Below are 144,179 nucleotides of genomic sequence, written 5' to 3'. Positions count from 1 at the left end.
CATGATGGGGGGCCTCAACTAGTTTCTTCCACATAATCCCATTTCTTTTCTTGGACTCTGCTGAGATGGTTAAATCTATGAGTTGCATCCGTGAGCTCTTAATCAAACAATCGTTCACCTACACCCTTAGGGCTCTCTTCAGAGCAACCTTTCTCACTTTTTACAATATAGAGAGGCTGAGGATTTTCTAAGTTTCTAAAGTCTGATTCCTTTTTAACAATTCTTTAATTCATCTCTCACCTCGTGTGTTTACTGTAAGCAGTAAGGAGGACCCAGGTTGCACCTTCGATGCTTTGCCTAAAAGTCTCCTCTGCTAAGTATCCCAGGTCATTATTTGCAAGTTCTATCTTTGACAAACACTAGAATAAAATTTAGCCAAGTTGCTTGCACTTTATAGCAAGAATTGCCTTTCCTCTGGAGTCTGGGGCCTCTCCACACCAATCATATATGGTTCCACTTCCTTCTGTGTGGTTTTCCCCTCGTGTGGATGGGGTTATGGTTGCTGGTGGCCTTGTTTTAATCTGTAATAATGAAACTGAGTGGGACCCTGTGGACCACCTGGGCATGGTAGCCTTTCTGTGTCCCCTGTTTCTTGTGGGGAACAGACTCCAGCCTCCTGGACCTTCCCTGACTTCCTAGGGCATATTCAAACAGCTGGTAACCAGGGAAGGCGGGGGGGATGCAGGGACAGAGGAGGAGCAGTCAAGAAACTATACTGCAGCCTTGGGGCAGGGTCCTGGTTCCACCTCAAGGGACACACATAGCAGTATCTTTAAGCTCTTTATAGAACTAAAACCCAACAAATGGAAGATGTTGGTATTCTTCATTCCAATCCCAAAGAAAGGCAATGCCAAAGAATTTTCAAACTATTGCACCTCTGTGTTCATTTCACATGCTAGCAAGGCCATACTCAAAATCCTTCAAGCTAGGCTTCCATAGTGTATGAACCAAGAACTTCCAGGTATATAAGCTGGATTTAGAAAAGGCAGAGGATCCAGAGATCAAACTGCCAACATCTGCTGGATCATCAAAAAAGCAAGGGAATTCCAGAAAAACATCTGCTTCATTGACTACTCAAAAGTCTTTGACTGTGTGGATCACAACAACTGTGGAAAATTCTTCAAGAGATGGGAATACCAGACCACCTGACCTGCCTTCTGAGAAACCTGTATGCAGGTCGAGAAGCAACAGCTAGAACCAGACATGGAACAATGGACTGGCTCCATATTGGGAAGGGAGTATGTCAAGGTTGTCTATTGTCATCTTGCTTATTTAACTTATGCACAGAGTACATCATACAAAGTGCCGGACTGGAAGAATCACAAGCTGGAATTAAGATTGCCAAGAGAAATATCAACAACCTCAGATAAGCAGATACCACTCTAATGGCAGACAGCAAAGAGAAACTAAAGAGTCTCGTGATGAGGGTGAAAGAGGAGAGTGAAAAAGCTTGCCTAAAACTCAGCATTCAAAAAACGAAGATCATGGCATCACTTCATGGCAAATAGATGGGGAAAAAGTGACAGATTTTAGTTTCTTGTGCTCCAAAATCATTGTGGATGGTTACTGCAGCCACAAAATTAAAAGATGCTTGCTCCTTGGAAGAAAAGATATGATAAATCTAGACAGTGTGTTAAAAAGCAGAGACATCATTTTGCCAGCAAAGGTCTGTCTAGTCAAAGCTATGATTTTTCCAATAGTCATGTATGGATGGGCCTCCCAGGTGGCACTAGTGGTAAAAAAAACCCGCCTGCTGATGCAGGAGACACAAGAGACATGGGTTCAATCCATGGGTTGGGAAGATTCCCTGGAGAAGGGCTTGGCAACCCAATCCAGTATTCTTGCCTGGAGAACCCCATGGATAAAGGAGCCTGGCAGGCTACAGTCCATAGTGTCACAAAGAGTCAGACACAACTGAAAAGACTTAGCACACATGTATTGCACGCATGTACAGATGTGAGAGTTGGACCACAAAGAAGGCTGAGTACCGAAGAATTGATGCTTTCGATTACAGTGCTGGAGAAGACTCTTGAGGGTCCCTTGGCTAGCAAGGAGGTCAAACCCATCAATCCTAAAGAAAATCAACCCTGAATATTCTATGGAAGGACTGATGCTAAAGCGCCAATAATTTGGCCACCTGATGTGAAGAGCCAACTCACTGGAGAAGACCCTGATGCTGGGAAAGACTGAAGGCATGAGGAGAAGGGAATGACAGAGGATCAGATGGTTGGGTGGCATCACCTACTGAATGGACACGAGTTTGAGCAAACTCCAGGAGATAGTGATGGACAAGAAAGCCTGGCGTGCTGCAGTCCATGGAGTCACAAAGAGTTGGGCATGACTTAGCAACTGAACACCACAGCATTCTTCATACCAGAGAAGACCACCTGAGGCCAGACTGAAGGAACTAGAGAAATTCATCAAGATTACCTGAAATTAGAGAGGAGCAGGCCCTGCACACAACTTAATCTTGTCAGCAGCCCTACCTTTGAACTATTGCTGTAAAACTCCTCACTAAATCCTCCTGGTTTGGGACACATTATTTTGGAGGAGCAGGAGCTGACTGTGTCACCCTTTGCCTGGCAAAACAATAAAGCTATTATTTCTGCTTCAAGCAAAACTCTGTCTCCAAGATTTGATTTGACACTGGTGCATAGAGGCAGAGGTTGCCAACCCAGGAATCGAACCCAGGTCTCCTGCACTGCAGGCAAAACCGTTACCAACTGAGCTATAAGGGAAGCCAGTAAGTACTTTAACTTGTCCCATTTGGTCTCCATGACAACCCTGGGTGGTTGAAGAGTTGTTTCTGGGGCTGCTGTGACAAAGTACTACAGACTGGGTGGCTTGAACCACAGAAATTCATCTGAGATCAAGAGATGGAGGTGTCAGCAGTTGTTTTCTTGATGCCTCTCTCCTTGGCTGTAGACGACTGTTTCCTCCCCGTGTTAGTCTGTATGCACATTTCCTCTTCTTAAAAAGGCAGCACCCTATTGGATTAAGACTCACTCCTGTGGCTCAACTGGTAAAGAATCTGTCTGCAATGCTGGAGACCTGGGTTTGATCCCTGGATTGGGAAGATCCCCTGGAGAAGGCAAAAGCTACCCACTCCAATATTCTAGCCTGGAGAATTTCATGGACTGTATAATCCATGGGGTTGCAAAAATTCAGACATGACTGAGTGACTTTCACTTTCATACAACCTAGTTTTAGATCTTAATTATTTCATTAATTTATCTCATTGTCTCTTTGAAGACCCTAACACCCAAAACAGTCACATTCTGAGGTACTAAGGCTTAGCATTTTAACACAGGAATTTGGGGGCACAAATCAGCCGAAGAATTGATGCCTTTGAACTGTGGTGTTGGAGAAGACTCTTGGGAGTCCCTTGGACTGTAAGGAGATCCAACCAGTCCATTCTGAAGGAGATCAACCCTGGGATTTCTTTGGAAGGACTGATGCTAAAGCTGAAGCTCCAGTACTTTGGCCACCTCATGAGAAGAGTTGACTCATTGGAGAAGACTCTGATGCTGGGAGGGATTGGGGGCAGGAGGAGAAGGGGATGACTGAGGATGAGATGGCTGGATGGCATCATGGACTCGATGGACGTGAGTCTGAGTGAACTCCGGGAGATGGTGATGGACAGGGAGGCCTGGCGTGCTGCGATTCATGGGGTCACAAAGAGTCGGACACGACTGAGCGACTGAACTGAACTGAAGGCTTAGCATTTTAACACAGGAATTTGGGGGCACAAGTCAGCCCATACAAGAGGGCAAGTGCTGTTACCATCAGTTTATAGCTTGGCCCTAAGGTCAGAGTCTTACCTGAAGTCACACAGTCTATGGGATCAAGATTGGCATCCCATGCCCTGCACCCCCAGGTTCATTCTCTTTACACAGCAGGCTTCAGCAACAGGGCTGGCTGAACTTACTCTTGTTGGGAGAGTGTTGTCTTCAAGAGATCTAGACTTAGAATTTACCATTGATCTTGCTTTAAAAGCACCGTCTTCCCTGCTCTCTTCTATCTTAAATTCAATTTCTCTAAAAGTAGGCCATAATTTATAGTTTATTTGGGAGGCAACTCCAGGAAACACCAGTCAAGGAGTGGGAAAATTATATAGAGAAGAAAAGCCAGACTATAAAAGCTGCACGCTGAGCAGCGATGCTGTGGGCATGACGGAGTGAGGGGCTCAGGCATGCTGGGAGACGGTGCACAGCATGCCTCAGAGGGGTCCTCCCCACACTTATGGAGCAGGGAGTCGGCCTCTTCATCTACTAACTCCTGATGGTCACTGGTTGAGAGCCGATTCTCTGGGGCGTCCATTCCTCCAGCACACCCAGCATGCTCTGGAGAAGGCAACTGATAGAATGCCTAAAGTGCTAAAGAGAGCGCTAAAGTCCTAGATTAGTTATCCATCGCTGAGCAACACAGTACCCTAAACTTTGCAGCTTAAAATAACACATTTATTATAACAGTTTCTGTGGGTCAGAAGTTGTGCTTGGGCATGACTTAGCTGGGCCCTCTGCTTCAAGGTTTCTCTCAGGCAGAAATAAAGGTGTCAGTCTGGGCTGGGGTCTCAGCTGAAGGCTTGTCTGGGGAAGGGCCTGTTTTCAAGTTGATGGGATTATCAACAGAATTCATTTCCTCCAGGATGTTTGGGCTGATGGCCTCAGTTTCTAGCTTTTTATTTTTTGCCAGATATCACCCTTGGTTCCTTGCCATGTAGGTCTGTTAGACACAGCAGGTGTCTGTTACACTGCCAACCGCTCTCTTTACAAGTTACTGCTGGTTAGAAACATTTTCATCAAGAGAATAGAAGATTAGAAATAATTATATTGCATATCAGTTAGAAAGTCTAATTTTATCAGGCTACTGGAGGCTATCCAAATGTAATTTTCTGGGTCTGTCATGGAGTCTCCTATATTTTTCTCTTCCTTGTTAAAAGCCAGGCATCTTGAGCTTTCTGCAAGTGAGAACTTGGAATTCTGATGATACCTGATGGAGCCAAGTAGTTCTGGTTCTCTTTGTTGGATTTCACAGTGAATTTGGAATTGAGTGAGAACTTCTGGAACTTCAACTAAAATTTCCATACAGGCTATTTATATGGAAATTAATACAATGAACTCTTGTTTGAAGTCGGACATTTGAACTAGCACTCATCATATTCAGATGCCATCTGGGAGAAAGTGGAGGGTTTTTTTTTTGTTTGTTTTTTAGATTCTATGATGGCTAGAAGAGCAGAATCAAAGCAGAATCTTTTTTTTTTTTAATTTTGGTGGGTGGAAGGAGAGTGAATCACCTTTGTGGACTTTCAGTTCAGTCGCTCAGTCGTGTCCGACTCTTTGCAACCCCATGAATCGCAGCACGCCAGGCCTCCCTGTCCATCACCATCTCCCGGAGTTCACTCAGACTCACGTCCATCAAGTCTGTGATGCCATCCAGCCATCTCATCCTCGGTCATACCCTTCTTCCTCTGCTCCCAATCCCTCCCAGCATCAGAGTCTTCTCCAATGAGTCAACTCTTCTCATGAGGTGGCCAAAGTACTGGAGCTTCAGCTTTAGCATCATTCCTTCCAAAGAAATCCCAGGGTTGATCTCCTTCAGAATGGACTGGTTGGATCTCCTTACAGTCCAAGGGACTCTCAAGAGTCTTCTCCAACACCACAGTTCAAAAGCATCAATTCTTTGGCGCTCAGCCTTCTTCACAGTCCAACTCTCACATCCATACATGACCACAGGAAAAACCATAGCCTTGACTAGAAGGACCTTAGTTGGTAAAGTAATATCTCTGCTTTTGAATATACTATCTAGGTTGGTCATAACTTTTCTTCCAAGGAGTAAGTGTCTTTTAATTTCATGGCTGCAGTCACCATCTGCAGTGATTTTGGAGCTGCCCAAAATAAAGTCTGACAGTTTCCACTGTTTCCCCATCTATTTCCCATGAAGTGATGGGACCAGATGCCATGATCTTCGTTTTCTGAAAGTTGAGCTTTAAGCCAACTTTTTCGCTCTCCTCTTTCACTTTCTTCAAGAGGCTTTTTAATTCCTCTTTACTTTCTGCCATAAGGGTGGTGTCATCTGCATATCTGAGGTTATGGATATTTCTCCCAGCAATCTTGATTCCAGCTTGTGCTTCTTCCAGTCCAGCATTTCTCATGATGTACTCTGCATATAAGTTAAATAAGCAGGGTGACAATATACAGCCTTGATGTACTCCTTTTCCTATTTGGAACCAGTCTGTTGTTCCATGTCCAGTTCTAACTGTTGCTTCCTGACCTGCATACAGATTTCTCAGGAGGCAGACAAGGTGGTCTGGTATTCTCATCTCTTTAAGAATTTTCCACAGTTTATTGTGATCCACACAGTCAAAGGCTCTGGCATAGTCAATCAAGCAGAAATAGATGTTTTTCTGGAACTCTTGCTTATTCCATGATCCAGCGGATGTTGGCAATTTGATCTCTGGTTCCTCTGCCTTTTTAAAACCAGCTTGAACATCAGGGAGTTCACGGTTCACGTATTGCTGAAGCCTGGCTTGGAGAATTTTGAGCATTACTTTACTAGCATGTGAGATGAGTGCAACTGTGAGGTAGTTTGAGCATTCTTTTGCATTGCCTTTATTTGGAATTGGAATGAAAACTGACCTTTTGCAGTCCTGTGGCCACTGCTGAGTTTTCCACATTTGCTGGCATATTGAGTGCAGCACTTTCACAGCATCATCTTTCAGGATTTGAAACAGCTCAACTGCAATTCCATCACCTCCACTAGCTTTGTTCATAGTGATACTTTCTAAGGCCCACTTGACTTCACATTCTAAGATGTCTGGCTCTAGATTAGTGATCACATCATCATGATTATCTGGGTCATAAAGATCTTTTTTTGTGCAGTTCTTCTGTGTATTCTTGCCACCTCTTCTTAATTTCTTCTGCTTCTGTTTGGTCCAGACCATTTCTGTCCTTTATCGAGCCCATCTTTGCATCAAATTTTCCCTTGGTATCTCTAATTTTCTTAAAGAGATCTCTAGTCTTTCCCATTCTGTTCTTTTCCTCTATTTCTTTGCATTGATCACTGAAGAAGGCTTTCTTATCTCTTCTTGCTATTCTTTGGAACTCTGCATTCAGATGCTTATATCTTTCCTTTTCTCCTTTGCTTTTCACCTCTCTTCTTTTCACACCTATTTGTAAGGCCTCCCCAGACAGCCATTTTGCTTTTTTGCATTTCTTTTCCATGGGGATGGTCTTGATCCCTGTCTCCTGTACAATGTCACGAACCTCATTCCATAGTTCATCAGGCACTCTATCTATCAGATCTAGGCCCTTAAATCTATTTCTCACTTCCACTGTGTAATCATAAGGGATTTGATTTAGGTCATACCTGAATGGTCTAGAGGTTTTCCCTATTTTCTTCAATTGAGTCTGAATTTGGTAATAAGGAGTTCATGATCTGAGCCATAGTCAGCTCCTGGTCCTGTTTTTGTTGACTGTATAGAGCTTCTAAATCTTTGGCTGCAAAGAATATGATCAGTTTGATTTTGGTGTTGACCATCTGGTGATGTCCATGTGTAGAGTCTTCTCTTGTATTGTTGGAAGAGGGTGTTTGCTATGACCAGTGCATTTTCTTGGCAAAACTCTATTAGTCTTTGCCCTGCTTCATTCTGCATTCCAAGGCCAAATTTGCCTGTTACTCCAGGTGTTTCTTGACTTCCTACTTTTCCATTCCAGTCCCATATAATGAAAAGGACATCTTTTTTGGGTGTTAGTTCTAAAAGGTCTTGTAGGTCTTCATAAAACCATTCAACTTCAGTTTCTTCAGCATTACTGGTTGGGGCATAGACATGGATAACTATGATATTGAATGGTTTGCCTTGGAGACGAACAGAGATCATTCTGTTGTTTTTGAGATTGCATCCAAGTACTGCATTTCGGACTCTTTTGTTGACCATGATGGCTACTCCACTTCTTCTGAGGGATTCCTGCCCGCAGTAGTAGATATAATGGTCATCTGAGTTAAATTCACCCATTCCAGTCCATTTTAGTTCGCTGATTCCTAGAACGTCGACGTTCATCCTTGCCATCTCTTGTTTGACCAGTTCTAATTTGCCTTGATTCGTGGACCTGACATTCCAGGTTCCTATGCAATATTGCTCTTTACAGCATCGGATCTTGCTTCTATCACCAGTCACATCCACAACTGGGTATTGTTTTTGCTTTGGCTCCATCCCTTCATTCTTTCTGGAGTTATTTCTCCACTGATCTCCAGTATCATATTGGGCACCTACTGACCTGGGGAGTTCCTCTTTCAGTGTCCTATCATTTTGCCTTTTCATACTGTTCATGGGGTTCTCAAGGCAAGAATACTGAAGTGGCTTGCCATTCCCTTCTCCAGTGGACCATGTTCTGTCAGACCTCTCCACCATGACCTGCCCGTCTTGGGTTGCCCTGCAGGAATGGCTTGGTTTCATTGAGTTAGTCAAGGCTGTGGTCCTAGTGTGATTAGACTGACTAGTTTTCTGTGAGCATGGTTTCAGTGTGTCTGCCCTCTGATGCCCTCTTGCAACACCTACCATCTTACTTGGGTTTCTCTTACCTTGGGTGTGGGGTATCTCTTCACGGCTACTCCAGCAAAGCACAGCCGCTGCTCCTTACCTTGGACGAGGGGTAAGCCGCCACCCTTCCTGACCTTCAACGTGGGATAGCTCCTCTAGGCCCTCCTGTGCCTGCGTAGCCACGGCTCCTCGGGTTGCTCCTCCCAGCCACCGGCCCTGGCCTCAGCCTAGGGGTGGCTCCTCAGGGTCACCGCCCCTGGCCTCGGGCACGAGGTGGTTTCTCTCGGCCACCCCTGACCTCGGACGCGGGGTGGCTCCTCCCGGCCGTTCCTGCGCCGTCGCAGCCTGGCACTCTAGGCCGCTGTCCCTGACTTCGGACGTGGGGTAGCTCTCGGCCGCCGCCTGCGCTTGTGGACTTTATCAGTATCTTATGCTAGTTCTGCTTTTTAAAGTCAATTTTTTGCCCCCTCTGAGTGTGCATGTGCAAGATAGAAGTTAGGGCTCCGCTCTAGAGCCATGTTGCTGAGTTCGCATCCTGCCTTGGCCATCCACTAGCTGTGCAACCTTGAGAGAGTTACCTAACCTCTCTGGGCTTCAATTTCTTCCTCCACTAAAGAGGGTAGCACTATTTCCACTCTTGCTGGATTCACGTGAGGATTAAACGAGTAAAAAATGCATGTAAAGCTCTCAGAACAATGGCAAGAGCCAAAAAGAGTTCGCTATTATTAGTTTGAGAAAGCTTACTAACACACCAGGAAGAGAAATTTTTGAGTGATGGCGTTGATCAAGGGAATATATGAAACCTGCTACTTCTGGACTAAACAGAAATTCTCTATTCCCTTTTTGGGCTCTATTTCAGAAAAGGGCCTACCGTACCTGTGATTCCAGGGCTCCGGAGAAGGCATTTTCAACTTTCCAGATATTATTGCTCAGCACCAATAGTGCACAGTTGCCTGAAGTGTCTCAATAAACATATTTTTCCTGGATCTGGCCAGAAAGACCTCAGGTCCTGGTGGCTGAGCTGCTTGTAATTCTAGCAGGTTTTGATAGGAGAATGGAATAGGAAGAGAGCTTGTGACTCAGTGACTCTGAAGATGAAGTGGGAATAGATGAGAATCTCTGAGTGGGGAAGAAGAAGTAGAGACCAGGGGCTGGAGGGGCTGGATGAGCTGAGCAGAAAGACAAAATTTACTCTGTTATCTGAAATGCAATGCCTGCCAGGTGTCTTTGGGTTGTTATGTGGGCATTTTCTCCTTTCCTGTCTATTTCAGTAGCAGCTCACATAGAGTGACATTTCTTATATGTTAGTGTTCAAAGAATCACTAGGAATAGACTCCATGCTCCCATGGGCTTCCCTGGCAGCTCAGCTGGTAAAGAATCTGCCTGCAATGCAGGAGACCTGAGTTCAATCCCTGGGTTAGGAAGATCTCCTGAAGAAGGGAAAGGCTATCCACTCCAATATTCTGGCCTGGAGAATTCCATGGACTGTATAGCCTATGGGGTCGCAAAGAGTTGGAGATGACTGAGCGACTTTCACTTTTACTTTCCCAGTGCAGGGGGCATGAGTTTCATCTCTGGTTGGGGAATGAAGATCCATGACACATGGTGCAGCCTACACACACACACACACACACAGGATGGGGAGAAAACATCGCTCTGCAGATTAGCTGGGTGCATTTATTAAGCAGATCCCCCAAAGAAAACCAAACCAACAAAACAAACCCCCAACAATCAGCAGTAGAGGACCAGAGATGGAGACGATGCCTTGCAGGAGGTGAGCTCACACCTCTGGGTTCTTGGGCCCAAATCCAGAGATGCTGACTCTGCAGCAACACTGTATTAGGGTATGGTAATTTTTATGGGGCTGTGGTACCCCAGAATCTTGAGGGAACCAACGGGCCTTGATCTGGTTGGCAGTGAGCAGAGGCTTTTCTGGAAGCTGTACTTGGCCTGTCATCATATTTTTACAAATACCTAGTGTGAATGGTGATTTATGGGAGTTTTGGGGAATTGATGGAGATTATGACAACCCACTCCAGTATTCTTGCCTGGAAAATCCCATGGACGGAGGAGCCTGGTAGGCTGCAGTTCATGAGGTTGCTAAGAGTTTGGCACTACTGAGCAACTTCACTTTCACTTTCATGCATTGGAGAAGGAAATGGCAACCCACTCCAGTATTCTTGCTTGGAGAATCCCAGGGAAGGGGGAGCCTAGTGGGCTGCCATCTATGGGGTCGCACAGAGCCGGACACGACTGAAGTGACTTAGCAGTAGCATGGGGGTCTAAGTTCCAAGCTAGGTCTTGACATCTCTACTCTCTGAAGGCTCCGCATTGAGAAACACTGTCAGATAGTAGCAGTGGGAGGTGTCTTAGCTATACACTATCATCTTACAGAGTAAGACCCAGAAAGGCCCAGAAAGCTTGAGTGCCTTCATCAAGGTCACACAGCTAGTTAGTCAATGGCAGACTGTAACCAAGTATTCTTGTTCTCCATCCAGCTGCCCATTCACCAAACACCTGTTCCCCCTAGGGTGGGAGACTGGAGAGGGGAGTGAGAGGAAGAAGTAGTGAGAATTGGAGATAGGTGCGCCCATAATCCGAGAGGGTCTGGCAAGAACAAACACAGTGCTCTTGTGGGAAATGGAGTCAGCATTACAATAGGGTAATTTTGGCTTTGAATTCAAACAATCAATCATTTGCTATTAAAATCACGAATATAATTAATCTTCTAAAGCAAAAGGTCCTTAGACAAAAAAAAAAAAAAAAATTACAAGACTATTTCTTTTTAATCCCAAGGGGATGCACCCTCCATCGGAGCGCATGTTTCAGATTTCCTTCCTAGGAACAGCATCTTCATATTGGCTCGGCTGTTCCGGGCAGCTCGTGGTGCAGGAGTGGCCGTGGGCAGAGGGCCTGGGAGGCGGGACTGCGGCAGCGCAGGCGAGCGGGCGGGGGCACTGCAGCACCGCGGCCCTCCGGCGGCCGGGCAGCGGCCCGCTAGAGGGGGCGCTGTGGGCACCGCCGAGCGTCCTTTTGTCAGCGCACTCGGCCGGGAGAGCTCTCATTTCCTCTCAGCCTCGTGCGGGAAATGGATTTGATTCTGACAGCAGAGCTGTAAGCGACGGGCGCGAACGAAAGCCTATTGTCAAGGAGTGGCAGCCTCTGTTGTCTGTGATTACCACTGACGCGGAGAAGCTGCGCTGCTGGTGGAATTCCAGGCAGCTCTGGCCAGTGCGCGGCTGCAGGATGGGTAGAAAACACTGCTCTGCAGATTAGCTGGGTGCATTTATCAAGCAGCTCTCCCAAAGAAAGCCAGCCAACAAAACAAGCCCCCAACCACCCGCAGCCGAGGACCAGAGATGGAGAAGATGCCTTGCAGGAGGTAAGCCCGTCTTGGGAGTGGACGCCGCGGGCTGGGCTTGGTTTTGCTTATTTTAATAAAATTTGTGACCCTTACAGCATCCTTCCACCGAGCGGGAGCAGGTTGGTCTAGATCGGTGAGCGTCTGTCAGTGAGTGCGTCTCCGAGGCAGCCCTTCCCCGAGGCTGTGCTTTATGCCTAAAGGTTTCTGTTGCTGATGTAACATCGGAGGTTCTTTGGGAAGCGGGCTGCCCACCGCTGGCCTCTGCTTGGGGACCACCGGACCCACGCGCTCCGAGCGCAGTGCCTGCCAGGTGGGGCTTTCTTCTCAGTCCCGCAGGGCTGGCGGGCTGCAAGCCTCGCCTCATGGGGCCGCCCCTCCCTTCTCGCTGCTTTGGGCCGCCGCCCTCCGCGGAACCGCCCGGCGCCTTCGGCCGGGCTGGGCGCGCTCCCCCGGCCTCGCCATCGCCTTGGCGCCGCGGTAGCTGAGGGGTCGGCAGGTGCGGCGTCGGCAGCTGCCTGCATTGGGAGCAGGGGCGCTGGAACGTGCGCCGACCCCAGTGGGTTTGAATTTTTACGCTACCTCACCACTTTGGAGGGAAAAAAGGCCACTGTCCCCGAGGAGATCGGGCCAGCCAGACCATCTATCACAGTTTGTCTTCCTTCCCATCTCCTCCCCCGCCTCCTCTCCCTTCCTGCACCCAGTAGGGGGCCACGCTCCACCCGGAGGCGGGGGCTAGCGTCTGCTTGTTTTGAAATCGCGACCACTGCCAGCCTACCTGGTGTCGGGGAGGAAGGGAGGGGCAGATTGCTTTAGGATGCTGATCAGGCGCTCGGGTCTAGCCTATTGTCTTGCCTTTTCTCCCCCTTTCTTTTCTTCTCTAATCTCCACCCCCAGACCAAAAAAAAGAAAAAAAGAACAAAAAGAGGGTAGGATGGGGAGAGAGAGAGACGGAGAGGACTGAGAGAGAGAGACAGGAAAAGAAGGAGGAAAAAAAAAGCCCCAAGCCCACACCCTATCAAATTCTTCTGAAAATTGTCATTTATCTTTGACACATGATTATTACCCATCTGTTTCTTCACGCCCACTCTTCCCTCCTCTTGCAGTTTGTTGGCTAAGATTCAACGGACTCAAATGAGCCTTATAAATACTAGAAATCAAATCAGTTTCCTAAAGGGACGTTTTGTGCTTTCTGATTAACCTGGAATGAGGGATTTCCGGCGTCCTGGCAGGAACAAATGATGGGAAAGGTGGACACCCTCCTTTCACATCTAGGGTGTGGATCTAGAGGAGATACAGGAGATGTTGAACTTGTGCAATGAGGGACATCTTCATAAATGGCATTTGAAAATGATGTTTCACTTTAAGGGGAAAATAGTTGGTAACACTTGAAGTGAAAGCGCTTTAAATTATAAATGAATAGGACCAGGGAAAATAGCTGTGAAGTTTCAGACTTGCAAGTCACCCCTCCCATCGACATAGGAAGAATATATCTTGGAGATTTTAAAAAGGGGTTTAAGCCATTTAATATTTCTACTTTATAATGTTCTACCTTCATTCTGCCTGTGGACCAACATCTTGCCCAGACACCCCAATTTACTTTCACTTCCTATCTCCCCATCCTAAAAGGGTACAATAAAAGAAAGCTTTTCATTATTAGTATGATGTCAATACATTTTGGAGAACCACTGCAGATATATCACCCTTTGATCCACAATCCATACTATTTCTGTAGCGAGCCCTATATTCTTTCTTGTCCACCCAGTTATCTCACCTGATTAGAAATGTGCTTGTCACGTACAAAATATACAAAACTGCCTGAAATGACACATTGTATGTGTTTTCTAAGCTTGAGTTGAATTTACTTTAAATATCAACATGGTGCTGGAATTAGTAAAACTCAGCTTTTCTTAAAAGTTTGCAGATGATCTAATGTGTTTGTTGGCAGAGGTTTTAGGGTTAAGATTTTGAATACTTGTGAAAATGACTCTGATAAATATATTTATCACCTACCTTGTTCTACATGGAATTTAAGACAGTTTACAGAGATTCATAAAATACAGCAAGACAGACTTAGAAGTAGATGGGAAAGAAAAAGGAAACTAAAGGTAGAGATATAAAATTGTGTTAAGAATGAGGCTAATGTGAAAATATAAACATTTGAAAGTGAAAAGGGAAAAGTGTTAGTTGCTCAGTTTTTTCTGACTCATTGTGATCCCATGGACTGTCGCCCCCCAGCCTCCTCTGTCTGTGGAATTCTCCAGGCAAGAATACTAGAGTAGGTAGCTATTCCCTTCTCCAGGGGATCTTCCTGACCCAGGGATTGAACCTGGGTCTCCTTCATTGTAGGCAGATTCTTTACCATCTGAGCCACCAGGCAAACATGTGAGGGGCAAACAAATCCAACTCTGAACTTTCTAGCAACTCATACAAAAAGCGAAGTTGACAAGCCCATGGTTCATGGGCTTTGTTTATTCATGGACTCATTCGCTTAACAAATATTCACTCAGGACCTACTATGCACAGGCTCTGTGAGGCACTGGGAAAAAAGGAATGAAGCAGACAAACGTGGTCTCTGCCCTGACAATACTTACAGCCAAATGCAAAAGATGGGCATTCATGAAGACATCTCTCAAGCGAATATCTGGTTACAAGATGTGAGAAGAGCTGTGCAGGAAAAGCATGAAATACAAAATGTCACATGTCCAAACATAAAGACACAGAATAAAAACTTCTGCAGAGATGCATAACCATTCTTGATTCTAAGAGCAGAATTTTTTCGGTATGAAGAGCACATTTTTCAGGTATGAAGCAGTGTTTGAAATAATGTCCTTGTCAGATGGGTTTCACTTTGCCATTTTTAGAGTGTCCCTTAGTGTGGGGGATCCTGATATCACCCCCACAGATCTCTTGAACCCCTGGGGTTCTGAGAATATTGTATTTTGAGGGACTTGTGTATTCTCTAAAATGTAGTGGCTTTATTTCAGTGATGATCTTACATAATGAATATTAAAACTGTGTTCTAGGTAATTTTCATGGCAACCCCCAAAACAATGCTGGGGCCTTTGTTTGCCTCTGTGTCTTCCCAGGTGGGCCAGGGGCAGGCCTGGTGGCTGGGCCACAGCACAGATGAGAGGGAGGGGAGTTTAAACTAAGATGGGTGTGTGTGCATGTGTGTGTGTGAGTCCACACAGGGCACAGGTTTGCTAGATTGAAAAGAGCTCCTGGTGACCACTTCTATACTGGCCAGGAATGAAGCTCTCCTGCCAGTTCCACCTTGGCATGGACCAAGTTGCAGCAATTTATTAGCAGCAGGTGTTGCAGTAAAAATGCAAGGAAAAAGTTGCTGTTGCTGGTTTTAGAATAATTGGATTAGATCTTGATTTAATGCAGATTTAGGAATTTCGCAATAAGTACCTTATGTCCAAAGCAATGAGACCAGCAATTTGGTGTAATGGTCAAGAGGAGCCAGACAGCCTGACTTCAGATCCATTTTTCCACTTCTTAGCTGTGAGACTTTGGACAAGTTACTCAACCTCTCTGTGCCTATGATAATATGTGGATAAATACGCAGCATTGATTTCACAGTAAGATTGTGAGGACTGGAGGTATTACATGTGAAAAACAATGTTCAATGAATGTTAGCATTCATACTATTTTTATTAATGAAGTGGCACTTCATTTATGTAAGTGTGCCAGGATGGTTTGGTGTCAGAATTTTTTAAATTTAATTTTTATCTTATATTAGAATATAGTTGATTTACAATGTCGTGTTAGTTTCAGGTAGACAGCAAAGTGATTCAGTTATATATAAACATATAAATCCATCCTTTAAAAAATATTTATTACTTATTATAAAGGGCTGCTCTGGGTCTTCATTGCTGCACCTGGGCTTTCTGTCGGTGCGGTGAGCGGGGTGTGCTGGGGTGCGCGGGCTTCTCATTGCAGTGGCTTCTCTTATTGCAGCTCAGGGGCTCCAGAGTGTAGGTTCAGTGGTTGTAGGCTCAGTTGCCCCAAGACATGTACAGGCAACCCATGTCCTCTGCATTGGCAGGTGGCCCCTGAAGTCCTATCCATTCTTTTTTGATACCAGAATTTTAAATTATGATACCTGATTATCTTCAAGTAGGAAACACATTTTTGAGGTTATTAATATTGTTTTGCATCATTTATGTATTGTCTGCATTAGTACATTGAAGTAAATATTTAGGTAGTGGTAACGACACAGCTGAGCGACTTCACTTTCACTTTTCACTTTCATGCATTGGAGAAGGAAATGGCTACCCACTCCAGTGTTCTTGCCTGGAGAATCCCAGGGACAGAGGAGCCTGGTGGGCTGCCGTCTATGGGGTCACACAGAGTCGGACACGATTGAAGTGACTTAGCAGCAGCAGCAGCAACCTGTAGTAGGACTTCCCTGGTGTTCCAATGGTTAAGATTAATGGCAAAGAACCCGCCTGCAAATGCTGGAGACATAAGAGACGTGGGTTTGATCCCTGGGTTGGGAAGATCCCCTGGAGGAGGGCACGGCAACCTACTCTAGTAGTCTTGCCTGGAGAATTCCATGGAGAGGGGAGCCTGGTGGGCTACAGTCCATAGGGTCACAAAGAGCCAGACACGACTGAAGCAGTTGAGCGTGAACATGTAGTAACTAGACCTGAAGCTGCATCTTTCTATTGTTAAACCCAAATGGTATTTTAGTTTCATTAAAACAATATTATCTGTTGCAGTAAATAAATTTTATTAATTTGACATTTTAAAGTTGGATAGTTGTATTTATTTCCATGTTCATTTTTGCATTCTATTTATATAAAAGTTATAAAGTTTAAGTATTTAGAACTGGTCTTTTTGAATGTACATATTTAAGTTATATTTTAATAAAGTGATTTAGGTCAACCTTTGGTTCATAAGATTTTTTTTCATAAAGGATTTCTATAAAATTCAAGCATTTTGAATTGGGTTCAAGGACAGACCCAAAATTCTTGGAATAGAATTTTGAGTTTCTAGAGAGATTGTGGCCCCAAATTTGACTCCATATACCTTGACTGACATAGTTTTAGCCTGAAAGAATTTTAAGGCAGTAATACCAAAGCTTGCTTCTGTCTTTAACAGCATCAAAATCTTCTGAACTCAAAGAGAATCTATGGAATGGTAAGCTTCCAACAAAAATTCTTCTTGGTCTATCTTCTAGGATAAACTACAAATGAAAGGTTTGTCAATATTATTGAGTGAGGTGAAAAGAAAGTCTATTCTCTGTGGAGTACAATGTTTGTTTGGATTAAAACAAGTTTACTGGTTATATTCAAATCTATTTTAAAATTTTCTTCATACCTATGATCTGTCAAAGATTATAAGAAATATGTTAGTTTCCCACTATAATCATATTTTTGATAGCTTTCCTGTTGATATGCACATATCAAAGACATGCATTTAACAGACACACACGCAGAGTTATATTTGATGGTGTGTTATTTAGAATCCTGATTGCCTAGGACTCCTGGGATGGAGCACTTTCAGTGCAAACACTGGGCTAGTGCCAGGCCAAGGAAGACAGGTCTATTTTAGTTTTAGAGAACAGGGAGAGAACAGACCATAGGCCCAGATTCTTTAAGGACTCTCCAGAAGAGATGGTGCAGATGGTGCCAACCAGCAGTATCCATCCCATGATTCAATAAGGCATCCTCCTGGGAAGAGGCTGGCATGTTCTCTCAGTTACCTCCTAGACTAGTCCCCAGACTCAATGCGCCAGGTCTGGAGGGGTTATGGTGTTGTTAGGGAGAGAGTGGGGTATAAATCAGAAGGCTCTAGGAATGCTATCAGCACCTTCTACCTTGAGTGACAGGGCATCCAGTCTTGACATGTGCCAAGGGAGCCCCCAGTAAAGCTTCAAACCAGGTTGGTTTGCATCAACTGCACACTTGCAGTTAAAAAGTAAGATACATAAATACATAGATAAATGCCACTTGGTCCAGCAGTAAATATCCCTAACTTAGTTGATTGCCCCAGGGCCTCAACTCTCAAACAACCCAGGCGGGACCTGGAGGCCAGAGAATTTAGGATGTGGTTGCTGGAAAAAAAATTTCAGTGCTGATCCCCTGGGGAAGGAAATGGCAACCCACTCTAGTATTCTTGCCTGGGGAATCCCATGGACAGAGGAACCTGGAAAGTTACAGTCCATGGGGCTGCAGAGAGTCGGACCTGACTGAATGACTAAGCACTGTCATATTTGGAATAGTTTTCCCTGGACCCAGCCTGGAAGTGTCTGGAAAAAACATATCAAGCCAAGTAGCACATTCCTTGGGTTTCTGTGAGTAGAAGCACTAAGGGCCATTTGACCCCCTCCGCTGCATCCTCCCACACAGAGAGCTGGTCGGACCAGGCATGGACCTGTGAGGACTTGGAACCTCAGGGCTGGTAGCCATATTAGGCCAAAGAGGGGACGGTGTCAGGGTGAGGAGAGATCACAGGCCATCCCCGACACCCCTCACCAGTTTATAGAAGGAGCCACTTGTCTTGAGGCGATTGCAATTCTGTAACTTCCATGAGGCCCAGCTAGACTTTGGTCCCTAAGTTGATGTGGCTGCCCTCCATCCTGCTGGTCCTAATTTGCCTGGGCTTCTGTTTCAGTCAGCCATACTGTCGGCTAGAAATCTGGCTTTCTCCAGAGCTTCCCGCTTCTCTTCCCCATGTAGAGCCTGACCTCCCTCCCTCCATCTTTCCAAAGCAAAAATCCAATCTTGTCACTCCTTTAGGATGAACCCCAAACTCCTTACCTACCTGGACTGCTTTACTTCTCCTTCTTTGGAGATGCAGGCTGGACCACCTTTCTGGACATTCCCCTTCTCCACCCATCCCCCACAGGCTCTTCCTTCCTTATGTGCCCTCCTCCTACTTTTTATCTGGCAAGTTGGCTCTTTTAAAAAGCCAACCAAATAGACAACTTAATTAAAAGAAAATAATTAACAATACTAGAAAGGATATATGGAAGGAAAAAGAGATTTGAAATCATAAAAACACTATGCCTTATTGTATCCTAACATATGTGAAAATCTTGATGAAATGGACAGTTTTCAAACAGAATACGAACTACTAATATTTACTCCAGAAATCAAATGCCATGTTCCTGGTTTGGAAGAATCAGTGTTACAAAGATGTCAGTTCCTCACAGATTCTGTTGCGTGGATGGCAGTCTTCCTGGTAACCAAAAGTGATGCAAATTTGTTCCTATTTTTATTTTTCTTTGGAATCTTGAAAGGTGTAGTTAACTGCATATGCTCAATTGTGAATCATTTTATTGAAGGGAAAGCCAATCCTTGTGCATTTAAATGTCATTTATAAATTGTTTTTCTCAAAGAACAGATGAAGTTATTAAACTTTGAAATGCATGGGGACTTTATGAAGACAGAATTTTATTTAACAGATATGATTTTCTTCTGTATTATTTTATTGAGTAAAATACCATAATGTTTGCTTTCTTTACCTGCATGGCACCCATATAAAAATCTGTTGGCTTTTACTTTTAAACATCTATGGGGAAAGACATCAGAAAAATAGGGGCAGCTTCAGTTCTTTCCCTCTTTACTTGTGCCAGGTGGCAGAGCATCTATCCTGGTTATCTCAGCATTCCTTTATTTAGAATTTATTCTCCTTGTACTTCGCTTCTCTTAGATCTTTCCGACATCCTCATTTGTGCCCTAAATTAGCTACATCTGTTACCATAGTTATGCAGCATCCAGCTTAACCCATTCCATGCTTGTTCTGACTGCATATTATATTGTGTGAAACTTCCTTTCTTGTATTTCATAAAACATACCATTATTTTCCCTTTGTCACCTGTCCCTCAATTTTTATTGTTTCTAAGGCAATGCATATGTACAGTAAAAAAATCAAATAGAACTGAAGGGCTTCTAACAGAGAGCAACAATCCCTGCCCTTCCCTGAATCCTTTATCCACGGGCAAACCAATTTTAGCTGTGCTTTCTGTTCTGTTACAGTTACTTCTGTATCTCAAAATAATACGCATATATTGCTATTTCTGAATTTATCAGCTTTGATCATCATATAGTGAATTTCTGCCATTAAGTCAAGGATGTAGTTTAGGCCACACCTACATCTCCTCTCTAGCTTTCTTCTCATCATACCTGTCACACCAGACAATGCATTTATTAAAACCAGGTTTTCATTCCATGGACTGTTGGTTGGGTCACTTGACTCTCTACTCTGTGAGATAAGGGTATCACAACTATCTCTCTTTGCCCACTTCTTCCTTCCCTCTAGTCATGCATTTACTTGCATTATCAAAATCAAGAAATTATTCATTCCAGTCCCATCGCTTCATGGCAAATAGATGGGGAAACAATGGAAACAGTGACAGACTTTATTTTCTTGGGCTCCAAAATCACTGCAAATGGTGACTGCAGCCATGAAATTAAAGATGCTTGCTCCTTGGAAGAAAAACTGAACAATTTAGTGAAAGTGAAAGTTTAAGTCACTCAGTCATGTCCAACTCTTTTGCGACCCCATGGACTATACAGTCCATGAAATTCTCCAGGCCAGAATATTGGAGTGGGTAGCCTTTCCCTTCTCCAGGGGAACTTCCCAACCCAGGAATTGAACCCAGGTCTCCCACATGCATGTGGATTCTTTACCAACTAAGCCACAAGGGAAGCCCCGAAATACTGGAGTGGTTAGCCTATCCTTTCTCCAGCGGATCTTCTTGACCCAGGAATCAAGCAGGGTCTCCTGCATTGCAGGCGGACTTTTTACCAACTGAGCTATCAGGGAAGCCCTGACCAACCTAGACAGCATATTAAAAAGCAGAGACATTACTTTGCCAGCAAAGGTCTGTCTAGTCAAAGCTATGATTTTTCTAGTAGTCATGTATGGATGTGAGAGTTTGACCATAAAGAAAGCTGAGTGCCGAAGAAGTGGTGCTTTTGAACTGTGGTGTTGGAGAAGACTCTTGAGAGTCCCTTGGACTGCAAGGAGATCCAACTAGTCAATCCTAAAGGAAATCAGTCCTGAATATTCATTGGAAGGACTGATGCTAAAGCTGAAGTGCCAATACTTTGGCCACCTGATGTGAAGAACTAACTCATTTGAAAAGACCCTGATGCTGGGAAAGATTGAAGGCGGGAGGAGAAGGGAATGACAGAGGATGAGATGATTGGATGGCATCACCGACTCCATGGACATGAGTTTGAGCAAGCTCTGGAAGACGGTGGTGGACGGGGAGGTCTGGTGTGCTGCAGTCCATGGGGTCACAAAGATTGAGCCACTGAACTAACTGACTGTTCCATCATCATAGCTGGTGTTTATGATTTGTCTATAAGGTAATTCTAAAAGATGAAAACTGTTAAAGTATTCATTATATAACTGGATTGATATTGCTCGCTGCATGATAAGTAACATGCTAGGATTTCATCTCTTTCTCACGGGCTCCAGTATCTCAACCCTTGGACCACTAAGAGGAAAATGCTTCCAGGGGGAAGTTCAAATGGATCCTGTTACCCTGAGAGCACCAGTACCATCAGAGCTGCTCTAGTTCGCCTCCTGCAGTGCAGACCGTTTCCTAAGAAGACTAACTCAGAGGTCAAGTTGATAAACTCAGAAACAGAAGTATGTGTATACTGTTTTGACATACAGAGGTAGCTATAGCTGGATGCCTGGCTGTGAACCACTGTGTGTTGGGGGTGGGAGAGAGGATGGGCAGGGTCTGCTCCTCCATATAGAGACTGCATTTCTGCCCTTGTGTTTAGTCTCTTTTTTAATTCCCCCCTCCATAACACCTGCCATCTCAGAATCCAGAACACTGTTAGGGCCCTGCCAGACAGATCAACTGCCTCCTTGGCTCCAGTATCTTGTCCCTGAAATCTAGGCTTCTTCCGCTTTCAACCATTAGTCACCAGTTCTCCATCTGCTTTTTGTCCTCCAGAAAACTGTTGAAATCTCTTCTCTGTTAATGATATGCTTTTACTTTGTCATTGTGGGTTTTATGTATTTTTATTCCCTTGTGATCAATTTAAGGGGTCCAAGAAGAGAGAGAAACATGGTGGGATTAGGCTTGCCATCTTGAATTAGAAGCCAAGGACATTAATTTTCAATTAAGTCATGCATAGTAAACTATTGGCATGGCCGTGATTTAAATTCAAACCCTGGTGAGATTTGCTTTTCCTTGTTCTAAAAATGTTTTCAAATCTGTACAGTACTTATCAACTCAATTCCAATATTTTCTGCTATCTAGAACAGTCCAAAAACATTGATGCATTCTTCTATTCAAAGATGATTAGGATTTAGTTTGTACACAATTCTTATGAGTGCAGTTGTTTCTCTTTAGTCACTCCAGAAAAGTGGAAATGGCAAATTAGAAAGAAGAGCTTGGCTAATAGTCTAAAAGAGATTGGGATAAAAATGAAGAGAAGATGAAAAGTTCTTCTAGGAACCTGTATCACAGTTGTTGCCCAAGTGCTACGGAAGACCATTTGTCAGAGTTGACAGTACATTTGATATAGACCCAGAAAGTAAAGAAGTCACAGAGAAAGTAAGTGAACTTCTTTCAGTGAAAGTAATGGGTTGTAGTTTCACAGGGGAGGGGCTGCTGGCCTTTTTTTTTACCTGGTTGAGAAGGAAGGACGTGGGGGTGCCAACAGTTCTTTGTTCGGAAAGTAAATCTAGAGTTATAAGGCATGAGAAATTCCAGTTGTCTCTATGTGCTCATTTAATTTGGAAATTGTTGCTTCATTTTTCAGCCTTAGCAATGAACATCAAGACTGAAAACAGTTTTGGGAATCTTCCTTCATCTATCTTAACTCTGTTAAAGTTACAGGCTGTAAAACTGTCACCAGCTTTGAAGCCACTATTTGTTTTATTTAATTCTGGAATGAAGTTATATTAAGTTAAGGCTGTGACTTAAAGAATTAAAATCTCATTTTCAAAGCCTATCATGTTTATGAGGGAAGTAATACAATGTCTAGGGTTTGTCTCAGCAGAATCTTTCTTTTCCTGGTGGATGGTGGGGTTGGAGGTGAACTAAAGTAGCCCATGAGTTGACAGCTGTTGAGGTTGAGTGTAACTGATCACTGAAACTGGCAATTTTTAGAGCTAAAGGAGGTGTTATTAATAATTACAAGGGAACAAGAGGCATATCCAGGTCTCACCTGGGCAAACCACAATCTACTCTGAAGCTAGGTGATAGGTACTTAGGGTTCATTATGGTGTGCTCTCTAACTTTGTATATTTTTAACATTTTCCATAATTAAAGAACGTCTACTGTTTTGTACTGTTTGCTCTTTTATTAAAATTGAAAACTTTCATCTTAATCACAATGTTAAACATTAGTCAACTTCAAACGCAAAATGGAAATAGCTAGAGAACACTGTTAAATAACAAATCTATTAGTTGGCTTACAATAGTGGGACAAAAATCCATAAATTCTGCAACTGGGACATGCAGAAGGCAGTCCTTAATTAAGCTGACAATGTTATAAAGCAGATCTATAGCTTTAGTTATGCAAGGGAGCCTTGTTTTTACTACTGTGAATTGGGCTCATCAAGATTTTATGGATGGGTGACCACAGCCACAAGAAAGGTCAAGTCCATTGGGAAATGAGGAGCTGGGCCAGGAAAGCGGGGCTTTGATTTGCAGAGCAAGTCCACAATCCGATCTGTACCTAGCTTTGTGTATGATCTCATTTATATGACATTCTGGAAAAGGCAAAACCAAAAACAGCTGCACGGCTGTCCGGGGTTATAGATGAGAGGAGAAGATTCACTTCAAAGGGCATGAGGGAATGTTTTTATATTTTGACTGTGGTGGTAGCTACATGACCATATGCATTTATCAAAATTCATAGAAGTCTACATCTAAGGAAGTGAATTTTACTATACATATATTATATATAACATACATAATATCTTAGTAAGCTTGCCTTTTTTTAAAAAGGCACAAGTAAGTAAAGTAAAATGTGGCCATCTGTATATTACTGGGAGACACAATAGGAAATAATAACAGCAGCACAAACAGCAACAGAGCAAGCCATTTTTAAAGAACTGGTTTCCAATTCTACAGTACAGCCTTCCAGCCTTGAAAGAACCTGAATATGATCCAGTGCTTTGCCTGGTTATTTCTAGATTCCTTTCAAGTTGCCACCTAGGAGCCAGGCAAGCATCCATTTCAGCCCCTCTTTGAAAAGGGCACAAAAGACCTCCTGATCCATAGCCACCTGGGCCCTCTGATTGGCAGAATCAAAATAACTGACATCCTGGAAGGCAGAGCCCACCCTGCTCCCTTGCCCACATGCCTGCCCTATACCACCTCCCACGTACAGCAGTAGACACATGACTAAACTGTGTGATGGTGTACCATGGGGATTACAGAGCAGGAACAGAGACCTTCTCAAAATCAGTACTGTCATGTTCGTAGTCCATTCTTTTGATTGCTGAGTAATATTTGTTTGGATGGCTGTACCACAATTTGTTTAACCATTCACCCATTAAAGGACATTTGGATATTTCCAGTTTTTGACGTTTGTGAATAAAGCCACTGTATATATTGGCCTATTGGTCTTCGTAGAAACATGAAATTTCAACTCTCTTGGTTAAATACCTAAGAGTGCGATTGCAGTATGGTAAGTGTATGCTTAACTTTATAAAAAAAAATTGCCAAGTGGTTTACAAAATGACAGTACCGTTTTGTATCCCCACCAGCAACGTATGAGAGTTCTAGTCGCTCTGCACCTGGTATTGTTAGTTTTTTAAAAAAATGTTATCTATCATGATAGGTGTGGGGTAGTATCTCACTGTGTGTTTAATTTGCATCTCCCTGATGATCAGTGCTGCTAAACACCTTTTCATTTGCTTAGATGCCACAGTAGCTCTGTTTTGTTTCTTCTTGTCTTCTAAATGTCAGCAGCGCTCTGCCATTCAAAGGTAAGCAGGGAAAGGTGTTTCCTTAGTCTCAAAGGGGAAGCAGAAACATAACAGGGGAAGTGAATGGGGCATGGGGGGAGAGTTGCTAAGAGAAAGGTGATGCCAGGGAGTGACGTCAGCTGGGGTACCTGCTCCTTCCTTCCACCACAGGCTGCTTCTGGAACTCTTCTCTGGAGGATGATGTGGTCTGTACCATGAGGGGCTGCTCCCTAGAGAGGGAGAGAGGAAGGGAGGAAGACAGTTATAATAAGCCATCATATTGATTCCATTAAAAAAATGTGCTTACTTCAAGTTCTTGTTGTTATACTTTGAGTCACTAAATAAATACCTCTTTAAAATAGAGACTTTTAGCCCAGATGGCAGCCCTACTGTTAACTGGGGGAAAGGGGGAGAGTTAAATAAAAGGAATTCAAGGAAATGGATATTTAAATTTTATTGACATAAGGACTTGAAAAGATACTGACACGCTCATGTTTATAGCAACATTAGTCACATTAACTAATAACATGGAAGCAACCCATGTGTCTATCTGTGGATGAAGGGACAACTGAAATGTGGTATGTACATATAGTGGAATAATGTTCCGTCTTAGAGAGAAAGAAATTCTGACCTATGCTACAACATGGATGAACCTTGAGGATGTGTCAGTCGCAGAAAGACAGACACTCTATGATCCCATTTATATGAAGTGCTGAGAGCAGTCAGACAGAGACAGAATGTAGAACAGTGGTGACCGGGGGCTGGGGTAGTGGAAATGGATGGTTATTGTTTAGTGGCTGCAGAGTTCCAGTTTTACAAGATGAGATTTATGGAGTATATGGTGGTGATGGCTGCACAACATTATAAATGTATTTAATATAACTGAAATTTACTCTTAAGATCTGTCAGTTAAGATAGTAAATTTTATGTTATGGGCATCTTACAGTGATACACTTTTTTTTAAACTATGATTGAGGTAAACTAGCAACAATGAGTAATTTATCACAGTTGTAGGTAGGTTTGTGTGGTTTAACTATGAATATCAGTCAGTCGAGAAGGGTTTACTGAACACCCTCACTGCAAAGCTACTGTTCCAGGTGTTGGGAATGCTGGGGCAAACTAGAAGACCATCCTCTAGGAAGGTGAGAAAGATACTAAACCTGCTAACAAATCAAATGAATGGTGCCAGGCACTGATATTGTTACGCACAAGATAAATTCAGGTAACCAGAGAGAGAGTGACCAGAGGAGGCTGCTTTAGCCAGAGTGGCCAGGGAAGGCCTCTCTGGGGAGGAGGTATTGAGCTGACTCACAGGGTTAGTGGGACTGGGTTGGAGAATGAGGAAATGCTGGCTTACTGCAAGCACTTCATTATGCTATTTGAGATGACACCATTGGCTGAGAGTGGGGGTGAGGTGGGCGTGGGGGAGAATTGAGGAGAGATGAAAAGGTGGGAAATGATTCCCTTGAAGAGTCTATACAGGGGAAGGGCAGGTTGCCTGGCAAAGTTAAGAGATCATTTCAAAGATGTGGAGGGAATTTTGAAATGAGTCATGTCGGCGTGGTTGTGTGCAAGAGTCAACTGCCCAGATGCACACTGGAAGCAAGGTCGTGTAGGGTTTGACCAAAGGGGAGGCTCTGTGACGAGAGAATAGTGGAGGACAGAGGGACAGAGGCATTTTGCAAAGGTGTGGTCACCCAGCTGGAGTAGTTCATTTAAGCAGGATAAGGAGGAAAGTGAAGGGTGGAGTTTGGGAGTAGGTAGATAGAGAGAAAATGAGTGGGAGGTCTTGGAGACACTGAATTCCCAGTGGAGGGGTATCTGAGTCGTTGGACAGGAAGAGGGTAGTCAGGGAGTAAGGTGTGAACTCCAGATGTTGGAGGTGGAGTTCTTGCTGGTGACAGCAAGATCTAAAGAGATCTAAAGAGAATGGAGCGGAAATCGTCAGCAATGAGTAAGGATAGCATTGGAGGGGAAGACACTCAGGAGGAAGGAGCTGAAGTGGTCGGTGAACCGGGGGATCGGTGAACCAGGGGAGTGACTGGGAGAGTGGTGGAGGGTAGCCAAAGGGAGGGGCCATAGGAAGTCTGGCAGGAGGGTGTTTTCTCCCAAGGCAGTGGGGTGTTTGAAGCCGTGGAAATAGATGGAGATGGCTGTCAGGCACGAGGGGGCTGTCTACACTGTGCACAGGCAGTGCATGTGTGAGGTGTGTGCTGTGAGAGCTGTGTGGTCAGGGGAGAGGCAGGTTTTAGATTTGGGATTTGGGGATCACAGAAGGGAGGTATGTGAAGCTGAATTACAGGGTGCTGCAAAGAATTATCCAGTGTTCAATGAGACTGGTTTCCAAGCAGGAAGGGCGGTAACCACGGAGGCATTATTGACTTGGGGCTTGTTCAAAACTCAATTAAAGGCAATTAACAGTAGCTGGTGTTGTTTACCAATGTCCTCGTCTCGTGAGGGATCTCCTAGCTCTTCTTGTGAATTGTGAGATGAGGAGGAAAAACTTTCTCTCTTGCGGCATCTTGTGTGTTCATGTCATTGATTCCTGTGTCACCCCCAGCCATAAACCTCATGGCGGGGACAGGAGGCATCTGTCCTTTTGTATCACTGTCTTGCTGCAGCTCTGCGATGATTCCTGTCTAGCCTTGCTCTGCTGACGGTGACCTTTAGCGTAATAAAATGTTCATGGGAATAATGAGAATGGATGGAGAAGATGCACCTTCTCGTAACTGATGGCTCATGCATTAGGGCAGGAAGTTCTCTGGAGGAATGAAGCATTTTATGGGAAAGTGTGAGGTTTTTTAAAAATGCTTAGCCAAGCGTCTCAAAAAAGCACCCTGACTACCTGGCAGTCCCGAGTCGCTTACTTTCTCACTCTCCAAAATGACTAATTCACTCCTTCTTTCTTTAAACTGCCTTCCCTCCCCACCGCATCCTCCTTGCTGGGTGCCTCTGACTTCATGGAGAAACAAGCTGAGTGGCCCTGCTTCTGTCAGAGGCTTCCATGTTCTGCGCCCCTTCCCTCTCACCTCAAAATACCTCCCTAGCAATTGGTCTTTCCCTTTTCTGAATCAACACCTTTCCTCTCTGTCTCTTTCCCTCTCTCAATTACAACATTCCCCTTGGCATTCAGGCACGTTCCAGTATCTCCTACCTACGCATCTCAGCCACTACCCTTTTTCTCTATGTTCTCAGCAAATTTGCAAGAGTTGCTTTTGCTCCCTGTCTGGCTGGCTTCCTCTTCTGCACTATCTGCACTCAGGTTCCTGCCCTCTCTTTACCACTGAGACGGCTCTTGTCAAGGTCATTGATGACCTCCATGTTGCAGTATCTAAATGCCTCTCTAGGCAAGAATACTGGAGTGGGTAGCCATTCCCTTCTCCAGGGGATCTTCCCAACCTAGGGATCAAACCTGAGTCTCCTGCATTGCAGGCAGGAGACTTTACTGTCTGAGCCACCAGGGAAGCCCCTAACCACCTCTACCCTGTTCATATCTTACCTGACTCATCAGCAGCATTCAACACAGGTGACCACTTCTTGAAACACTCTATTTTCTGGCCTTCAGGAACCTGTTCTCCCCTGGTTTTCCTTTAGTCTCACTGACTGTTCCTTCTCTTCCTCTGTGTGGTTCCCCTCACCCCTCTATCAGACCTCTAAATGTGAAGAGCCCCATAGCTCTACCCTGGGCCACCTAGTCTTCTCATAAACTCTCCGCAGGAGAGTTCATCCAGGTCTTAGCTTCAGACTCCATTTACATGCTGTTGACTCCAAAGTCTCTCTCTCCCCTGAGCTCCAGCTTAGTGGGTCTCAAACTTTAATGTGCATACTGATCACCTGGGGAGTTTTTTAAAATGCAGATTCTGATTTTATTAGTCTGGGGCCTAGTGAAAAAAGTGAAAGTGAAAGTCACGTGGTCACGTCCGACTCTCTGTGACCCCTGGACTCTAACCCACCAGGCTCTCCTGTCCATGAAATTCTCCAGGCAAGAATACTGGAATGGTAGCTGTTCCCTTCTCCAGGGGATCTTCCCAACCTAGAAATTGAACCAGGGTCTCCTGCATTGCAGGCAGATTCTTTACCAGCTGAGCTACCAGGGAAGCCCTAAGATTCTGCATTTTCAACAAGCTCGCGAGTGATGCTGGCACTGCTGGTCTTTTGAGCGGTACTGAGTGGTGAGGCTTCAGACTCGTAATCCCACTGCCTCCTTGACGTTTCCACGTGATGTCCTAGAGGCATCTCAGACCAAACCTCACCTGACCCTGTTAGAGTTCTTGAGTTCTTTCCTCAAACCCTTTTTTCTCTGCATTATATCATCCTCCCAGTTGCTCATGCCAAAAATCTTGGAATTGTCCTTGGTTTCTATCTTTCCTTCACTTGCTTATCCAATCCATCAGAAAATGCCATTGGCTCAGTCCTCTAAAACGTCAGACCTTTTACACTTGGCTCCCTAATGTTAGTGGTAGCTGGCATTTACTGAGTACATTCTACATGTTGGACTTTGTTAATAGCTGCTACAGAAGGAATGTTTCTGTCACCCCAGTGTTCATATGCGCATGTGTGTACAGGTGCTCTCAGTTGGGTCTGACTCTTTGCAACCCCATGATCTGTGGCTCACCAAGCTCCTCCATCCATGGGATTTCCACGCAAGAATATAGGAGTGGATTGCATTTCCTGCTCCAGGGGATCGTCCGACCTAGGGACTGAACCTGCATCTCTTGTGTCTCTTCCTTTGGCAGGCGGATTCTTTACCACTGATGACACCCAGGGAGCCTCATCCCTTATGTGGTGGTGTTGGGGTGGGGGGCACCTTTAGGAGGTGATTAAGTCAGATGGGCAGAGCCCTTGTGCACGGGGATTAGTGCTGTTATAAGGGACCTCAGAGAGACTTCAGAGAGCTCCCTTGCCTCTTCTTTCATATGAGGACACCGCGAGAAGACAGCTGTCTGTGAGCCAGGAAATGGGCCTTCACCAGACACCGAATCTGCTGGTGCTGCGATCTTGAACTTCCCAGTTTCCAGAACTGTGAGGAATAAACTTCTGCTGTTTCTAAGCCACCCAGTCTAAGCAGCCCAAGTGAACTAAGACAATGCCATACATTTAAAGCCTACAAGGCAGGAGACCTGGGTTCGATTCCTGGGTCAGGAAGATCCCCTGGAGAAGGGAATGGCAACCCACTCCAGTATTCTTGCCTGGAGAATCCCATGGACAAAGGAGCCTGGCTGGCTACAGTCCATGGGGTCACAAGAGTCGAATACTACTTAGCGACTAAACCACCACCACCATTCTAATTATGACCACCCTACATGGTTAATGAGATTATTAATTGCATGTTTTTGGATGAGAAAAACTTAGAACTAGGTAACCCTACATAGACCTGCCATTTATTACTTTAAAAAACCTAATTCATTATTTTAGTTCATTTTTCTCCTTTGTTGTCAATATGATAGCCAACAGTGCTATTGATATATTTAGGTACTTAGGAGAGAGGGTCTTATTTTGAGGTGTCTGTGTCCTTGGTAAAGCACAAATCTTATTGCAAATGTACACAGGCAAATGTCCAAAGGGTGTGCACGTTACAGAATTTATAGTCTCTTTGGCTTCCTCAGACCATTTCTGACAAGGTCTATTTGCATTTAAAACGTTTTGAAGTATTTTTGTCTGATAATTACAATATCACGATGCACCTTATGCAGACACTGTGTCTTATGTGTCCTTGTGTTATTTCATTTCTCATGACGTCACTGCATTTTCTGTAGCCTGTGGGATACATTGAGAAAATGACCTTCAAGCTCCAAGGTGTATACTTTTCCTAGGTTTCCTGTGCCTTGTTCAATTTAGAGAGTATCATTCTCTGTGTTGGTTATCACGCTTTCAAAGTCTGATGAAAAGCGGCTGGGGTTCAGGAAACGACAACGTACATAGTCAGGTAGATGGAAGGCAGTTCAGGTGAAGACAGTCTGAGGATCTTGGGTTGTTTAGGGTGGAAAAGAGCAGGTTAAATTACAATTTTGCCCTGTTTATCTTAAAGGAAATCTTTAGTAAACTTGTTTTCAAAATAAAAGCATATTTTGTAATGTTTTGAGTAATTCTTTTTTCAAGTATGAGTTTCTTTTAAGGGTAGGAAAGGAAGACACACATTCATTACCTAGCCATTCCTATTACACCTTTCTCTAAAGAATCGTATGCCAAAGCAAACATTACCCCAAACATACGATCGCATTCCTTTCTCTGGTTCAGTTAAAAGAAATACCCTAGGAATTAAGATTCTTATATATAAATGAACTCAGCTGTCTTTTATGTTTCCAAGTAACATGCGTCAGATGTCACATACATGAAACATTGACTGGAATTCCAGCCTATCAAGGTGGAAGGGCCATAGAGGTCTACCAGTCCACTGTCCCAGCCTCATGCCCCCACCCCCCAGCCCCCCACCACCCCAAGTCACTGGTTTAGGCATTTGGAGTTGAGAGAAGCCAAGATACTCACCCAGGGCATAGCTGTTATTACTGCAAATCCAGGTTCCTGACAAGCTGCTCTTTAGGGCATTTTTTTTCTAAATGTCAACTTCTCCCTTTTTTTTTTTTTAAGTGGCAGAGTTATCAAGAGGCTAGTTGATTTCAAGGAAAAGAGACAAGAAGAATATAAATCCGTTTCAAGAATCTTTAAAATATGGTAGAGGAAATGGGCGGGGCTGAGGCCGGCTCTCTAGATGGCCAGGCCGCCATCTTGATCCTTAATTTTCAGCCCTGGGGGCAGATACAGGGGAAAATTATGACAATTTAAACTTTGTTATAATATTGCAAAGTAGATTAGTTTCCTGCTTTAACAAAGTACTATGAACTGGATGCCTTAAAACACCAGAGATTTATTCTCTTGTAGTTCTGGGGGGTGATGTCTGCACTCAAGGTGGCAGCTGCTCCCCCTGAAGCCTCGAATGGAAGGAGCATTGCTTGCCTCTTCCCGCCTCCTGCTGGGGGCCCACAATCCTGGGTGCTCCTTGGGGTGCAGCTACATCTATCCCAGCTCTGCCGCCATCATCATAGCCTTCTCCTCTGTGTCGTGTGTCCTTTATGCCTGTGCACATCCAAATCTTTTCCTTCTCAGCAATCCCACCACCGGATTTAGTGGATTGAGTTTAATCCATTATGACTTTGTGTTAACTTTCTGCAAAGGCCCTATTTCTAAATAAGGTCACAGTCATAGAATTTTGGGGAGATGCTCACTATTCAACCCAGCATGCAAAGTTAAATGATCTTATATCTTAACATTTGCTAAGAATTTATACTTGGATGCCCCACAAAGACACGTTGTTTCCTTAGTCCGGGAGGGAGGGGGTGAGAAGTTGGGGGAAGAAGGTCCTTGATCACTCTTTCCCAAAATATACCTGGTAGAGCACTATTCTCAGGGAATGTTACATGGAACAAAAGTTTCCATGGTCAAGAGAGTTTGGAGGACCCTATATTTTATCCTCCTCTCAAAGCATCACACATCTAGGATACACATTGTTGGGAAATTTTCTGTAACAAGGACATGGGTTTACCCTTCCAATCCCAAATTTGATTGGACAGGAAGTTCTTTGTTTTAATACATTATGTTGATGGAGCATTGCCTCCATCTTCATGGAACAGGACACCAACTGCAGTAGCTTAGTCCAATAGGGGTTTATATCCCTCACTGAGAAAGGTCAGAGTTCGGCAGCCCAGGGTGGCTCAGTGGCTTGTGATGGCACCAATGTGCCAGCCTCCTTCTGTCTCTCTCCTCTGTCATGGTGGTATTCTTTTTCTTGAAAGTTTACAAACCAGCTACTCCATTTCCAATATCTCAACTGCCTTCTAGACAGAGAGAAGGAGGAGGAAGTGGTGAGGGGGAAGGGATAGCATTTCTCTCAGGAAATTACACTTGCCCAGAAATTCCCAGCAGATTTCTGCTTACACATTATTGACTAGGACTGTATCAAATAATTGCTTCTAGCTTCAGGGAAAGCTGAGAAATGCAGGTTTGGAGGGCACATTGTACCTTGGGGTCTTCCCCCGTGGCTCAGCAGTAAAGAATCCACCTGCAATACAGAAGCCTCAGGAGATGCAGGTTTGATCCCTGGGTCAGGAAAGTCCCTTGGAGGAGGGCATGGCAAACCACTCCAGTATTCCTGCCTGGAAGATCCCATGGACAGAGGAGCCTGGTGGGCTGCAGTCCATAGGGTCATAAAGAATCAGACAGGACTGAAGTTGACTCAGCACACGTGCACATTGTATCTTGGATAACACTGAAGTTCTGTTAGGAAGAAAGAACGGGTAAACATTGCATGGGCAGCTGGCAATGACTGCCACACACACAGTTCCCCATGGTATTAGTGACCAGGAGATCACCCTTGTTAAAAATTTGTCCCTACTGTCTTTCACAAGAAAATGCTTTCTGTGGAATTTCAGGTTTTTAGAATGAGCCTCCTGAAGAAGGCAATGGCAACCCACTCCAGTGTTCTGGCCTGGAGAATCCCAGGGATGGGGGAGCTTGGTGGGCTGCTGTCTATGGGGTTGCACAGAGTCGGACACGACTGAAGTGACATAGCAGCAGCAGCAGCAGCAGCAGCAGCAGCTTGAGCCTGCATGTTTAATCCTGCCAAACATTTTCACTTAGGACAACTCAGGCAGTTTAACAGCACTTATAATTGTATGGCGCCAAGCTGCATTTTTAAATTACTAAATGGCTTGATGTATATTTGTACTCCTAAGCTAATTTCATTTTCTTCTGTGTGCTCTAATAGATTTTGGAACTTCCGTTTCTAATAAGCCCAAATCCCTTAAATATATAGCTGTCATGTTTCAAGTAATATACACTGAACACACTGTAGAAGCTTCGCCAATTCTTCTGGCCAACATTTAAATCAGTGAACAGACAGAGACTTCTGTCTTCTCAGAGACAATAGATGCTGCCTTGTGGCTCAAGAAACCTCATCAGTGGGAGAGTTCCCCTTGTGGCCACACATTCTAATCATCAGGGGAGCATGCCTTCTTTTCCAGGTCGAATCAGCAATGAGGAGCCTCCTGTAGGAGACGGAGCCTCCTCCTCTGCTTGGTGTGGTCAGGCAGAGCGCAGAGGCAGGGAAGGAGGCGAGTTACTGCAGCATAACCTAACATAGCCTGATGAGTACAGCAAACAGTAATGTCAAAGACACAAACAACAGATTCCAAAAGAGGTTTCCTTTTGATCTCTGCTTGCATTTGTGACATTTCTAATCTTACCTCTGCAGATGGATGAGGAGGAGGAATGTTCTTCACAAGTGAGGGCCTAGTGGCCTGGGGGGAAAACAGTCAGAGATTATGCAATTCCTCATTTTCTGCTATGATTACAAGCTCTATCCGTTCTGAGGGAAAGTAACCAATCTGGGATGTCAAACACCTGTTTCTCCTATCAGCAAAAGCATGTCACAATTTTTTTAAACTCATAAAAATTTTATGCCATTGTGGATTTCTAAGAAAGCACAGGTCACAGTGGCTTCATAGCCAGCGTGATACAAAGGCAGTGGCTGAAAGGAGCAAATGCCCTTGTCCCAGTTTTTCAGTTGATTTACTGTACAAAGAAAAATTGAATTTCAAATTGTAATCCCCTTTAGTACAAAGGAAATCATTTGTTTATCATTGAGTAATGTTTTAGAAGGGTCAATCTGAAACTGTAAGTGGCTCAAAGCCACCAACCCATAAGGAGATTCTGCCCTTGGAACATGAAATGTGTGTAGAAGGTATAAAAAGAGGAGTAGTGTAGCAGAAGATAGGATGAGTTTCTTTTGCTTGAGTGACATGGCATGACGGGAAAGCACACGGCCTGATGGGAGAACATAAGGTAAGATGGGAAAACTCGAGGCATGATGAGAGAACATGAGGCATCTTGGGAGAACACTGAGTTATGACAGGAGAAGAGGAGCGTGAAAGGAGAGCACATGGCATAGATTTCCACATTGCCATTTTGAGGCTTGGCTTCCTTGTTTACATCTACTGCTGAATTCTTCATTCCTGGGGTGCAGAGACCACTGGCTATAGCTTTGCTGCCTCTTAGCACTTAGCCCAGTGTCTCACTTAGTCTTTAAAAGCTATGAGTAAAGTCATTACTCAGTGATGCCCAAGTAAATTGATCCAAAAACATTTGCCTCATCAAAAACATTTGGCTCCAATGCTAAACCAGAAGCCTCAGGCTGTGCTCGCTGTGGGAAGCCCTGCTGGGGTGGGGGGCAGTTGTGCCGCTGGTAGGCGCAGATGGGACCTGGAACTTGGATTGCAGGGACATTCCAGAGGCCAGCAGGGCTAAGTGGGTATCCTACGGCCACACAGCTGGTAAACTACCAAACAAAGACCTGGCCCCAGGTATTTTGACTCTCAGGCCAGCGACTTCCCATCTCAGTCTGGGAGGTGACAGCGTAAGAACGGCTGAGTTAGAATCCTACTTGTCCCTACTTACTAGCAGCATGAACCTGGACACATCTTCACTTTTCTTGCTCAGTTTCCTCATTTTGGTGGCACCTACATCATTCAGGATGTTATGAGGATTAACGGAATGCTTGCATGGATTTAGTGTCTGGCCCCGTGTAGGTGCTAGCAGCTCCCAGCTCTGTTACTACTAATTCTTTTCATTTTGCATCATCTTTAAGGCTCTGGAATGGAAAGGAGGCTGAACAGTATGCTAGGTACTGAAGAACATCATCAGAGAGACTTACCGTGATTAAATAATTCCACTCCCCACTGATGATGCTGGAACGTCTTGGAGGAGAGGCCTGTTCATTCTGCTTGAGACATCAGAGGAAACTTCACAAGGGGTTGACATTTGAACTGGGCCTCAAAACACAAGTAGAATACTCCTGCTTGATTGGATTTCTTCTTGAAAGAGTCCTTTTAAGCACAAAAGCTATTTTTTTATTTATTGGATGCTACTTTATAAGTGACAATCACAGGTGTAGGCTCCCCAGCTCATTATTATTTGAGTTCTGTCAAGGGGATATTTATTATTTACAACTCTCCCCCACCATTTCCAAAGCCTGTAAGTTTTAAAAATAGATTTGTTTGATAGAGAACTTAGGTTAAAATAGTTCTTGCTTTGTCCGTAGTCTACATGGAGAGATATTTGTATAATGTACCTGGTTAATCTCTCTCTCCAACTATCAGCTACAGGGTCGGACTTATTTTATCTCCTGTCTGCAGGGTTTTTTGTTGTCCTTGGATACCCACCAGACATATGTCCCTGAGTGTATGCAACTGATTAATCATAAAATGATGACGTCCCTTGGAGTAATTGGATATTATCAAAAAGCATCTACTCTCTTTCTCGAGAGGGAGGGGCAGGCGATCTCCTAGTGGGCGCAGATAGCCGCTCTCCCTGGACAGAAGTGTTTGGAGGTGGTGGTCTGGCTGTGGAGGGGGATCTGATCTCCAGCACATGGCATTTCCCTGCTTTTGTGCTGGGATGTTAGAAACGCCATGCTAACCTCGGAGATGGGGCCTCTGGAGAGACCAACACTCTTGCATCTAAGTAAAATTTTCATACTCCTGAGGGCTCCTTCCATAGCAGCAAAAAGCTGTCCTGTCTCTGGTCTGTGCTTGGTGGCCCTGTCTGGAAAAGGGGTGTGGGAATAATAAAGACAAAGCAAACCTATAGCAAGGATGGCATAGGGGTGCTTTCCAATTTGTTTGAAATCTTGGTTCAGTTCCTTCCAGATCCACAGTATGAAAGACGAGAACCAGAGCCTACATCCAGATCACCACCAGGTCCTGTTTAATTTGTTAGCCTCGTAAACAATGCCAAGGGCATGTACTTTTCTCCATTGCTTCCCTTTCTGACATTTTTTCCCTGGGCTTCCCTGGTGGCTCAGCTGGTAAAGAATCCACCTGCAATGCAGGAGACCTGGGTTCGATCCCTGGGTTGGGAAGATCCCCTGGAGAAAGGAAAGGCTACCCACTCGAGTATTCTGGCCTGGAGAATCAGACACGACTGAGCGACTTTCAGTTCACTTTCTCCCTTGCCCCCATCATCCCCATCACCCCCACGTGGACCTCTGCCCCAGTTTCCAACTGGTGTCCCTCACCCACTTGTGCCCCCCCCACTCTGTGTTTCACATTAAATCCCATGTGAGCTCTCAATATGCAAATTGGGCCTTGCTATCCTCTTGTTTAAAGCACATTAGTGCTTCCTGTTATGTGAAACTCCTGTCTGCTCCCATCTCTTAGCACTTGCTCCCTTGCCCACTTAGCGTCAGCCACACCAGACTTCTTTCTGCCCCTTACACTCAGCAAGTGCTTTCCTGCCTCAGGGCCCTTGCACTAGCTGTGTCCTCTGCCTGAACTGCCCTTTCACAGGGTTTTTCTTGGCTAGTTCCTTCTTGTCATTTAAACCTCAATCCAAGTATTGCCTCTTCAGAGGGCATCTATCTCTCAATATATATGTATTTACATATATAACATACAGATATATATTTATATCTATACACACACATAATTTTTTAAACTATTTGAGAGTAAACTGCAAACATAATTCCTCTATCTCTAAATACTTCCATGTGTGTTTCTTAAAAACAAAGACATTCTGTTATATAACCAAATGCAATTATTAAAACCAGAACATGAACATTGGTATAATCCTATTATTGAATCTACAAATTCTATTAAAATTCTGCCATTGTTCCACTAATATTCTCTTATGCAAAATGAAACCATTTTTCCCCTGGTGCAGTGTTCCCTGCAGGACCACGGCTCTTTGGGCTTCTTCAGCCTGGAATAGTTCCACAGTCTTCATTTATCTGTTGTAACCTTGACTCTTTTTAAGGATCCAGGCCAGCTCTTTGGCTGCATGTTCTTCCGTCTGCATCTGTCGGCTGTGTTCTCATGACTAGCTTCAGGCTGTGCATTCTTGGCAGGTCCAGGTGCTGTGTGATCCTCACCTCCTCCCAGCTGCTTCACACTGCAGTGTTTTCTGCCAGTCTTCTCTACTGTAACGTTCCTATCCACTCCTTGTAATTATCAATTACCTCGTGGGGAAGTGCTCTGAGACGGTGTAAACATTCTGTTTGTCATCATCTTTTTGCCCTATAGATTTAGCTTCAGTGATGTTTCTTACTTGAAACCATTATTACCATGTTAGTTTCCAAACAGTGAAAACATCAACCTCTTTTTTGTTTGTTTGTTTAGAGCCTATTTTCTATTTTTTTCAAAATTTTTATTGTGATAAAATATAGATAGCATCCCGTCTTAATCCTTTGTAGGTGTACAATTCAGTGACTGCCCTCTTTTAGCTCTTACCACTCTTGATTTTTTAAAAATTTATTTTACTGAGGTATAATTATTTACAATGTTGTGATAATTGCTGCTGTATAGTTATACAGTTATACAATTGCTGTGCTTCAGTTATACATATATATATATATACATTTTTCATATTCTTTTCCATTATGGTTTATTATAGGATATTGAATATAATCATCCTCTGTGCTGTACAATAGAACTTGTTATTTACCTATTCTATATACAATAGTTTGTCATTTTGTATACAATAATCCCAAACTCCCAATCCATCCTTCCTCTACCCCTCTCTGAGTCCTAAGTAGGTAGTTACTTATTATCTATCTAGGATGTAAACTCCTTGAAAGGAGGATTTTTACTTGTCCTCTAGGACCTCTCCCCTAGTCCCTTATCCTCTAGTACGTCTGCTCCTCTAGCGCCTAGAACACTGTCTGACACCTAGAAGGCTCTCAGTAATATTGACTGATGAATGTTGTTGTTATTGAGCCGCTCAGTCATGTCCAACTCTTTGCAACCCCGTGGGCTGCAGCACTCCAGGATTCCCTGTCTATCACCATCTTCTGGAGCTTGCTCAAACTCAGGTCCATTGGGTCGGTGATGACATCCAACCATCTCATCCTCTATCCCCTTCTCCTCCCGCCTTCAATCTTTCCCAGCATCCGGGTTTTTTTCAAATGAGTCAGTTCTTTGCATCAGGTGGCCAAAGTATTGGCGCTTCAGCTTCAGCATCAGTCCTTCCAATGAATATTCAGGGTCAATTTCCTTTAGAATTGCCTGGTTTTATCTTGCAGTCCAAGGAATTCTCAAGAGTCTTCTCCAACACCGCATTTCAAAAGCATCAATTCTCTGATGCTCAGCCTTCTTTGTGGTCCAACTCTCACATCCATACATAGCTACTGGAAAAACCATAGCTTTGACTATGTGGACCTTTGTTGGCAAAGTAATGTCTCTGTTTTTTAACATGCTGTCTAGGTTGGTCATAGCTTTTCTTCCAAGGAGCAAGTGTCTTTTAATTTCATGGCTGTAGTCACCATCTGCAGTGATTTTAGAGCCTAAGAAAATAGTCTGTCACTGTTTCCATTGTTTCCCCATTTATTTGCCATGAAGTGATGGGACCAGCTGCCATGATTTTAGTTTTTTGAATGTTGAGTTTTAAGCCAGCTTTTTCACCAAGAACTTCCAGATGGTCAAGCTGGATTTAGGAAAGGCCACGGAACCTGAGATCAAATTGCCAACATCCACTGGATCATAAAAAGCAAGAGAATTCTAGAAAAACATCTACCTCTGCTTTGTTAACTATGCTAAAGCCTTTGACTGTGTGGATGACAACAAACTGGAAAATTCTTCAAGAGATGGGAATACCAGACCACCTTACCTGCCTCCTGAGAAACCTGTATGCAGGTTAAGAAGCAACAGTTAGAACTGGACATGCAACAATGGACTGGTTCTAAATTAAGAAAGAAGTACATCAAGGTTATATATTGTTATCCTGCTTATTTAATTTACATGCAGAATACATCATGTAAAATGCCAGGCTGGATGAAACACAGGCAGGAATCAAGATTGCTGGGAGAAATATCAGTAACCTCAGATATGCAGATGACACCACCCTTATGGCGGAAAGCGAAGAGAAACTAAAGAGCCTCTTTACTGATGAATAAATGAATGTAAATGACTGAATGGAGGAATGTGACTCAGCAGCATGTGGCTCCCCCCATGTCGTCCCCTCTGGCCTCTCCAGGTTCCTCCACTCTGCTCTGACCACATTAATGTTCCTTTGATTCCTCATAGTACTTCAAGGCTGTGTATTGTCACCCTGCTTATTTAACGTATATACAAAGTGCATCATGCGAAATGCTGGCCTGGATGAAGCACAAGCTGGAATCAAGATTGCCAGGAGAAATATCAACAACTTCAGATATGCATATGATACCACTCTAATGGTAGAAAGTGAAGAGGAACTAAAGAGCCTCTTGATGAAGGTGAAAGAAAAGAGTGAACAAGCTGGCTTAAAACTCAACATTGAAAAAACAAATATCATTGCACCTAGTCCTATCACTTCATGACAAATAGATGGGGAAAATGTGAAAACACTGTCAGATTTCATTTTCTTGGGCTCCAAAATCAATGTGAACTGTTACTCCAGCCACAAAATTAAAAAACGCTTGCTCCTGGGAAGAATAGCTATGACAAACCTAGACAGTGTATTAAAAAGCAGAGATACCACTTTGCCAACAAAGGTCCCTATAGTCAAAGCTATGGTTTTTCCAGTAGTCATATGTGGATGTGAGAGTTGGACCATAAAGAAAGCTGAGCACTGAAGAGTTGATGCTTTCAAACTCTGGTGCTGGAGAAGACTCTTGAGAGTCCCTTGGATAGCAAGGAGATCAAATCAGTCAATCCTAAAGGAAATCAACCCTGAATATTCATTAGAAGGACTGATGCTGAAGCGCCAATACTTTGGCCATCTGATGTGAAGAGATGACTCATTGGAAAAGACTCTGATGCTGGGAAAGATTGAGGGCAGGAGGAGAAGGAGGTGACAGAGGATGAGATAGTTAGATGGCATCACCGACTCAATGGACATGAGTTTGAGCAAGCTCCAGGAGATAGTGAAGGACAGGGAAGCCTGGCGTGCTGCAGTCCATGGGGTTGTAAAAAGTCAAACATGACTTAGTGACTGATCAACAGCAATGGCCGTGCTCTGGTCCACCACAGGGCCTTTGCACATGCGAACACCCTAGCCTGGAATACTTTCTCCTCCCTGTTTCATTATTGATTCTTATTCTTCCCTACACTGTCAGCACAGATGTCTTCAGAAACTGAGCTGTCTCTGACCTGCTTTACTAGGAGGCCAAATTATCTAATGATAGGGATTCCCAGCCCAGTGTCTCTCCTCCAAGGCCACTGGCACAGGTCTAGGTTCAGTTGTTTCTGTGGCTACTATACTAGTCAGTGCCTGTTTCCTGCACCAGCTTCCACCTTCCATGCTTGCCAGGAGGTTGCCTGGATTTACTCTCCCATCTACCTTTTACATAGTGTTTGCTGAATGTTATTTCCTCAGTTGAATTACCCAGCATCGAACAATAGCGTTTGTCCCTTTTCTGCAAGAGTTTTCAATTTGTGTGGGGATAATTGAATGAGCAACTCAGCCAATTTAAATCTTCAGTGTTGGGTAGAAAATTTTTGTCAGTGTGCTTTTAATATTATGAAATGTTTGACAATGCTATTAAATTTTTCTTTAGCCTTTACTTCTGCAGATACTCAGAGTCTTAAAGTAGTCAAATGCATTTTGTTTGGAAGGTTTAGTCCACATGCTTTCCGTTTCAATGCTGAATGACTTGTAAGCATGTTATATTGTGACTCTAAATTGCCAAATGAAGCTCATTCAATTTATTAAAAATACCAACAAGATCTGTAAGCTTGGGTAGTCCTGTTATGTTTCAGGGGAATCTAGCTAAGTTTCTTATCAAAAAAATAAACTTAGAATACTTTCTTGCTTCATTTAAAACATTTAAACAAGTGCTTTGCCTTAAACTTCATTATGAAAAACCAATATTCTGGAGTTCACTCCCCAAGGTATTATGAGTAATTCTGAGAAGGGAGTATTTAAAGACAATGTCTTCATTTTCTTGGCGCATTAAAACCTTTATTTGAAAGGCACTGCAACCTTTCTAATAACTTGTGCTAGTCTTTTCTGTACACAGAGAGGACTTTAAATAAGCTACAGTCACGGCTTCCAGGAGGCCTTACTTCTGTGTTTTTTAAACCACGTTCTTAAAAAAATAAACCTTGCAAATCTTTCTGAATTTTACAGACTTATTTGCAATTTTACACACTTACTGAGAAGAAAAAACCCTTCCTCCTCTTCTTGTATCAATGTTCAGTTTTGAAGAGGTCATCCTCACTTATAAATTACCTCAGTTCAGTCACTCAGTTGTATGCGACGCTTTGTGACCCCGTGGACTGCAGCATGCCAGGTTTCCCTGTCCATCACCAACTCCCGGAGCTTGCTGAAACTCACGTCCATTGAGTTGGTGATTACCTCAAAGATTGTAATGTACCAAGCAGCAGCATAAAGAGAACCAAAATACTGCCGTCAGTAAAACGGAACATTTCTGTAGAGCAGAGATGCCTCACGCTCACGTGTATCTCGTGGTAATCTGACTGCCAGAGACAGGGTAAAAATACAACCAGATTCTACTTTTCCCATACCTGTTTATGAGTCGTACGTATAATGTACATATTATACAATTGCACGTACATGTTACTGTGTCAGGCAATATATACAAAACCTTGCTCTATTCTTCACGGCCATCAAGACCTTCAAGGATCATTTTGACTAACCAATTTTGACCTGACTAGTAGACTTTGGAAACTAACTGTTTATAACATGTGAGTTTGAGGTGATAATTTTTTTTTGTTTTGGTCTGTGCAATATGGCACATGGGATCTTAGTTCCCTGACCAGGGATTGAACCTGTGCTCCACTGCAGTAGAAGTGTGGATTCTTTTTTTTTTTTTTTTCCTTTTATGGCTCACAGTTGTTTTTTAAAAAATTGATTAATTTTTACTTTTGGCTGTACTGGAGCTTCATTGCTGCGTGTGGACTTTCTCTCGTCGTGGAGCCAGGCCTTCTCGTGGTGGTGGCTTCTCTTGCTGTGGGACACAGCATCTAGGCAAACAGGCTTTAGTAGTTGTAGCACATGGGCTCAGGAGCTGTGGAGCACAAGCTTAGCTGTACCTGAGCATGTGGGGTCCTCCTAGATTAGGGATCAAACCTGTATCCCCTGCGTTAACAAGTGGATTCTTAACCGCTAGACCACCAGGGAAGTCCTTGAGGTAACAATTTTGACCTACTTAACTAATTCCTTAAGTACACAGTTCTGGATTCTCAGGTGAACTGCTATCTGAGAGCAGTACTAGTAATTTTATAGCAGATCTCTCATTTTAACACATGTATAATAAGATCCATGGGCTTCCCTGTGGCTTAGTTGTAAAGAACCTACCTGTCAATTCAAGAAACTTGGGTTCAATCCCTGGGTCAGGAAGATCCCCTGGTGAAGGAAATGGCAACTCACTCCAGTATTCTTGCCTGGGAAATCCCATGGACAGAGGAGCCTGGAGGGCTATAGTCTATGGGGCTGCAAAGAGCTGGACCCGACTGAGCAGCTGAGCATGCCCGCACATGCATAGCATCCCCTTATCTGCATGCCCAGTCAGCATGGTGCATTTGTGACAGTCGATGAGCATGATGAAGCGACTCGTCTTTGTCACTCAAAGCCTGTAGTATACATCAGAACTCAGTCCCGTTAAGTAAGGGTTCAGGTTGGAGGAGGGGCTTCACCCAGCCCTGGAAGGAGAGGTAGGGCCTTGACTGTCATGACCCACAAAGGTGTTGCTGAAAGCTGAAAGTGTTAGTCGTTCCGTCGTGTCCTGCTCTTTGCGACCCCATGGACTGTAGCCTGCCAGGCTCCTCTGTCTGTGGAATTCTCCAGACAAGAATACTGGAGTGGGCTGCCATTCCCTTCTCCAGGGGGTCTTCCTGACCCAGGGATTGAATCCAGGTCTCCTGCATTGCAGGCAGATTCTTTACCGGCTGAGCCACCAGCTGCCCCTCCCACTCTCCCACAAATGTGTGGCACACCCCTTTTATATCATATCTTGGGGGCAGGTTGGTCCCCTGATGGGTCATGGCTCCTTCCCACCTCTCCAATATATAGTGGCCCTTTGTACGCCAGTCCTAGTGTGAAGCAACTGTCCTGAGCCAGGTGATGTGCTATGAACCAGTCAGAAAACGGATCTGTTCCTTCCCTCCTGGGGAAGCTAGAACTGGATTGCTTTCTATGATGAGAATTGTGCTTCTTGTAGACCACTAGTTATCCCTGGGGCTTGTTGGAACTATGGCTCTCCCTAGAAGCTGCCAGATTAAGTACTAACATCCACTACAAATAAGCAGCCATTTTCTAAAATGGGCCATTGTTTAGTAACAGCACATATTCTTCCCTTCCTCATATTACCCCTCCACCCATCCCCTCCCCCTGCCCCATCCTCCACTGGCTGGATTGACTGACATCTCTCTCTTGCTCCTGGTACATGTCCATTGAATTTTGGTGCGGGGGACCTGTTCCATGTCTTCCTCACTCAGAGACTTAAGCTGATGGAGTTGTCACCATCTGGAAATGGCTGGTGGCTGCAGCAGGAAGAAGAGTTCTAAAATATTTATTTCTAGATGAACTCCTGTCCATATTTTATTAACTACAAAAAGACGTAGCAAAGCCAAACTGGAAGAGAGTGGAAATTATCATCCTCTCCCATACCGACAGGTAGAGAGGAAACGGATACTGGGAACATCACACTTGAGAGCCTGCCTCCCAGAGGAGCTGCCCTCTTTGTTAATAATTTGCCCTCACTAAACACTGTCCTGTCTCCCTTCATTGTCCCAAAGCACCACTAAACACAAGGCTTTTCTGCACGTCAGACTTTTAATCACAGGATGAGGTAGACAGAAGGCATTTATAGTACAGGGCTGGAAACAAGTTTTACGTTCAACGTCAGACATCAACGATTGTCAAAATTCATTTGTCATTCTCCACCACAGGGAGTTTGTCGCTATCCATTTCCTTCTCTAGGCCTCTGTTCTTTGCCGTGTTCTGTCCCAGTGCCCCTGCCTGTCCCTGCATCTCCCATCCTTCTGCGTTCGCTATTAACACACTGCTTACTTCCTCTGCAGGGTAGTTTATCCCTTGTTTCACCATCTTTTTCCACCACATTGCTGGTAAGGATTGATAAATAAATGAAAAACACTTGTTTCCTTTACTAACAACATTCTGACACTAAATGCCCGACTTTTTCCTTCCCTAGCTGACCAGTGCTCTAACACTTGCTGGCTGCCTTGTAATTCAATTCAGTTCTGGCTCTGTTTATCTGAAGTAAGCATCAGATTCTACACGTTAAGCGCTCAGTCCCACAGGGTTGGCCCCACTTCAGACACCGATCGCAAGTCCTGGTCTTTGCATCTATGATTGTCGGGCTGTAAATCAGTGGTTCCCACAGCCCCCTTCTTGGGCTCAACAGTTTGTTAGACTAGCTCATGGAATGTGAGGAATCACTTCCTTAGTCCTTCAGTTTATTATATAATAAAGGGTAAAATGAACACCCAGATGAAGAGGTGCTTAGCGAGGTCTGGAAAGGTCTCAAGAGCAGAGTTTCTGTCTGTGGAGCTGGGATACACCACCCTCCCAGCACATGGATACTTTCACGCTCTCCCAACCCTGTACTTTAGGGGTGTTTGTGGAGGTTTCCTTACATAGGCATGATCGACTGATCATTCACTTGACCTGCAGCTCCTCTCCCCACCTCAGAGGATAAAGAGTGGGGTTGAAAGTTCCAGGATTCTAATTGCAGTTTGGTCTTTCTGGCATTCAGCCCCCATACAGGAGCCTACCAGCAGTCATCTCATTAGGACAAAAGATGCTCCCATAACCTAGGAAATTCCAAGGGATTTAGGAACCCTGTGTAAGATGTTTCTCCCACCACCATCGCTTAGGAAATTACAGGGTTTTAGGAGGTCTGTGTCAGGAACTGGGGGTGCTGACTACTATATATATTTCTTATTATTTCACAGCATGGGAGACAGGAGCTCACTTTTCACATTTTAAGGATCCCATCAAAAAATTTCCTGGGCTAAAAAGCCAAAAAATAAAACTAAACAACCCATCCTCTTCACTATCTTGCTGAATAAATGATGCCTCTCTCATAAAGAAAAGTTTGGTTGAAATGTTTGTTTTAACTGGCATTTTACCCTACTCTAGCTGCTTGCAGTGAAATTGTTTTTTTATAATGTTAATATACAATATACATTTTGCCACCTAAATCTATTGGGTTCCTGAGTTTGTATTGTAAGAATGTGGATAGTGAGGGATTCTTTTACATTTGATTAACCAACCTATTCGGGTTCTTTACTTCCTCACCCATTTTTTTAGCCTCTTTAACTTGTCATGATTGAGAAATATATTAACGCCTTCCATTATTACTGGGATCCCATTATTTTCTCACGAATTCCCAATAGTTTTTGCTTTATATCTACAGTCCAATACTATGTTATGTGATGCATAATAGTTCAATATGATATTTTCTCTGTGGGAATTACTCTTTTCAAATATAAAGCAATCATCTAGAGTTCTTTTTACCTTGAATTTTATTGTTTTTGATACATTTATTTTTCCCTGGTACATATTTATTCAGCTAATTATTAATACTTTCAGTCATGTGGCATGACTTCATCAAATACATCTTTTTCTGACTAGCCTAGAGGTAGATTTTGTTTGACTTTCTCACACCTATCTTGCCCTAAACACTTTATACTTGTGTCTTCAAACCTTTGGCTGTAACATAGCATGGGAATTCCATGTCTATCCTGACCACACTGCGTGACGGGCGCTGCAAACTTAGTACAGATACAGCATGAGAGAGGCTATATGTGATAGGGTGATATGCGTGTGAAACGGCTCTGGCCACTCAAGGAGCAGCTTCCACATCATAGTGGGAAGTTTGCTAAGTTTTCTGGAGGGTATAGACCTTGAGGGGAAGGCGTTTAGTTGGGGAGGAATAAGGCCTCACCTTCCAGCTAATACGTTTTCTGTCCTTGAAGTGACAAAGACGAGTGCCTGTATCAGTCACGATTTGTATCTCTCCTTCAGGCGCGTAAGTCTTATGGCAGGTAAATGTTTATCCACTGTTTTGCCTCTAGTCTAATTGTCAGTCATCATTTTTGGAGCTCTTATAAGTTATGGTCTGATTTTGCATGTGCCATTGGTTTTTAGCGAAAAGTTGGGGGAGGGTGAGTTATAGATCACTAGCCAGATACCATCGTAAATTGGAATTTCTTAAATTATTAGTAATCATTTTAAAAAATCCTAATCTTCCCTTACTGAATCTTTGTTTTCATTTATGAATAAGTGTCATGAAGAAAATTTAATTAAAAAAATAAAGAAGTTAACAAGCTGTAGAAACAACCAGAGGCCTTGTACTACCCTGGACTCTGGAATCATGAATGCAGGTCCAGTGTTCAGTTCTGCCACTAATTAGCTGTGTGTTCCTGGGCAAGTGACTTAAACTCTCTGGACCTCAGTTTGCTTTTCTGTAAAATGGGGATAATAATATTCATGCTAGAAAGTGGTAGTGAAAATCAGAGGCAATCTGTGGTATATTTACCAGAACTTGCTCTCTTTTGGCCTCATATGGATTTGAGAAGCTGAATCACAATCAGAAGAACTATTAGGGAGATGGAGTCAGAACAGGGGAACTTGGATGAATTCAACGTTTCACAAAAGTACCAAGTCTAGAGTAGCCTGTTTACAACTAGGATGGTCTGTCTCCTGAGTTGTACCTTTATGAGCATCCTGGGTGGAGAAATGATTCTGCCTCCTTCCAAGCCAATATCATTTAAGTATTCATTGAATTGTTTTAAAAGGTGGAGTGAAGAGAATGAAATTCTCTTCATGTCCAAAATAAAGAAAACACTAAGATTTTCTGAACTGGACAGCTTCTCGAAGGCATATGAAAATGTCTTGAAGTTATATAATAAGCTAAATAACTTATCTCTGTGCAGAGCACTCTATCACATCTTCTTTAATTTAGAAATGTCAGCTGAATGTGGTGACAGACTTTAGGGGACTGTCATGCTTCTGCCATGAGACCTGGAGGGGCATTTTAGAAAAATACTTAAAAATTGTTGGTCAGCACAGCTGAGGAGCTGTCATAAGTCTTCTGTCTGCTCCAGGGGAGCAGAATCAGTTTGCATTTCACCATAATGTGAGGAGTCACGTGCAGAAGCCTGAGTTAACTGGTGATGTTTCTATGAAGATCTGGTTAAAATTGGCACTGTATCTCTGCATACATGACAGCAGTGGTATTGCAATGCTGGCTGATGACAAGTGCCCAGGAGTCTGCCCAGCTGGCCCGCCTTCACTCCAGCTCCTGCCCTGGGACACTCTCCTTGACGCCTCGTGCCTCTTGTTGCTCCTTCCTCCTGATGTAGTCTTTCTTGGGTGAGGGGACAAAAATCGTCACCATCTGACTGTCCTCAATCTTTCTGCTCCCCTGGCAGCTGAGGAAGACTCTGTAGTTCTGTGTCCATGGCTTCTTCCCTTGCCATCTTGCACCTCCTGAGGGGGAAGGCATGATGGCCCAGCCAGACATGTTTGAATAAATTAGCTGCTTTTGTAAGCCACCGTGCAAGGGCGGGCTTTGTTAGTTCTGCCACTGTCCTGTTCTTCTGGCTTCTGTGATGAAGACTGGGGGATGAAGGCAGGGCAGGGGTCTTACTGTAGCTACCCCATACTGATAAGAATCTGTACCGTCATCATCATTATTCATAACTATAAAACAATCACAATCATTGGGACAGCCAGATAAAGCACCACTAGAAAAGATAGAAATCAAACAGTTATTTACTATAGTCCTCTCAGAATTGTGAACACTTTGTGTAGGTAATGTCACAGGATCTGGAGTAAGAGTTCATTCATTCACGAAAACTCAGCAGACCCTCATCAGTCCTAGTTTGTGCAAACTGTCCTTCCGGGGCTGTGGAGGATGGAGAGATGTGTCAGAGATGGATCCCTCACCTCAGGGATTTTGGTATGAAAGGACAGATAAACCATGTATCCAGAAGGTACAGTTCAAGGCAGAGGCTGTTCACTTCCTTTTTTAAAAAACTGAAGTATAGTTGATTGCTAATGTGATGTTACTTTCTGGCAAATTGATTCAGAAATATATATATATATGTACATTCTTTTTCATATTCTTTTCCCTTATGCTTCATGGGACGTTGAATGTAGTTCCCTTTGCTATGTAATAGGATCTTGTCGTCGTCCATCCGATGCATAATAGTTTGCACCTGCTAATCCCAAACTCCCAGTCCAACCTCCCCCGCCAAGTCTGTTCCCTATGTCTGTGAGTCTGCTTCTGTTTCATAGACGGGTTCATCTGTGGCACATTTTAGATTACACGTATAAGTGATATATACGGTAGCTGTCTTTCTGTCCCTAACTTCCTTCACTTAGTATGATCATCTCTAGGTCCATCCATGTAGCTGCAAGTGACATTATTTCATTCTTTTATGGTTGAGTAATATTCTACTCTGTGTGTGTGTGTGTATAATCCATTCATCTGTCAATGGACATTTAACTTGCTTCCATGTCCTGGTTATTGTAAATAGTGCTGCATGAACAGTGGGCTGCATGTGTCTTTTTGAATTATAGTTTTGCCTGGATATATGCCTAGGAGTCTGGGCTTTCCCAGTGGCTCAGCAGTAAAGAATCTGCTTGCAGTGCAGGAGCTGCAGGTTTGATCCCTGGGTTGGGAAGATCCTTGGAGGAAGGTATAGCAATCCAGTCTGGTATTCTTGCCTGGGAATCCCGTGGACAGAGCCTTGCGGGCTCCAGTCCATAGGGTTGCCAAGAGTCAGACGTGACTGAAGCAGCTCAACACGCATGCCTAGGAGTAGGATTGCTGGATAACATGGTAGCTCTATTTTTAGTTTTTTGAGGAATCTCTGTACTCTTTTCCATGGTTTCTGCACCAGTTTACATTCCCATGACAGTGTAGGAGGAAAATCTTTTCTCTATACTCTCTCCAGCATTTGTTATTTGTAGACTTTTTAATGATGGCCATTCTGACTGGTGTGAGGTAATACCTCATTGTAGTTTTGACTTGCATTTCTCTAATAATAAGCTATGATGAGCATCTTTTCATATGCCTAGTGGCCATCTGTATATCTTCTTTGGGGAAATATCTATTTAGGTCTTCTGAGGTGCTCACTTCTGAAAGGTGGTACTGACACAGCACTGGCTCAGAGAGTTCAGAAGGTCAAGCCAATGGGTTGTTTCGGGGACAAGATTGTCCCTAACAGATGTGACCTCTGCTACTGCTGCTAAGTCACTTCAGTTGCGTCCGACTCTGTGCGACCCCATAGATGGCAGCCCACCAGGCTCCCCTGTCCCTGGGATTCTCCAGGCAAGAACACTCGAGTGGGTTACCATTTCCTTCTCCAATGCATGAAAGTGAAAAGTGAAAGTGAAGTCGCTCAGTCGTGCCTGACTCTTAGCGACCCCATGGACTGCAGCCTACCAGCCTCCTCCATCCATGGGATTTTCCAGGCAAGAGTACCGGAGTGGGGTGCCATTGCCTTCTTCGAATGTGACCTCAGGGCCCTTTATCACCCATGCTTGGTTCTCACAGAGAACATCCCTAAAGTTGCTGGCAGGTCTCTTCCCTATCTTGCTGGCTGTCAGTTCTCTCCTGTCCTTCCCTGTTTCCGTTGCATCTCAGCAGCCCCTCCCATGGTGGCAGCAGTATTGAGATTCTCCATCTTCCTACCAGACCCTTGTCCTGCCCCTGACTCTCCAAATGCCCCCATACACCCAGGAGTATTTTACCCAGTCCCCTTACCCCAGATGGCTTCCCTAGGCCCCCACCCTGCTTCTGGTAGAGCACTAAGTTTGAACCTTGGTGGATACCAGTGGGGTGACCCTTCTGTTTGCAGAAACGTGGGGGTAGATGTCTCAGAGGGAGAAGTACTGGGCTGGCTTTGGATGACTGATCCTGCTTCGTGAAGCTATTCCGGGAGCATGGTCAATCACTTGGCACTTGTCCCAGGCCGTTGTCAATTGTCCTCTCCCTTTCCATGTAAATAAACTCATTTTTTCCCACGTATTTGTTCATGTGGCCTGCACATCACCAGTTGACTGGTGTGGACAGTTGATGGAGCCCCAACTCTACCGTCCAATGCTAGTGATTTTGTGAAAGGGTGTCCTGAGTGGGGGAGAGATGGCAGGCCCACCAGAAGAAGTAGGCAGAAGGCACTGCTGAGACCAGACCCAGACTTTCTAAATCTAGAGCTCAGAACAGACTGGTTTCCTTGACAACAGGGATGAAGTCTGCTCATCTGTTCCTGAGGGTGGGCTCTGTGTGTGTGTGAAAAGCGCAGGGTCTTGGGGACAAGAAAGGCGATCCTTTCTTTTTAAGTGTAGCAGCCCATTTCTGAGAACTTGCCAAGTCTTCCTGTATTATTAACAATATTAAAAACTTCCTAGGTGGCACAGTAATACCAGTTATGTAATCTGCACCTTGGACTCCAGATACAGAATCTTCCTTTCCTTTCCACTGCATTGCCTCTGATCCTTATTTTACCAGACTTGCAACACGTTTTTGATAACATTTTAGGATGTCAGTTGAACATGGACTCACCCCTAGCACTCTTGAAGGCTAAATGAAAAGCATTTCTTGTTTCTCCAGCTAGCGATGCTTTGTGTGGCCAGGCTGCTGGGAGGGAATGAAAATCAGCTCCTGACAAGCTGATGTTGGCTCAAACCTACACTTGTCAAATGGCATCCTCATAAAGGCTTTGGGATCTAAACCCTCATTCTTGATGCAAACCAGAGGACTCAGGCTAAAAGCGGGTCCATTTGTTTTCCCCACCAGGCCTGATTTCAAGAAGCACGTCCTGTCTTGATAGAGGCTTGGTGTTTAATTCATGCACCGCCCCTCCCTGCCTATGCATTATTAAAGCCTCTTTAAAAAGCAGTCTATGGATTGCAGGGGAGAAGCCTGCCAGCAGTGATTTCACATCTCCTGCAAGAAGCGACATCTGCTGCTAAAGAAAACTTAGAGAAAAGATTTTGCAAAATAGCTGATGGCAGATCTAATAAAGATGGCCCTCAGACCCTGAGTTTATAAAAGCCGCTAATTTGTACAAATATGTCTTATTTGTGTGTGTGTGTCTATGTCAGAGAATGGAATTCTTGAATGCTTGGTAATATAGATGGGAAATTGTGAGTGGGGACTTATGGGCCAAGAGTGACTGTGACAAGATGGAATTAATTAACAGGGGAAGGTGGATTCAGCTGAATGTATGAACAGACAGATGGAGGCCGGAAACTGGTGCCTTTCTATGAGGGACTCTTTCCTCGTCAGTTTCACAGTTCTGTGTCTCAGATTTAGCTCCTGCCCGTCCCCCTCCCCCAGGAGCCAGGGGATGAGCTGTGTCTTTCTAAAGCCCTTCTCAAATTCCTTTGTTTCCTTGTCTTTCTGAGAGGAAAGACACTGCCTCCCCCGTGCAATCTGTGGGCTCTTCCTAGGCTGAGTTCTTTGTTTGGAGGCTCCCTGGCCCCTGGGACCATGTCCGCTCTGACTCTAGATGGCATAAGATCCTCCTCTCCGGCCCCCTCCCACATCCCTGTGGGCCATCTAAGGATGGCTGCGGAGGAGGTGAGACCAAGGGCCGTGTTTCCTGCCTCAGCCCTTCCCCCATACGGACCGAGCAAATCACATGCTTGTGTTCAAATCATAGACTCAAAAGAGCCCCTCAAACTGGTAGGAACTCTGAGCTCTGTTTTACTGCTGGGGAAATAGAAGCCCAGAGAGTTTCCATGGCTTGTTGTCCATCACAGAATAAGTTAGTTCCAGGACCAGAGCTCTGGTCTCTTGAGTCTGTCCATTGCTCCTTCCCCAGCCCCTGGAATGTCCACTAGCGCCCTGGGTCTTCAGCGTGTTGTACATGTCAGATGTATGCCCAGTGATCAGGCAAGCTTTCGGTTTCATACATACATATGTGATTGCGATGGAGCCAGATATACATTGCATTCAGAAGTTTCTAAATTGCACAAAAATTAATTGAGAACTTACTGTGAGCCTCGCATTGAACAAGATTCTTCTTTGTGGATCCTGGATTTTTATAGACGAGCCTTAGGTAGGAGTGTCCCTGGCTAGAGTCCAGTGCCGTTTTTGATTGACTGACAATAGAGTTTTGCAAATTGTAAAGACCCATAGGCTTCGTACTATATATTTCTGTACTGCTTCATGGCTTGTTTACAAAACATTAGCTTTGTTCTGCCTTCCTCCAGAATTGTGGCCACGTCCTCACCTGTTACCTGTGCCACTTAACCCTCCGAACCCAGTGAAGGGAAGGGAAGGTTGAAAATATAGCTGTAACACCACTTTGGGGCACTGGGTCCAACAGAATATCAACAGTGTTATGATGCCTGTGGTGCCTTAAAGATGAAGTGTGGAAATTATCCCCAAGAATTTCCCTTCAGTCTGTGTGGGTGCAGAGCCTGCTGCCTGTTGAACCACAGGTCTGGTTCAGGGAAATGGAAGGTTGGTTGACGCAGCTTCCGCCTCCTGTTGTAGGTGTCAGCAGGAAGATGCCTGGGCTGCTGGACGTGACAGGTGGGCTGGCCATTTAGCAGATGCTGCCTAATGAATGCAGCAACCTAGGAGGACAGCAGAAAGCTCAGCATACATCTCTGCAGGGGTCTGTGGGGGAGCTTCCTCTTCCCCAGAGGCCCATCCGTAACTCTAGCAAGAGATGGTGCAGCCACGGATGGTTGGTGGGCCTTCAGATACAGGACTGGAGGGCCTGGAGGAGCTGTCTATCCCACCTCCACATAACCACATAACCAGTTCCTAAAGGGCCGCTCACATCTATCAGACACTGTCCTTGGTGCTGGGATACAGTGAGGAGAAAAATCAGAGTCCAGAGTGCTCACTATTGTACTATGGAACCCCTTCAACGAGGAGCAGAATCAGAGGGCATCCTTCTGTCTGAGAACTTCCAGCCTCGTGACAGGTGGAAGCCTGTTCTGGTTCTTTATTTTTAGATTTTTCAAGAAAGACATTTCCACATGAGCTTTTCTTCTATCACACGCAGTCTTTTCTGTTATTTTTATCCCCTGCTTCAGTTTCAAACTTTTGCTCATGTCTTTTCCTTTCCCCTCAAAGCCACAGCATCCTGAGGCTGTGGTAGGCATGGTGGGTGGGAGCCTGTCCTGGGAAGAGCCCTGGGTAAGCAGAAGTGCCCTCCTTCCTCCCTTTTAGGTGCCCCAGAAAACTGTAGGTTGCCCCTTTTCTCCACTCACAGGTGCCCAGGATCCCTGTTGCAATAAGTTAAGGCAGCCTGTATCTCCCTAAGTGCGCTGTGTTCTCCTTGGGTTCCTTGAGCTTCGGATGTCTGCAAACTCCAGGCAGAAAGCCATCTCCTTAGGTCACAGTGATGAAGGCAGAATTAACAAACAACCGACTGGCTTTCCCAGGAAAGCTGACTTTTAAAGGGAGGAGACATATTAGGCAAATAAACCTCTAAATAATGGGCTTCAGGCACGGAGGAGTGGGGTGAGGATATTGAGGCAGCCTAGTGAGATTTGGGGGCAGAGTGCCCCTCCCCCCCACTCTAAACCTGTGGCTTAGTTGGCCCCACACACAGACAGGACTCATTTTGCTCTATGACTGGCCCTTTCATACAAGCACTGTGTGTGCATCTACCTAAATGTGTCTGTGTCCATGCTTATTTCTTCTTCTTAGGTCACTGCTTTTTTTTTTTTTTTTTGGCCATACCACGAGGCATGTGGGATCTTAGTTCCCTGACCAGGGATCAAATCTGTGCCCCTCGCAGTGGAAGCATGGAGTCCTAACCACTGGATGACCAGGGAAGTCCCCATGGTCACTGTTTAATTTAGGTGTGTCTGAAGGCAATGGCACCCCACTCCAGTACTCTTGCCTGAAAAATCCCATGGATGGAGGAGCCTGGTGGGCTGCAGTCCATGGGGTCGCTAAGAGTCTGACACGACTGAGCGACTTCACTTTCACTTTTCACTTTCCGGCATTGGAGAAGGAAATGGCAACCCACTCGAGTGTTCTTGCCTGGAGAATCCCAGGGACGGGGGAGCCTGGTGGGCTGCCGTCTGTGGGGTCACACAGAGTTGGACACGACTGAAGTGACTTAGCAGCAGCAGTGTAACTAACAGGGCTTCCTAGGTGGCGCTAGTGGTAAAGAACCTGCCTACCAAGGCAGGAGACCTGGGTTTGATCCCTAGCTTGGGAACATCCCCTGGAGGAGGGCATGGCAACCCACTCCAATATTCTTGCCTGACTTTTCCATGGACAGAGGAGCCTGGCAGGCTCCAGTCCATAGGGTTGCAAAGAGTCGAACATTACTGAATTGATTTAACATGAGTAACTAACACTGGCCCATTGACCCTTTTGAAGTACATCAGTGTTCAAAACACCTTAGTTGATGCCTGGCTCACATGTCCCCATCATCCATCCCCAGAGGATCACACTCATTTTTTCCCAGTCCATTCACACAAGGTAGAAGAGATGAGATGCTGCACATGGAATATTCCAGGGCTGCACTTTGGAAAGGAAATAGGGTTCATTTTCTTGACACTATCTTTCACCGGTTAAGAATGGTGACAATTGCCTGTGGGACTCTGGAGAAATTATGAAGTGTTAATTAGCAGAAGCTCTGTGTATTTAAAATATATGGGCATATTTAAAAAACTATTAAGTTAAACCTACTTACAGAGTTGAGGAACCATGTGGTCCAAAAATCTAAGGTGAATTTTGCTGCATCTATTAAGAGAGATGTTCAAATGCTTCTGGAAATGGTCATTCTGTGTTACTTTTGATTCCTTGGACATGGAAGCTGAGGCACAGGAAGCAGGTGGTGACCTGGCTGTGACCTGGCCTGTGTGTGTGTGTGCTCAGCTGTGTCTGACTCTTTGTGGCCCCATGGACTGTAGCCCACCTGGCTCCTCTGCCCAAGGAATTTTCCAGGCAATAATACTGGAGTGTGTTGCCATTTCCTATTCCAGGAGATCTTCCCGATCCAGGGATTGGACTCACGTTTCTTGCGTCTTCTGCATTGGCAGGCAGACGCTTTTCCACTAGCACCACCCGGGACACCCTCCTGGGCTATTCTAATTGGCGTGCCTCCATCTCCCAGAGTGAAGGTTTAAATTGTTCTAATTTCCAGAAGATGTTTAGAATGTGAATGAATTACAACTGTGGTTGTTCCTTAGAAGTTTCATATTTCACACTTGATCCCAGTGACTTGTGATTCTTTGGGCTTGAAAGTGAAAAGCAAGCACCCCCTGCCATATTCTGCAGAGATGAGGATAGAGCCTGGAACCCAGTCCAGTCACTGACAACTAAGTATTCGTGTGTCTTTCTTTGGACACATCTCACCCTCTTGGTCTCAGTTTTCTCATTGGTTTAATGAAGCAGGAGAGTAGGGTTGGGCTGTCTATCAGTTGGAGTCTAACAAGGAAAGCGGGAAATTCTTCAAGTATCTCAACAAAGGGAATTCAATGCAGGTCATTTATACAAGTAATGGAGGAGGTGAGACAGACAGGGCAAAGGGGAGGGAGTGAAGGGGAAGTAGCCCCAAGGTTAGCCCCAGCAGGACAACTCTTCTTCCTGGAGGCTGGAGGGAGAAGGTGAGCAGGTGATGTCACCCCAGCCCAGGGGCCAGGGCCACTCTGGAAGCGAGAGCTGGGGCCACGGAGGGAACACCACTTGATGCAGAGAGCCAGGGAAGAAATGCTTTGGCAGCCCTACTCCCTCCATCCCCCTTCACCCTCCCCCCACACCCCTACTGATCTTGGGTCGGTGTCTCCAATTGTCCCCAACCCAGCACGAAGCCGCCAGGGTCAGCTGAGAAGGCTGTGGAATGGTCAGGCTAGGAGTATCCCTGTAACTGGCATTCAATGAGAGTGAAAAGTTCCACGTGTCCTCAAGGGTGTGCTGATGGGAAAATCAGACCAATAAGGTCACACTAGTCTTTTTATAAAAAAATTCAATTATAAAAATTTTTATGAGGGTGATATGCTCTAGATACTGCAAAGGGAACTCACTTGGAAGTGGCCAACTTCATTTTTTCTGTAACTCTACCCTTCAAGATATGTTGGGGACACAATAAATAAAACATTAGACATAAATGACTTGCGTTCTGAATATGACTTTTTATGTGACGGTCACACTGGTCTTTATTGAGACTCCCCATCCCATCATCAGAAACAAATGTCCCCAGGGTGAACCTGCCCTGTTCTGCACTGGATTTGCCTTAATGGAGAGAAGACTGTTATGCACCAAGCCCGTATCTCCGAACCGACCGAGAGAGCAAGTCCACCACAGTAATGCAAAGGCAAGAAGGGAGTTTATTTCTAGTGCGCTAGGGCCCAAGTCTCTTCCAGCACAGTGGAATCCGACAAGAGCCCCGAACAAAGGAGTATGGCGGCTTATATACAGGCAGTTTTTTGTCTCAGTTACAGGAGTAGCTGGCGTTACATGATTGGCCAGGCAGGATGAGCGCATGTCCTGTCTCTTTTTGGTAAACATGACTCAGGTCCTAGAGCCCGTCGTTTGGTCCCTAACAAAGGCAAGGCAAGACCTCAGGGAAGGTGTTTTGGATGTGAGTAGGAGGGGTAGTCGGACATGACTAAAGCGACTTAGCAGCAGCAGCAGCAGCAGGAGGGATAGTGTTCTTGCCTGGAGAATCCCAGGGATGGGGGAGCCTGGTGGGCTGCCATCTATGTGGTCGCACAGAGTCGGACACGACTGAAGCGACTTAGCAGCAGCAGCAGCAGGAGTAGGTCCAAGAGGGTAAAGGATGAGAAAGAGGAGACAGAAAAGGGTTCATACCTGTGGGTAGAGAGCTGAACCCAAAGGGAAGGGGGTCAAAGGGCCTCACCCGTGACCAGTGATGGTCGCTGTCTGTGCAAAAGTGTGCTTCCAGTTATAAAATAACTCACACAGGGCAGTGTCCATGGCAGGCTTTTCTGGAGTGTTTAACTGGTTTTCATACAAGGCACCTTTTTCATGGAGTGACTTCAATCAGAATCCATCAGACTGGACTGACTGGACATCCCCTCACTTGAGGTGTTCTCTCCCCATAGAAGGGAAGTGATGTCAGCTGTCTTCTCGGAGGTGTCCACCGCAGTGGAGTCTAAGGTGTCGACAGGCCCCCAGCCCTTTGCCTATAAAGTGAGGGATCGGTGTGTGCTTTCGGGGCCCCCAGCTCTGCTCTCTAGGATCCACCTCAGGCCTTGGCAGACAGGGGCAGGCGGGAAGAGGACACCCATACAATCACGTCCCAGGAGGTCTGAACCGAGGCGAGAGTGCGGCTGCGGCTCAAGAAGGGACTAAGTAACCTGAAACCCTTTGTAAAAACTCCAGACTGTGAGGCCGGGAGCATGTGGAGCACGGCAACTTTTCCCACTGATTTGTGCTTTTTTGCCTGCTGCCCTCAGGCCTCACACACTCTCCTTGCCCAACACGAGGCCTTCAAACTCACTGATGATGTTCAAGGGCTTACCTCTCATTCTCTCCCCACCTCTCTTCCTGTCTCTCTTGCTTTACGAAGCCCAGAGAACCAAGGAGGCAGGCTCTGACGCTCAGGGAGGGGAGGCGCGTGGGGAGGGAAGAGCTGCGGACACTCACGCATTAGTCATTTTTGTCCTAACTCGTATTCAGAGATGAGCAATAGCTGGAAAAGGTGTTAGTGTTTGGTGACAAATGAGAGGTCCTGGAGCTGAGAAGAGGGCGAGAATAGAAGGACCTTGGCTAGGGGAAGAGGAGAGGCCAGCCTGAGTCAGGCTGCAGAGAAAGCGGCACGTGTGCAGGGTCGGGGCGGGAGGACAGGCCTGTCTGTCAGGCTGGGCTGGGCCTTTCATGTGGGGGGAGCAGGGCGATGATGCCTTGGTGCCAGACTGAGGAGCTTGAAAGCCAAGATGACCCCATGCTGCTGTCCAGAAAGAAATGGCATAGCATCACACTCCTGTCCCCAGCCTACGGCAGACATCGGAAACCAGTCCTCATGTTCTTTCCGAGTGAAGGCAGAAGGGGATTCAAGCTCTACAAGCAGCGTCACTGATCCATCACTGTTGGCATGTGACATAAAGCCTGGGGACTATCTGGCTGTGGACAGGGAGACATGATGGTTCTTGTGAAGCCTTTTAGACATGTAACCATGGGTGTGGGCTGGATGGAAGGAGTGAGTGCTGAAAAGAGAGCTAAGTCGGGAGATGAATATGTTGAGATTTCTGGCCAAAGAACATTTGTGTCTTTTGCCCATTCCTACACTCGACTTGGTGGGCCAGCATTTTTTGTTTTCATTTTTAAACTAGGCTTTTGTAATGGGGTAAAGCTCCTGCACTCCCACCCTTATCCTGGGCACCCATGCAATGGCCTCTCCTCTCTGTCTCTATCAAACTGAACTTCTAGTTACCCAGTCACATAAGAGCTCAGACTAGGTTCCAGGCATATTCTCATCTTTTTTGGACCAAGTGTTTTTCACTCTATAAAAACATTAGGGCAAAAGTACTGAAGCAGAAGTCTCCATCAAGCTCATTGAAATTGAAAAACTGGGATTCTGTCATCATAGTTCCATTCTCCCAGAAATTGTTTTGGGCTCTTTGTATGACAGGGCTAAGGAAACCTTTCTTCTTCTTTTTCATCCAAAAGAATGAGACCACTTCTTGGTTGACGCTATCAGAGAGTGATGGACTGGAACAATCAGAGGCCATTAGCATTGGCCTGTTGTTCAATTTAGAAGCATCGACTGAGCCCAGGGAGACATCCCACCAGAGTTCAGTGACTTGCATCCACTCTTTATCCTGCAGCTGGAAGCTAGGCTCCTCCACTCCCACAATGGTCCTGCATGGTGACTGATTGCATCTATAAATTCCAAACTTTTGTTCTGGGGGTCCCCCTTGCCAACATGGTGCTGTTGATGACAGTACGCTCTTATACCCTTACTACTCAAAGTGGGGTAGCATCAGCCTCACCTGAGAGCTCCTGAGAAATACACAGTCTGGAGGCTTCACTCGAGACCTACTGACTGAATCAGAATCTGCAGGTTAGCAAGACCCTCGGGCAATGTGTATGCACATTAGGGTGCGGGAAGCCTGAAACAGCTGGGGGAGGTCAGAAATCTGAGCTCAAGGTGTCAGTGGGGCTGCGCTGCACTCCCCCCAGAGCTCTAAAGGAGAATCTTCTCAGTCCTCTTTCAGCTTCTGGTGGCTTTGGGCATTCCTTGCCTCCTGGCTGCCTCACTCTGATCTCTGCTTCCTGTCTCCATGTGGCTTGTGAAGACAGTTGTGATGGGGCTCAGGGCCCACCAGGATAACTCAGGATGATTTCATCTTAAGATTCTCAATTTAAGTACATCAGTAAAGATCCATCTTCCAAATAAGGTCTTATTTGCAGGTTCTGGGTGTTGGGGCATGGACATATTTTTTGAGGGGAGGGGCCACTCTTCAACCCATGACAGACTCCCTTAGAACAGTCCCGGGAAGCAAGCTTCCAGCCCCTTGCCATAGCTCCCCCTCTGCAGCTGGTCCAGCCTGGTGTTCTGATTTACCTATACTGCTGAACACTACCAAACAGTACCAGCATTATTGATTCCTTTCCTATGACAGACCTCGCCCTACATGTTTCACATGGATGAATCCATTTGACTGCAACAACCCCTCAGGGCTGCAACTGTAATTACCACCCCTATTTTATGGATGAGGAAACTGAGGCAAAGAGTAGTTCAGGAGCCCACCTAGTGAGCCCACTAGCTCACAGCTAGTAGAGTTGAACTTGTGCTACAAACCCAGCAGTCTGTCCCAGAATCTGTGCTCGTCACAATATACTTCACCATTCAGAAGTATTACTCAGTGCTTCTGAAATTATGGAAGGTTCAAGAGGTGGCAGAGAGAGATGGTACCAGGTCCCACTTTTCAGGGAGGCAGAACACAAAGAAGGCCAAGATACAGTGTGAGCTTTCCTGCTCCCACCCCACAGTGCCTGGAGGTTGGGGAACCCCCAGTTGATGCTGCCTGGAGGTAGGGAGCACAATCTACTGTTCAGTGAGTGGCTGAAACAGTGCATCCCATCTGTGTCAAAGGAGCACTGCATAGCCATGGCCAGGGACATTGCTCGGGGCAGGGACTGGCGGGGACTCTCTCCATGGACCTGCCAAGGATGGATGCTCAGATCTCTAGAGGAGACAGAATTGAGCCCTGCAACTCTGAGATGGAGCTCCAAGTCCAGAAGACCCAGAAGCAAAGTCCAAGAGCCCAGGAGGGAGAACCACAAGGGAGATGTCACTAGGCTGCCTCCGGGTGTGCTCAGGGGAGCACCCCAGGCAGCACACAGCCCGACTTGAGCTCCGGAAGGCCCATGTGCATGGAGTATGTCTGTGGGGGGCTGGGTACACAGAGGCATGTGTGCCTGGACAGGTGCATGGTTTCACTAGGATGCTGGCAGCTGAGCCACGCTCCGAACACCTTGTGAAAAGGCCCCCAGAATGCAGGTGAGCTGTTTCTCGTGAGATAAGTGCTGCTATGGCCGCCACTTAGAGATGAGGCACATGATGCCCAAGGCCTCTTGGCTGCTCTGTCCCTCACCCCTCAGCACAGTGTGGGCTCTGGAACGGCAGGCTTGTGGCAGGGCAGTGCTGAGTACAGTGCCTGAGCATAGCAGTCACTTAAATATATCGAACCAGTCAATCCTAAAGGAAACGAGCCCTGAACATTCACTGGAAGGACTGGTGCTGAAGCTGAAGCTGCAATAGTTTGGGCACCTGATGTGAAGAGCTGACACACTGGAAAAGACCCTGATGCTGGGAAAGATTAAAGGAGGAGGAGAAGGGGGCCACGGTGGATGAGATGGTTGGATGGCATCACCAACTCAATGGACATGTGTTTGAGCAAACTCTGGGAGATAGTGAAAGACAGGGAAGCCTGGCGTGCTGCAGTCCATGGGGTCGCAAACAGCTGGACACGCTTCCACAAACCAATAATGGAAGCTCCAGATGAGCAGCTCAGAGGGAAAAGTGGAGCCCACCATTTAGAAATGCACCAGCCCCCAATCCACTTGTTTCCTTAGTATAGAAATTCAGCATCAGACATAACCTGCCTAATTTTATTAAGCTCAGTTTCACAGATTCTTTGGCGTTCCCTTGAGAACATCTGATGGGGCAGTCAGCCCAGATGTACACTTGCTGGAAGATGGAATCCAGATTGTGATTTAAAGACGCAGTTGTTACACTGTCATGGACCACAGGAGGACTCATTGACTAGCAAGCATGTAACATTTATTGAGTGCGCACTTATTATCTACCAGGCCCTGTGCAAAGCCTATGCTTATGTACATTGTCTCATATACTCTTCTCTGCATCTTACAGATGAAGAAACTGAGGTTGAGAGAAACTAGTAACAGCTGGAGGGATGCAGAGCTTGAATTCGATTTTGGTCCCTCAATGCTCTCCAGAGCCTGGATCTTTAGCCACAATGCTGCATGGTGGAGCCCGTTTCCTGAGCTCTTAATGTATTAAGATGGCTTTAGGTGGCACTCGTGGTAAAGAACCCACCTGCCAAGGCAGGAGATGTAGATTCGATCCCTGGGTCAGAAAGATCCCCTGGAGGAGGAAATGGCAGCCCACTCCAGTACTCTTGCCTGGAGAATCCCATGGACAGAGAAGCCTAGAGGGCTGTAGTCCATGGGGTCGCAGAGTCGGACACGACTGAAGCAACTTAGCACAGCCCAGCACGAACTCCTTTTGAGTTAAGTTACCATCTCACCCTATCCCCACACCCCTCAATAGTTCTTCATTTCCTCTCTGCTTACCTTAAACCTCTCTACTCCCAACATTGGGAGAGAGGCCAGGCAGACCCCAGGGCCGAGCTGGGAGGGTTCTTAGAGTGAGGGTGCGGGGGCTGGGCGAGCACGTGCTGTGCGCTAGTTCTTCTGGAGAGCGCTTCCAGCCATGGAGGTGTTCCCCGGCGCAGTGAGTCAGAAATTCAGGTGGATCTATTTCCATTCTGCCTCATCTTGATGTCTTTATATTTGGCCTTCTCATCCTAGTCTGGTCCTGCCTTATGAGAATATGGTCCTGTTTCACAGAGGAGGAAGATGCTCCTCAGCAGATCATGGGTGTGCGCTGATTGGGCGCCGGGCACGTCAATCTGCCTCGCTCCATAGATCCTGGTACCTGCCAGAAGCAGGACAGATAGGACAACCTCATCTGCTGATCAGCCGTGATTCAAAGTGTCAAGGGGCTCTCCTAAAACCCCATGGCCTGTTTCTCTTGCCTCATCCCTTGGCTTCCCGATTTGGTGGACAACCTATCACCCCCATGTGAAGGGCAATCTCAAGCTGGTGACACTGACTTCTAAGATGGGTTCTCATACTTCATCAGTTCTAATGCACACATTTTCTCCCTGCATTTCAACACCTCATATTGGGATATGTGCTCCGACTTATGATGGCAAAATTATAACTAGAATGGTTTTCTTGGTAATATTTAAAATTATGATGTGTTAATTAACAATGATATCCTAGATCTGGAGAAATGCTGTGATACCAGTGTTTATTTTTACCTCTCAGTATGAAATCGATACCTGCACTTCTGTCTCTCTGCCTTCACTTCTGAGGCCTGTATCAAAAGTCTTCCTTGGGCTTGCTGTGTGACTAGCCTCTCATGTCATTTCTTTAAGCAGGAGACGTCCTGTAAGTAGGCTGACTTGAGTTGCCAGAATCTGATAGCCCTCAAATTGTTGTCCTGAAGTTTACCTTTCATTTCCTCCTTCCTAAATCTTATCAAGAGTTTTACAAACTCTCAGGAAGTTATTAAGTGGAGGGTCCTGTTTTAAGAAGTGCGGGTTCACTTGTTTGTTTCTTTGAGTCTGATGTTAAGAGACTAGAATCATCTGCCTAGAAATGAGCTTGATTGAATTTCATTAAATTGTCTATAAAAAGAGCACCCATTTTATAACCTGGATGTGAGATTGAGCTGGTTTTCTTGATAGTCATCCTTGTACATCTCTGATCTTAAGTGGACTGATTATTGAGGTAGCTTTTATGGCCAGCTTAGTGCAGAAGTTGCCTGAAGGTAATATAAGTCACTGTTAATTATGTGTGCACCATAGTTGATTTCCAGAAATCTGGCTTCCTGATAACCTTTTGCTAAAAGCTGGTTCCACTGTAAGTTGGATCTTAGGAGACTTGATTTCACCTTATTTGAGAATAAAGGAAAAGAAAAATAATTAAATGTGTTTTGAGAAAAGACACTGCAGAGAAGATAAATGATCTGGAAGCCTCAAAAGAAGTACTTATCTCATAATAGTCTGCTGTAGGAACCAGAAGAAAAGTGACAGAAAACTATTTAGTAGCCTTGAATGTATGTATTTGTTAGTTGCTCAGGCACGTCCAACTCTGCGATCCCATGGATGGTAGCCTGCCAGACTCCTCTGCCCATGGAATTCTCCACGCAAGAATACTGGAGTGGGTAGTGATTCCCTTCTCCAGGAGAGCTTCCCAACCTTAGTAGCCTTAAAATAGTTCAAAAAGGCATGGCTTCCAAGAAACAGGAGGGGGCAGTCATAGGAGAAGATAGACTAAGATGAAAAGGTCAGAGGTGAAATGGAGATACACTAAGAAAGGTGTGGAAAAGATAAAATGTTCAATGTGGGAATTAGAATTCACACTATGTTGCTGAATTAGTGAAATTGGAGATGATGATAATCATGACAAACATTCAGAATGCCAGGAAAATAGCAGTAAGGAAACTAGTGAGAGAAAAAAATATGAGAAAAAAATTAAAGAGCAAAAACTCAACGTATGGGTAACTGCTGATCTTAAAGGAGACACTCAAATAAGTGAAATGGAAGAAACAAGCACACAGCTAGCAGAAGACAGTCAACCTTGTGCCGAAGAAAACGTGTGAATGTGTTTTTCAGGGAGGGCTACCTGCTACCGTAACCACCACCTCAGCCTCCCTGACCAGTGCTCAGTGGGCTGCCTTCAGTGACACCCCACCGTCTTCCGTCTGGTGGCTGCATCACCCTCAACGGTCCCAGAGCTTCCCACCAGATCCTCTGCCTCCAGCAGGGCGGCAAGGAAGGAGAGAGAGTGTGGAGAGGGCAGTTCTGCTCTTAACTGTCTGGGCAACAGGTGACGCAAGTCACTTCTGCTTAATCTCATTGGCCGACATCTCATTGGCTCTATTCAGAGGGAAGGCAGGTAGGGAAGGTGGGTCCCAGGAAGAAAAGGAAGTGAGTTTGGTGAGTACATGGCATTGTTCCTGACACATGGATATGCAGACACACATACAAATACGTACAGAAGTTTAAACAGCTTTTTCCTTAGTTGTGATAAAAATCCATATCACACAGGATCATAGCGAGGATCATAGAGAGGAGTGGGAAGTCAACGTGCCTGCTATTTTTTTCTGTCTTGTTTCTGACACACTGTGACGCTGTGTGCCTGACTGCTCAGGCTTTGGGCTGTCTCTGATGCATGTTCCAGGGGCAGTAGGTTCCCCACATGAGCCTTTGGACCCTGTCACAATTTGGCATGTTCCTTCCAGTTCGCGCCATCCCCTCTTTCTGGGCCTATTGACTCTCCTCTCCCTCCCCAAACCAGCAAGTCCCATGTCCCCTTGAATCTGTGAATTTCTATAGTTCCCTCAGTCTGGAGAGGGGAGGGATGGTGTCAGATCCCCTTTAGTCCTAAATGCAAGGTGTTCTTATTATTTCCTCTTGTGCTCACTAAGTGAAAAAAAATAAAACCAACAAAACCAATTTTTGAAGCCCAGCATAACAATCTTGACCTTAATATGCTAAAGGAGTATTTATTTCTACCTCTGTGGCCGAGAAAATAGCTTATTAGACATAGAAGGACACAGCATCCAATATCTGTTCCCTGGACTTCTTGGCTGGAGGTGGAGTTGGGGCTAAGGGTAGTCTTGCCACATGAAGGATAAATACTCTCAGATTAGGTCCCAAAGCAGAACCAACCGTTTTATGTTCAAGCTTGACCAGGGTGAAACCTTTCAAAATACAGCTCTGTTGCTATTTAGGTACAGTCTGGCCTGAAGGCAAAAGGTAGAAAACATGAGCACTTAAAAGTTCCCTGTGGGGAACACATGTAAGAATTAAAGATTTTAAAATTAAAAAAAAATAAAATTAAATAAAATTAAAAAAAAAAAGTTCCTTGTGACTGGATTCCAGGACAACCTGAGGTGTGAAACAGTGAATCAGAGGACGTATCAGTTCAGTTAGACAGGCTTTTATCCACATAATATGCAAGTTTGGCACCTCCTCACCCAAGGAAGGAACTGCGTATTTGCAGGCTGAGCACAGCCATCCTGCTAGTTCAGGATGGTCTCTGCATCACTGGGGTTTCCTGAACCCCCTTTCTTTCCCTTCGCTGAAGGCATGAAGCCCGCATGGTTTTGTGCTGGTGGCAGAGGTATCTGGCAAGTGGGTTAAAGCTCACGCTGGAGCCTTGAGACTGGGGCCTCCCTGGAACCCCATAGTTCACTAGCTTTTGTGTTGGAGCACTGCCCTCACCGCCCCCCCCCCACCCCCCACAGTGTTGAAATGCTCTCTCTGTGCATGTCTCAGGAACGCCATGATCCCCAGTAGCTCTGTGACTCTGATCAAGTCACTCCATTTCCTGAGCCTCAGTTTCCTCACCTGAAAAGCAGGATGAGGGGCCCTTTGCCACGGCACTGATGAGAAGGGCCGGGCACAGCCCCAATACCTATCTGGGTTTAACAGCTCCAATTTTTTGGATCAAATAATGTCTTCCTTCTGAGGCTGCAGCAGTCAGGGGGTTAAAGGATTCCTGCAGCCAAAGGGGTTTCTGGAGATGGACAGATGGAGACACTTCCTCCTTTCTTCTTTGATACTCTTTTCATCCAAATGGTTGATCCCTGTGAACTGTGGAAAATTTAGAAGTAGGTGAAGAAGCTGATGATAAGCCTCAGCCATAATCCCATCACCCAGGGGCATGAGCTTTCTCTTTATCTGAACAGACCAGGCAGGGTGTGGTCCCATCTCTCACTCAACTGTCTTCATTTACTCTGCAAAGTAACAGCAGCAAAGCCTTGGCCAGCTCCTCCCTCACTTCTGGAAGCTTCATTCAGGAATCGGTGAGTTTGGGCTCTGACTTCAAGTCTCAGGCTTGAAGCAAATGCCCTGCTGTCCTGGTCTGGAGCTGACTCATGGGGCTGGGAGCCTGGGGCTTTAGAGGCACCCCCACCCAGGGGGCAGCCATGCCCGTGGCAGACCTTGAAGCAGATGGGAAAGGACCACTTGTCATTTCTTTCCGCTGTGGGCTCTGGGTGCGGGTGATACCGACTGTCTGCTCCTGTCTGGATGCCTCCCACTTGAAGTGGAAGGAGACAGGCACCCATCTCCCTGTGTGCGCACAGGGCTTAAACAGATATGAACAGAAAGTCAGACAGCTTGAGCCTTCTCTTCCAGACCTTCTGTTCCTTTTATAGCTACAAGGAACGACCCACAGAAATGTGATTTCACGCTCCAGTGGTTAGATTTACCTGGTCTTCAGTGGGACAGAGACAAAAATGACCTGTGACAGGGAGCGGCTTTCAGGACTGTGATCCCTGGCTGCTCTCCAAGGAGGGCGAATCCCAGCAGAGTCTTTGCTGAGTAGGCTCCAAGAGTGTGAGGGTGCAAACTGAAGATGCCCAGAGGGAGCTCCAGGGCTCCCCTGAGAGGGGAACTGAGGGGGTCCTGGGGTGGGGGTGGGGCAGGGGTGGAGCTCCTGAAGGGAAGAGGTGGGGGGAGACAAGGGGCTGAGGCTGAGCCGAGGGTATCTATTCCCTTCTCCTCTGTCTCCCCACAATCCGTGTTATATGGTGGAGTTGGCTTTGTTAGAGCTGCAATCAACTGCTGGAATTCTGTCTCAAAATAGGCAAGAATGGCTGGCTGTCAGAGAGGTCCAGCCATTTGGATTACATAACAAGAGAATGTGTTATTTTAGAGGAGACGATTTAGGTGCTAGGGTGCCTGCCACACACACCCCATTATCACTCAGCACCATACTCTGAAATGGGCTGCTCAGGGGTAGGTCTCCCCACACTGTTCCGAGCTCCTCTGGGCCCTTACTCACCTCTGGGACCCCAGGGCTTGGGCAGTGTTGCATTGCTGAGCCATTTTAACTCCTAATTCACTGCTAGTGGAGTTTCAGTTCAACTAATATTTATTAAGCATCTACCTGACACCAGCCCTACAGCAACACAAAGAATAGAGACATGTCAAAGACACAGGCCCTGCCTGCTAGGAGCTTGTGGTAATAGACTGTTGCTGTCAGACTGTAAGTGGAATGAAAGAGGAGCATAATGGTGATGGGAGTGTAAGGGACAGGGGTGTGGAGGGAAGGCTTCCGGGAGGAGCGGACAACCTGAGCTGAAAGAAAAGGGCAAAGAAGACCAGCAAGGACAAAGGTGGGGACCGGCTGAGTGCCTTCCAGGTCTTGGGAAGAAGCGCGGAGCGTGAGTGATAGGCTGGGAGGGAGGGGGCAGGCACTGGGAGGCCCAGGGGCTTTGCGAACAAGCTAAAAGGGACCTCATTCTGCAGGGTGCAGTCTTCAAAGAAGGGAGTGGCCAGAGACAGACAGGCATGATCCTCGGTCTCCTGGTGGGAAATGGGTGGGTTTCAGTTTCCAACATGGAGAATGCATTTGGGTTGAAAAAGCAAATTCTGAATTAAATTTTTTTGTTTGATAAATATAAAAAAGAGAGCTGTCACTTTTGTAATACAACCTAAATTTGACTAAATTTTGGCTGCTGCTACTGCTGCTGCTAAGTCGCTTCAGTCATGTCCGACTCTGTGCGACCCCATAGATGGCAGCCTAACAGGCTCCCCCGTCCCTGGGATTCTCCAGGCAAGAACACTGGAGTGGGTTGCCATTTCCTTCTCCAGAGGAGCAGAAATTAGAAAAAAAAAGAGGTGCAAGAATGCTAACCTGATGGTGGGGAGCCGTGGATGGGCTGGGGGTGGGGAGGGGGATGCAGGGCAGGGGGTCAGATTTGCACTTTTAGAACAGCCACTCTTGCTACTGATTGGATGGGGTGTATGAGAAAGGAAAGACTAGGCCAAGATCATAAATGCAATCCTTTGCAGCCAAAGATGGAGAAGCTCTATCCAGTCAGCAAAAACAACCAGGGGCCGACTGTGACTCAGATCATGAACTCCTTATTGCCAAGTTCAGACATAAATTGAAAAACATAGGGAAAACCACTAGACCATTCAGGTATGACCTAAATCAAATCCCTTATGATTATACAGTGGAAGTGAGAGATAGATTCAAGTGATTAGATCTGATAGGCAGAGTGCCTGAAGAACTACGGTTGGAGGTTTGTGAATGGAGTAGCCATCATGGTCAACAAGAGTCCGAAATGCAGTACTTGGATGCAATCTCAAAAAACAGAATGATCTCTGTTGGTTTCCAAGGCAAACCATTCAATATCACAGTAATCCAAGCCTATGCCCCAACCAGTAATGCTGAAGAAGCTGAAGTTGAATTCGATGAAGACCTACAAGTCCTTTTAGAACTAACACCCAAAAAAGATGTCCTTTTCATTATAGGGGAAGGGAATGCAAAAGTAGGAAATCAAAAAACACCTGGAGTAACAGGCAAATTTGTCCTTGGAATATGGAATGAAGCAGGGCAAAGACTAATAGATTTTTGCCAAGAAAATGCGCTGGTCATAGCAAACACCCTCTTCCAACAACACAAGAGAGGACCCTACACATGGACATCACCAGATGGTCAGCACCGAAATCAGACTGATTATATTCTTTGCAGCCAAAGATGGAAAAGCTCTATACAGTCAGCAAAAACAAGACCAGGAGCTGACTGTGGCTCAGATCATGAACTCCTTATTGCCAAATTCAGACTTAAATTGAAGAAAGTAGGGAAAACCACTAGACCATTCAGGTATGACCTAAATCAAATCCCTTATGATTATACAGTGCAAGTGAGAAATAGATTTAAGGGACTAGATCTGACAGTAGAGTGCCTGATGAACTATGGAATGAGGTTCGTGACATTGTACAGGAGACAGGGATCAAGACCATGCCCATGGAAAAGAAATGCAAAAAAGCAAAATGGCTGTCTGGGGAGGCCTTACAAATAGCTGTGAAAAGAAGAGAAGGGAAAAGCAAAGGAGTAAAGGAAAGATATAAGCATCTGAATTCAGAGTTCCAGAGAATAGCAAGAAGAGATAAGAAAGCCTTCTTCAGCGATCAAGGCAAAGAAATCGAGGAAAACAACAGAATGGGAAAGACTAGAGATCTCTTCAAGAAAATTAGAGATACCAAGGGAACATTTCATATGAAGATGGGCTCGATAAAGGACAGAAATGGTATGGACCTAACAGAAGCAGAAGATATTAAGAAGACGTGGCAGGAATACACAGAAGAACTGTACAAAAAAGATCTTCATGACCCATATAATCACGATGGTGTGATCACTCACCTAGAGCCAGACATCTTGGAATGTGAAGTCAAGTGGGCCTTGGAAAGCATCACTACGAATAAAGCTAGTGGAGGTGATGGAATTCCAGTTGAGCTATTTCAAATCCTGAAAGATGATGCTGTGAAAGTGCTGCACTCAATATGCCAGCAAGTTTGGAAAACTCAGCAGTGGCCACAGGACTGGAAAAGGTCAGTTTTCATTCCAATCCTAAAGAAAGGCAATGCCAAAGAATGTTCAAACTTCCACACAATTGCACTCATCTCACACGCTGTGATGCTCAAAGTAATGCTCAAAATCCTCCAAGCCAGGCTTCAACAGTATGTGAACTGAGAACTTCCAGATGTTCAAGCTGGATTTAGAAACAGTAGAGGAACCAGAGATCCAATTGCCAACATCTGTTGGATCATCGAAAAAGCAAGAGAATTCCAGAAAAACATCTACTTCTGCATTATTGACTATGCCAAAGCCTTTGACTGTGTGGATCACAACAAACTGTGGAAAATTCTGAAAGAGGTGGGAATAGCAGATCACCTTGTCTGCCTCCTGAGAAATCTGTATGCAGGTCAAGAAGGAAGAGTTAGAAGTGGACATGGAACAACAGACTGGTTCCAAATCAGGAAAGGAGTATGAAAAGGCTGCATATTGTCTCCCTGCTTATTTAACTTATATGCAGAGTACATCATGAGAAATGCCAGTCTGGATGAAGCACAAGCTGGAATCAAGATTGCCAGGAGAAATATCAACAACCTCAGATATGCAGATGACACCACCCTTATGGCAGAAAGTGAAGAAGAACTAAAGAGCCGCTTAATGAAAGTGAAAGAGGAGAGTGAAAAAGTTGGCTTAAAACTCAACATTCAGAAAATTAAGATCAGGTCCCATCACTTCACAGCAAATAGATGGGGAAACAAGGGAAACAGTGAGAGACTTTATTTTTGGGGGCTCCAAAATCACTGCAGATGGTGACTGCAGCCATGAAATTAAAAGACACTAGCTCCTTGGAAGAAAACCTATGACCAACCTAGACAGCATATTAAAAAGCAGAGATATTATTTTGCCAACAAAGGTCCATTTGGTTAAAGCTATGGTTTTTCCAGTAGTCATGTATGGATGTGAGAGTTGGACTATAAAGAAAGCTGAGTGCCGAAGCATTGATGCTTTTGAACTGTGGTGTTGGAGAAGACTCTTGAGAGTCCCTTGGACAGCAAGGAGATCCAACCAGTCTATCCTAAAGGCAGTCAGTCCTGAATATTCACTGGAAGGACTGATGCTGAAGCTGAAACTCCAATACTTTGGCCATCTGATGCAAAGAACTGACTCATTTAAAAAGACCCTGAAGCTGGGAAAGATTGAAGGGCAGGAGGAGAAGGGGACGACAGAAGATGGGATGGCTGGATGGCATCACTGACTCAATGGACATGAGTTTGAGTAAGTTCCGGGAGTGATGGACAGGGAAACCTGGCGTGCTGCAGTCCACGGGGTCACAAAGAATCAGACATGACTGAGTGACTGAACTGAACTGAATTGCTGAACACAATGGAGATGACACTGGCTTGATTCAAGGTGTGGTGCTCTGGGTGGGAACATATTTGGGACATAAAACCAGAGAATATGGTGACAGTAGGGACACAGAGCATGAAGAGGGAGAAGTCAAGGCTGCCTTCTGGGGCCCTTGGTGGGTGGCCAGCTGGGTGGGGGGCAGGGATGGGATGCTGGCTGAAGGAGGGAGGCTCTGGTGCAGGGCTGGCTAGAGTGATGGTCCATTTAGACAGGTCATTTTCAAGGTGGCTGTGGGACGTCTGGGGCGGGGAGGACAGAGGCCACAGTCTAGCGAGCAGCCAGCTAGGGCTGAAATCCAGTGTCCTAACTTGTTCTCCCTCCCAGCTGGCTTGGCTATACCCTGAGAGTAGGGAGCAGGTGACCCTGGGGTGGGCGGGGGGTGTTGAGCGGGGGCGGCCTCCCAGGAGGTGTCCGGCCTTCTCACTACATGGGGCACTCCTTGCTTAGCTCTTCCCATGAGGCCTGGGTGAGCTTGGCCTTTGAAATACATGTTGGGGAAGGCAAAGACTGACTGGAGTGGATCGTGACCCTCTCTCTGAGCTGTGACAGCAGGCACAGCTCAGAGCATTCTGTCTCCGAGACCAGGGTCCCCTGAGGCCCAGCCCTGCCCCCGGAGTTGGACTCTCCTGAGTGGCCCTGGCATCAGACCTCTTCCTCTTTCTTTTCCCTCATTGAGACTTGCTGATCGGGTACCTGTCCTGGCCCCGCCCAGCCTGACTCTGCAATCAGAGATCTGACAGGTTTGGTAACACAGGAGAGTTTAAAATAACGCATTTGTCTATAATATCTCTCAGGGCTATTTTCATTGTAATCAAGGGTTAATACTATACCTTAAGGAATGGAGCTCTAATAGTGGAATATCACCACTCATGGAGATAGGATGGGTACTAGTCAGTGTTCAGTGTATACTTATCTGTGGGACAGATGTCTCTCTTCTTACATGAATGGAGCAGGTCCCTTTGGGGGACATTAATTCTCTCTGTGGACACAAGTAATAGCTCAGACTGAAAATCCAAGCCTTAGCAGGGATGGGCAACCTCATCTCTGTGCCAGGGGCTGCTGGTGAAGGGGAGGAACCTAGCATTTCACGTAAGACAAGCTGGCTGCCGCATTGGTCTGTAAGGCAGGTCAGTGGCCGCCACAGCAAGCAGCACATCCAGAGGCATATCAGCAAACCCCAGTAGGCAGGGCTCCCATAATGTTAGGCAATGCATGGAAGTGGCGTTAAGTTCTGGCAGTGATCCTGTTTTCTAGCTAAAAATAAGACCCATGGTTAGGAGACCTGCAGCTGGCAGCTGGACATACAGAGCATAGAGAAGAGCCTTTGGAAACAAATGTCAAGACCCTAACTAGAGGGGTGAGCATCAGGACTGGACCCATCAGGGGGCTTCTCAGCACTGGAATGCTGAGCCCCGGGTTCCCAGACAGACTGAAAGGGCAGTGGTGCCTCAGGGGTCACTCAGCATCCTGGACTTCCTTGGGCACATCGACCTCCCAAGATGAATTCTCCTTGCCCGCTCTTTGGTGAAAGTAGTCTTTCCAAATGCACCTTTCCTGGCTGATGAGACAGGACTGGCAGGACAGCACAGGTTCTCAGACCCACAGGTGGAAGTGGATCTGGGGGTGGGGATGACGCCAGCTCTGGGTGAGGTAACCATCTCTGGGTCCAAACAACAGACACCCAAGTTGAAAAAAAACCATAACTATCCCTTTAAAAAAAAAAGTATATTGATGATTAACCCTTTGATGACCTTGATCTTCAGGACTTTGGGATTTGTAACTAGGATTTTTGGATCAGTCACTTGCCATTGTTTAAAAGACATTAACTACTTTACATTCCTCCTTCAGTAGTACTTTATGACCTGTTACTTAGATATTAGCTGGGGCCTTTCTTCCCCTTGAACTCTAGGTGACGTTGGCTTACATCCACCAGTTCATAGTCTGTGCAACTTCAAAACCCTCCCACTTTCCCAGGGTCTGACATTCTTCAGACCTCTTCTGCCTCTTCAGGCTGCATCCAAAAATCAGTCACACAGCATGTGTGGGTTTAGGAGCTGTTAGTGAAGTATTTGGGGGAGTGGGTTGTCAGGAAGGGGTCAATCCCTTCCAGCCCAGCTGTGTGTGCACTTCTGGGCTTGCTCTGAGTTCCACCTTCAACTCCCTCCACCATGCAGAGCAGCCACTCTCCCCTGCGGCCCCTTGGCAGTAGCAGGTACTTGTGTTTGACTCTTTGTGGCCCCATGGGCTGTAGCCTCCCAGGCTCCTCTATCCATGGGATTTCCCAGGCAAGAATACTGAAGGGGGTTGCCATTTACTTCTCCAGGTGATCCTCCCAACCCGGGGATGGAATCTGCATCTCTGGCATCTTCTACACTGGCAGGCAGATTCTTTACCAGCTAAGCCACTGGGAAAGCCTGGGGTCTCTTGGCCAACATTCAGCAAAGGGATTTTTCCAACAACTCTCTTTGAAAGGAATTTTGATCCCAAAGATAAAGATAATGAAGCTTTCTTTACCTTTGTGTAGACAGAATTTGCTTTTAAAATAAAAATTCATCTTCAGTTCATTTTCAAGAGTTCCCCAACAGTTCTTAAAATAAACCAGCACCTAATGGTGCTGCAAAAACAGGGCAAAGCGTTGTGGTGGCACAGAAAACACCCTGAAATCTGTCGTGTTTGTGTTTTCCAGTTTCTACCCGGATGTTTGAGATCCTATAGATGTGGTCATCGAGCCGGGCAGTGGAGCAGAGTGTGCAGGCTGAGTGCTGAGAAGAGGCAGCCTGGGGCAAGGCTGCTCCGGCTTCCTGGTAATCAGTCGGTGGTGATGGGGAGGGGGAGGGGGTGAGACACAGTTTTTGGTTGGGTCCATCTCACCAGGATGAGCTTCCAGACACTTGGGTCATTGCCATGAATTCCCCTGATCCCACCGACTCAAGAGCGACCATGTGCAACTAGAGATTATCATACTGAGTGAAGAAGTCAGAAAAAGGCAAATACCATATGATATCACTTATACGTGGAATCTAAAATATGGCACATATGAACCTATCTACAAAACAGAAACAGACTCACAGGCATAGAGATCAGACTTGTGGTTGCCAAGGAAGAGAGGGTTGGGGGAGAAGGACGGACTGGGAATTTGGGGTTGGGAGGTGCAAGCTATTATATATAGACTTGGTAAACGAGAAGGTCCTACGCTATAGCATAGAGAACTATATCCAATCTCCTGGGATAAACCATAATGGAAAAGAGTATTGAGAAAGTCGTGCAAATATGTCTAAAACTGAGTCACTTTGCTGTACAGTGCAGATTGGCACAACAATCATTGACGATTCTTCAACAACAAAAAAAGAGCCATCATGGCATCAGAAGGACCTCGGAGGTCACTGGTCCCACCCCAACAGGGCAGAGGCCTCTCTACAACATCCTGTGGTTACCCTGGCTCCAAGGAGAGAGCTCACCACCTAACAAGGCAGCCTGTCCCGTCTTCTCCACACTGAGAAGCTCCTGCTGGTGGAAATTTCACCCTCGCACCCTTAGCTAGAATCTGCCTGCCTGCAATAACCACTTGGTTTCCTGGTTCTGGCCCCCTGAGGTTCTCAGGAGTCAGCTTAATCCCTCTTCCACATGGCAGTCCAGGAGATATTTGGAGAGGAGGAATGCAGAATCTAGGGTCAGAGACAGGCCTGGTTGAAATTCCGACTCCACTGTGTGATCTTTAGCAAGTTAGTTAACCTCTCTGATTCAGTCTTTTTATCTGTAAAGCAGGGACTATGTCTGTCTCACAGAGCTGTCCTGGAAATGAAAATAAATCACAAATCAAAGTTGCTTGTTTCATCACCAGTTCTCTGACACCAACTGGATGTCCTACAATTCAATTCAATTCTGACACTACCCTGAGTTAAAGGGCACATAAGAAAAAGCAAGGTCATGGACAAGACTCCACCCATTTCAGAGGTGGTCCTCTGACCACCTGCACTTCTGACCGACTTGACTATAAATTTGAGGGTTCTCACAAGCTCCCTCTCGGTTTCTATGATTCCCTAGAATAGTTCACCGAAGTCACTGAAAGTGCTTGCAACTGCACCTGCAGTTTTATTATAGAGGATCTAACTCAAGAATAGCTAAAAGAAAGAGCACAGAGTCTGGGGGATGAGGGCATGGTGAAGAGCTTCCACGCCTGCTCCTTGTGGGATCTGTTACCACCCAGCCCAGAAATATGCTCACCAGCCAGGAAGCTCCCCCAGACCTCGCTGTCTAGGGTTCTTTAATGGGGTTGTGCATTATTGCTATGCAAAAATTGACTTAGTCATTTGCCACTTCATTGAAAGCAATCTCCAGCGCCTCTCCTCTCCTCCCTCTGTTGGTTGGGATGGGGCTGAGTTCCAATCCCTTAATTATATGCACGGTCTTTCTCAGTGGCCAGTCCCTCCCTTGAAATATCTAAGTGCCCACCATGTCACCTCATTTGCATAAAAGCTCAGGCTTGGTGAAAGGGGCTCATTATGACGAACAAAACACTCCTAATGCCTTTTGGACATTTTAGAGATCCCCTGTGCCAGGAACTGGAGCCAGAGGCCCCACATACTCTTTACGATGCCACTCCCGGCCCTGTAAGTGCCAGCCTTCTGTGATCTTCAGCACCCTGCTTACATCCTTTTATTGTGCTCTCCAGGTTGACACGTTCCCACTATCTGGTCAGAGTAAAAAGCATTCTCATCAGTCTTTTTCTGGTTCTTCTTTTTGTTAATGTAGCTTGAGATTGAATTAGTTTGGGGACTAAAACATATAATTACAGTTATTTGGCATGCACCTGTTTACAGTTGAATCATAAACCTCTCATTACTCATGTTCCTCATGCTATGATGATTCTAGCCCCTAAATGACACTTAATGAGCACTAATAGCACTTGCTCTGCACCAGGCACTGTTTGAACTTCTTCACATACATTAACTCACTCAGTCCTCACGACAACCTAAGGAGGAGTTAAAAAGTTGCAATCTCTGTTTAATAGATGGGGAACTGAGGCACAGAGAGGTTAGGTAACTTGCCCAAGATCACACAGCTAAAAAAGGGCATAGCTGAGATTTGAACTCATGGTCTGGTTCCAGAGTCCTGCTTTTAACCACTAAGTTCTGCTGCCCACAGCTTTGATCACCCCCCAACATTTTGGGAAGGGAAGGAAGGAGCACAGAAGGATGCCTCTGGCTCCTGCTGTCACGGTAAGGGAGTCAGGGTTCCATTTTCTCCCCTGCCGACTGGAGCAGCCCTATGGGACTGGGCTCTAACAAGTGAAGGCTGGCCTAGGGGCTCCTGTCCATCGGGCCCCGAATGTTTCATTCCTCATGCTTTGTGGGAGAGAGCTACTTCAGAGACTTCACAGATCGACTCCCGAAAAATCCAGATACTCCAAAAGGAAGGGAGAGGAGCAGCCTTTTCCTGCCTGGATGAAAAGGATTTAGGCCAGGAAGGTTCAGTACCAGGTGGTACCAGTCCCAGAGAAGCTGACAGTTCAGCTGTGACTTGGTGTTACAAGGAACACAAGGATCTCCATGCCCACATCCAGTGTATCCATTGAGGAATTGTCTGTTGCTATTTTAAAAATAACATCAAAGATTTGGGGCTGTGAAGGTGCCAAAGAGAATGAAAATGGAAAAGTGTGTGTGTGTGTGGTGGGGGGGCAATGCCTCTGGAAGAACTTTGGTCTGCTGCAGTGTTTGCCCAGGAGAATCTGGGTGGTGACCCCAAGTCTGCATGGCTCTGATGCATTCCCACGCATCAGATGTTTGACCTTGTGCTCTCTTGTTATTCCCCAAGTTCCAGAGATGAGGCTCGCTGGGAGCATGAAGCGGGTGAAGTATTCTTAATTCAACCCACGTGCATGGGATTGACTTGAAACCACAAGGCAGTCATCAGTAGGTCATGTGTGTTCTTTGCACATGTTTCTCTTTTGGCATTTGGCTTGACGAAGAGGCACTGGGGGAATGTGGGTAGAAGGTCTTGCTCCAGGAAACCTAGATCCTCCATCCTTCTGCCTTTTTCTACATGAGTCTGTTTCTCTCCATAAAGTGTCAGAGCTGGATGGGGCCCCAAGGTCCATTCTGTTCGTTCCCTATTTAAGGATGGACAAAATGAGATCCAAAGAGGGAAAGTACTTACCTGAGTCCATGAACAAGGGAATGTCAGAACTGGGGCAGCACTGCAGGCTTCTGCTGCTGCTGCTGCTGCTGCTGCTAAGTCGCTTCAGTCGTATCCAACTCTGTGTGACCCCATAGACGGCAGCCCACTAAGCTGCTCTGTCCCTGGGATTCTCCAGGCAAGAACACTGGAGTGGGTTGCCATTTCCTTCTCCAATGCGTGAAAGTGAAGTCGCTCAGTCGTGCCCGACTCTTAGCGACCCCATGGACTGCAGCCTACCAGGCTCCTCTGTCCATGGGATTTTCCAGGCAAGAGTACTGGAGTGGGTTCCCATTGCCTTCTCCCTGCAGGCTTCTAGTCTGGAGCTAATTCAGCCCGAAACATCCCCGACAGACTCCATCACTCTTTACAGAGATGAAGAATCTGGCTTTAAATGTCACTAAGTACAACCTCAAACATTCTCGCAACCTGCCAAATATGTTTCAAAATGTCTCTTTAGAGAATGTTTGCTTTGGGCTGCCACTCCCAGGCCGCTCGTTCCTCCCGCCTCCATCTCATCGACATGGCTGGTAAGGATGGTGCTAACTGGGGGAGATCTGTTGAGGGCTTTCACAAGGAGCTAATTAGTGACAGAATTAAGACCAGGGGTCATGGCTTTGTAGACTTGCAAACGTGGGTTGTGGTGGCATTTGGACCACGCTTGCTGCCCAGGTCAAGAGTATGGTGGTAGATGGTAGTTAGAGTGGCAGGAAGGGGCCTGGACAGCCATGGGAAGTGGTGCATAACACTAGCATTAGAGGCTTTGTGCCATCTTGGCATGCTTGCTAGAAATGGTAAGCTCCTGGAGTGAATTTTTTTTAAAAGTCTCTCAGTTGTGTCTGACTTTGCAACCCAAGGACTATACAGTCCATGGAATTCTCCAGGCCAGAATACTGGAGTGGGTGGTTGTTCCCTTCTCCAGGGAATCTTCCTAACCCAGGGATCGAACTCAGGTCTCCCACATTGCAGGCGGATTCTTTGAAAGCTGAGCCACCAGGGAAGCCATCGAATGAATGCCTTCTCTTATACGCCATAACCACAAACATTTATCTGTGGCATTTCAACCATGGCTGCCCATTAGAATCACCCAGAGAACTTAAAAAAATCCTGATATCCAGGTTATACCCAAGATTAATAATATTAAAATCTCTGATATCGGTATTTTTCAAAGTTCTCCAGGAGATTCCAATGTTCACCCAAGCTTGAGAACCCCAAGGGTTTGGAGCTTCAGCTGACCCTTGAAGGACCTTGTCCATGTGTCTTCCCTTGGACTTGCTATTTGCCTTCCCCAAAGAACAAGAATGCAAACAACAATAATATCAGTCAATCACCCGAGTATTCTGGGCTGATGGGATGGGCTCCCACTTACTTCTCTTGCCTAGTATGCCCCTGCCTACCCTACTTGGAAGAACTGTAAGGTAGAGCGTAAAGTGCTGACAGAAGATGGAAGAAGAAGTCGCAGACATCTCATAGACAACAAGCATATGCTATCTGGTTGTCAACAAGGCCAGTTCCATAATGAGCTGCTGACTGATAGAAGGCTAAGGCGTGGGCTAACAGGATGAGCCTAGAGGGCAGAGCAGATCAGGTCTGGGGAGGCCAGGAGCTGCTTTGGGAGAACAATGGCAGCTCCACCTCCTTCTGGAAGGGAGCCCCCAGAGGCAAAGTGAGGGAGGGGCAGATTAAGGATGAAAGCCAGGTACCTTGAGCTCAGGTAAAGCTCTTTTGTTGGTATCTTCCTATTTGCCTTCAAAAACTAGTTATTATTCAGTCAAGGCACTTGCCTTCTTTTGCTGAGAAGGGGCTCCTTCTTTTGGGAGAAGGCTGAAGTTCTGTAAGCCCCCACACCCTCTGGATGTTGAAGGAGCATGATAACTCAGGCTTGAGGGCCTAGCAGGGCTGACACAGAGCGAGACTGGTGGCCACAGTCCCACAGCTGGGAAGCCAAGGCTGAGTAGCAGCCTGCTTCTTCAGCAGGACTCCAGTATGGCCATAAGGACATTCATTCACTCATCATTCAGGCATTTTCCACTGCTTGAGTGGAAAAAATAAGTGACTTGTCCCCAGCCCAACCTTCCAAGGATGGCCCTAGTTCTCACTCAAGGTCTAGATACTCAGGCCTCTGGGCAGCCCGGCATATGGTGTCCTTCAATCAGTGTTCATTGTTTCACTATTTCTCAATATGCATTTACTGGGATTTAGAGAAACTCATTTTCCACTAATAAAAACTGCACACCTCTTTTAAATTCATGATAAGAAATGATTCTCCAGTGAGACACATTTTGCAGAAACAGATTCACCAATAATTCTTTTCCTGAGGCGGGAGCAAAGTCAAAGTTGTAGAGGGAAAAAAAGCACCGCTTAGCCTGTTAGAAGTTCCCCGTTCTCTTTTCAGTTTCGTGGATTTCCCACCGCATGTTTTATAGGAGGCTTCTTAGAGGGTTGACATTTTAGATCAAGTGAATAGCTTTACACTGTGTGGATAAGCATCATAAAATGCCCCCAAAGCTTTGCAGGTCGCGCTCGCCCTGGGGGACCAGTCTACTTGAACCTGAGTGCGGGCGCCCGAGCCCCGCGGGTCAGGCAGGGAAGGGCTGGGAGCCGGAGCCAGTGACAAACAGGCCTTCACCTAGTCGGACGATGCATCAGCGCCCCCTACAGGCCGGCCGCCGCGGCGCCTTGCCTGCCAACCCGCCTCCCGGCTCACACTCTCCTGGGAATAGCCTCATCCCACTCCCTACCCCCAATGCAAGCCCTCCGGCCTAGGAAGCGTGCACCCCGACTGGGAGCACCCTCCTTTCTTCTCGGCAGGGGTCCAGGAGTGGACTGCAAACCCACTAGGACGATGAGTGAAGAGACCGTCCCCGAGGCCGCCTCCCCGCCGCCCGCGCAGGGGCAGCAGTACTTCGACCGCTTCTCTGAGGACGACCCCGAGTACCTGCGCCTTCGCAGCCGCGCGGCCGACCTGCGGCAGGACTTCAACCTGATGGAGCAGAAGAAGCGCGTCACCATGATCCTGCAGAGCCCGGTGAGTGGGGGTCTGACCCCCGCGGGCAGGGGAGGAGGAAGGAGGCCAGAGGAGGGCGGGGAAGGGGTGCAGAGGACGCTGACGCACCCAGTGAACCCGAAAGAGAAATTGCTTCTCTTCCGCTTGCTCAGAGACGGAGCAGTTTTCAGCTCTGAGCAAGATGCTCTGGCTGCGTGGGTATTTGAGTACCTTCCTAGTCACTGGCGGATGGCAAAACCTGGCTTATGTGCAGCTTATGGCTTGTGTTTGACTCCCTGGTTGGGGAAGGTGGATCTGAGAAGCAGGAGCCCTACTTCAGTTCCTCGTGCCCCTTCTGAGCCTCGCTTTCCAGTCTTCCTCTCCCTCTTCACCAAAAACTCTTAACAATTCGGGTAAACCAGGGGCCAGCGAGAGGTGCCACGTGGGAGGTCTGGGGCTCCTTTTTCTGCACACCGCCGAGAACTCTGTCCTGGCAAATAAGGCTTTGACATACCAAGGCAGGAGTGAAGTGGGCCTGAAAGCCCCAGGAGGCGGGGAATAGAGAGCAGAGGGGCAAGTCCGGGTCACCCAGCCCTGGCCAGAGTCTTGAGGTCAGTTGGCACCTGCCTGGCATGGACACAGTGCCCCAGGTGGTGTGTTGGGAAGGATGGAGGGTGGGTCTCCTGGACCAGTGAAGCAGGACCATGATGCAGGCCCTCCCAGCGGGGGGAAGAGCGGTGGGAACAGAGGCAATAGGTCTCTCAGGGAGTAGAGCTGGGCAGTCCTCAGGAAACAGTACACGATCTAAGTGTTGGTAAGCCCAGGGAGGAGTAGCATCTCCAGGTACTGGCCAGGATGGGCTCTGCCCCAGTCCCTGCCAAGGTATTGGAGAGCCAGGGCGTGCAGTGGGCTGTGTGTGACCCAGCTGAGAGCACACAGTAAATGCTAAGGAGGACGGGCCCCAGGTCTTGGTGACAGGTGACAGTGAGCTGGGGGGTCTGGAGGAGAATGCATCGGGATGACAGAATCTCTGTGTGAGACCAGAACGGGTGGCTGTTGTGTGGTAGGAGCGGAGGCGGACTTAGTACTAACCCAAGTTTGGGAACCTGAAGGATGGGACTATTCTCAGGCAGTAGACGGGGCCAAGAGGCAGCCATGCTGCTTCTGTCCTTTTTTGTAGATTCCTCAACACCTAAGTGGCTCCCTATTTCCTCCTGAGTGTCACCTGATGGGCTGCCATGCCCTATCTATGGACTGATGGTCTGAAAAGCCAGGCTTAGAGTAGCAGGATATCAGAAATGACCTCTGAGGTTATCAACTCCTTCTGTATAGGACCCACCATCCCCACCCCTCATAAGGAAACTGAGGCCCAGAAGAGCCATCAGTCTGACTAATGACAGGAAAGATGGAATACTTTTTCATTCAATACTGTTTTTTAAAATGTCTTTTAATTACTAAAGTGAAGTCCTGTTATGTCTGATGGGGGGAGGGGTCTAGGCTATCACTAAGACATCAGAAGGACCTGGATTCTAGAGAATATATTGCCTGGAGTTTTCCCCCAGGGCAAAGGGAATAGGATCCATTCCCAGCATCTCCTTGTTGCTTCCCACACAGCAGTTTGGGGAGGCTCCTGAGGTCTCAGATATGTGGCTCTGATCTAGCTGACCCAGGGGCCACGGTTGGGCACTTGGAAGAGGGGCCATCAGTATCCCTCCCACTTGAGACACACTGTGAGGAAGCCTCGGGGGCTTGCTTCAGTCTTTCAGGGAGGAGCTGGAAGGCCTTATCCAGGAGCAGATGAAGAAGGGAAACAACTCCTCCAACATCTGGGCTCTGCGGCAGATCGCGGACTTCATGGCCAGCACTTCCCACGCAGTCTTCCCAACATCTTCCATGAGTACGTGGGGAACTGGGGAGCTGCCAGGAGCAGAGGTGGAGGAAGTGGGGGGTGGGGTGGGGGAAAGGCACAGTAATAAGCAGCTCGGCTACGGAGCTGAGTGGTACAGCTGCCTTAGCAGAACTGGGGATCTGGGCAGCAGGGAAAGAAGTACCTGGCTCTGCTTCTAATGCTGCTGTGACGTAAAGGCCCACGGAGAATGATCCCTGATGCCCAGAACTAGGAGGGCGGGGGTGGTTCTGCTGGGGGAGGGGGTAGTATAACCCAGTGTCATTGCAGAGAGGCAGGGCACCCTAGGTATGACCCCACAACCTCCACCCCTCATAAGGGGATTAGCGTAAAGGGAAGAGCTTTGCAACCCAAGATCCCTTACGTGGCCTCTGCCTGAGGCCCGGGAGTGGACACTGGAGAGTGAGAATTTGGCTCCCCGCCACTCTAGCTTTGGGTACAGAACCTAAGAAAATCCTCCTAGCATCCAGCTCTCAGGCGGCTCTTTCCTCAGTCCCCTGGAATCACTCCTTTGGAGATGGAGTTGGAAGGGGACACAAGGAGGCCTTTGGAGCTGGTGTCTCCATGCCCCACTGGACAGGTCAACCTGACTCCATAGACAAGGGCCAAGAGCAGCCAAGGCTAGGTACAAACCCATCTTCCTTGGCTCTGAAGCTCTGCCCACAATCTTTAAGAAACAAACATTGGAAAATACTTTCCTCAATAAAATAAATACAGGATTATGCTTGAAAATTAGGAAAATAATCAAGAAAGGGAATTAAAAATCACTGAACTGTGTCCTTACAACCAAGACATTCTTATTATCAATGTTTGGGTGTGTGTCCTTCCAGCCTTTTTTTCTTAATACACGGACACTATGCAAAAAATGCAATCACATTATACACACAAAGTTATATCCTTACCGTATCTTGACTAATTCTTCACATAAGAAATATGGTTATGTAACATACATTTTGGTAGATGTATGCTATTCTATGCATGGTTGAATATGCCATAGTTTATTTTAATCAGTTTCCCATTTTTGGACTTTTAAGTCATTCCCGACTTTTTGCTATTATGAATGACAATTCAAGAAACATCCTTGTCAATAAATCTGTGATTAAATCCATGACTATTTTCTTAAGATAAATTGCTAGAAGTAGAATTGTTAGATTGAATTATATGCATCTTTTAAAGATTGTCATGCATAATGCCGAATTACCCTGGAGAAAGATGGAACGAATTTACATTGCTACCAGAAATGCAGGGGTGCCCATTTCCTCCACCCTGACCTGTAGTCTGTTACCATGTTTCATCCTGATGATATGATAGGAGATAAATGGTACTTTGTGTTTTAGAGTGCTTTTATTTGATTACTAATGAGATTGAATATTTTCGTATACATATTGGGCATGACAAAGAGAAAACCCAATATGCCCAATATGTATATGAAAATATTCAATCTTATTAGTAATCAAATAAAAGCACACTAAAACACAAAGTACCATTTATCACCTATCGTATCATCAGAGTGAAAAATGGTAACAGGCTGCAGGTCAATAGTAAATTGCCTGTCATACCCTTTGCCAGTTTTTCACTTGCACATTCTTTTCTTGGGCTTTTCTGGTGACTCGGCAGTAAAGCATCTGCCTGCAATACAGGAGACATAGCAGATGAGGGTTCGATCCCTGGATTGGGAAGATCCCCTGGAGGAGGAAATGGCAACCCACTCCAGTATTCTGGCCTGGACTATCCTGTGGGCGGAGGAGCCTCATGGACTATAGTTTGTGGGGTGGCAAAGAGTCAGACACAACTGAGCATGCATATTCTGTTTTTACAGGTTTAAAAATCTTCATAACGTAAGGCTAGTTCTCTACTCCCTATCAAATACACTGCAGATTTTCCCCAGTGTCTCCTTTGCTTTTTAATTTTTTCATGATATTTTTGTGTTGTAGAATAATTTCCATGGAGTTGAATCTGTTTCTGTTTTCTTTTGTGTTGTCTGCTTTTGATTGTATGCTTAGAAACACCTTCCTTAGGTTTTATCATCCAATAAAATACTTTTAATTATTCATTTGCAATTTTTCTCAGCCATCATACAAGTTGATTCTTTAAAATAACTTTAGAAGTATTTTGTCAATCTCTTTATTCACCTCAAAAAAGTTCCTTCTGGGATTTTGAATGAGGTTGCATTAAATGAATAGATTAATTTGGTGGAGACTTTATAAATGTTCAATTTTATATTAGAATGTAAGCTCCATTGGGGAAAGGATATTTGTATGTTTTGTTCACTGTTAGAGTAGTATCCTGAACTTAGAAAAGTAGCTGGCATGTAACAGGTGCTTACAAAATACCTGCATGAATGAATTTTAAATCTTTTTGGAAATGATATGTCTTCGATTATTTAATTCTTTAATGTCCGTCAGAAAAGATAGCAGCTATTTTTATGTTCAGTTCAGTTCAGTCATTCAGTTGTGTCCAACTCTTTGCGACCCCATGGCCTGGAGCACACCAGGCTTCCCTGTCCATCACCAACTCTCAGAGCTTACTCATGTCCATCGAGCTGGTGATGCCATCCAACCATCTCATTCTCTGTTGTCCCCTTCTCCTCCCGCCTTTAATCTTTCCCAGCATCAGGATCTTTTCAAATGAGTCAGTTCTTCGCATCAGGTGGCCAAAGGAGTGGAGCTTCAGCTTCAGCATCAGTCCTTCCAGTGAATATTCAGGACTGATCTCCTTTAGAATGGACTGGTTGGATCTCCTTGAAGTCCAAGGGACTCTCAAGAGTCTTCTCCAACACCACAATTCAAAAGCATCAATTCTTCAGCGCTCAGCTTTCTTTATAGTCCAACTCTCACATCCATACATGACTACTGGAAAAACCATAGCTTTGACTAGACGGACCTTTGTTGGCAAAGTAATGTCTCTGGCTTTTTATTATGCTGTCTAGGTTGATCATAGCTTTTCCTCCAAGGAGTAAGCGTCTTTTAATTTCATGGCTGCAATCACCATCTGCAGTGATTTTGGAGCCCCCAAAAATAAAGTCTCTCACTATTTCCATTGTTTCCCCATCTATTTGCCATGAAGTGATGAGACTGGATGCCATGATCTTAGTTTTCTGAATGTTGAGCTTTAAGCCAACTTTTTCACTCTCTTTCGCTTTCATCAAGAGGTTCTTTAGTTCTTTTTCACTTTCTGCCATAAGAGTGGTGTCATCTGCATATCTGAGGTTATTGATATTTCTCCTGGCAATCTTGATTCTAGCTTGTGCTTCATCCAGTCCAGCATTTCTCATGATGTACTCTGTATATAAGTTAAATAAGCAGGGTGACAATATACAGCCTTGATATACTCCTTTTGCAATTTTATGTAGTGCTTGCTAATTTGTTTTTTATAAAAATTAATTATTTTAATTAATTTATAATATCGTGGTGGTTTTTGGCATACATTGACAGTTACTAATTTCTTGTTAAATTTATTCTGGAAATTTTATGTAATTTGTCATTTTGAGTGATTCTCCATTCAGATCTTTTTCTGGTTATAGCTGTCACCTAGGGAAATCACTGGAGTTATACATATATAAATGTGTGTGTATTTATGTATATTATGTTTATATATATTATATACATATATATCTGTCATTGGAGTTATATATATATTATACATCATTGGAGTTATATATATATATATATATATACATACATATATATACTAACCCCTTACTGAGCTCCTAAATTCTATATCTTTTCAATGAATTCTTTTGGGTTTTGTATATCAAAAGAAATGACATAGTCATTTTGCATTCTTCAACATTTTGCCCTTTGGTTTATTTTTCCAGTTTTCTCACTGCATCCATTAGAACTCGCAGAACAATGTTTAATAATAGATCAGAGAGGAATCATCTTTGTCTTGTTTCTGACTTTAATGGTAATTCTTTTACCACAAGAGTTTGAGATAATTATTCTTTATCATGTTGAGGAAATATGTTTGTATTCTAGTTCAATATGGGTTTTTCTCAGAAATGGATATTGAATTTTATAAAATGCATTTTTGGTATTTATTGATGTTTCTTTCCTTGATGTGGGTGAATTGTATTAACAGATTTCTGAATATTGAACTCTTTTCATGCCTGAAATAAATCATTTGTGATTTTGATGCAGTCTTTGAAAATTACTCTTCTGGCTTTGATTTGCTGGAATTTTATTAATTTTTACATCCATAGTTGCACGTGATGAAAAGCAGTTAACTTTCGGGCAGCCTTTGTTTAGTACTGGCATTAAGGCTGTCATTTCCTGAGATGAATCAGGGGGATCCCCACCCACTTCTTTGCCCTGCTGCTGCTCAGTCACTCAGTCGTGTTCGACTCTTTGTGATCCTACAGGCTATAGTCCGCCAGGCTCCCCTGTCCATGGGATTCTCCAGGCAAGAATACTGAAGTGGGTTGCCACTTCCTTCTCCACTTCTTTGCCCTAACAGAGCAAAAAAATTAGGTAGGAAGTCTCTGCTCTTTGAAGACTTATTATTCACTTTTGAAGCTGTCCAGATCTGAAATACTTGGATAACATCTTTTTTTCTGTTTCATCTAAAGTTCTTTAAAATTTTGTTTTGCTGCTTCTTGAGTAAATTTTGGTCATATTTATATAAAATAATTCATTTCACATGGCTTTAAAAATTACTAGTATGATTTACAATATTATTTTTATCATTTAAACTTTCTGCTGTGGATATGACATCCCATTCTCATTCCTGATGCCGTGTATTCCTGCTTCCTCCTTACCAGCAAATCCAGAGACTGGTTTATTCATAGATCTTCTCACATAAGCCAGTTCTTGGATTTACATATTGATTCTCCTAATTTCCTTGTATTCTGATTCATTGATTTTGTTTTTATACTCATCAATTCTTTTCCATAACTTTTCTTTGGTTTATTTTAGTCTTTATATTTTTCTATAATAGAATAAAATGGATTTGATTTATTTTCATATTTAATACAATAATAAAGACATGTAAGGCTATGAAGTTTTTTCTCTGAGTATAAATTTGATCTTGTTCCATAAATTTTGACATGCAGAATTTTCTTTATTGTTAATTTCTAGGTAGCTTGCAGTTGCTGTTTGGGCTTCATTTTTATTCTAAAATAAAATAAGTACCCTCTGGGAGTGTGCTTTCTCATTTGTTAGTGGTAGAATTTGTATTCTTTTAAAGGTTTATTGATAATGTCTAGTTTTATTGCATTATGTTTAGAAAATGTAGCCTGCTTATTGTCTGTGTTGGGGATTTATTGAGATATTTTTTGTGGCCTAATAATATCATATTTAAATGATACATGGATATAGACTCTATCCCTGGGGCATAGTATTTCATTTGTCAAATGTATTCATTTATCATTTTTTATTTCATAAAAAATTAATGTTGTGTTGTCTCCCACTGTATTTGATTTCTGTTCATTTCTCTGTATTTATGACAGCTTTTGCTTTGTATATCTTGATAAAATGCTTTTCAAAGCATAAATGTTTTTGTAGCTACAGCTCCATTATGGATTATGCTTTTATTCCTTATAAAATGACCTACAAAATGGCTCTTTTTGTCCAAAAGAGCATTATTTTCCTTGGCTTCTATTTTGGTCATATTATGACCTCTGTTTATTTTTTGTTTATAGCTGGCTGGGCTACTTTTGATGGTCTCCGGATTTTTACCTGCTTTGTGTCACTTTATTTTAATGTTTGTTTTTATAAATCTCCTATAGTATTGTCTCTTGGCATCTGTTGTTATAACAGAGAAATCTAAAGCAGTCTATTAGTGGTTCCTTTGTTGGTAACATTTTGTTTTCTCCTAGATGCTTGTGGAATTTCCTCCTTACCCTCACATTTCAAAAATATTGTCAGAAAGCATCAAATTGTGGGTTATTTTCTTTTAATGGAATGCAGTAAGTCCTTATACTTTATACACACACACACACACACACACACACGTCTTGAACTCAAATTTTTTTCTTCTATTATATCAGTACAGTTCAGTTCAGTCACTCAGTCGTGTCCGACTCTTTGCGACCCCATGAATCGCAGCACGCCAGGCCTCCCTGTCTATCACCAGCTCCCGGAGTTCACTCAAACTCACGTCCATCACGTCAGTGATGCCATCCAGCCATCTCGTCCTTTGTCGTCCCCTTCTCCTTCTGCATCCGAGTCTTTTCCAATGAGTCAACTCTTCGCATGAGGTGGCCAAAGTATTGGAGTTTCAGCTTTAGCATCAGTCCTTCCAAAGAACACCCAGGACTGATCACCTCTAGAATGGACTGGTTGGATCTCCTTGCAGTCCAAGGGACTCTCAAGAGTCTTCTTCAACACCACAGTTCAGAAGCATCAATTCTTCGGTGCTCATCTTTCTTCACAGTCCAACTCTCACATCCATACATGACCATCGGAGAAACCATAGCCTTGACTAGACGGACCTTTGTTGGCAAAGTAATGTCTCTGCTTTTTAATATGCTATCTAGGTTGGTCATTACTTTCCTTCCAAGGAGTAAGCGTCTTTTAAATTCATGGCTGCAATCACCATCTGCAGTGATTCTGGAGCCCAAAAAAATAAAGTCTGACACTGTTTCCATTGTTTCTCCATCTATTTCCCATGAAGTGATGGGACCAGATGCCATGATATTCGTTTTCTGAATGTTGAGCTTGAAACCAACTTTTTCACTCTCCTCTTTCACTTTCATCAATAGGCTTTTTAGTTCCTCTTCACTTTCTGCCATAAGGGTGGTGTCATCTGCATATCTGAGGTTATTGATATTTCTCCCGGCAATCTTGATTCCAGCTTGTGCTTCTTCCAGCCCAGCATGTCTCATGAGGTACTCTGCATAGAAGTTAAATAAGCAGGGTGACAATATACGGCCTTGACGTACTCCTTTTCCTATTTGGAACCAGTCTGTTGTTCCATGTACAGTTCTAACTGTTGTTTCCTGACCTGCATACAGATTTCTCAAGAGGCAGGTCAGGTGGTCTGGTATTCCCATCTCTTTCAGAATTTTCCACAGTTTATTGTGATCCACACAGTCAAAGGCTTTGGCATAGTCAATAAAGCAGAAGTATATGTTTTTCTGGAACTCTCTTGCTTTTTCCATGATCCAGCGGATGTTGGCAATTTGATCTCTGGTTCCTCTGCCTTTTCTAAAACCAGCTTGGACATCAGGGAGTTCACGGTTCACGTATTGCTGAAGCCTGGCTTGGAGAATTTTAAGCATTACTTTACTAGTGTGTGAGATAAGTACAATTGTGCAGTAGTTTGAGCATTCTTTGGCATTGCCTTTCTTTGGGATTGGAATGAAAACTGACCTTTTCCAGTCCTGGGGCCAGTGCTGAGTTTTCCACATTTGCTGGCATATTGAGTGCAGCACTTTCACAGCATCATCTTTCAGGATTTGAAATAGCTGCACTGGAATTCCATCACCTCCACTAGCTTTGTTCGTAGTGATTCTTTCTAAGGCCCCCTTGACTTCTTATTCCAGGATGTCTGGCTCTAGGTGAGTGATCTACTTATATGCTTAGATGCCAGGGCTTCTTGTCTTTGTCCCCTGTCTATCAAATTCTTGCTCATCATTTTCATGTCTCTGATCTTACACTCTTCCTCTTGAAAGAGAAATAGGGCTTTCCATTGCTTTACTGATCAGCATCTGCCAGGTTAACAGTTGGATGCCTGGAAGTCTGGTTGGTGCATGCCAGGGTAACTGAGTCAGGGAATGTGGAGAAGGAAAATTCCAGGTGTCATGAGTCCAAGCCCAGAGAGGTTGTTCTTTGTCCAGCTCCATTCGCCTTAGGATTTTGTTTCCTTGAGTTTTTTTTTTTTTTTCCTGCTGTAGAGCATGTCGGTAGCTTTCTGGGGGGTTTGGTGGATTTTCATCTCTGTGTTTTCTTAGGTACTTTGAAATAATGGCCCAGTTAGACCTTCACTTGGTGAGGCTGATCAGAATAAGCATCCTTTGCAAGAAGCCCCTGAGGACAGAGGTCCAGGGACTCCTGTGGAGCCCTCTGGCCTCTTCTGGGCCTGTGAGTGGGTAGTCCTTACGGGAAGCTCCACAGGGTTGGGGAGGGGGACTCTTAGGGGATACAGGACACAGAGGATATGATAGTGGGTGTTTTCAGACCTCTTCTGGCCTCCTGATCGTCTCTGGGGACTCCACAGTTATTTCTAAAAGAAGGTTCAAAGACCTTTCCCAACAACAGCCTCTCCCTATCTCCGGCTTTGCTTGGGGGCCTTATGCTTTTGATGTGCTTCCCTTCTTGCTGCCAGGGGCAAATACTTGTCTGGGGAACTAGAAAGGAGGCAAGGAGCCTTGACTAGTCAGCTTGGAATAGAAATCCTTAATTTTGAGATTTTGCTGCTGTTTTTCTTGCCAGTTCAGCCAGGTCTTTGGACCACTTGTATCCCTGTCAACTTCCTGTACTGGACCCATGCCCTAGAGGCATACCACCGCTGGTGGGCACAAGCCTTTTGGGGGCATCTTCCTGACATGGGGTGTTTGAGGCTTGCTCTGCTTGCTTTGTGCTCCCAGTCCACCTTCGTATCACAGACCTTATCATTTCAAGTAATGGCAGACCTGATACAGGACGTACATCATGTGGTGTGGCCGTGAGGTTTGCAGTGATGGTGGAAGCTTCCGAAGAGCATTTTCATCCATTAAAGTTTTTAGAGGGATGCTGAGGAAGGCAGCATCAGGAGGCTCCCAGCCAGACATCGTTTTAAGCCAGAACCCTTTCCTATTGATTCTCTTATTTGTTCCTAGACACTGATTAATTGGAGGGCTGGGGCTCAGAGGCCCTCTTCTGGCTTCGGAGGCATGCAGGCAGTGGTCAGCATGGTTCATGGGACTGACTAGACCCTTTGGGTGCCCTGAGTAGAAGACTATCAGACTCTCTAGTTCATTTCCATATTACCAGATTCCCAGAAAGAGCCATAAAAAGCCAAGCGACTGCATATCTGGAGGCGGTCAGAAGTAGTCCACCCTCAGCCTCCGGCCCTTCAGCCCACCACAGCCACACTGACTTCTGGAGGTTTACGACTTGTCAGAAAAAGTTGAGGAATTTACCTCCTGGTTGACTTGGCTTTCTGTTTGCCCTTTTCCAAATCAGAGAAAAAGTTAGTTAAAACAATAGAATAATGCTTAGTTACTTCTTCATTAAAGCTAACTGATAAAATGTACCCATATTTCCACTCAGAAATTTATTTTTGCATTTATTCAATGTCTATCTCTAGGGTTTATAGTCAGCTTGAGCTGAGATCCTTGCATTTGTGGCTTGAGTCTGGCCATGGGTTTTGACCCAAAGCAATGCCTTTCTTCCCTTAAGAAGCAGAGGACTTTATTGGGCACAACTATCCATTCTGTGGAGGGTTTTCTCCTCTGGAGTCAGGGTCAAAGGATGTTGAATTCCCTGCCCACAGGAGTCTCGTGTATGGATGTAGCACCCAGGAGAATTGGGAGAGGGTGGGGGCAAGGCAGGAGAGTGCGGACGTGAGCTCCTGACCTGAAAGCTGCCCTGTGCCCCTTCAGGCTTCTCCATGATGACGCCCATCAATGACCTCCACACAGCCGACTCCTTGAACCTGGCCAAGGGGGAGCGGCTCATGCGGTGCAAGATCAGTAGTGTCTACCGCCTCCTGGACCTGTATGGCTGGGCCCAGCTGAGCGACACCTACGTGACGGTGAGGACAGCGTCCGGGGCTGGGTGAGGCTCTGCCTGTGGCCTCCCCCAGAGGGAGACTTCCTGAGCCTTGGCGTGGCTGTGACACTGCTGGCCGTGAGCTCTTCCAAGGTTTCTAGCCACTGTGGCTACCTGAAATAGACAACCTGCCTAGCGGGCATGTCTCTGGATGAGGAGCCAGGAATTTCTGCATCCTATTTCTAGGGCCACCCTTGACCATTGGGAGATTCCTCTTATAGCTCCATTTCCCTCGCTCCAAATAAAGGCTGAGTCTTCATCTCTCATGGGTCAGGAGGAAGTAAGTGTTCTTGGGGTGGGGGGAGATTTGTATGCAGTGGATTCAGGGGTAAAGGTGATTCAAGCACAGTATCATTGGAAATGGCCCCTCTCCCTTCTCACCACTGGGAACACATGTCTTTCCTCCAGCTGAGAGTCAGCAAGGAGCAGGACCACTTCCTGATCAGCCCTAAGGGAGTCTCTTGCAGCGAAGTCACAGCATCCAGCCTGGTAAGTACAGTGTGACATCTCACTACCAATTTCTTGTTGAAATGACAGTACCATCTTTGCTCCACGCTGCTGCTACTGCTGCTGCTAAGTCGCTTCAGTCGTGTCTGACTTTGTGCGACCCCATAGATGGTAGCCCACCAGGCTCCCCTGTCCCTGGGATTCTCAAGGCAGGAACACTGGAGTGGGTTGCCATTTCCTTCTCCAATGCATGAAAGTGAAAAGTGAAAGTGAAGTCGCTCAGTCGTGTCCAGCTCTTAGCGACCCCATGGACTGTAGCCCACCAGGCTCCTCCGTCCATGGGATTTTCCAGGCAAGAGTACTGGAGTGGGGTGCCATTGTTTTCTCCGTTGCTCCATGCTAGCCACTGCCATCTTGTCCTTCAAGCAGTTTGCAATCTGGTGGGAGAGAGAAGTCACATGGACACCAAAACAAACTGTGCAGAGAGCATGATGTGACCAAGAGACCAAATGGGAAGTGAAGGCAGCAAAAACACTAGGAGGGAGAGGGAAGGAAAGATGAGCCTAGAGGCCTCTGAGCCCAGGATTGGACTTCAAAGGCTGGGAGTCAGGAAGCCTTCCTGGCTCAGGGGTACATTAGAACAACAGCCAGTGCTTTGTCCCAAAGAATGCAAGGTTCTTCTAGTGCTATGAGAGAGAGCTTCTGGGTCCTCTTTCTGGATTGAGTTTTCAAATTTGCGCAATGGCAGTACCCATACACCCTATGGCCCTGGAGCTCTCCTCAAGAGGGGAGACTGTCTTCTCACGGGACAAAGGCACTGCGTGCGACAGTAACTGTCCTGTTACTCTGTAGAGATTCTGGCATGACAACAGGTCACATATCCACGGCTGAGATAAGGAACACACGAGGGCAGAGAGAGCTCATCCCAGAGAGGGAAGTCTGAGTGGGCCACCCAGCCGAGGAGGCTGGGGAGCTGAGCTGAAAGGAAACCAGGGTCTGCATCAGATCCTTGCAGGTTTAAGTTCCTGAGATGGCAGGGTGGCTGCCATGTTCATGGGTCAGGCCACTTGAAAGTAATGTTCATCCTATAAAATTCACTTAAAGTAGGATTTAGTAAGAGAGGGCTATTGACCCATCTTGTGCTTCTGCTGGAACTGGTGTTGTCAGTAGCGTGTTCCCTGCTTTGGTACCACTTGTCTGCCTGGGCCTCTGGGCTGGGTGTGGTAGGTGTGTTGTGGAACTGCCCTGTGTGCTGCATTCAGGGGCCTGTCCCTGTGCTGGAATTTTAAGAGCCAAAGCTGACATGATTTTTAGAAAGGAAAAATCTAGCCTGCTAATGTCCAGCAAACACTTCTAGTCAATAAGTTAGGCTAAATTAACTACCTACCAGCTTCTGGGAGACTGCTCGTGGAGCAGGAGGTGTTTTCAGCCTAAGGGTGTTTCAGGATTAGGGTTGCGTTGAGTGAATTGGAACCTAAGAAGGAGGTGATGGGGACTTCCCTATAGCTCAAGCGGTAAAGAATCTGCCTGCAATGCAGGAACCTATGGTTCGATCCCTGGGTTGGGAAGATCCTGTGGAGAAGGGACTGTCAATCCATTCCAGTATTCTTGCCTGGAGAATCCCATGGACGGAGAAGCCTGGCAGGCTCCAGTTTATGGGGTCACAAAGAGTCAGACATGACTGAGCGACTAGCGGTGTCTGGCCAGGGGCAGTTCTGGGGTGGGGGGCACAGAATGAGGCCAAAGCTGCTATTGGTGCAGTTAGGATGAATGTCTCCGGTTAACTGGGAGGAAGTGTCAGTCATCTACTGAGATGATCTTATGGTTTTCATTCTTCGCTTTGTTGATGTGTTGTATGGTACTGATTAATTTGCATATACTGAACCATCCTTGTATTCCTGGGATAAATCCCACTTGATCATGGTGTGTTGTTGTTCATCACCAAGTCATATCCAACTCTTTGCAACCCCCTGGACTATAGCACACCCGACTTGCCTGTCCCTCACTATCTCCCAGTTTGCCCAAATTCATGTCCATTTCACTGGTGATACCTCCAACCCTCTCATCCTCTGTATAGTCCTTTTAATGTGTTATTGGATTCAGTTTGCTAGTATTTTGTTGAGGATTCTTCCATCTATATTCATATTCATCAGTGATATTAATCTGCGATTTTCTTTTTTGTGTGAGATATTTTTCTGGTTTTGGTATCATGATATTGGTGGCCTCATAGAATGAATTTGGGAGTGTTTGTTCCTCTGCAGTTATTTTGGAAGAGTTTCAGAAAGATAGGTGTTAACTCTTCTCTAACTGTTTGATACAATTCACACCTGAAGCCACCTGTTCTTGGACTTTTGTTTGTTGGAAGCTTTTAATCATAGGTCAGTCATGTGATTGACCTGTTCATATTTCCTGTTTCTTCCTGGTACAGTCTTAGAAGGTTGTTCATCTCAATGAATTTGTCCATCTCCCAGGTTGTCCATTTTATTGGCATATGTTAATAGTTGCTTGTAGTAGTCTCTTATGATCCTTTGTGTTGGTCATGTTTGCATTTGTACAAACTTGTTTTTGCTTTTCCTTAGACATGATTAAGGAGTGGCTTCTGTCTTCTGTGTCACAGTCAAAAGTGGTCTTCTCTGATGATGATGTTCTGTGAGATTGTTTATGTTAAGCAGGAAGTGCTATGGCTTAGCTGTGTGCCAGGCCAGCAACAGCCACCAGAAGTTATGTGTGTGTGTATGTGTGCACACATGCATGGGCATGCCTGTGTTTTCACTGTAACACCCACAACCCCTTGGAGTCAAAAGCAGATTATGAGACCAGGGACTGCTCTCTCATTTGTCTTTTAAGACCTAGCTTTTGGGTGACTGGTAAATGGATGTTCATTATACTATCCTCTTTATCTTTGCGTGTGATTAAATTTTTTCAAAATAATAAGCTGGAAAAAAAGAAAAAGACTCAGTTTAGATGCTGCTTCCTCTGGGAAGGCTTCTCTGCTCTCCTGTTTCCACTGGGATTAAAGACTCATCCTATCTGCTTCTAGAGAATTCTGTGAATGACTCTCTCCTTGCACCTTGACGGTCTCCATGGACCAACAGCAGGGGTATCACTGGATTCTTTTTGGAAATGCAGACTCCCAGGCTGAGTTCTTGGCCTACCAAATTCAAATCTGCATTTTGGTAGGATCTCCAGGTGATCCTCACGCACAGTAAAGTTTGCGAAACTCTCGCATTTTTTGTGCTGAATTAAACTTGCCTTTGTTTCCCAGTAGCCTGTGTGCTTACCCTGCGGGCAGGAACTCTTCCCCTCACGCCACCACCAAGCACATCCATCGCCCGTGGTGTGGTAGAGAGTGGACGTTGGTGGGTGGGCATATGCCTGGCCCACCTGCAGGGAGGGGAGTGAGGGGCCTCTGCCTTCTGGTGGTCAGAAGTCTGTCTTCCTCCTCACCCCCACCCCGGCCCAGATCAAGGTGAACATCCTGGGAGAGGTGGTGGAGAAGGGCAGTAGCTGCTTCCCCGTGGACACCTCGGGCTTCTGCCTGCACTCGGCCATCTACGCTGCCAGACCCGACGTGCGTTGCATCATCCACCTGCACACTCCGGCCACGGCGGCGGTGAGTGTCAGCTCTTCAGCCAGCATTTCAGCCCCCATGGCAGCAGCCCCATGGCACCTGTCTCTCTGAGAGTCTCCCCAAGGGGAGACATAAGTCCCTCCAAGCTAGGAGCAAACTCACCATTTAATGCAGTTCTGGAAAGATTCCCTAGAACTCAGGCCAAGGTGAGGAGGGACACCCGATGTGGGAATCTCCTCCTCTCCATTCTTCTGACTGTGGAAGTCTCAGACTGTGGAGATAAGGTGAAGGTGTGTACTGTTGGCTCCTCTGTGTCCCCCAACTGCTGCATACGCAAACCGGCCCCACTTGTCTGGGTGATGGCACCTTCTGAGCCTCTGCTTAGGTCAGGCTGGCACCTGCTCCCTAGCCCAGGCTCTGGCGTGGACAGGTCTTGTTATGAGATCAGATGGTGGGAACCTGCACTGTGTCCACTTTTCACAATGTCTGGGGTTGGGGTGGGGGGCTGAGAGCTGGGGCCGGAGCAAAGAGAACTGGGAGAGAACAGAGGGAAGACCATCAAGGAGCAGGCTGTCCCCTGAGGGTCTCTGGACATTTCTCTGTCTACCTGAGGTGCTGCAGTGTACCTGGAAAGACAGCAGACACCCAGACCCCAACTTACCAATCCCCTGGCCGTGCACCTACAGGGGCAGAGCAGACCTGCCACTGACTTGTGATTTTTCTCTGCAAAATCACACTGGTTTACAAGCACTCAGACCTTCCAAAAGTTAGACTAAGGCTATGTGATGTATTTGTGCCAAGTGTGCATTTCTGCAGAGCTGGGGCTGACGTGAGGGGCAAGATGACTGAAGGAAAGTGAGAGGCTCTCCAATCTCTCCATGTTCCTTGCTTTTAATAAAGGCCAAGGGTTGGCACATGGTGGTTACAGCCTGGGTTTTAATCATCTCTCCTAGCACTTGCATTGCCCCATTGCTAGAAAAATGGGAGCTTCTCAATGGGCCTCCCTGTCAGTGAAGAGTCGTGGCTGTTTCTGCAGCCAAGGCTGAAGGTCTCTACCAACCCACCCCCTGGACCCTGGACCCTGCTTCACCGCTGCCTGTCCCCAGACAGAGCTTGACTGGGCCATCTGAGGAGAGGGCCACTGGGACAGAGAGGCAGGGGGTGGGGAGGGTGGGGGTGAGCTAACCATTCCTCATCTCACCGAAGGTGTCAGCCATGAAGTGGGGCCTCCTGCCTGTGTCTCACAATGCCCTGCTGGTGGGGGACATGGCATATTATGACTTCAATGGCGAGATGGAGCAGGAAGCTGATCGGATCAACCTGCAGAAGTGCCTTGGACCCACCTGCAAGGTTTGGCTCAGCTATTCTAGGAAGATGCTCTGGGAGGGGTTGTCAAAAACCCACATCACAAAAGGGATAACTATTCATTGGAAAATGTTTATAAGTTGCAGATAAACAAGAGCAACAGAAGAAAGGAAATAATCTTTCACCCTACCCTTTGATTTTGATGCACACTCCCATATCTATTCACACAGATTTACAAAACTAGGATTGTAAAACTCTTCTTTCCCCTTAGCAATATAGAGTCAACCCCTCTGTAAGTTATTAAAATACTTTCTAATCACTATTTTAAATTATATGTCACTGTATGAATGCTGTGCCGTCATTTACCTGAACAGTCCTCTATGGTTGGACACTGAAAAGATTTTTCTCCTTGAATTTTCTTTTAATATAAACAATTCCATGATGAAAATACCTTCTGCTACATCTTTGTGTTTGCTTCCTAAAGGATGAATAGTTTAACTTATTACCGCATAGTAACAAACTGCCCTCTCCTCCGGACGAGGCTAGTATGTATGAGAATGCCATTTTTCTATAGTCTCCTCAAACTTGAGTGTTCTCCCTTAGTTTTTATTCTTTTGCTAACTTGACAGAACAGAATCTCATTTTTATTGCTTGATTTAAGTCTGAAGACCTATTTTATAACAGCACATAATCAGGGCTGGTGAGCTTCGAGGGGGACGTTTCAGAGCCAAGCCTGGCTTGATGGGCACTTTGCCCCCTTCCTTGCTGCTGCTGGAGTCATCTCCCATTTGAGAGTCCCTGTCTTCCCATCTCTAACATGGAGCAGAAATCCCTGCTACCCTCTCCTGCCTTCCTCTGAAACCTCATGAGCAGAGCCAGGAGAGAGGTGATGTTCACAACCCTGAAATGCTACAAAAAGACAAGGGGCGTTCACTATCTGTAAAATCTTTTGTGAGCGAGAGTCATAGTCTCTTCCTATCTCTGTGGCTCTTAAGAGGAAAAAAACTCCAGCTGTTTTCAGCAAGAACGGATGTAAGGACTAGGCTACTGGGTCTCAGCCCAGGTACTGGAAGGACGGATCTGATGCTTGGGTCTGTGTCCCAGCCCCCAGGTGGGTGTCACCTGGGTATTACTCAGAGCATCCCTAAGGATGAAACCAACCAAGAAGGGAGGGTGCACCTGGACCTTGGTGTCAATTGATTCCTGTTTTTCCCCCTTTTAGATCTGCCTGCCCCTGGCTGAGTCAAAAACACTGCACCATCAGTGATGGCCTGGGTTCTAACTCTGCCCCTAATTAGCTGGGGGACTTTCAATTTCTTTAGGCTTCTATTTCCTCTAATGAGATAGAATAAAAGGTTGCTATGGCCTCTTTCACAGAACTGTAGGATCTTAGAGCTTCCAGGCTCCACAGAGTTCATGGGGAGAAAGCCTGGGGGCCAGAGGTGACCCAACTCACCTGTGTATGCAGGATCATCTCTCGTGGATCACTCCCTTGGATTTGATTCACAAGTCAACCCAGTCACAGGGGACAAGTTGGACCCTTATATTTAACAGCAAATACATTTATTCACTTTGACATACCATTCATTTTTCAGACTTCTAAGCTCTCAGGGCCTAAAAAAACCAAGCCTTGCCCAAAGAAATCCACCAAGCTATTCAGTCTCAGTTTTAAAAAGCACCTTCCATTTCTTCGGGTATATGCCTTAAGCATTCTTTTGGGTGGATATTAAAACTCATGGGGGTTGCATTGGGTTTTTGCATAGGGAGAGTGAGTGAGGAACTAGGGGGCAGGTGTTCCAGGATGAGATACGGAAATTGATCTGAATAAAATGAAAAATCTCTCCCTCTTAACTGAAGTTTAGAAGGCTGAAAGTGTCAATTGGCTGTTTGCTCCTGTACAGATCCTGGTGCTAAGAAACCATGGAGTGGTTGCTCTGGGTGATACTGTGGAGGAAGCGTTTTATAAGATCTTCCACCTACAGGCTGCGTGTGAGATACAGGTAAGCACGTTCCTCTGGATAGCGGGCCCAGAAGGGGCTCCGATTGGGGCCAAGGGGTAATGGTGGTGGCCCCATGCGCTGTGATTTAAGGAGACCTTTAAGGGAGCCTCACCCTGTTTCTCTGCCTTATCCTTCTAAAGTTTCACACTTAGTTTTACAGCTTTAAAATTTTTTATCACCTTGCCAAACAACCAGCACCAACTCTTGGGGGTCATCTTGAGGGCAGGAAGGTGCCTGGGCTCACCAGTGGGACAGTGGGAGGACTGTCCCGTGCTCCTGTGTTACCTGGGGTGTCACAAACACCACCCAGGCAGGTCTGCTTTTCTTTGCTTGGCGGAGGCTAACTTGCCATGACCCTGAATGTGGTCAAGTTCAGAAAGAGAAATGGAGAGAAGGCCCAGGTGGAGTGTTGGCGTGACAGGCCTGGCACCAGGGAAGCCCCAGGGTGAAGTCCAGGGAGCCTGTGGTGTGGTCCTCCGAGCTGGTAAAGGATGAGATGGAGGGTGGGTGGAGACGTAATAGGAAAACACACATCCTGCAGTTTTATCAAGTAACAAGGTGGTTTTGGTTAAGCCAAGCACGTGCTCCTTCCAGTGCAGCAAGCCATCAGGGGTGAGTAGGGGGGTCTTGCACAACTGACTGGGCTCCATCCTGGGTTCTGTGCCCTTGGGTCAGGGACTTGCTCCCTGCAAGCCTCCATTTCCTGTTTCCTCAGCTGTAGAACTGGGTCTATAGAGACCTTCTGAGGATGGCCTTTCAGACAAGGAGAGGTGTTGCTGATGGTATTTTCAGGACTCAGTTGACAGGGGAGGCCAGCTGCTCCAGGGTGAGTCAGCTCTTAGCAGCCCTCATGTGGTGTCCCGTCTGCCCTCTCCTGGCAGGTCTGGGCAGAGCAGTGTCCCAGGAAGACCGCTCACCCTTCTCTTGGTTGCTATGCAGGAAGAATGAGAGTAATCCCCAAAGCATCACTAGTGAAGGATGTACAGGTGGGACCTTTCTCAGTGGTTTTTAAAGGATAAGTTGAGAGGACAGTGATGAAGAGGTGACCCCTCCCCCCATCCAATGATGCTGGCCTTGAACTCTGACCCCTGGATGATGTTAGAACCTGGCAGAGCTTCTGATAAGCCCACTTTCTCTTCTCCACATCTGAACTCTGAAGAGTTTCCCATTTTTCTGTAGAAGGAGGCTTCTGTGAGAAAATAGCTCACGATAAAGCCTTATCTCCTTGCAAAGATAGCCCAGCCCTAAAAACGAATGGATAGAGTACGCCTCCGTAGGCTCTAGATCCCCAGAAAGCACCCCTGTGCTATTTAACCAAAGGGAGGAAGTCCATCTAGCTGGGCCTTTGGCTAGATGAAGGGCCGAGCTGCCCACCACTCTCCTGGACGGCCCCTGCTGCTCCTCTTGGCCCTGCCTGCTGTCGCGTTCTTTTCAGTTGGGACTGGTTCGATGTGACTTTTATAAAGTACATCAGGCAGTGGGGGCAGATAATCCCAAGAAAGGCTCCAGTGTCTTTTTCCAGTGAGTGGAGCAGGAAGGCTTCTACAGGGAGAAATGAACTGGAAGGAGCAGAAGAAAAACAGGAGAGATAGATGAAGGGTGTGGGTGGATTAAGGCTCAGAAGAGACCAAGTGCCAGCAGCCTGCAGAGCTGTTGGGACTGCAGCCCCTGCAAGGGACATTTCCAGATGGATGACCTGCACTGGAGTTCTGCTTGCATCGTGGGACTAATTTTCTCTCTCAGTGACCTTGGCAAGTAAGCAGGTGTGTCTGTGGTCATTTCAGTGGTTCAAGGCTAAGAGCCTGTTCCTCTCTCCTGGGGACAGCATTCTCTTTGCTTTCCATCCATTTGGGGTTTCAGGAAACTGGGTCATCCTCTGCAGAGAGGTGGCTACCTGCTCTGCTTACAGGCAGATGAGAAGAAGCCCAGGCAACTCTCCATGTGCTTCCCATCGCCATGGAAACGCATAGGGGAAGAGGGAGGTGGGAGGAGGCAGCTCATGCAAGGAAGTGGGCAGTTCTCTCCTCCTCCACAAATGACCAGTTCCCGGGGCACTGCTTCTCAGCGTTCCATGGTAAAGCCTCAGAATTTGTTTTTCATAAGTGTTTCTGTGGCGGTCTTTATGCACCAGGTGCTGTTCTAAGAGTTTTAGGAATACCTTAAATAAACCTCATGAAGTCAATATACTATTTTCATTTTATAGGGAGGGTAAAATAGCTGCTTAAAGTTACACAGCAAGTAGGTTTACACTGCAGAGCCAGGATCCAAACGCAGGTAGCCTGGTACCCAAGTTCTATGTCTTAAACACTGCCTTTCAGGGCAGTAAAGGCTGGTGGGAAAGGTCAGCTGACAGGCTGGGGCCTCTCCCCAGGGAGCTGGCACTTCAAGTCAAGGTTTCAGGGTCCCAGGGCTAAAGCCTGCCTTGACCAGGTAGGAGTCCAGGATGAATGTGGTAATTGATCAACCAGCTAGGATTCGCTATCTTTGAGAGTGTATTTCCACATGCTCAGGCTCAGTGCCGGGTGTGAGGGACTTCAGAATTAGAGAACAGGGCAGCAGAGGGCAGAACTGGGACCAGTGAATGAACATGATAAAAAGGTAGATTTCAACTCAATGTAATCTCTATCATCTCATTGTAACCCTTCTAACATTTGGACAATAATACTTTAGGCTGCCTCTTCAAGCATGGAGCTGACACCTTCTAGGAATATTAGATAAGGACTCTTATTTTTTGTGAGAGTATGGAATAAATGGCCTCTAGGTGTCTATATTTGCAATGGAGGCTTCTGTGGGACACATGCCTTGGATGAAGAGGGTGTGGAAAATGCTTGTTCTTACTTCTTCCTTGTCACAGAGTGTTGGAGGTCACTGAAAAGGTTGCCTGGCTGACCTCCAGGAAGTCTCATGGGGCTGTATGTTACCCTGGTGACTCTAATACTCTCTGGAGTATGTCCAGGATCCTCAGGGCTTCATCGGCCTGGGTTTCTCATCAGGCTACCTCGATTTCTTTCATCTTCAGTAAAACAATAACTGACATAAAAACTGGAACACTGAAAGTTTAAATAATCAGAGCTGTTCCCCCATAACAAGCAGGTTTACAGGGAGTAACAAATATTAATCAGAACACTAGGGTCTTGATGCTGTGTCTGACTCTTTGCGACGCTATGGACTGTAGCCTCCCAGGCTCCTCTATCCATGGGGATTCTCCAAACAAGAATACTGGAGAGAGTTTCCAGGCCCTCCTCCAGGGCTCTTCCCAACCCAGGACTCAAACGCAGGTCTCCCACACTGCAGGCGGATTCTTTACCATCTGAGCCACCAGGGAAGCCCGAGAATACTGGCGTGGGTATCCTGTCCCTTCTCCAGGGGATCTTCCTGACCCAGGAATCGAACTAGAGTCTCCTGCATTGCAGGCGGATTCTTTACCAGCTGAGCTACTGGGAAAGGGTCTTGATGTGCAGTACAAAACTTCAGCTTCAATACTTACAATACTTGGGATCCACCATTTCTCTCTGTGTCTGGACTTAGCCAGGAAACCACATCGTAGCCAGTTGTATCTGGGTGGCAGATACGGGGTGTAAATAGAATGTACTTTCAGATGAGCATGGAATTAGAAAATAAGATTAGTTGGATTCATGAATGTTTTTAGGATCATTCTAAAACTGCCTATTTTATACACACACCTCTTGCGCTAAAACCCAAAGTCCATTGCTTCTGGTTACCTGTATGGTTGCCTCCCCATGGCGCCTTGACAGTGGAGCAAACACTCTAAGTCTGTTGGTGAAAGTTTTCTGAGCCCTATAGAGAGCCTGACTGTGCCTGTCGGCTGTTCCTCTGTCTCCTTTTCCTGGGCTTCCTTGAGTGACTAAACCCATTATGGAGGATATTCTCCCTCTAGACCTGTTAATTCATCCCAACAGGCCACACTCATATTTTGTTGGCCTAGAAGCCAGCTTGTTTCTTTCAAGTGACTTGTTTTTTAAGGGGAGATATTTCAGAAACAGAAAAATACAGGGAATAATACAATACCCACTCTCCACCCACCAGATTTAACAAATATCAACAGCTTTTCTCTTCTTGCAGAAGTAAAATATTATAGACAAGAATTGAAGTCTTTTTCTCAAATTCCTTTGTTCCCTGGAAATAATCACAGCTTGAAGTTGGCCTCTGTGCCAGGTAACTTTTCAGTTCCCTGTGCTGTTTTATTCTCAAGATTTAACATTTGCTGCTGCTGCTGCTGCTGCTAAGTCACTTCAGTTGTGTCCCACTCTGTGCGACCCCATAGACGGCAGCCCACCAGGCTCCCCTGTCCCTGGGATTCTCCAGGCAAGAACACTGGAGTGGGTTGCCATTTCCTTCTCCAATGCATGAAAGTGAAAAGTGAAAGTGAAGTCGCTCAGTTGTGCCCGACTCTTAGCGACCCCATGGACTGCAGCCTACCAGGCTCCTCCGCCCATGGGATTTTCCAGGCAAGAGTACTGGAGTGGGGTGCCATTGCTTTCTCCTAACACTTGCTTTGTCTCCCTAAAAACTGACATTAGGAAAGAAATACTAATAACTTTGTCCTTGGGAATGGGCACATGCCCTACAAGTTTGGAGCAGCTTTCCTCTGGGAGGAAAAAGCCAAATACAACTGAGTTTTCCAGAGATTTCTGTTTCTAACCTTCCCTGATCCCCATTCTCTGTTACACACAGGAGCACAGAATGTGTACAGGGTTGTGGGTGTACACACACACGCACGTGTGTGAGCTGATGGCTTTCTGCTTGTTGCCACAGGTGTCTGCTCTGTCCAGTGCAGGGGGTGTGGAGAACCTCATCCTGCTGGAACAGGAGAAGCAGCGGCCTCATGAGGTGGGCTCTGTGCAGTGGGCAGGGGGCACCTTCGGACCCATGCGGAAGAGCCGGCTTGGGGAGCACGAGTTCGAGGCCCTCATGAGGATGCTGGACAATCTGGTGAGTCTCCTGCCATTGTCCTTCCAGACCAGTCCTTTGCAGCTTAGCCCCCCAGAACCAGTCAGTATGAAGCACTCAGTAGATGTGAGAACTGCCAGCATCACAATTCAGTTGTTAAAGCCCCTTGACTGGCAACTTGACTAAGAGTTTGTGGTCATGGTAATAGTACTTAAGTCTTCTCAAACAATGGCCTTTGCCACTCCCTTTCCACGGGCTGTGGATGCCACACCTGCTGGGTGCCCTTTGGAGAAGGGGTAATCCAGCAAAAAGCAGGACCACAGAGCCTCTCTCATATTATGGCTTGGTTTACTCCTCTTTTGCACTTAGCTCTGTGTTTCCTTCTAATCTCATGATTTTAACGCAGAAAACATAATAGCTTTGATTTCCCTATTCCCGATAAACAGCATTACAACACTATTCCTATTGCGATGAATCAATCAAACAATCAGGTAAAAAATTAACTGATATGTGACTAGTGTGGGCTTTATAGGGTCCAAAAGCATTATAAGACATCCTTCCTTCTGGAACTAACAGTTTAATTGATGACATATGACATAAACAGGAAACAATTCAAGAATAAGAGGAAAGCGTATACAGTGAGGAACTAACTGCAAGAAGAAGCTATGACTTCCCAGATTGCTCAGAAGAGTGAAGATGAGCCCTATTATTTTTGTAACATTCCTGTATTATTTTCCCTCCTCCTCACTGCTACTAATTTGGACCCTTTCATTATTATGTCTGGGTCATTGCAATAATTAATCCTTTCATTTTTGCTTCCAGTTCCTCCAAAGCATCACCAGTTTATTACAGGGCTGAGCATGATCCTCAATGAAAATACAACTCCTATTAACGTTTGTGTCTCGAGTAATCTGTGGCTGAATAAAACACCAGGACCAAATGGTTTCATGCAGAAATTCCCTCAAACCTTTAAGAAACAGACTATTCCTATGCTGTTTAAACTGTGGCAGAGAAGAGTGAAAGAAGGAAACCAAGTCATAACAGTTATAACACATTCAGACAAATCTCACTTTGAGTTGATGAAAAATGCTGCATGAAAATAGTATCTGGCATAATATTAGAATAATAATACATGATAACCAAGTGAGGGTTCATTCCTTGTATTGAACGATGGCTTAATATTATAAATCTAAATATATTTCATGATATCAATGAGTCAAAGGATAAAAATCTATGGATCCCTTTGAGATCAAAAGGTATTTGATAAAAATGTAATCTCAATTTATAAAAATAATAGGTGTTAAGTAGGATAGGAAGTCTTTTATTTAATATGATTAAAATTACCTTTTTTGGTCAAAACAAACACCAGTATCATGGTGAAACACTAGAAGAATTTCCATTAAATTTCAAAACTAAACAGTGATTCTGTTCTCAGCACTATTATTTAATGTTGTTCAAGAATAATACTGGAAATCAATTCAAGGCAGTGAGATCTAAAAATAAGAGGTGTACATGTTGTAAAGAAAACAAAATTACTCTTATTTATAGTTAGTACATCTACCTACCTCTAAGGTTCAAAAGAATCAACTGAGAAAAATTAGAAATAATGAGTGCATGTCAAGAAAAAAAAGGGAAAAGACTCAAATCAACAAAATTAGAAATGAAAAAGGAGAGGTTTCAACAGACAATGCAGAAATACAAAGGATAATAAGAGACCTACTATGAGCAATATATGCCGATAAAATGGACAACCTGGAAGAAATGGACAAATTCTTAGAAAAGTTAAACCTTCCAGGACTGAACAGGAAGAAATAGAAATTATGAACAGATATACTACAAGCACTGTAGTAGAAACGGTGTTAAAAATCTCCCAAAAAACAAAAGCCCAGGGCCAGATGGCTTCACAGGTTAATTCTATCAAATATTTAGAGAAGAGCTAATGTCTAGCCTTCTCAAACTTTTCCAAGAAATGGCAGAGGAAGGAACACTTCCAAACTCATTCTATGAAACCACATCACCCTGATACCAAAACCAGACTTCACACACAAAAAGAAAATTACATAGATGCAAAAATCCTCAACAAAATTCTAGCAAACAGAATCCAACAACACATTAAAAGGATTCTATACCATGATCAAATCAACTTTATCCCAGGGATGCAAGGATTCTTCAGTGTACACCAATCCATCAATGTGATACACCACGTTAATATATTTAAAGATGAAAATCATTTGATAATCTCAATGGATACAGAAAAAACTTTCAACAAAATTCAGCATCCGCTTATGACAAAAACTCTTCAGAACATGGGCATGGGAGGAACCTGCTTCAACTTAATAAGGGCCATATATGACAGACCCACAGCAAATATTATTTTCAATGGTGGAAAACTGAAAACATTTTCTTTAACATCAGGAACAAGACAAGGATGCCCACTCTCATCACTTTTATTCAGCATAGTTTTGGAAGTCCTAGCCATGGCAATCAGAGAAGAAAGAGAAATGAAAGGAATCCAGATTGGAAAAGAAGAAGTAAAACTCTCACTATTTGCAGATGGCATGATACTATACATAGAAAACCCTATAAGATACTATCAGAAAGTTACTACAGCTAATCAATGAATTTAGTAAAGTCACAGGGTAAAAAATCAATACACAGAAGTACCTTGCATTCCTACATATCAGAAAGAGAAATTAAGGAATCAATCATATTCACCATTGCAAAAAAAAAAAAAAAAAGAGAGAGAGAGAGAGAGAATAAAACACCTAAGAATAAACCTACCTAAGGAGACAAAAGACCTGTATACCAAAAACTATAAGACACTCATGAAAGAAATCAAAGATAACACAAACAGATGGAGAGATATATTATGTTCTTAGATTAGAAGACTCAATATTGTGAAAATGACTATACTATCCAAAGCTATCTACAGATTCAATGCAATACCTATCAAATTTCCATGGCATTTTTTCAGAGAACTGGAACAGAAAATTTCACAATTTGTATGGAAACACAAAAGACCCCAAATAGCTAAAGCAATCTTGAGAAAGAAAAATGGAGCTGGAGGAATCAACCTTCTTGACTTCAGACTATACTACAAAGCTATAGTCATCAAGACAATATGGTACTGGCACAAAACAGAAATATAGACTAATGGAACAAGAGAGAAAGCCCATAAATCCATGCACCTGTGGGCACTTTATTTTTGACAGAGGAGGCAAAAATATGCAATGGAGAAAAGATAGTCTCTTCAATAACTGGTGCTAGGAAAACTGACAGCTCCATGTAAAAGAATGAAATTAGAACTTGTCCTGACACCATAAATACAAATAAACTCAAAATGGATTAAAGACCATTTAAGACCAGAAACTATTAAACTCTTAGAGTAAAAAACATAGGCAGAACATTTTTGGACATAAATTGCAGCAAGATCCTCTATGATCCACCTCCTAAAGTAATGGAAATAAAAAATGAAAACAAACAAATGAGACCTAATTAAAATTAAAAGCTTTTGCACAGCAAAAGAAACCATTTACAAGATGAAAAGGCAACCTTTAGAATGGGAGAAAATAATTGCAAATGAAGCAACTGACAAAGGATTAACCTCCAAAATATACAAGCAGCTTATGCAGCTCAATATCAGAAAAACAAACAAACAGAAAAAACAATCAAAAAATGGGCAGAAGACCTAAATAGACATTTCTCTAAAGAAGACATATGAATGGCCAGTAAAACATGAAAAATTGCTCAAAATTGCTCATTATTAGAGAAATGCAAATAAAAACTACAATGAGGAATCACCTGACACCAGTCAGAATGGCCATCATCAAAAAATCTACAAATAATAAATGCTGGAGAGGATGTGGAGAAAAGGAGACATTCTTGCACAGTTGATGGGAATGTAAATTGATACAGCCACTATGAAGAACAGTACAGAGATTTCTTTAAAAAAGAAAAGGAATAAAACTACCATATGACCCAGCAATCCCACTACTGGGCATATACCCTGAGAAAATCATAATTGAAAAAGACACATGTACCCCAGTGTTCACTGCAGCACTGTTTACAACAGCTAGGACATGAAAGCAGCCTAGATGTCCATCAACAGATATAAACAAGACTATAAGCAAGATATAAGCAAGACTACTGGAGTGGGTTGCCGTGTCCTCCTCCAGGGGCTCTTCCCGACCGAGGGATCCAGCCCGCATCTCTATGTCTCCTATATTGGCAAGCGGGTTCTTTACCACTAGTTCCACTTGTAAAGCCCTGTACATACATACAGGGAAATATTACTCAGCTATAAAAAGGAACAAATTTGAGTCAGTTCTAGTGAGGTGAACGAATCTAGAGCCTGTTATATAAGGAAAAGTAAGTCAGAAAGAAAGAAAGTTAGTAAGTCAGAAAATATCGTGTATGAATGCATATATATGGAATCTAGAAAAATGGCACTGATGTACCTATTTGCAGGACAGAAATAGAGACACAGAGAATTGACTTATGGACACAGTAGGGGAAGGAGAGTGAGACGAATTGAGAGAGTGACACGGAAGCATATACTTTACCACATGTAAAATAGATAGCTCATGGGAAGTTGCGTGTAACACGGGGAGCTCAACTCCATGCTCTGGGACAACCTAGTGGGGTGGGATGGGGTGGGGGCCAGGAGGGAGGTTCAAGAGGTAGGGGGCATATATATATGCTTATAGATTCGTGTTGCTGTATGGTAAAAACCAACACAGCATTGTAAAGCAATTATCCTCCAATTTTTAAAAAATGAGTGTATTTAAAGTGGTCAATTATGAAAATATGTGTAAAAATTAGTAGCTTTTTTGTATTTTAACATATAATAATGTATGTGAAAATATGAGAGGAAATAATCCTATTTGTAAATGCAGCAACATCATAAAGTTTTAAGCAGAAGCCCTTTAAAGACAGCTGTAAATTTTACCAATAGACATCAGAGAAAACCTTAAATCAGTGAAGAGCTATAATTTATTCTTGGTTAAAAGCTTCAATAGGGTAAAGAGGCTTCCAAGTTAATCAATAAACTCAATGTAATTTCCTCAAAAGTGGAGCAAGATATAAGGACTTAGCAAAATGTTCTTTCAGATGAAATTCAGAATGGCTTGGAAAATCCTATAGTGATTACCACCACATGGTAAAGTGCGATTAGGCTTTAGTCATTGAAGGGAGAGGCATTAGTCCAGAAGGGACAGGCCAATCAGAGCTACAGCTTAGAGAGTCCAGAAATAGATCCCAGATACATGAAAATTTAACAGGAGAAACAGCCATCTTATAAATCTGTGGGGAAAGATAGACTTCTAGCCCTGTGGGAAATGAACCTAGGGTGGCTTGTTGCTTTATCCTTTCCACAAGATAGATTCCTCATTTGCCAAAAATTTAAACATGAAAAGGAAATTCATATAGATATTTAAAAACATAGATTAATATTTCTGATGCTCTTGTGTTGGGAAAGGCCTTGTCAAGCATGGCAGGAAAGCCTGAAATCATGATGACAAATATTGACAGTTATGATTACATTAAAATTCAAATTTTACATTTTTAAAACCCACCTCACCCACCATAAACAAAACTAAAGACAAAGTATGGGGAAAATATTTGCAACATCTGTGACAGTCAAAAGATCCATCTTTACTATAAAAGAAATAATATGAAAAGATAAACATCACAATAGGAAAATGAACTGAGGACGAAGTTTACAAGGGAAGATATTCGAGGCCATTAAATGTAATTAATATCCAATCTTACTAGTAACCTAAAAAAGAACAAAACAAAAGTAGGTTTTATTTTTAACCCATCTGACTGCCAATGATTTTTTTAAAAACCTCAACAATATTCAGTGTGGGGAAAGGAGATGAGAACTGGGAACTCCAGCACCATTGGCAGAAGTGCAAACTGGCTCATTGTCTTGGGAAGATGGACATGATAAATATATAAAAACCTTTAAAATAAATATGTAAAAACTGTGCATCCTTTGACTCAGTCATTTTCATTACTAGGCATTTATGTTAACTGCCTAAAGAAAAATGTATAAAATTGCTCATTTCAAGGTTGTTTATAATGTTTTGAAATTAACAAAAGTTCTTCCAGTGTTGGTTAGATAAACTGTGATATGTGCATTCACTGGCATATTATGTAGCCGTTTAAAGGCTGCTGTGTGTCTATGTTCAATAACATGAAGAAATCTCTAAGACACATAGAGGAACTAGAGAAGCAACTTATAAAGCTGATTATGTAGTAATACTTACAATAGCCAAGATATGGAAGCAACCTAAGTATCCACTGATGGAAGAATGGATAAAGAAAAAGTGGTGCTTATATATATATAAAATATATATACCATATATATACCATATGTATATGGTAGAATATTATTCAGCCATGAAAAGAAAGAAGTCTAACCATTTGAAACAATGTGGATGGAACTTGAGGGAGTTATGCTAAGTGAAATAAGTCATACAGAAAAAGACAAATACTGTATGATCTCATTTATATATGGAACTGAAAAAAAAAAAAAAACTAAAAAGTTCAAACTCTTAGATGCAGAGAACAGATTGGTAGCTGCCGGGTGTGGGGCAGAGAGAAATGGGTAAAGGGTCAAAGCTAAAAGCTTCCATATATAAAATAAGTAATCCTGGGTGTAATGTATAGCATGGTGACTGTAGTTATTAATACTGTGTTATATATTTAAAAGTTGCTAAAAGAGTAAGTAGATCTTAAAAGTTCTCATCACAAGAAAAAAATTGTAACTAAGTAAGGTGACATCTAGTTGAATCTAGATGTCAACTAGATTCAGGGTGATCATTTCACAATACATACAATTTCTTTTTAACTGAAGTATAGTAGCCACTCCAGTATTCTTGCCTAGGAAATCCCATGGACAGAGGGGCCTGGCGGGCTACAGTCCATGGGGTCACAAAAGACCGGACACAGTTTAGTGACTAAAACATGACATAGTTGATTTACAATGCTGTGTTAGTTCCAGGTGTATAGCAAAGTGATTCAGTTATGCATAGAATACATACGAATATTGAATCACTGTGTTGTACACCTGAAACTAATGTAATGTTACATGTCAATTATATCTTGGTTGTTTAGAAGGCTGTTTATGTGGTGCAGTCCCATTTATATAGTGTTTTATATATTATATATATATTATATATTAATTATATGCTATGCCATGCCAAGTCGCTTTAGTCGTTTCCGACTCTGTGCGACCCCATAGACAGCAGCCCGCCAGACTCCCCCGTCCCTGGGATTCTCCAGGCAAGAACACTCGAGTGGGTGCCATCACCTTCTCCAATGCATGAAAGTGAAAAGTGAAAGTGAAGTCGCTCAGTCGTGTCCGACTCCTAGCGACCCCATGGACTGCAGCCCACCAGGCCCCTCTGTCCATGAGATTTTCCAGGCAGGAGCACTGGAGTGGGGTGCCATCGCCTTCTCTCTGTATATTTACAAATGTGCATATGTATATGTATGCTTAGAGAGATGACTGAAAGGATTTTTAGTGGTTGTCTCTCAGGATGAGATTTTGCATAAAACCCATTATTTTCCTTACGTTTTTTTCATATTGCTTAATTTTTCTACATGGCTATGTATTTTTTTGTAATCCACCTAATTTTTGATGCCACTTTAACTTAAAAAAAGATGACTGGTAGAGCTAAGAATTATTCCAGCAGCTGCTAAGATTCCTGAATGTTCATTCTAAGTAACAGCCCACCTTTGAGGAATATGGTCCTTCTTAGGAGATAGGGATGTTCTCGAGTCAAATTCAGAGGTCCCAAGAGAGAAATAGTCAAGAAACTTCAGAGTTGAGAAAGGGAGGGCTACTGTTCAAATCAGCTGGGAAGCTTTTTAAAGTCCTGTAGCCCAGATTGTACCAATGTCCAGTGAAATGGGCAACCCTGAGGTGAGCCCGGATATCTATATTTTCAAAGCTCCTTTGTGATTCCAGTGTGTTGATAACTACTGGACCAGACCCAAAGCTGGAGCTCTGTCTGGTCCACAAGATTTTGGCGACTTTCTCACCCCTGATCAAAGGGCTTGTTGGAGTGGAGGAAAGGAAGGGGACTAAGACAGGGAGCAAGCAGAGAATCTGCCTGCAATGTGGGAGACCTGGGTTCAGTCCCTGGGTGGGGAATCTCCCCTGCAGAAAGAAATAGCAACCCACTCCAGTATTCTTGCCTGCAGAATCCCACGGACTGAGGAACCTGGTGGGCTGCAGTCCATGGGGGTCACAAAGAGTCAGACATGACTGAGCAACTAACAATTTCACTTTCTTCCAGAGGTGTGGCAAGGCCTGGGTTGTATTTTATTATGGAGACTTTGGGTTAAACTGAGTCCTTTAGATGGAAGGGGGTGAAGTGTGTGGGCTGGCCAGCTGGCATGTTATTGACCATTTTCCCTACCTTAAGTGGTTCTATTTTTGTTCTTTTCAGGGTTACAGAACAGGCTACACCTACCGCTATCCCTTCGTTCAAGAGAAAACCAAACACAAAAGTGAGGTGGAGATTCCGGCCACGGTCACTGCCTTCGTGTTTGAGGAGGACGGCACCCCAGTGCCTGCCCTGCGGCAGCATGCCCAGAAGCAGCAGAAGGAGAAGACCCGCTGGCTCAACACGCCCAACACCTACCTGCGGGTCAACGTGGCCGACGAGGTCCAGAGGAGCATGGGCAGCCCTCGGCCCAAGACCACAGTAAGGAGGGCAGGGGGGCTCCGCTGGGGAGATTGGGGTCAGAGGAGAGCGCCTGACCCCCTGTGCAGGCTAAACCACTTTAAAAGAGGAACAGAGCAAACCTCCCTCAGGCCTGGGCTAGTCCTGTCTCCCCTTAGGGCTTCCTACTGGGCCTCTGGGAGCAGCTGCTCATGCCCACAGAGCAGATCGCCTGTTTCTTGTACCTCTGTGCTGAGTTTCTGGGTCCAGAGGGTGGCTGAACCAGGTCACTCTCAGCCGTATGAAAGCTTTTTGCTGCCACATCCAGAAGGGGCTTCTTGGAAGTTTGGGGGATGGGTATCCAACATTTGAATTGACCATCTGATGCAAAACCAGGAGGGAGGTGGGTACTTGCTTCCATCACATGGTCCTTTCCCATTATACCCTCTTCTGTGGACTTGCTTTAGGCATTAGATGTGTTGAAGAGACCTGCCCAGAGGTTGAATTTTTACAAATTTTATGCTCTTTCCCTCTCTGTCTCACATAAATACCTCTGACCCTTAATTTGATTTTCACTACTTACTTTGTAAGTAGCTGGCAGCCAAATCGAATAGCTCTTCATTAAAAAAATGAAGCTATCCACAAGTCCTCTTAAAACGCGAGTGGCCGCCTGTCTGTCGAAACTGGTCACCAAGGCTCTGTCCCTCCTCTGAAGTGTTATTTATGGCCTTTGATCAGGGGCCTTAGTTTGGTTGCTGGGTCATCTGCTGCCCATCTCTGCCCTGGGAGGCAGACATCCAAGTGCCCCAAGAGGAGGGAGTGTGTTTGTCTAGGTTTGCTGACCTTCCATGCAGGCTGGTCAGCCCAGCTCTCCTGGGGTGGACCATTGGGGTGGCCGGTGAGCTGTGTGCCTTTGTCTTACCCACTGGGCCTTGTGTGTGTTCAGTGGATGAAGGCTGACGAGGTGGAGAAATCCAGCAGTGGCATGCCCATACGGATCGAAAACCCAAACCAATTTGTGCCTCTCTATACTGACCCCCAAGAAGTGCTGGACATGCGCAACAAGGTAAGGTGTAGCTAACTGCCTCCCATCTCTTCTCCCACAAGGGTGTAAGGAAGGGGCGTCCACAGGATGTGCCCGACTTACCCCAGGTGCCTCTTATGGGAAAGAAAAAAAGAAAGCGTTAGTTGCTCAAGTCATGTCCAATTCTTTATGACCCCATGGACTGTAGCCCACCAGGTTCCTCTATTCATGGAATTCTCCAGGTAAGAATCCTGGAGTGGAATAGCAATCCACTCCCTTCTCCAAGGGATCTTCCAGACCCAGGGATTGAACTTAGGTCTCCTGCATTGCAGGCATATTCTTTACCGTCTGAGCCACCAGGGAAGCCCACACGGGAAAGAAGGTACCATTTATTGGCCGTATTCCAGGCACGGTGCTAAGTGCTGTGCTTTTTCCATCACGTGTAAACATCTAAGACAGGGGTGCTAGCTTCAGACAGTGGATGTGTCTACTGCTGCTGCTGCTGCTGCTGCTAAGTCGCTTCAGTCGTGTCCGACTCTCTGCGACCCCATAGATGGCAGCCCACCAGTCTCCCCCGTCCCTGGGATTGTCCAATGAGGCCCCCAAATTGAATTTTTACAAATTTTATGCTGTTTCCCTTTGGCTCATTTTCAAAATTGCAAAATCCTTTATATTTATTTCTCTACCTTGGCTTTATAGTTCACTCACTTATTTTCTTCATGTTACTTTAAATACCTAAGTTGGAACAGAACCACCTCCAATAGGTCAGGCATGCTCTCGGAGCAGCGTTTCAATGTGTGCGCCTCTGAAATGCAGATTTCTGGCTTACCCTCAACCCTCCTCCCACGGGTTTGAGATTTAACAAGTAGGAGGTGTCCCCCTTCCCCAGAAATCTGTAGTTTAAACCAATTCCTCAGGGACTTTATAGGAATATTGAAAATTGAGAATCCCCCTCAAGGATCTACCATGCCTCGTTTCACTCTTCATCTCTTACAATGACCTTCTTAGAGTCCATGAGAATCTGGTGTTTCACATCAACTACTCATTCCCTGGACGTGATGTGTTACTGTGTTATGTTCACACCACGCTGGGCGGCCTATTAAGTACGCCTTGCTTCTGGACCGCTAGCTCACTGTTCCCCCCGCCTTTTCACACAGATTCGAGAACAAAACAGACAGGATGTGAAGTCGGCAGGGCCCCAGTCCCAGCTGCTGGCGAGCGTCATCGCAGAGAAGAGCCGAAGCCCGGTACAGCAGATGCTGCCCCCGTCTGCAGGGGAAACGAGTTTGCCTTCTGGGTCTGCAGTGCCTGGGGCTGGGCGGCAGGACCCCTGAGCCCACATATGCCCACCTTTCCCTGTGCTCTTGGGCGCTGGTGCTCTTGCTGCAAAATGGATGCTGTGAGGACTGAGGACAGTGTCTTATCGCCCGCTGTGGGCGCCGGGAGGGCCGGGAGAAGGGGTGGGGAGCAGCCCAATCCGCCCACCCGCCGGAGTGATACGAAGTGATATGGCTTCCCTGGTTCCCCTGTGGAACTCCTGTCTGCCCTCTGCCAGTGCTCCGCAGGGTGGGCTCGCAGGAGCAGCGGCTGGCCGCTCCCAGCGGCTCTACAGCTGCCTGCTCCAAATGGTTCTGTCCTCTGTGCTTGAATATGGCATCATCAGGCCATACCTCTGAGAGGATGCCCATGTGCTCTCAGAGGGCAGACATGTATATAAGGACAGGTGCTCTGCAGGAGGGGGAGGGCCAGTGAGTTGCCTGCAAAACCCACATGGAGTTAGAAAATACAAAGTTGTTTCCATGCTTGAGATAGAACAGTGTTTGTGTAGTGCTTAGCGAAAGGGGTAAAGGTCAGAGTTCTGGCTTGTGTTGGAAATCATTGCTGCTCATTGCAAAGTCACAGTGGCATCTTCCTTAGCAGTAACGGCTGGGGCTGGGTGTGTGGAGGATTCAGGAACCATTCCTCTCTGCAGAGCAAACTAATGTCATGATTGCAGATGGGGCTGAAATTCACAAGATGGGTGCCCATTGGCAAGGGAAGTGTGAAGGTCATGCCATCCCCTCCGCCCCACCCCAGCTCAACCAAGAGGAGGGACATCAAATGTGCTACAGGGTCAAGGATAGACATACTCGCCCATAATATTGGGGGGAGGTGAGAATTCAATACAATGAGCAAAATTATTAAAAACGCTGCCATTTATACTGAGTGCTCTCCTTGGAGTCCCTCTTCTTGGGATCTTGGTGTTGGACTCTCCTGTGAACCCCATAATTGATAGGCCCAGTGCTGCCCTTCTTTCGGTAGGAGCCCAGGGTCCATCATCAGAATACCTGCTGGGCCAGAAACAGATGGCCTGAGAGTTAGTGATGTGGGCCAGCTGCTCTGGCTCACCTCCCTTGGGCTTCACTTTCTTTGGCTCTTCAGCTCCAGAGCACTGTATCTTCAAAGGCCAAGAGGAGGATGCTGAGTTAGGATAAAGGGATAAAGGGCTTTGGGATCTGAATATCAGTCCCTGTCCTGGGTGAGAGGGGTCAAAGGATTCCCGGAGCTCACACAAGGCCCAGCGGTGAGCTCTCCAGAGCCAGGGGCTCCCCAGAGGTGTTGAAACACAGTGATTTTGCCAGTGTCCCTGTGGGGACCTGCAAAGCAGGCAGGTTGAAGATCCAAGATTCAAGACCTTGACTTCCTTGAATTTATGACTGTGTGCACAACAGAACTAACAGTTTGGACTGAGAATGCTGGAGTCACTGTGTGTTTTTTGCATACGAATTCACTGCTGTGTGCTGTGTGGCTTGTGCTGCTGCTGGGGGAGGAGGGGTGGTGGGTGGGGAGTGGCTGGCTTGAAGCTGGTTGAGCCAACGCTTTGCTTGCTGGCTTTTGGCTGGCTGACTGTGGGCCGCTGACTGTATTTGCGTAGTGACAGCTTGCAAGTGTCCACAGGAGAGATTGCAATAAAGGTGCATCTTCCTTCTCCTTGGGAGCATCCTTTGATTTTATTTCCGGGGCAGAGGGAGGTACCCCTGCATTCATCCAGGCAGTTGCAGAGAATCCAGGTCTTGGGGTGAGATAGCCGTGGGAAGGAGTGAGCAACCCCACCCCAAGGCCCTGAGCTATTCCCAAGGAGCTGCTTGCCACGCTGTCCCTAGCAAGACCATGGGCAGCCACATGAGTCTGAAAGGAAGCTGGGGCCTGGGCCCCGAGCACGGCGTTCAGAGGGCAACACGCTCTGTGGTTAACTTTCAGTCCACAGACAGCCAGCTGATGTCCCAGGGCCAGGCGGATGCCAAAGACGAATCCGAGGAGACGGCACCCAACCCCTTCAGCCAACTCACAGACCAGGAGCTGGAGGAGTACAAGAAGGAGGTGGAGAGGAAGAAGCTAGAACTGGAGGGTAAATAACCCTGGTGGGGGGCCAGTGCTTCAGGACCTGTCGGAGGGAGGGGAGAGCTTGGGGCACCAGGGAGGCAGCAGAGAAACTGAGGCCATCACTACCCCCTGCTACCCACCCCCAAGCAGCCGGACCCACTCCTTCCTGCCCACCAGAGCCCCAGGGCTCCATCCAGGCTTCTTTGCTTTGTTTTCAATCTTCATTTGCTTCTCTGTGCCTCTTCTCTCCTATGTCTTCAATTTGACCTTCCTGCCTCATCACCAAACAATATTCTTAGGAGCATAATACTGTTATCCCCAATAATGCCCCTCATGGCTCCTACCTGGCAGTGGTTACATGGTGCTCCCATGATCCCATTGGCGCTCTCACCTGGGAAGAAGGAGTTAATCCATGTGGTGCTTACTTAGAGTAGCACCATATAAATATGGCCTAGGTCAGTAAGCACCAGACAAATGTTAGTTATAATAATATGATCATTATTATAGTGATCACTGTTGTTGATGGATCTATCTGGTTTTGGTATAAACCTGGAAATCAGAACTGTCAGCAGCCAAGGCCTTTATGTCAGAATCTCAGTCAAGCCCATCCCTCCACGCTGACTCTTGCGAGCTTGTTCATGCCTTTGTCCCTTCCTGGCAGAGTTTCCCTTCTTGGCTACCTTATTCAATATCGTCTACACTTCAGGCTCTGCGGCAAACTTCTCTCCACCTAGGAAGCCCTCTCTCTTCCCCTCATGAGCTGTCCCTTCTCTTTGCTCTAGATGCCCTTGGGGTCTGCGACACAGGACTTAGCTCTTGATTTTGTCCACCAGACAAGATGATGCTGAAAGCTCAGCCTCTCTCTGCACCAGTTGCAGAATCAAATCTCAGAGACAGAGTTTTGGGTGAAGTAGATAGGAGTAGCTTTACTGTTTTGCCAGGCCAAGGGGGCAATGGTGGGCTTATGCCGTCACAACCATGTGTTCCAACTTAGGGAAGATAGTGAGAAATTTAGTATTAATTGTCCAAAGAGGGCGTGATCAGCTCATGGACATTCTTTGGATGGGTTGGTGGTGTGGTAAGTTGGAGTCAGCATCATTAGCCTTCAGTTCCAACTGATCTGGGGTCTGCATGCTTGTGGGCAGCATGTCATTATTAATCATTACCTTCTTCCACTTGGAGGGCATTTCAGTATCTGCAAAATAGCTCAAAGATATGGTTGTGTGCATCCTCTGATGGGCCTTGCCCCAAGGCTGCTCTTGCTGTTTGTTTCTCCCTTGTCTCACCTCCTGTCCCTTTGATAATTAACAACAGCTTGAATCTCCCCATTGGAACTCAGGGAAGATCATGGAGGTTGAATGAGAGTAGCTTTCTATAATCAAAGAGATGAGGGACAGAGAGGCCTTGTGCCCAGGAGTCCCACAGGCCCCTGCATGGTATCAAAGGCTTTTATTCCCTCAGGGAAGGACCTTTTTCCACGTCCTCCCTTCCCACCCAAAGTCAGCCATCTTCCTGGGCACAAAGGCACTAGAAGAACCCTTGCCAGCTTGCTTGGAGTTCTCACATGCCAGTCAAAGAAGTAGATAGAAAAATACAGTGCTTTTTGTCTCTAGAGATTGTTTGGACTGAACATGTAAATTACATAAATAATATGTGAGCTGCATACAAATGTTGGGCGGGAATTTCCCTGCAGTCTTGCGTCCACATCAAGGGTAATATAATCCATCCAAGGATGTGATTTGATAGAGGAAACAGACCTAGACTCTGACTCTTCCCATTTGCCTCGCCCAGAGTGTAGCAGACATTTAAAAAAGTGTGTGGGCGGGGGTGGGGGTGGGAGTGGGGGGATGGGGAAGCAGCTAATTCCAGTTAGGGGAAATGAGGACCAAGTAGAAGAAAGCATTGCCTCAAAGCACTCTGTCTGCCCATCTCTCTTCTGCCTGACCTCTGTCCTGAGTTGGTTTTCTGTGTTTTCAGGAGAGAAGGAGCCTGCCCCAGAGGAACCTGGCTCCCCTGTGAAGTCTGCACCTGCTTCTCCAGCTCAGAGCCCAGCCAAGTCCGAGCCAAAGAGCCCCGTGGGCTCTCCCTCCAAATCTGTGGATGGTGAGTTGAGCTGAAGTGCTCGCTGGCAGGGAGGAGGCACAGACCCAGAAAGGGGTCTGCATGGAGTTGTGCACTGCAGCACCCCCGCCTTTTGACACATGCTGCCCTCCTACCAGAAACTCCTTCCCCTCTGCTATTTCTAGGGATCCTGAAATAGAGGTTGCCAGTTTTAAGCTTGTTCCATTCACAGGCTGTGACAATACACCTTGCGGGTATAGCCCGGTCTAAGCAATGCTGAGTATGTTAATGACTGGCCCATAGCCTCCTCATCTTCAACTCAGGCCAGACTGCTGGTGGGCCTTTCAAGATGCAGCAGCCCAGTGCTTAGACTCTACTGTGCACAGGGATCACCTAGGGATCTGGTTAAAGTGAAGATTAAAATGTTAAAATTAAGATGCAGTTAAGTCTGGGGTGGGACCTGAGACCCTGCATGTCCAGCAAGCTCCCAGGTAAGGCTGATGATGTCCTTGTCAACCTTGATTGTGCATTAGAATCACCTGGGGAGCTTTACCGTTCCTGACACCTGCCAAGGTCCTACCCCAGTGATTCCGAGTTCAGTGGTCTAGGAGTAGGGGTGGAGGAGTGCAGCCTAAAGTGATAAGATCTCTCTCCAGGTGAGCCTAATACATAGCCCAGGTTGAAAACCACAGCATTAGATGCTGGTTTATAGAACAGAGCTCTAGGCCCAACTCAACTGGTAACTAATAAGAACTCAACTGCTGATTTTAGAAGATCAGTCTTCATCCCTCAGTTTCCTTGACTGTCAAATGGGGCTACTAATATTGCTATTTTTCCTTTTGAAGGTTTTTTTTATATATAAGGGAAGGTATAGATGAAAACATACTTGGAAAGAGTAAAAGCATGATTTAAATATAAGATCCAATTGTGGTTATGATTAATAATATAGGTTTGGTAGATAATAATAATAATATCGTCCTAACCCTAACCCTAAAAACCCAAAGGAGAAAAGGAAAGATATACTCATTTGAAGGCAGAGTTCCAAAGAATAGCAAGGAGAGATAAGAAAGCCTTCCTCAGTGATCAATGCAAAGAAATAGAAGAAAACAATAGAATGGGAAAGACTAGAGATCTCTTCAAGAAAATTAGAGATACCAAGGGAACATTTCACGTAAAGATGGGCTCAATAAAGGACAGAAATGGTAGGGACCTAACAGAAGCAGAAGATATTAAGAAGAGGTGGCAAGAATACACAGAAGAACTGTACAAAAAAGATCCTCACAACCCGGATAATCACGATGGTGTGATCACTCAACTAGAGCCAGACATCCTGGAATGTGAAGTCAAAGGGGCCTTAGGAAGCATCACTACAAACAAAGCTAGTGGAGGTGATGGAATTGCAGTGGAGCTATTTCAAATCCTGAAAGATGATGCTGTGAAAGTGCTGCACTCAATATGCCAGCAAATTTGGAAAACTCAGCGGTGGCCACAGGGCTGGAAAAGGTCAGTTTTCATTCCAATCCTAAAGAAAGACCGTGCCAAAGAATGTTCAAACTACTGCACAACTGCACTCATCTCACACACTAGTAAAGTAATGCTTAAAATTCTCCAAGCCAGGCTTCAGCAATACGTGAACCGTGAACTTCCAGATGTTCAAGCCGGATTTAGAAAAGGCAGAGGAACCAGAAATCAAATTCCAACATCTGCTGGATCATGGAAAAAGCAAGAGAGTTCCAGAAAAACGTCTATTTCTGTTTGATTGACTATGCCAAAGCCTTTGACTGTGTGGATCACAATAAACTGTGGAAAATTCTGAAAGAGATGGGAATACCAGACCACTTGACCTGCCTCTTGAGAAATCTGTATGCAGGTCAGGAAGCAACAGTTAGAACTGTACATGAAACAACAGACTGGTTCCAAATAGGAAAAGGAGTACATCAAGGCTGCATATTGTCACCCTGCTTATTTACCTTATATGCAGAGTACATCATGAGAAATGCTGGGCTGGAGGAAGAACAGGCTGGAATCAAGAATGCTGGGAGAAATATCAATAACCTCAGATATGCAGATGACACCACCCTTATGGCAGACAGTGAAGAAGAACTAAAGAGCCTCTTGATGAAAATGAAAGAGGAGAGTGAAAAAGTTGGCTTGAAGCTCAACATTCAGAAACTAAGATCATGGCATCTGGTCCCATCACTTCATGGCAAATAGATGGGGAAACAGTGGAAACAGTGGCTGACTTTATTTTTCTGGGCTCCAAAATCACTGCAGATGGTGACTGCAGCCATGAAATTAAAAGACACTTACTCCTTGGAAGGAAAGTTATGACCAACCTAGACAGCATATGGAAAAGCAGAGGCATTACTTTGTCAACAAAGTTCCGTCTAGTCAAGGCTGTGGTTTTTCCTGTGGTTATGTATGGATGTGAGAGTTGGACTGTAAAGAAAGCTGAGGGCACAATTGATGCTTTTGAACTGTGGTGTTGGAGAAGACTCTTGAGGGTCCCTTGGACTGCAAGGAGACCCAACCAGTCCATTCTAAAGGAAATCAGTCCTGAATTTTCATTGGAAGGACTGATACTGAAGCTGAAACTCCTATACTTTGGCCACCTGATGCAAAGAGCTGACTCATTTGAAAAGACCCTGATGCTGGAAAAGATTGAGGGCAGGAGGAGAAGGGGACGACAGAGAATGAGATGGTTGGATGACATCACCGACTCAATGGACGTGAGTTTGGATGAACTCCAGGAGTTAGCGATGGACAGGGAGGCCTGGCATGCTGCGATTCATGGAGTGTCAAAGAGTCAGACACGACTGAGCGACTGAACTGAACTGAATAATATCGTCTACACCTCCCAGATCATGAAAGTGGCTTTAATGAGCTTCTGGAATCACTGTGGGGAATGAATGCTCCTCTCCTGGGTTCCCTGGGGCCCTCACTAGGGAGGGCTGGACCCCATGCAGATGGTACCAGCTGGGTGGCCTGATGGACCCTTCCCCTTCCTGGGTAGAATGGCCAGACATGTGGATGCTGCTTGCATACCACAATCCTGAGCTCCTTCTGTAAGTGAGTTGCTGCCTTGACTGCAGGCCTAGCACTGCCAGAGGAAACCCATCTGCTTGGGGCCAGAGCCTGGGTGGATGTCCCGTGACTGTGTCCATCTGTCTCATCACAGTGTTGTCGGCCTGTCTGCACCAGTGTTTTCCTTCCTCTTCCCATTTGTGCCTTCATCAAAGGAGTTTCCTCTGATTCTGAATACCTGTCTCTGTCAGAAGTACAGAGATGCTGTTTACTAACTTACTCCAACACTCACAATGTGGGGAGGGAGGAGTATTTCAAAGGAAATAGATTTCTCCTCAATTTTTAATTTGCAGTTTACAGCCTTGCCTTTGGGAGGTTTCCTGACTGTAAATGCCATGACCAATTCCACATGTGCTGTGCATAGCCTAGGCTTCCTCTAAGAGAGATGTACTTATGCACACTCTTGTATTCATGCAGGGCACACCTCCCAGAAGCAGCAATCCCCCACAGTGAATGCACTGTGGGACCAGCTGCTGGGTGCTCCCCTCTGGCAGTTCCTGTCGCCTCAGGAGCACATCTGCAGCCCATTCCTAATGCATGGGCCCATCTAAGGAGCCCATGGTGTCTTCTAGGGCTGGAGGCCACAGCCTGAATGACTTTGGGGCACAACTGCCAGATCTGGATGCAGAGAGCACCCAGCCTGACTGCTGTCTGCAGCATCCCTGCAGCCAACTGCAGGAAGGCGATGCCACTGAGAAGAGGCTTCCATTTCAGCTCTTGGGAGCCCCTTAGAGCACTCTCTGCTGTCCAGTGGGACAGAGGGCAGGAGAAGGAGGATGTAAGGGGTGGGATCACTGCTTTCCCACTGGCTGAATTCCTGCTTTTCTCTGACCCAAATCCGTGCTCCATGGAGAGGCACACCCCAGTTGAGTTGTTAGAAAAGGGACTTCCTGAAATAGACAGAGTTGGGGAATGTGGACCTCTTTGGAGCCGACCTCATGTGATGAGGCCCATTTGGAGCTGTCTAGGGTGACGGTTGTGAGGTGAGGCTGGGTGGCTTGGCCATGCTGCCCGATGTCTTGCCCAGCTCCTCAGGGCTAACACTCCAAGTAGCATCTGCACTTTCACGTGTAGCTCACCTATTGGGTCAAGAATGGCTTTTTCTCCATCTGTCACCATACTCTCAAATCCTCTTGTGCTAAATCACCTCACCATCACTCTTCCTCTGTCTCCTTGACTCCTACCACCCAGCCTCTCTGAAAGAGGCTTTCAAGTCCCCCTCTTCACCTCTGCCATCTCTCTCATCACCTTCTCTTTGACCAGCTCCTGACTGTCCCTGCCCCTGAGAACTCCATCCCCCCAGGAGCGCTGGCTATTCCCGCAAAGAAATAGCCCTGCGTTTGACGTTAGAAGATCAGCCCTGTCACTGACTAGTTTAGCCATCTCAAATAAGGTACTTAAAAACACTAAAGAATAGGGGACTAACATGAATCCTTGCCTTTCCTAATTCACAGCATCGTTATCAGGATAAAAGGAGCTCCTAAATATAAAAGGATCCAGTGCTGTGTTTTCATAAATGAGCTCTCACTGTGTACTGTGTTCCCAGGGTTGTGAGAGATACTATACTGCTTGCTGTTTTAAGTCACTAAGTTTTGGGGTGGTTTGGTATGTAGCAGTAGATAATTATTAAATCATAGCACTTAATGAGAACCGGTTTATGGAAATTAGTTCTTCTGTGGGTTGACTAGGCTCAGCGGGATGGTTCTTATGCTCCACTGATGTCAGCTGGAGCTGCAGTCATCTGGGTGCCTGACTGAACTAGAATTTCCAAGATAATGCACTCACATGTCAGGTGCCTTGGTAGGAGTGGCTGGAAGGCTGGGCTCAGCTGGGACAGTGGAATGGCTGGGCCTCTTTGTCTGTCTGTCTCTGTCTCTCTCCACATGGTTGTAGGCACTCTTCATGTGGCTTCTCCATCTATGTTCCCATCAAGGTTGTTGGACTTTATACATGGTGCCTCAGGGCTCCCCAAACAGAAGCTAGCAGAAGCTGCTACGCTTTCTTAATTCTTTAGCCTAAGGCTGGTTAGAAAGCACTTCCTTTAATGGCATTTCCTCTAGTGGCACTTCCCTCTGCATTCTATTGCTTCCTCCAAGTCACAGGGCCATCCCATACTCAGTGTGGGAGGGGGCCACACTCAAGTGTAAAATTAATATATTGGTAGTCGGTTTAGAAAAGGGCAAGATCATTGTCAAATGTCGAGAGAGGCTTGAACCAGACCATGGGGAGATATATGCTTGGACTGGCAGACAAGAGTAGAGTGAGCTTTCCAGGGTGTGGGCATTTCTGGGGGGGGACACTGGAGGACTGAGAGACAAGTGTTTGGATGCTGAGGGAAAGTGAGAAATCCACTCTGAGAGGTAAGTACCCAAACAAGCTTGGCATCTCCCTCCCAAAGCACCTCTCTTCCTCCTCCAGCCTCTGCAAGCCTTTCAGCTCTTTCCAACCCATGAGGGTGTAGATATTGTCCCTGACTGCCAAGCCCAGTCTTTCTCTGAAAGAGAAAGGGCACTCTCCCTACTCCCTTTCCTCTTCCTTCTGCTTCCTGACCATCATCCTTGGATAGACACCCCCATTTTCTAGCCTCTCTTTCATTCCACCCACTCCCACATCTGACTCCTACTCCCAGAGCTCCAAGTGCCCCATCTAGGAGAGAAAGCCAGTGATTTTCCTTAGGGGATGTGAGAAGGTGAGTTTCCAACTGCTTCTAGTTGCTGGGCCTCTTCCCAGCCTGGCCTTCAAATAGCTGAAGACCCATCAAGTTCTGATCTTACTTGTTTTGGGCTTTTAGCAGAGGAGGGATCTGGACTCTCAGAGCTGGTCCTTGATGCTTTTCTTACTGGGGCACAATAAGTATTTCTAGAGCCCTGTCCTGCTTCCCCTTCTCTTGGCCAGCCACACCCTTCCATGTTTTTGGTTTCTTCCAGTTGAAGGAGTGATGACCTTAATTTGGAACCTGACTTCTCCAAGGCCTATTGCCTCCCAGCCCCACTTTGTGTTTCTGCTGCTCCCCGAACAATTCATCATGAGAAAGCTCTGTATACTGCCAGCGTGAGAGATGCTGGCAGTATACTCAGCATGGTCTCATTTTCTGGATGGGGAAGAAGAACCTGGGTGTATGCCTGTAAAGCAAGACATGGCAGAAGCTGTGGCTCTGGATGAGGCTGCTGGGGTGGGCATGGGTGAATGGTGCTGTTGGAGTAAGGATGCCTGTTACCACCAGGACAGGAAGAGGCACATGGACAGAAAGGGGGAGCCCTCTAATCCGCAGTTGTGTTCATAGAGCTAGAAAACAGGTAACAAAGTCATCGGAGAGGGGGAGACTTGAGAAATATGACCTCATCGGTCACCTAAGTGAGGGGCCATGAAAGGAACAAAGAAAGTCCGGGAGGTTGAGAGTGGGGACAGGGGAGGAGGTTCAGAAGGTAAAGGCCAGCACACAGGCTGCTCTTTGTTTACATGGTTGGCTCAGGCTGTGACAAGTAAGAAAGATGACAATGTGCGGTGTTGGCTTGGTTGGAAAAAACGTTCACGTGTTCATTTGTTTGCTGATGCATTCAACCATTCATGGGTTCCACAGTTACTTTTTGAGTACCTCCTATGAGCTAGTTACATAAATAATTAAACACAATCTTATCTAATTTATTTCAGTTTTGAGGGAGGGGATAGACATTTAAAAGAAGTGATTGTTTTATATTGCTGTGATGGGAATTTGTATAGTAGGGGCCAAAAGGAGTGACACATTCTACCTGGAAGCAAGGATGGGATCAGGAAAGAGTTCAAGGGGAGGGTAAGACTCAAGCTGATTCATTGTGTGGGTGAAGGTTGGGGACATGGAGAAGATAGAGAAGGGTGGTCCAGGCAGAGGGAAACAGGCTGTGATGGCAGAGACGGGTCCAGGGACAGAGGGTTGATGAGGCCAAAAGCAGATGAGGAGAGGAGAGGAGAGCAGTCGGGGGAAGGTTGTGTCTGGACTGCTTTCCTGTGTTTAAGAGAATGGCCAGTGATGACCATGGGCATGCATAGTGGGAGAGCAGACTATAAGGGCCATAGGAGTCAAGGGCGTTAGAGGGCTTGGTAGGTGGATGATGGCAGGATGCGGGCCAGACAGTAGGAAGATGGGAGTCAGAGCCAAGGCCCTCAGTAGTAAGAGAGGACAGTCCTCAGGAGTCATTGGAGAAGACCTTGGTTTGCCCAGAGGGTTAAACTAGCCCATTCTAACTGTTTCCAAATTTAACGCCCTCTTCCATGTAACCAGATATTTCTTCAGTCTTTACCCTGTTAAAAACCCTAGCCCTTTCCCAAGATGTCTGTTTTGTCCCACTCTGTAAATGACCAGCCCCACCTTCCCTAGCTATCCCTCCCACTTACACACATGCGTACTCATGTGCACATTCACACACACACACTCACACACATGAACATGTACACATGTGTTCAACACATGCACACTCACACGTGTGTGCAATCACACCCGCACACTTGTGTGCAATCACATGTGCCTACCATGTGCACATTCACACACTTAGATACACATGCTCACTCATATGTGCATACTCACACACATGCACACGCATGCACTTTCACACATATACAAGCACTCATGTGCACTTACATATAGACATGTGCACACACATGCATAATGCACACACACTTGCACACTCACAGAAGTGCAGACACACACATGCATACTAACACCCAGTCACAGTCACAAATGTGCACTCATGCACACACTGATACATACAGGTGTGCATTCACACACATGCATGTGCACACTGACACAGATACACATGTTCACTCATACGTACATACTCACACACGTGTATACTCATACATGCACACTCATGCACACACAAGTACTCATGTGTACTCACATACTGACACATGTGCACACATGCATAATGCACGTGCACACGTGCACTCTCACACACTTGCACACTTACAGAAGCGTACATTCACACACATGCACGCACATGCACATCAACATCCAGTCACCATCACACATGTGCACTCGTGCACACATACACAGGTGTGCACTCACACACATGCACTCTCACACACAGATAACACTCACACGTCTCAGTTTCACAGTGTAAAGAGCACTAAGCTGGGACAGCAGGAGGCTGAAGTCTGTCCCCTTTTACTATTTCACTCAATTTTCCCATCGGTAAGATGGGGAGGAGCGAGATGATCCTCACATTCCCTTCTACTTTTCCAAGTCTACAGTTATAGTTTTCCTTCCTCCCTCCCCGTCCATGCATTTCAGAACTCGAATGGGGAGGAGGGTGGGGTGAGAGTGGGAAGGAGGAGGAGGGGCGGTTGGAGGGTTCTGTTTCTGGCCTTGAACGGGTGGCAGTCTGTAGGGTCTGGGCCACTCAGGGAACCCCAGCCTCGCTCTGCCTGCCCCTGCTCTGCCTACTGGGAAGATACTGCCCATTTTTTAAAGTTCCTCACTGGTGTGGGAAATGAAACGGGTATGAAAGCATGTCGTTTTCATATTTTTACTGGTGAAACTGAACCAGTGACAATTCTTAGACACCTCCCCTGAGCTGTCCAGCCTCTCTGTTGCCCGTGTCTTTTCCTCATTCTGTCCATACCAAGGAAAGCTCCCACCTGGGCCCTTGCTGAGTTGCTGCCACATTTGGACATCATGACCCATTTACATTTGTAGACAAGAACCCAGAGCCCCTAGCCCACCAAGGGCCTGTTCTCTACTGTGTGGGAGAGAGCCCTCCCCTGACAACGCGGGCCTGCCACTTCCACGGCTCTAGATTTCCCATATAGAATTGCCTGGAAATGGTTCTGTAGCCCCAGACAGAAGCTCTTGTCTGAATGAAATCTAATGGGTCATGTGTTTGGATCTTTTTCTAGAAGAGGCTAAGCTGACGGAAACAAGCAAAGACGCCACAGAGCCGGACGTGACGCAGCAGGAAGGAGTGGTGGTCAACGGGAGAGAGGACGGGCAGACAGTGGAGGACACCCTCAGCAAAGGCCTCAGCCAGATGACCACCAGTGCTGACACGGATGTCGACACCTCCAAGGACAAAACCGAGTCTGTCACCAGCGGCCCCATGTCCCCAGAGGGCTCACCTTCCAAGTCTCCCTCAAAGAAGAAGAAGAAATTCCGCACCCCATCCTTCCTGAAGAAGAGCAAAAAGAAGGAGAAAGTGGAGTCCTGATTCGCAGTCCCCTGCGGCTCCCGTTTGTGTCTCCCCTACCCCTGCCCCGCCTTCTCCCGTCTCTGACCCTGGAAGCATGGGGCCGAGGAGGGGTCGAATAGGCCCTGGGTCACACTCCGATGGGAAACTTAGAGATTGTCCCCCCCAGCCCCTCATTGTCCCTCTGCCCCACAGAAATCAGGTGACTTTCCCAAGGTCACTCAGCTAGTTCAAGGCAGAGCTCGCACTAGAATTCACGTCTCCTGGCTCGCGGTCCTGTGCTCCTTCCAGACACAACACTGCCTAGTTGTGGGCCACGCTCACAAGGATGCTGCCCCTGATCTGAGCCCAGGGCAAGGGGCCAAAGCCGGCCGCCAGCTCCCACCAACCAGGCCCCATTCAGACAGGCTGAGGCTTCCCTGAGCAAGGTCCTTGTCCTTGTGGGAACCCAGTCTCTTGCTGATGGAGCTATCACTATATGTAGAAATCTCTCTTCTCTTTCCTGTAGGGTAATAGCCCTGCTGCTCACAGTACCCAGACAAATGGACCTGTCCCCTCCACCAGAAGTTAATCCCTGTTCCCAAGGGCTGATGGCTTAGCTTGTGCTTCCCCAACCACTAACCTTGAGCTTTCTTCATGGAACCTCTGGAATGATGGCCGGAACAGTTGTAAGAGTGGGCAGGCATGAGGGCAGCCAGGTCAACCCCAAAGCAGGGGATGGTTTGATCAATATAAGAAGCCAGGGACTTAACACATTCGAATTGTGCATCTCAGGCGCTTGAAAACTAAAACCAAATTTAGCTTAGAAAAAACTCATCTCATGCTCAGGGCTGAAATTTGCGGAAATTTTGATCCTCTGTTAGCTTTGGGTTGTACCAGGAGGATCGGGACAGTGTGGATATATGACGCCTTTCCAGCTTTCCTGACACTTGAGCAACACTACTTGTCTGGTTTGCCTCCTGTCCAACATTAGGGGTCCCCTGACTTTCCCTCAAACCTAGAAACCCTGGCTCATAGCCTGGAACTGGCATCTTACCCTTGGCCCCTTGACCTTGGCTCCTCTGGGTTATGGGTCCAGCAGAGGAGAATGAGGTGAGCGCTTCAGAATTAATCCTCTTGGATCAGCTTTCAGAGAAAGGCTTGGGTGTCCCTGGCCTTGTTACTCTCTGTCCATCCATCCTAGGGCCTGTAAGAGCCACAGCTGTTTTTTAAATGCCATCACTATCTTTTCATACCTTTCTGTGGGACACTGATCTATGAGCATTGTTGGCTCCTAAAAACTAGACAATCCATTCTCTTTTAAGCACAGTGTCTTCAAAGAATATTTTCCCTTTCTGTCCTGAATATTGTCAAAGTATTTTTGAAAGTTCTTAATCATAGTTTTCTGCTTTTGAGCACTTCCTACACACACACACACTTACACACATACACACACACCATGTAGGCTTCACATACACTATATCCTTTAACTCTTGAGACAGTACTGTGATGTGGGTCAGATTATTCCCATTTCATGGGTATGAAAACTGAGCCCCCCCAAAAATAATTGACTTGTTCCAGTGACTTGGCTAGAAAGATCCAGAGCCTGGATTGAATCCAGGTCTGTCAGAGTCAGAACCTTTGCACTTAGCAGCTGTGATGATCAGAAAACTTTAATTCCCAAGAGTGGTTATTTTGGTCCAGGACTGTTTTGTTTCTGCAACTGGTTGTCCACTGCATAAGTGAAGGTGGGAGACCACCCACCTTTTCCCCCATCAGTGCAAAGTGAGTTCCTGGTGATTGTGGGCTGTGACTGGGCCAGTGTGGACTTCTGACAAAGGAGAGCCCAGAGCCTTCTGGTTGCAGCCAGGAGCACCATCCATAGTTGGTAAGGATGGGGTGAAGAAATGAAACTGACACATTACTAAAGAAAGCCCTATACGGGTGTCCCTAGAGCAGATTCCTAACTGCTGCCCAGACTCCTCTCTCTGTTTTGCTTCTGAGTCAAGTCTTGTGATGGATGACCCAGGTCAGTAAAGTCTGTGATGTGGGAAATGCCTTTCAAAGCCAATCCTTTGATGCCTTTTAAAGAAAACTATTTCACAGCCATCCATTCATCCTGATATTTGTTAAGGATCCACTCAGTGGTGGGCACTCTGCTGACATTAAAAGAAAACAATCGTTGTGACTAGAATAGTCAGTGGCAGGTGGTGTTAAGAGCAAGGTAGGAATGGAAACAGCCACTGGTGCAGCTTTCTGCGTTTGAGTGACCAGCTCAGAAATAATCTTGACTGACTCTTTGCTTTCAACAAATTCTCTCTATTCTCTTTACAACAGGGAGGCCTCATTTAGATGAACGTGCCTTGCAGGAGTTTATGCCATGGGGCCACCTCATACCCATCCATCTGTTCTTTCTTCATGTGTTCAAAAACCATGCATGAGCTTGGGTCATGGGCCAGGCCTGAGGACTGTCCCTACCCAGAGGAGGTCTCCAAGTCTAGGAGGCGTGTTACGGAATAGGCAAGGATGTAGAGGTGACATAAGGAGGCATCAATTTACTATCTTCCAGGCCAGAGAAACCTTCCTGCAAGGAGTGATGTTGAGTTAGGTTTTCAGAGCGAAGAGAAATTTTCCAGGAGGACAAGAGGATAAGCAGGACATTGGTGATCACTGAAGTGTGTGTGTGTAAAGGCCTGGAAGTTTGGAGCGCCAGGTGCATCCATGGAGTGATTCAGTGTTGCTGGGACGGGCAGTGTGAGGTGGGTGGTGGGCTTCGCTTTGCGGGCGGGCAGGGTGGATTGTAAAGAAACTGGTAGAAGGTGTGGAGGAGCTAGACTTCCTCATGTACGGCATCTGGAGCCGCTGAGGGCTGTGGTCATGGTAGATCAAGAGCAGGCTGCATTTTAGAAAAATTGCTTTGGTAGCTGAGTGGAGAACGGAGTGCAGGGGAGGGGACAGTGCTGGAGGAATGGGAGGGCTCCATGAGGAGGCCTTTCTGAAACAGCAGCACCAAAACAGGTGTGGTGAGCTCCCTTAACACTGCCTCTACCTTTATAGCAAACAGTGAGCCTGCAGTGCAGAATTCATTCCCATGGAATTCTGTGGGGAAGGCATCTGATGAGAGCTCTACAGTGAGGAGAAGGGATCGTCGAAGAGCTAATGCTCACTGCAGTTTGGGGTTCTGTTTTGTCTCGAGCTAGAGTTGCTAGGAGAGCCGTTGAGTCCCCCAGTCCTCCCCTTGCATGTGTAGGAAATGCCTGGTGGGACTCAGAGGCCGTGCTCTGAGTGCTACAGAAGCAGGCGTGGGGTCCAAACAAGACCACAGGCTCTTAGGGTGAGGAGAAGGGACATGTTCTTTGGCTCTAAATAAAAGTTTGGCTGAATACTTTGACCCGTTATCTGTCTGGAGAAAATGTACATATGGGAAGCTCAGAATTGTTAGGCCATAGGATAGTTTCCAGGAAAGTGCAGATAGACCATGGAAAAGGATGAGAAAGTGTAGACAAATAAGCTGTGGTCTGGATGCTGAACTGGGGAGTGGAGCAGTTTCTGAGCCTGTTTCCTTAGGAAGACGGGCAGGTGTGGGAGTGAGGAGGCAGAGGGAGAGATGCTTATAGAGAAGCAAGCTTGGCGCCAGTGGCTCTCTGTGCATGGGCTGGTACTCAGCAGTGATGTGTGAGAGCGTGCACAAACTTTCCCAAAACTTTGCAAAAGTGCTGCCGAGAGACCAGCTCAGATCTGTGCTCCATAAGAGCCTCCAGACGTGACCCAAGTCACTGTCCGACTTTGGCCAGGTTATACAGATAAAAAGTAACCTCCCTCAACACTCCTGCAAAGAAGATGGGGTTCTTCTTCTGTAGACAGATGGATTTTTTTTAAAGGACTTGGTGGGAGGGAGCTGGATAAGAAACCTGGTCCAGTAAGAATCCCACTGGGGAGCATCACCCTTATACCACTGATTGTCCATGGAGCTCAGTCTCTGCCCCCTGCCCAGTGGGTGTGTCAGTCACTCCTGGATGGGGCAAGACACTCACGCATGTTGCTCGGGGCTGTCATCACAGAGGGCTCCTACCGTCAACACGGGGAGAAGTGCCATGAGGCCACTTCTCCGGTTGCTGTGGGTTGGAGAGAACCATTCACCCAACAGCACAGTTCACTTCTGAAATCCTAGAAGATGGAAAGGAAGGGTGGATTTTTCCACGGAGGTAGGCAGAGCGTTGGATAGACACATAGCCTACCCTCGGCCTCTGTGCCATCTTTTGCATGAGTATAAATTTTATGCTGTAGCTCCAGGCAGGAGTATGCAGTTTTTGTCTGTTGAACAAATGAAAAAAGTTACTCCTTTCCCCAGGATACTCGTGTGGGTCAGTGGCAACCCTCGAGGTGGCTGTACTTGGCAGTTATCTCTCTCTGAATGCAGAGGAAGCAGGTCCTTTTACGTCTTCTCTACCACATGAGCTCAAGCCTAAGATGATAACATTCAAAGAGTCTGAGAAGGAATGAAGGAGGGGACAAGTCTGTGCTCTCCACCTCCTCAGAAAGGACACGGATCCTCACCGTTCAAAACCTGAAGGAACGTTATGTCACCACAGCTCCACATCCGTTCTGAGAGGGGCGCTTTCGAGTGTCAGGGGCCTGAACTGACTGACGAAATGTGCTCGTTGGTTGTTTATCTGTGGGCAGGCCCACTGGCGCCGAAATATGAAAAAATGTGCACAGCACACAGTAGAGTGACGGGCTCCAGACGTCCTAAGCATGGGCGTCACCTCCTTTTTACCAGAACTGAGTGCACAGGTAGAGGCCTGTTACCCGTGCACACCGATCCCCCTTCAGCCTCCCACAGTGAGAGGCCACCTTACACAGGACTCGGCATGAGGGTTTCAGGCAGGGTGTCCTCTCGACCTGAGAAAGCACCTTGCATTATTTTCATGTAGACAGGCTTCTCCTTTCAGGAATGATGAGGAAGAATCTTCGGTTAGGGTTTTCTTAGAAGTGTAGAAGTTGTGCTTTGTGTTGGTTTGTACTTAGGTGGTATGAAGTTTTGCCGAACTGATATTTGGTGACCTTTGCCTTCAAGATTGCCCCCAAAGTTGAGTCATCACTATGAGACATTGGGGCCTGAAGACAGAGGAGGAGTGCTCACCGTTACTGCCATGAGGAGGGACTTGGGCGCAGCGGGCATGGGGAAGCACCAGTGGCTGCCTCCAGATAGTCAGCCCCCGACATTTCTCACCCACTGTTCCCAAGCAGCAGTGATGGGTACACCCCGCCTCTCTTAGCAATGTGAAGAAAATGTTTTGAGGCCTTCAGGGGGTTGGTAGGAGAATAGCAAGAAAAGCCCTAACCTCTTTTCCCCAGAATCTTGCATAATTCTGAGACATGCAAAGGCCAGATCTTCTCTTTGATAGTGAACCAGAAGGAGGATGATAAGTGGACCAAGGACAGGGGCTGCATTACGTACATCAAAGCATTCATAAAATGGGAATATATTTTGGGGACCCCAACCCCTTCATTTCAACTCTACCCCATGCCTATCAGTCCTACTTTGTGGGTGATTGATCTCCACAGGCTGCTCCACCTTTAAACTTCTGTAAACTACGCTACACCGCTGAGTCCCAGCCCTCTCCTGGTGGGGGGAGAAGGGGTGCAGAACCAGTCCTGAGCCTGGCTGGCCTGGCAGGGCGCAGGGGGCCTGGTGGAGCGCAGTGTTCTCTAAAGCTGTGGATGGTTTCGGTGATACGTCTGTGTCTGACAATCGTCTTCCCCTTGTACATATCTGGTCTGTGTTTAGCTTTGCCTAGTATTGTGAGGTTTCAAATAGGGGTTCCATGTAAATACTCTTTCTGCTACTGAAATGCCAGCCCCCGGATTGTGCATCTTCCCCACAAAGGGTTTTGCCTTTACGCTAACACTTTTTGAGCCACTGGTGTGCAGATTGACTAGTTTCTTGGGCTTTTATTTTGCAATTTTATATATATATACACACATATATAATATAATATATATATATATTTATGGGTTGGTTTTGTACAGTTTTCTGTTTGAATCTCTGAGCACCAAAGCTGCCCTTGGATTTTCAAGAGAACTTTCCAAAGCCACTTGCTGAGCCCCCGCTGCTTTGGTGTTTGTGGTGCCGGGCCATATCTCTGCCCATGGATTTCTGTATGTATGTGCTGTTTTCTCACCTGCAGATATTACCCTAGTAAATCTACCATGCTTGGCTTCCCAGTGTGTGACCCCTCTCTGTCGGCTACCCAGTTTTTCTGGCTCTGTGGGGCTCAGAAGCCAGAGGGGTGCTCCCTACATGGGAACTTTTATCCCAGAGACCTCTTGCGTGGAAAGCTGGATGTATGAATGGATGGGAGGGAGTTTCAGAAACAAACCTGTGGGTGGGCCCCACAGGGAAGCAGGGAACAAATCCACAGGCTGGAACACAAAGAGGTTCCAGAATCAGAGGACAGTGGGGGTCGGGGGAAGCTAAGATGTTACCTTGAAGGGTGAAAGGGGAACAGAGACACTAGGGGAGAAAGAAGAGGAGGGAAGAACTGCTTTGCCCCTCCCAGCTCATCTTTACTCAAATAAGGGGCCTGGTGTTTGTTCAAGGTCCACACACATCAGTCAGGCTCTGTTTAAGCAACTTATAGCACCTCATTTAATCCCCATAAACTAAGAGCACGATCCTATTAATATTACCCATTACACAGATGAGGAAACAGCCTCAGAAATAAGGAAATTGTCTTGGGCCATGGGTAAATATGTAAAGCTCAAATGCAAACCAAGTTCTTCTAGGTAACCAAGTTCTTCCCCCCTGCCCACTACCCAGTGTCCTGAGCAAAGAGACCTCCACAGAGACAGACTCAATCACCACTCCCAGGCCCACTGTTTCCACAATGCAGCTTCTTTTCGTATCCAGGTGTCCCCAAAGTCCCCATGGGCTTCCCCCAGGAGCTGAGGCTCTCCCCTGGCCCAAAGCCATGAGCGCCGCCTCCTCCTCCTAAATTTCCACTGTGGTGACTAAAGGAATCCAAGCATGGGGGCCGAGTGCCCTCCACCAGCTAGAAACGCTGAGGATTTTCTTCAAATATCAACAACCTCAACCTCAGATATGCAGATGATGCCACTCTAACGGTAGAAAATGAAGAGGAACTAATTATGAGGGTGAAAAAGGAGAGTGAAAATGCTGACTTAAAACTCAACATTCAAAAAATTAAGATCCAGCATCTGGTCCCATCACTTCATGGCAAATAGGGAAAAAGTGAAAGCAGTGACAGATGTTATTTCCCTGGGCTCCAAAATCACTGCAGATGGTGACTTCAACCATGAAATGAAAACACACTTGCTCCTTTGAAGGAAAGCTGTAACAAACCTAAACAGCATATCAAAAAGCAGAGACATCACTTTGCCAACAAAGACCCATACAGTCAAAGCTATAGTTTTTCCAGTAGTCATGTATGGATGTGAGAGTCAGACCATAAAGAAGGCTGAAGGTCAAAGAATTGATGCTTTCAAATTGTGGTACTGCAGAAGACTCTTGAGAGTCCCTTGGACTGCAAGGAGATCGAACCAGTCAATCCTAAAGGATATCAACCCTGAATATTCACTGGAAGGACTGATGCAGAAGTTCCAAGACTCTGGCCACTTGATGCTAAAAGCCAGCTCGCTGGAAAAGACCCTGATGCTGGGAAAGATAGAGGGCAAAAGGAGAAGGGGGCGGCAGAGGATGAGATGGTTGGATGGCATCACCAACTCAATCGACATGAATTTCAGTGGACGCTGAGAGGTAGTGGAAGACAGAGGAACCTGTCATGCTGCAGTGCATGTGACTGGAAAGAGACACGACTTGGCGACTGAACAAGAAATAAAGCGCAAGAAGGAAGATTTAAGGTTAACCAACCATGTGTGAAAGGTGAGCCGGCCTGCTGAGGAGAGGGGAGAAACCCACAGCGGAAGCCAGATAACAGAGAGCAGTGAGGGATGCCCAGGACACAGGAGGAGGCGATGTGGCCGGAGGCGGGGGATGGGGGACGGGGAATCTGGCCTCAAGGCAGAGAGCCAGGTCCAGGGTTCACACGGCTGGAACCCTGTTTGCAAGGTCTCAGTAACAAGGGGAAGAAGAGATGCCTCGCACCAGGATCCTGACAAGGGTCAGAGTGCTGGGCAGCTAGTGCCGGCCACCCTAATAAGTATGAAAAAGGAAGTTTTCAGTCAGGTTATTGCACGGTCCACTGTGCCACACAGATAACTAGACCACTAATCTGACAAAATGTAACCTTTAGATGCAAACATCTTTCCTTTTCTCTTGCTTTGGATCTTTGGACAGAGAGCCACGCACCTCTGATGGGACTGTCTTTAATCAGATAAAGATCTAACTCTTCCAGGAATAAGCAGGGAGAATATCAGTGTGGTAGTGATTTAGCAGTTCAAATGCAGGAACCAGTCTGAGAAATGGGAAGACGTACTCCTCAGTGAAGCAGGATTACTACAAAAAGCAGGAAGAGGTTAAGAAAATCTTTATTAATATCCACTTATTAGAAAAGACCAGCCAGTCATGAAAAGGAAGCACTTTAAATCAAGAAAAATAAAATTTGATGATAAAAAACAATGCCATATTCTAAAACGAGGCATGGGCAGTCAACAAAGGTTGAATATCATCAATGAATGAGGAGGGCATAGTGTTCAGATAGGTAAGGATCCCCAGTCCAGCATTAGAAAAAATTAGCCAATCATATGTCCAGTTGATTGGGAAATCAGTACAAGTAAATAACTCAAGAATAGAAGGACATGGGATTAAAAAATGGTCGTGAGCAATTAAATAAATTTATACCTAAGTCTAATATTTCATTGTCAGTTTAACAAACTGGAAGCAATTGTTTAAAAAGTAGTTATTGGAATACATACACACACACAAACACACACTTGGAACAGCAGAGAAGTACAATATGCTAAATTAATCGTTACTGATGAAAGGGATCTAATAGGTTATCTCATTTTTAAGACCGTTATGGAAATAACTGGTTCAATTACATATAAGATTATGAACTTAGAGATGATTTATAAAATTTTAGAAATAGTTTTCATTAAAAGGCCATATAAGCTTCCAAATTATTGAATAGAAAAATAACAATAGAAAGTGAATCATTAGGAATCCAGCTAAGATGGAGTAACAGAGACAATTATCTTTCTTTAAAAAACCCAGAAGAAATGAATAAAATATATGAAACAGGAATTTTTAAGACACTTGAAAATGGTCATTCACTAAAACAAGGACGCTTTCTTGCCTTTCCTCCTGCCCCATACCTGCAGTCTGCTGGGTCGCCTACTCCCACTACCAAAGATGTCCACTAGTTGGCGACATTTCCTTTCTCGGCTTCCAATGAAGAAACAGCTCCAAGCAGCACTGTTCCGTGTTTTGCCAGGCAGCCTCCAGCAGTGCTGTCACGGGCTTTAGTACCGTTTAGTCAACAGCAAAGGGATCAGGGATGAGCAGTGAGCCTCCTTACTCATCAAAGACCTAAGACAGTGATTTCTGAGCAGCCCTTAACACTTATCTAATATCTAGTACTCACTGCCTGGTTTCCAGAGTCCACACCTTTTGGGCAGCCTGCACGTTGGTCCAACTCATCAGAACCTGTTCTCCTGGCCAGGAGGCCACACACAATAGTGAGCAGGATCCCAGAGCTCTGGAACCACACTGCTTGGACTGAATCCTGGCTCTGGGCTCATGAGCTCTGTGCCTTGGGCAAGTCACTCATCATCTCCAAGTACAGTTTCTTCATCTGTAAAGTGAGAAAGTTTGGGGGGACTAATTTGGGGTGATTTGTGATTTTGAATCATACAGTGAGGGACAGCATAAAATTTTCACTACCTCAGACTTCTAAAGGACACTTTCTACTATTCTTAAAATGAATGCATGGAGACACACTCACAAACACACACAGAAATACACTCAACCCCACAAAACCCTTCACACATGAAGCAACCACACACACACACACACACACACACACACACATCATACTCACATACCTCTGGGATCATGCTAAATAAACTTGATGTTCTCAGTTTCCATTGTTTTATCCATTCAAAAGACCCCAAATCCAGAGAATGAAGCAGAAGCCCCTCCCCTCTAGAAGTGGTCTTTGCCTCCTACAATCTCTGCAGAGCCAACAAGGGGTCTCCCTGACCACCGTAACTGCTCTGGACCTTTGGGGGTACAAGGCGAGAGTATATTGGAAGCTCACATCCTATATAGCTAAACATTTTAAGTTAAATTGATTCTAAATTCCTGCTTTTATAAATATACATTCATAATAGGATGGAAGGCCAAGTTCAAATTTAGAATCCTTAGACTCACTGGAGTCCCCAGTGGGACACACACAAAAATGACACTGGCAGGGTGCGGAGAGGCGGGCACTGACTCCCAGTCTCTAAGCACTAGTCTGAGTCTTTTCGTCCCAATGTGGGGTCCAGCTCATGCCATTGTGTGTACATGGAGGGACACCTAGACCTCACGTCCAGGCTCTGTACACACCCTCTGGGCAAACAGCTGCCCTCCGGCCGTCCTCTAAGTCCTTGGGAAGATGAGCTCTGGGAAGAAACTGTGCGGACACCAAAAGTGGGTCAGCAGCTGTTGGGGCAGGAAATTCGGAGCCCTGGATTTCCAGAGCAGGGGGTAGCCCTCATGGGCGTGTCCCCTTGGTCATGCTGACTCCACCCCCATGGAAGGCGTGGCCAGAGAAAGGATCAGTGCCGGACACAGGGCAGCGGCCCGCTTGTTGGGGTTTAAGGGCAGAAATCCTAAGGAGGGAAGAGTAAGCAGTGCTACCCTCTGAGAAGTTGCTGAGAAGGCTGAACAGGTTCCATTAATTAACAAAGCAAAAGCTCGCCACGGGCTTGATGGGAAGCGTTCTGCTATAACAGGGAAGGCAGACACTTGCCAAGGTCTGCTCTAAGGCGGCTGCTGGATTTGCCAGGTTTTATAGGGACCAAGGGACGTTTGCTTTCCCTGGGGTCTAAACACCACCTGGGTTTCTGTAGGTGATACTGAAATACAGTAAGACACTGAAGCCTCTCAGCGTTGAAATCTTAATGGTGAGCATTTCATTTCTCTCTCTTTATCTCGTGGCTACTGAAGCATGATAAATACAGACAGGAAACCAGGCTGGCCTGGGGGTTGGTTCACTGCCCATCTGGCGCTCCCCCTCGTGTGGTCAGGACACAGCCTTTATCAGATCATCCAGGGGTGATCCGGCCCAGGACTATAGCTTATTTTCCACAGGTGGCATTTTCAGATGGCTCCTTCCTGGTGACACTTAGGGAGGCACCTTTATCTTATCCTTTCACCATCTCCCCAACACCAAGGCTCCTTCTGGGAGGAGACCAGAGGCCTCTAATCCCAGCCTCTGCAGGAGGAGGCTTGTTAGCACCACTACGGACAGCAACGTTTGCCCCCTGGCCTCTAGTTCTGGGCTGTAGCTCACTGGATTGTCTATAAATGTCACCCAAGATTCATAACTAAACTTGGGGTACAGATGTGACCAAGTCTCTCATTTTCTTCCCTTTGGCTATTCTGTCTACATATACTCATGTGGGCAGACAGGCCAGCATTGCCCCCTTGAGGCCATCCCCAGCCGCCTCTCTCTAGAATTTCTAGAGCGACCAGGTGGGGTTGGGTCTGAAGTCCAGCACTCACACCAGAGGAAGACCACTGGGGAGATGTGAACCCACTCTGCCGCTGTAACTTTTGCTGAAGCTTGACATGGTTGTGAAAATGGGTCCCTTGTGCTCTGTCAGCTGACATCACCTGCAGTGATACTCCCACACAGGCCCAGTTCCCGCCATCCCACACAGGGGCTTTCTGCTTGTTCCCCAAGGCACCACCCCAGGCTGGGGAGATGGGTCCGGTGGAGTATACAGCCTCAGCCCCCACAAGTCCCTGGGATACCAGCCACACCCTCCTGCTAGTATCCACACACCCTGCTAGTCGTTTTTGGCCAGCAGACCTAGGTCAAAGACACTTTAATCCACCACCCAAGGGTGCTTTCTTCACTTCGAGAGGCTGGGAGAACTGGTCTGTGTCGGCTTCTTTGCTCTCCCCGTGCCCTGGGTCTTGATGCCAACAGCCCCTGGCTCTCCCCCCCACTTCTGCACATTGTGGGCCACACCTGCCGATCACTGTGTGTGTGCGCTGTATTCTCTTCCCAGGGCAAGAGATGCCTCCTGCCACCCATGTATGCAGTTGTAAGGACCACTGGCAAGGGAGTGTCCCTTAAATAACAAAAGTCGGCCCCACTGTGACTTGCCTCCAAGGTGGCAAGGGCGCACCATGCTCCTCCTTATCCCAGCTGGGCTGTTATGTGGTAAACAGACTAGAGTGGGAGAGAGTGACTGTGGTTACCAAAGGTGGCTGGTACAGGGGTCTTGGTGAGAGATGACAGTGCACCAGGGTGGAGAGGAGGGTGGTCAAGGGCTGTGCGGGAGCCTGATGGGCAGTGGCTGCGCTGGGCGGGAGAGAGCCACAGTGCTCAATACTCTCCTTAGCAGCCAGTGACCAGCACCTAACCCAAACTAGCTTGAGCCAAAAGGGGGATTCACTAGGTGGATGCGTAGGTGCTCAACAAACCAAGGACAGCAGTGCAGAAAGACAGGTAGGGGTCTGGGGGACTGGAATCAACTCATAGCCCCAGGCCACTCATCTTTGGGCTTTCTGCTTGTTCCCCAAGGCTCCATCTCCACTGGACTCAGCATTTTCTTTGTTGAAGACAGGTTTTCTCTAGGACCTTCTCTATCTCATACCCCTGCATCTTTCACAACCCAAGACTTAACAGACTTCTCGCTCAGTCGTGTCCGACTCTTTGTGACCCAGGGACTGTAGCCCACCAGGCTCCTCCACCCATGGAATTTTCTAGGCAAGAGTACTGGAGTGGGTTGCCATTTCCTACTCCAGGGGATCTTCCCAATCCAGGGATCGAACCCAGGTCTCCCGCATTGCGGGCAGATGCTTTACTGTCTGAGCCACCGGAGAAGCCCTTCACAACCCAAGAGGTCAGGAATTTTCTCCATTAGTTCCATTTAGAAAAACCTGGGGGGAAGCCTCCGATGGTCCTGGCTGAGAACCAAGCCCATTCCACGGCCACTTGCCAGATCTGGGGAGGGCAACTGGGATGGACCCAGCAGGGTCGTTAACCTATCCAGAGATGGGGAGCCCTGGAGGAGGATTGACCTAGAGAATGTCAGGAGTTTAGCTTGGAGTTGCTGACATCCAAGCAGAGCAGTCAGGGGGATGAGTCTAGAGCTCCAAGGAGAGGTCGGGCTGGAGCTGCCATTAGTAACTGGTGACCCAGCTTAGGGAACAGATGAGGCCAAGGAGATGGATTTAGAAAGCACAAAGAGAACCTTGGATGGGATTTCAAGGAAACCCCAGGCCATGGCAGAGGAGATGGTCTGGTAAAGGAGGCTGAGGAAAAGACAGCCTAAGAAGTCTGGGGAACAAAATGGCGTGGCTCATGGAGACCAGGGGATGAGGCCAAGAAAGAGGGCGTCTCAGCAGTGGCAGAGCTGAGCAAGTTGAGACGCGAGACTGCCCAGTGAACTCAACGACCTGGAGGTGATTGGTGACCTCTGGAGGGATTTAATGGGGCAGAAGCCAGGATGGGATGGGAGGAGGACGAATGTTCAAGATGAGGAAATGAAGATGGGGAGGATGGACAACGCTGGGAAGAACTTCGACTGTGAAAGTGAAGAGAAAAGAACAGTGGCAGCTGGAGCATTGTGAGGGTTAAAGAGTGTTGGTGTTTTTACTTAATTTTATTAATTATCATTATAAATGTGCTAAGTCACTTCAGTTCAGTTCAGTTCAGTCGCTCAGTCGTGTCCGACTCTTTGCGACCCCATGAATCGCAGCACGCCAGGCCTCCCTGTTCATCACCAACTCCTGGAGTTCACTCAGACCCATGTCCATCGAGTCGGTGATGCCATCCAGCCATCTCATCCTCGGTCGTCCCTTTCTCCTACTGCCCCCAATCCTTCCCAGCATCAGAGTCTTTTCCAATGAGTCAAGTCTTCGCATGAGGTGGCCAAAGTACTGGAGCTTCAGCTTTAGCATCATTCCTTCCAAAGAAATCCCAGGGTTGATCTCCTTCAGAATGGACTGGTTGGATCTCCTTGCAGTCCGAGGGACTCTCAAGAGTCTTCTCCAACACCACAGTTCAAAAGCATCAATTCTTCGGCGCTCAGCCTTCTTCACAGTCCAACTCTCACATCCATACATGACCACAGGAAAAACCATAGCCTTGACTAGACGGACCCTAGTTGGCAAAGTAATGTCTCTGCTTTTGAATATGCTATCTAGGTTGGTCATAACTTTTCTTCCAAGGAGTAAGCATCTTTTAATTTCATGGCTGCAGTCACCATCTGCGGTGATTTTGGAGCCCGCAAAAATAAAGTCTGACACTGTTTCCCCATCTATTTCCCATGAAGTGATGGGACTGGATGCCATGATCTTCTTTTTCTGAATGTTGAGCTTTAAGCCAACTTTTTCACTCTCCTCTTTCACTTTCATATCTTACTCTTTGCAACACTATAGACTGTGGCTTTTTGTCCATGGGATTCTCCAGGCAAGAATACTGGAGTGGGTTGCCATGCCTTCCCCCAAGGGATATATAATAATATATTTTATCAAAGATTATGTATTATATATAAAATAACATAGTAAGCCATTTATTAAATAATAGATAATAATAGTTGCTGGGGTCCAGCCCTGGTGGATCCAGGGTAATTCGAAGGGGAGATGGCGTAGGCGAGGAAAACTTATTTAATTAGAAATATAAAGAGAGATTAGGAAGAAATAGTGTAGTAGGAAAATTTAGTGGAGAAAAGAGGCTGAATAACTTGGTTTACGTGGAAAACCAATAAAGTTCCAAGACAAGGAACCTGCACCATCTACGTTAGGCCACTGGTGTCCTCTTGAATAGCAGGGGTGCCCCGCCTTGGGTTTCCTCTCGTGTGGATCTTAGAAGCCGGGGCAAGTAAATAGACATGGCGAGCCTCCACGCCCCAGATGGGAATTCAGCCAGAAAAGGAGAG

At 45.9% G+C, this 144,179-nt stretch overlaps 1 protein-coding gene across 1 annotated transcript; it reads left to right on the top strand.

The window, feature by feature from the left end:
- Positions 1-80,778: 80,778 nt before the first annotated feature.
- ADD2 (adducin 2) lies at positions 80,779-129,137 on the top strand. Its single transcript, XM_068970973.1, has 14 exons — positions 80,779-80,961; positions 82,678-82,816; positions 92,349-92,500; positions 92,926-93,006; positions 96,428-96,577; positions 97,742-97,885; positions 99,742-99,840; positions 104,617-104,793; positions 113,211-113,468; positions 114,373-114,492; positions 115,608-115,697; positions 117,691-117,838; positions 119,791-119,916; positions 128,830-129,137. Exons 1-14 carry the CDS (start codon positions 80,779-80,781, stop codon positions 129,135-129,137), a joined length of 2,175 nt encoding a protein of 724 aa, XP_068827074.1.
- Positions 129,138-144,179: the final 15,042 nt, after the last annotated feature.

The sequence above is a fragment of the Capricornis sumatraensis genome, chromosome 1 (genome assembly GCF_032405125.1).
Source record: "Capricornis sumatraensis isolate serow.1 chromosome 1, serow.2, whole genome shotgun sequence".
Taxonomy (NCBI): Eukaryota; Metazoa; Chordata; class Mammalia; order Artiodactyla; family Bovidae; genus Capricornis; species Capricornis sumatraensis.
The sequence above is the reverse complement of the archived record's forward strand: the minus strand, read 5'-3'. Positions and strand labels throughout refer to the sequence as shown.

Bases quoted from the DNA above. Each gene is read 5' to 3' on its own strand.
- ADD2 (XM_068970973.1), top strand. From the start codon at position 80,779: ATGAGTGAAGAGACCGTCCCCGAGGCCGCCTCCCCGCCGCCCGCGCAG. The intron at 96,578-97,741 runs GTGAGTGTCAGC...ATCTCACCGAAG, and splicing joins ACACTCCGGCCACGGCGGCG to GTGTCAGCCATGAAGTGGGG. The intron at 113,469-114,372 runs GTAAGGAGGGCA...GTGTGTGTTCAG, and splicing joins GCCCTCGGCCCAAGACCACA to TGGATGAAGGCTGACGAGGT.